Below are 111,985 nucleotides of genomic sequence, written 5' to 3' on the forward strand. Positions count from 1 at the left end.
ATATTAAACTAGCATTAATTCTGTACATTTTTGCATATATATATATAAAGTTCAAACATATGGTTCTATATATTTATAGTCACAGATATGTTGTACTAATACCACTTTAAAATAGATGCTACAATGTAGTGGCACATGCCTTGAAGTCTAGCATTCACTTATCTGTAAGTTTAAGACCAGTTTGATCTACACAGTAAGTACCAACCAGGACAGTTAGAGATGTATAATGAGACTCTGTAACAAACAGCCAAACAAATAGACACTTCAAGATAATTTTAAGGGATTTATCTTACTTTTATTTGTGCATGTGTCTGTGTTTCTGTGTATCTGTGTATCTGTATGTCTGTGTATCTGTGTGTCTGTGTATCTGTGTGTCTGTGTGTTTCTGTATGTCTGTGTGTCTGTGTTTCTGTGTATCTGTGTGTCTGTGTGTCTCTGTTTCTGTGTGTCTGTGTTTCTGTGTATCTGTGTGTCTGTGTGTCTGTGTTTCTGTGTGTCTGTGTGTCTGTGTTTCTGTGTATCTGTGTGTCTGTGTGTCTCTGTTTCTGTGTGTCTGTGTTTCTGTGTATCTGTGTGTCTGTGTGTCTGTGTTTCCGTGTGTCTGTGTGTCTGTGTGTCTGTGTATCTGTGTGTCTGTGTGTCTGTATATCTGTGTGTCTGTGTGTCTGTGTATCTGTGTCTGTGTATCTGTGTATCTGTGTGTCTGTGTATCTGTGTGTCTGTGTATCTGTATGTGTATCTGTGTGTCTGTGTATCTGTGTGTCTGTATGTCTGTGTATCTGTGTGTCTGTGTATCTGTGTGTCTGTGTATCTGTGTGTCTGTGTTTCTGTGTGTCTGTGTATCTGTGTGTCTGTGTTTCTGTGTGTCTGTGTGTCTGTGTATCTGTGTATCTGTGTGTCTGTGTATCTGTGTATCTGTGTGTCTGTGTATCTGTGTTTCTGTGTGTCTGTGTGTCTGTGTATCTGTGTATCTGTGTGTCTGTGTATCTGTGTATCTGTGTGTCTGTGTATCTGTGTTTCTGTATGTCTGTGTGTCTGTGTCTCTGTTTCTGTGTGTCTGTGTGTCTGTGTTTCTGTGTATCTGTGTGTCTGTGTTTCTTTGTATCTGTGTGTCTGTGTTTCTGTGTGTCTGTGTGTCTCTGTTTCTGTGTATCTGTGTATCTGTGTGTCTGTGTATCTGTGTGTCTGTGTGTCTGTGTGTCTATGTGTCTGTGTATCTGTGTGTCTGTGTGTCTGTGTGTCTGTGTATCTGTGTGTCTGTGCACACGCATATGGAGCTCGAGGAGGCTAGAAGAGGGCATAGGACCCCCTGGAGCTAGAGTTAGAGGTGGTTATGAACTCTTCAGGATGCGTTTTGGAAATTTAACTCAGGTCCTTTGCAAGAAGAGCACCAGTGTGGAACAGCTAAGCCTTCCTTCTAGCACCAAAATGATTTTTAAGTAATCAAAAGCCTGACAAGATCACCAGAAAACACAAACCTTAAAAACAAAACAAAACAAAACAAAAAAACGGAAAGATCTCATCTTTCAAGTTAATTGCATTTTGTAGATGTTACTGAGAGCAAGATAATACCTTAGGGCTGGAGCTGCCTCCGAGACTGAAGGCTGTTGCCACCCAGACCTGGAATGTGAGCTTGGTCCCCAGAACTCACATTATGGTGGATTGGAAGAAGCAACTCCCCAAAGTTGTCCTCTGACCTCACATGCACGACCCCTCTGCAATAACAATAAATTCTTAAAAATCAAAAAGCTTTAAGAAATCTTTGCTTCTTTAGACCATTGGTTTTCAGCCTATGAATTTTGGCCCCTTTGGGAGTTGCATGTCAGATGTCCTGCATATCAAATGTCCTGCATATCAAATATTTACATTAGGATTCACAACAGTACCAACATTACAGTTACAAAGTAGCAACAAAAATAACATTAGGTGGGGGTCACCATGACATGAGGTACTGTATTAAAGGGTCGCAGCATTATGGAGTTGGAGAACCACTATCTTAGACAGAAGAATTGGGCTCTAGAACATTGGTACCTTTGCATTGGACAAAGATATTTCTTTAAATATGTCACACTACCGGGATTTACAGTTTGGGGGGTTGTAGGATAGGATATTAATTTCTCTGTTGTCTGTGTCTCTGCTTTAATCTAAATTTGCAGCCAAGATAGGCCAAATAAGAATAGAAAGACCCAATAATATCCATTACATGATATATTTGTTTCCAGACATTGGAGCACTACGGTAGCTAGTCACAGATACAGACTGCCTCGCATGGCTCCCAGGTCCCCAACAGGGGTGTGAAGTACACAGGCATTCCTTAAACAACCAACCACAACCACCTGAAGAGTTACCTTGTTCTGCCATCAAATAACCCTCCACATCATCGACTGATGAAATAGATAATGGGTGATTGAGAAAGAAAAACCTATTTTTTACATGCATTCGACAGGCTGGCAAGATGGCTCAGCTGGTAAACGTGCTTGCTGCCAAGTCAGACGATCTGAGTCAGACCCCGGGCATATGTTACATGCCACTTCCTGAAAGCTGTCCTCTGACCCCTGCTCACATCCTGTGTCCTTCTTACTGTTCTGTTGCCACGACCAAGGCAGCTTGTAAAAGAAAGCGTTTAGTTGGGGGCTCGCTTGGCGTTTTGAAGGTTAGTCCACGGCCATCCTGGCCTTGGAATGAGGCTCCAGGCAGCAGGCAGCAGGCAGGCAGAGATGGCACTGGAGATCTCTCATCTTATCTCATTTTATCTGCAAGATGGGTCGAGACTAGAATAGGCTTTTTTCAACTGATAAAAATATTTTTTCTTACGATATATTTTGATTATGGTTTCCTCTTCCCCAAGTCCTCCCAGAGCCTCTCTGCTTCTCTGCCCACCCAAACCCACACCCTTTCTTTCTCTTTCTCATTAGTAAATAAACAGGAATCTTACAAAAAAAATAAGGAAAAATTAAAATAAAAGAAGTCAAAAATAAACAAAGCAGAATAGGGCAAAACAGAGAGAGAGGGAGAGAGAGCACAAGCAGCTCTGAGACAAACACATTTGTACACACAGAAAACTCAGAAAAACAAAAGTGGAAACCATACTATAGAAGCAAACGGGGGCTGGAGAAATGGCTCAGTGGTTAAGAGCACTGACTGCTCTTGGGAAGGTTCTGAGTTCAAATCCCAGCAACCACATGGTGGCTCACAAACATCCGTAATGAGATCCAATGGCCTCTTCTGGGGTATCTGAAGATCTACAGTGTACTTACATATAATAAATAATTAAAAAAAAAAGAAGCAAACGATCTGTGAAGTTAAAAAAAAAAAAAAGCCCCGACAAAGCTCTGTGGGAAATAAATAGCCCATCGAAAATACCGCTGAGACCCGCGCAAGCGCTGAGCTCGCCGCCACGGACTCTGAGTTCACTTGCACACTGGCCCGCTGTATTGACATCCGCCTCCCCTGGCACTTACAATCTTTCAGGAGTTCTCTGAGCCCCAAGGGGAGGAATTTGACGGAGGCCTCAGGTCTCGAACTGAGAGTTCCAAGGTCTCCCACTCTCTGCGCTGTCCGTTTGTGAATCTGTCTTCTGCAGGACAAAGAGGTTCCCAGCTCCTGCAGGACGAAGCTTCTGTGATGATGGCTAAGTGGGACACAGATATTTGAGTAGAGCAGAAAGTCATTAGCACTCATTTTGTGCCCACCATTCCTTTAGGAGAGCACCGGTGTTTGTTTCCCCCTAGGTTCCTGGCATATTTAGTCTCAGGTTCATGGCCGCCAGGGCAGCGCCAAGCACAGGCTCCATCTCATGGAGCGGGCCTGCATTTCAACCCTACGGTGGTTGGTTACTCCACAGCACTCATGCCACTACTGCACCGGAGTCTTGTGGTGCATCTTCCTGTGGCTCACAGGGTTTGAGCTGGGTTGGTGTTTACCTGGTAGTGTGCAGAGCGCCTTCCAGGATCACAAATACTAGTCAGAGGAATAAATGCTAATGCTCCGATAGGCATCAGCTCGACTTCTCCACGTTCAGGGAGTTATGTCCTTAACAAGAGGGTCTTCCCTTCAGCTTGTACAGGGTGACCAATAGCCCTGAGTGGTTTAAGGGCTTTAACCCGGAGTGGTTTCCATGGGGCCACTTTGGTCAACAGCTCAGTTAAATGTAACCCGTTTCTAGCTCTGGAGGTTTCATTTAGTGGCAAAAGATGTCTTGTTGGGGTTTTGTCTCCCCCTTTATTTGATGATTCCATCTAAGATTTCTGGCATGGGCTTTTGAAATCTAAAGCCCACCATAGGGATTCATTCACCTTCTCCAACAAAACATTCTGTCAACTGGAAACCAAACATTCAAAGACATGAGCCTATGGGGGCCATTCTCATTCAAACCACTACAGCATGTACACACACAGACACACACACACACACACATTAAATACTTCATTCTGGGCATTTATTACATTCTAAATCTTTGAAAGGTTAAGTTATGCTCAATGTTAACCTGCAAGCATTTAAAGATGTTTGTAAAGACAAAAAATGTTTTTTGGTTGTTTAAAGTATTTTCTTCAATAGCCAGGTGATGGCATTCAGTGATCACACAGTGAAGATATAGTCTGGCAAATGAAAACTCTACTGAAAATCTTAAATTATACACACTGAATGAGAATTCAAGACACACAAGCATGACAATATTTAGAAAATACTTTGCAGGTAAGCTATCCATATATAGATCCAGCGTGTGACCCAGTTTAGAGCGGAAAGGCGGTGTGAACCACAGAGAACTCATTTATAGAAACTGGATTTTAGAAGGAAGGTTTTGCTTTCTCTTTACTATGATGCTTGTGAAGCTGATATGTATGCTCTATGAACTGTAACCACAGCACCTGTCACTTGCAGAAGACATTTCTTTAAAAGAGACTGGGCTTGGGCTGGAGAGATGGCTCATCTCAGAGCACTGGCTGATCTTGCAGAGGACCCCGGTTCGGTGCCCAGTCCCCACCAGGCAGTCAGTCCACAACCATCTGTTATTCCAGTTCCAGGATATCTGATGCCCTCTTCTGGACTCTGCAGACTGTCTGCGTTCAGGACAGTCACATACTTGACAGACAAACACTCCTACATACAAAATAAAAACAAAAAATATTTTAAAAGAAAGATAGAGATACAAAGACAGATGCGAGGGCTAAAGGGGAAGAGGGCTTATAGGCTGTTGTCTACCCACTGTCCTCTTTAAAAGCACAACTGACAAATTTAAGTCAAACTGACGATTTCTAAACTAAGAACTCAGGTTAGTAAAAATCTTTTTATTTCATCATTTAATATTTATTTTATATGTGTTATGGGACCTCAAAGCACCTTTCCCACCCATGCCTTCCCAGTCACCCGGTTCATTCCTTATCTGCAGTGTCATGAGAGACGGGACATCTTGGTCAAGATCATTCAGCTCCTCTATGGAAGACCTGGAGCTGCACTCAGGTCTGAGCGACAACAAACTTTCACAGTGCCCGTGGCCCCCACTGTCACATGGAACCTGTGGTTGGGGCCTTCTCTCATATCCAGGGCCAGGGGTCGCTGCTCAAGAATTATCAGAAAAGGAAGGGTGGGGCTTGCTGGACAGACAGCCTCGCTGAATCCATGAGCATGAGGTTACAGGGGAACACAGCAGAAAGAAATAGAGGACACCTGACACCCCTGGCTCTCTCAAAATCCTACACTGCTGCACAGACCCACTAGCACAGATACACAGATACACATACCACTCACAACACACACACACACACACACACACACCACATTCCAACCACCTTCTGCCATTCCACCACTCTGACCCGGCCTAACTTACCCACAGAACAGGGGCCAGGAAACCCAAGGGTGGAGGCTCCCATGGTTAGGTCTCTTCCTTTTAGGCAAAGGCCAAGAATGTGGACAGAGGGACTCTGGTAGACAGAACAACAACCATGGTGACTGCATTTGTTTGGCAAGAGGAAACTGTATTGCAGTTTTCAAACTCAGCCAGAGCAGCCTCTCCCAATTCCTTGGAATTTTAGTCACTATGTCCCAGTTGAGACATCTATCCTTTGTCCGCAGGTGACTAAGAGTTGGTTCTCATCAGCCTCTGTTGCCAGCCCACCAAACCTCTCCTCACGGGGACACACAGGCCACTTCCTGCTCTGCGATGCAAGGCTGCCTGGACCTTGTTCCCCTTGGTGTTCCTCTGCAGCCTTTGCTGGGCACCCTAGGACTTTATCAGGACTTTTCCTGGGTGCCACCATCCTTAGGTCTCACTGACCTAAGCCAGCTCTCCCCCCACCCCCATCCCCGCCCACCCCGCCCACCCTGCCCCAGGCCACTCAGTTCTCCAACCTTTCTGAGCTTTTGCTTGAACAAGGCTTCTGAACTTAAAAGCCCACGATTCCTTGTCTTCCCCCCCCCTTCTGATTCGGTTGCCCCCCCGCCAGGTGGGGGCACACTGACGTCACTTACAGCGACATTACCCATCCCCTCAGCACAGCCAATCAGCCCCCTGGCAAAGCTCTCCCCATTGCTTCCTCGTGAGCGCAGTTGGAGCTGGCTGTGACTTTGGACAGCCTCCAAGCCTCCAGCTTCAGGATCTAGAGGGCAAGCTGGGGCTCAGGGAGACTCCAGGATCAGTGCAAAGTTAAGGGGAATCTTGAAGAAGACTCGGGCCTCCTGCACAGTCCCTCAACTATCCTGCTGCAGGCAGTCTTGGGTGAATGTGGCTCATGCTCTGAATTGCTTGACAGTCCAGTGTTTCCTAGTCTCCTGCCTTCCTCAGTTAAGAGCATCGCCTGTGACCAGCAGACTCATTGATCCTCTTGGGAGCATCTCCTACTCTGACAGCAGTGTGGACATCACAGGAAGCTGCACCTGGTTAACATGAAAAAAAAGCTAGTGGGCGGGGAAGTCTGGCACCCTTCCCCACCTGGCTTCATCTAACAGAACATGTGCCTATGATGCGCAAACATGAAGGGGGGGTGCTATGGAAGGGTCTTATAAAGACTAATTCCTTCTGGCCCAATGCTGCTGAGGCTTCTCTCTGCTCACTAGCCCAGGGACAGTTTGCCATTTTTACATAAAGGTCTCTATGCCTATTTCTAGTCATTTGTCCCTGGTGCAATCGTTTGTCTTGGGACTCAAGATCATGGAATCTGGTGCCCTGTAGAGGGCAAAAACGGTCCATATGCTTACAGAGAGCAATGGAGATCCAAAATTGTAAAACATGCAGGCCTTTCTCTTCACCAGAAGGGGCGTGCATGCTTGTTTTCCATCCAGAATGCTGGGAATGGATGTGTTAAGAACATTGTAACCTCTATTATCTGTACAGCCAGGCCTCACCCAAATAATCCATTCTTATGAAAGCGGTTGTTTATTACAAACCTTCCTCCCCAGACTCCTCTCCTGAGCGCTGCTCCTCAGGCAATAGAATGCGTTCTTGGGGAAGGGGTCTCAGGTAGTTTGTAAAAGGCATGTGCTTTACAAAGGAGTTTACATGTAGCTGTGCCTTAAGTTTTGCTGTGATAATTGTCATGAGGAGACTTTTCTCCAAAGTTGTACTGTGTTTAACTATTCCAACAATAGCCTGCTTGGGGTCAGGTTCCAGGAGGTTGAACTGGCCCGGCTCACTAAGTCATTTTCTTTTTCCTGCTTCTGGTTTGCTTCACTGTTGGCAGCAGAGCTTGCGGGGACTCCACAGAACCCTATCAATTCAGATCCACAGCCGCTTTTCTTTTTCCTTCTCCTGGTCTGTATTTTAGATGCCAGGCAAAAGCCTGAATATGCTTTCCTTACCACTCATTGTTTCTCTGACCCTCATACTCAACTTAAACTTGACTTTCCATCTCCCTCCTTTGGCAGAGGTCAGGACACGTATGTATATATGTATGTATGTATATATATATGTATGTGTATGTGTATATGTATGTGCATATGTATGTGCATATGTACATATATACATATGCATATATGTGTTTATGTATAATATATACGTATATATGTATATTTTAGCCTTACCTGCCGTGTTATTTTTCTCTCAAATTATAATAAAATTGTTCTCCAGCTTCCTTCTATGTCTATTTCTAAATTCTTTTATTGACAAGACCACAGACCCAAAAAGGGAACCTTGATTTCTCCCAATAACAATAGGAATCCCTGCCAAAATTTGCACTGAATTAAATCTTGTCTCCCCAAAATTAATGCTCACCCAGAGCATCAGGGGGTGACCTTATTTGAAAACGGGGATTATGCAGGTGTAATCAGCTAAGAGGAACTCATACCGGCTTGCAATGGACCTTAGTCTGATGCTTGATGGCCTTATAAGGAAACAGAGATACAGACAGTGGCGAAGGCAGCCCTGGGAAAGCAGAGGGAACACTGCATGTCAAGGCCAAGGAGGACAAGCAGGGGCACTGACCTGCGGAAACTAGGGCAGAGGCCAGCAGTCTTCCAGTGAGCCTTGGAGGGAGCACGGTCCTTTCACACCTGGATTTCAGGCCCCTGGCTTCTAGAATGATGAGAGAATGTATTTTTGTTCCTCTAAACCATCTGGATTATAGTTTTGTGTGTGTGTCTGTATGTGTGTGTATTATTTTTTAAATATGGAAGTCACAGTTATATAGTTCGCCTTAGAACACTCTCTGGTATTCAGAGCAAAGCGCCTGCCCAGTGTATTTCCTGTCTCTCTGTTCATGGCTACTTGCCAACTGGCCTTTCCTCCTTAAACTAAAGGGGCACATCCTTGCCGGTGTCCAGGTGTCCCCAAATGGCCCCATTTTGGGGTTCTCTCTCATGCCTGTTTTAGTGTGGATGCTTCTATGAGCTATACAGTAGTCCTCCTTGGATAGTCCACTGTCTTGTCCTCCCAATACTGGGCTCTTTGTGAGCAGAGGCGATGGCTCTCCTGTGGTGTCCAGCCAGGGACTGGGCAAACCTTCCTGGGCTGCATTCATCTGTTCAAGTTGTGTCTGCACCCGCTGAAGCTGGGCATCGGAACCAGCAGCCGTCAGGCTCAGGGTCTGGATTTGTGCTGGGAGCCCCCTTCCTCCAAAGTGTCCCTTTAAAGACAGTAAGGGGTTTTTCTGGGGGCCTAGAAGTCCTAAGCCCATTGGCCAGACCTTCCGGGAGAACTGGGGGCCAATTTGCATAAAAATGAAGGCTGACTTCATTGAAATTCTCCTCGTCTTGAGTGCAGGGAAACCAGGAAGAAAAGGAAAGTTTTAGTCCTGAGCAACTCCACTGCCTAGGAACATTCTGAGCTTCTGAAAATAGAGAGGAAATGGGGCCCTCCGGGTCACCCCAGGCACCGCCCACCTCAGCCCCGTGCCCGCCCCCACGGCCCACTCAAGGCCAGCCTCTCACTGTGGGAGACCTCACTGCCTTCGGTGAATGCCCACAGCAGATGCCACGCAGTTCTGAAGCAGGATACTGTTGTCTGTCCAGGGACTCCAACATGCCTGACAGCAGAGACGATCAGCCTCAGGGTGCCAGCTTGGGGACCTCCCAAGAGAACCCAAAAACCAGGTGGGTCCAGGGCTGCGATCTCCGCACGCATGTGGAGCTTGGGGCCGAGTTCACGCTGCCATCGAACCCGGGGCAAGTGGCTCTTCTTTCTGAGCCTTGGTTTCTTCACCTGATCTCTGTGAAGGAAAAAGGGTGAGGCAGGGGCATTTATCCTTTGGAGTATGATTTAGTGTGTCTGTTCCTCTGTTGGCCGTTAGAAATTCAACTGAGGTATGAATCTCATTGGTATTAAGAAAGACATTTTTCAGTCAACAGGCAAGTTCCTTTGTTGCCCCATGGTTGGGGGTGAAGTGGTACATGTCCTAAGGGGGCGGTGATTGACTGATAAGTTCGAGCATCCACAGTCCGAGTTCCAGCCTGCTATGACCTTGGAAGGTCTCTGGCCCTCTCTGTCAGTACCTGAGCAGAGATTGAAGCTTTCTAAAGCCTCTGATATGGAGGAATTTGTGTCCCAGGAGGGAGCAAGAACACAGAATAGTGGAAGATAGAACTCGGGAACAGCAGTATGCTAAGCAGCTGGACTGTATTCAGGGCAGTTCAAGGACAAGGACTGAGGTCTGATAACATGCAGGACCAGCAAAGTTTGAGCTCAAGAACACGGCCACTGTCCTTATAAGGACTATGCAGAAAGAGGCGTGACAGACGGGAAGACATGTTAATGTGTCCCATTAGGTCCCCTGGACAAACTGGTCAGGCCAGTGGGCTGCTATCCACTCAGAAACAGTATCCCTTCCCCTGTAGGGATGGCAAATGAACGGGAAAACTGTGGCCCTGAACAATTCTATGCTGTTGGCACAGAAAGGCCTGGGCCCCGCTGGAGGCTCTGGGTCTGCTCTGGATAGCATCACGCATGAGGTCAGCGAGCAGGGGCTAGCCCGACAACCCAGGCGATGCTTCCAGATGCCTGAGTTCAGCCCTCAAAAAATGAAGAACAGCGTCTGCTGGGTTTCAAAGTCCCTTGTTCCACTAAGTGAGGGCTGGCGAGTTTGTCCAGAGGACCTAATGGGGCATGCATGTTAAGTCTACCCATCTGTCCCATCTTCACGTAGGGTGTAGTCCCCTTCAGTGTTTGCTGAAGTCCATGTATCAGGTCTATGTTGACAGGGACTTGGCCACTAGAGAGGAATTTTGAACACCTGAGCTCACAGGCCCTAGGTCTGCCTCACTGAGAACACTGATAAAGGTGGTCAAACCTGGGGGCCAGCTTCAGCTTGGGCAGCGAAGGACTCTGTTGTGGGAAGGGGCATAGGTTTGGGGGTCCTGTCGAACTGGAAACCGGGTTAGAGTGTCAGCTCCATCACCTGCTTTCTGAGTAAAGCTTTCTGACTTTTTGGGTAAGTTGTTGAACCTCTCCGAGTTTCAGTGTGTCTCTCTGTGCAATTGAAGATGACCTTGACCTCTCTCTTGACCTTGATCATATGTGAAGATGGTTCCAGAGACCCAGGAACACACACACCCCAGGCACAATAACCCCAGAAAAAACCCCAGGGCATCTTGGCAGCAGACTGCAAAGGTCATAACTTGAGCTCTGGTTGGGCTCCACCCCTGACTTATCCTGTAACTCAAGGCCAGACATACCCTCTCTGAGCCTCAGTTTCCCCATCTGTCCAACAGGGGAGGTGAATATACCCTGACAACCTTGCAGTGTAGCTGCAAGAAGAGACCATTGATCTCTTACTGGAGTCACTGAAGCTGCCCCATCTGTGGCCTGGCATAGCTGCTTCTGGGTAGGTTTGGCGGTGCCAGTAACCTCCTATAAGCTGAGAGATTCCTGCTTCTTCTTTCCTCCCTCAGCTGCAGAGGGGTTGGCTGGAGGCAGAGGAACAGACGCTGGGCAGCTGAGGGGTGCCTAGAATTGGTATGCCTCTTGAGACTCAGGCTATGGGCCATACCATCCACCATAGGCATGCCCTGGATGATTAGATCTTGGCCAGGTCAAGTCCCAGGTTTTGGGAGAAACAGTCCAATGGGAGAAAGTCCTCAGAGGAACCTAAGAGAGAAACAGCTTTGAAGGGCTATGGGAGATAACAGGTACAGGGGATGCAGGAGCAGCCGTCAGACCAGCAGGCTGGGGCCAGGCTGACTCACAGTCTGGAGAGTCTGATGTGCCTTGCTTGTGACGGACAGGCCTAGGGCAGTCAGCCAGTGAGGTAGAGGAAACAGATCGGTGCATCCCTTCATCTTTGGAAGGTTCCTGAGCCACTCATAGTGGGCGGTGTATGTGGGAAATAAGGAACAGATGTGGTGGTGACCACGGGGACTGACTCCTGGACATGAAGCGGCTGGAGAGGTGAGGCAGAAGATTGGTCTGTAGAATTGCTGCCTCCGCACATGAGAAATACCTGCTATGCTCTTACCCTGAAGAGCCAGTGTGGAGAGGACACCTCCCCACCTCCCATCCCCCCACCCCACACCCTCAGAGAGGCCATCATGGAAGCCAGGAGGCTGCAGCAAGCTAAGCAGCAGGGGGTGTTCTCCCAGACAGCGCTTGCCAAGGATGGCAGGGAGAGAGATCATTCCGTCTCAGGGACATGCTAACCTTAGAGGAACAATCAACATGGAATGTTACCACAAGGTACAAGTGTCCTCGGCACTGGGAACACTCAGGACCTTCCAGGCCCTCCCCCACTCCCACTGACTATTTGCATAGTGCAGAAGTGAGGCTTGTCTTTCTGTCCTTCATGCCTTGGTATCTCTATTGTTTTCCTGTTTTATAACATACTCACTCAAAATTATTTACCGTTGATTATTTAGGAATTGCACTAAACACTAGAGAATATCATAGACCACAAAGCAAGCCTCTGCCTTAAGGAGTTTACATGCATGCCAAGAAGAAAGACATTAATAAACAATTATGTAATTAGTCATTAATCTTACAGTTTAATGATACCAAAAAGTAATTTTAAAATGTGAAGAAAAAATGCTGATGTGCATGTGTATAGTGTGTGGTGTGTATGTGTAAGTGTGAGTGTGTGTGTAAGTGTGAGTATAAGTGTATGTGTAAGAGTGAGTGTGAGTGTGTGTGGTGCATGTGTGTGAGTATAAGTGTGAGTGTGTATGAGTGTATGTGTGAGTATAAGTGTGAGTGTGTGTAGTGTGAGTGCTTGAGTGTGTGAGTGTGTGTGGTATGTGAGTGTGAGTGTAAGTGTGAGTGTGTGTGGTGTGTGAGTGTAAGTGTGAGTGTGTGTGGTGTCTGAGTGTGAATGTAGGTGTGTGTTTGTGTAGTAGGGATTAGTTTGGCTTTCATGAGGACATGGGTTCTGTACCCAGTGCCAAAAGGCCTGGGGGCCGGGCACTGAGGAGTCTGCTCAGCCAGAAAAGTTGCTTGCCACCAAGCCTAACAATCTAACTTCAATTCTTAGAACCTAAAATGTAGAAAAAGAGAACCAACCACTGCCGGCCGGCCTCTGACCTCCACACGCACAATCCCCAAACACCCAAATAATGTTTTTAATGTAGTAAAGAAAAGAAAGGAAAAAATACTCTGGGCCAGGGAATTATACACCCTACATGGTAAAGATGTCAACTGTTTTTGGTTTTTGGTTTTTGGTTTGTTTTGTTTTTGTTTTTGTTTTTTGGATTTGGCTTTTTCGAGACAGGGTTTCTCTGTATAGCCCTGGCTGTCCTGGAACTCACTCTGTAGACCAGAAATCTGCCTGCCACCCAGGCGGTGGTGGCGTACGCCCATAATCCCAGCACTCTGGGAGGCAGAGGCAGGCAGATTTCTGAGTTCAAGGCCAGCCTGGTCTACAGAGTGAGTTCCAGGACAGCCAGGGCTACACAGAGAAACCCTGTCTTGAAAAAACCAAATCCAAAAAAAAAAAAAAAAAAAAAAAACCAACCAAATCAAAAACAAAAACAAAAACAAAAGCAAAAAACAAAAAACAAAACAAAAAAAGAAAGCCGCCTGCCTCTGCCTCCTAGAGTGCTGGGATTACAGACGTGTGCCACCACTGCCTGGTTGATGTCAACTGTTAAGCTATGTTTATTTTACCACAATAAAAATTGTTTTTAATGTTGGCAATCAAAAAAAAAAAAAAAAAAGATAATGTCACAGAGATCCAACGCAGTCTTGGGAATTAAAGAAGACTTGACAATCTGAGACCTGAAAGATAAGCAGAATCTCCTTAGGCGAAGGTGTTCTATGGAGGAGCAGGAAGGACCTTGGTGCTTGAGGCCGTTGGGAACGGGGTGGAGCTGGATCTCTAACAGCCATAGGAAGCCAAGGCTTTGGTATCAAGAGATCCCAAAGGACAGTTAGTACCTGTCAGGGAAGTCAGAGTCCCTGAGGCAAACCAGGCCCTGTCCTAGAAAAATGGGAGCAATTCGGATGTCTTCAGACTAATTCAGGCCAACTCTGAGTTCTCCAATTGTAGGTGCTGGGACCAAAGTTAATCACTGTACCCCAAGGCAAGCCCTTATGAACAGCAGATACCCTCCTAGGCCAATGGGCTCTCTCAGGCCACAGTCTTACCCATTCTGTTATAACACCCACACAGAATCAATCTATTCTAACTAGAATACCTCAAGGGAAGGGGAATTTGCTAAATAATGTGTTAACTCTGTAAGGACAGTGGTGGTAGGAGAAAGCCCTGTTTCACACTGAGTTCTTTAAGACACCCTTGTGGTGCAGAAAGTATGGACGGGCCAGGCAGGAAGAAGGGAGCTGTGGGATGCTCTTTTAGACACCATGTGACTGTCAAATGTACGAACTCAAAGCAGCTGGAATTAGCTGCACAAGACAGGACTCATCACCATTCAGTTGGGGGAGGTGAGGTGAGGGAGGTGAGGGAGGGGCTCATGGAGCCCCCGGTCCCTCCTCCAGGTGCTATTGGCAGCTGATGGCTGCCGTGGGATCGGAAGTCATTTTCTTTAGTGGTACAGCCACTGGTGAGTGGTTCATGCTGCAATGGATGCTCCACACCCCCAGTTTATACAGCCCTGCTTAAACACAGTGGGACACACACACACACACACACACACACACTCATGATAGTATGGGGCTGGAGAGATGGCTCAGTGTAAGAGCACGTATTGCTTTTGCAGAGGTCCCAAGTTCAGTTCCCCATACTTTGTATAACTCCACCTCCAGAGGGATCCTACACTTCTGGCCACCACAAAACACACGTAATTAATAATAATAAAAATCTTTTAAAATGATAGTAGGAGGGCACTTGTTGAGAAGGGAGACTGGGGGCAAGGGATGGGGATAAGATAGGGAAGGTGGTGAGTGTGACCAGAATGTCTGTGTGTGTGTATGTATGTGTATATGTTTGTGTGTGTGTGTGTGTGTATAAAGATTGCCAAGGGATACATTAAGTTAAAAATTAATAATTAAAAGAAAAAATAGATTCCTGGATGGCTGACTATGGCTCCTGACAGAAGCACAGGTGGAAAACACTTGGGAACAGAGTGCCGGGAAACTATAAAGGTTATGATCACAAGAGAGACATCTGGGCTTTGCTCCCTGAACGTCTACTCACAGAATGTCCATCTGAAGAGCTGGGTGGGCAGCGGGGCTCTGTTAATGGAGGCGAATGTTTCATACAGTGAACCATACCGACTTCAAGGTGCACAGCATGCCATCAGCCACCCAAGTGGAACATAGAGTGTGTTCATCATTCCAGAAAAGTCCTTCATGCCTACCTGCTTCTCTGCCTGTTCTCGAGCACCGTGTGTGTAAGCCAACCCACACAGGATGCACCCTTCTGTGCACCTTACGCCTGAGATGTCATTTGTGTCATTGTTTCAGCAGTACATCCTTTATTCTCTGTGTGTGTCAAGATGTGTTTATTCTTTATTCTGTCAAGGGTCATTTGAGTTTCCTGTTTTATTTGGTGTTTGTCACACCATCACTACCACCATCCTGAACTGCTGCCACCTTCTTCAATGTGACTGTACTTGGGGTCCACTTGGTAATACAAGATCATCTTCCTGTCCCAAGGTCCTTAATCACATCCACAAATCCCCATCCTCCCAAAAATGTCAAATTTACAAGTTGCCTGTGATTAGGATGTGAGAGACATTTTGATTACTATCTTGGCCTTGACTGGAGGTCTTAGTTCTTTGCTGATGGTCCACTCTGTGAGTTACTTGAGTGTCCTCACAGCATGGTGCATGTCACCAGAGAGTCATCTGAGAATTATCCACTGTCTGGAGGCTGTGCCAGGAAGACTCAGTCTGCTGAAAAGTGACCCTCTGGGACTCCTTAGCACATGCCTTTCTGTGGGCCTTCCATGAATGACATTACTATCATGCCTTCCAGGTAGGTAGACCTCTGTCAAGGATTCCAAGTCACATGTTTGGAGAGAGTCAGGTAGAAACTATTTCTTTTTCTGAACCAGCCTTGGAAGCTAGGCACTTCCCTGCCACACTTGTTGGAAGCTAGGCAACAGGCTACCCTTTATTACGGGGTGTGGGTGGGATTAATTAGACTTCACCTCCTGATGGAAGCAGTGTTTAGAATTTACAAGCTGCCAGCCATGGTGGCACATGCTTGTAATCCCAGCCCTTGGGAGGCTGAGGCATGAGGGTTGTGACCTCAAGCCAGGATGGGATAGTGAGGCAGACCCTATCTCCAAAAAGAATGCTCTGACACACTTTCAATCTATTGTAGCAGTTTCTGTGACAAATCCTCCTATCTTTCATTTGTAGGAAAATGCCATTCTTTTACCTTCCTTTTAAAGGTGAAGAGAATTCTGACTTTAATCCAAATATTCCCTCTAGCCACACTGGCGTCTCTGATCTCTATGGTTTCCTGTGGCCAGTGGCCAGTCACTTCTGCCCTTGTTCCTTTTATGTAATGTGTCCTTTCTCCCTGTCCTCCATTCCATTTAAGATACTGTACCCTTGGTTTTTTGGTTTGTTTGTTTGTGTTTGTTTTTGTTTCAAGGGCTTTGACCATGACAGGTTCGAGTGTGATTTTTTCCCCTTTTGTTAAAGCCCAGCTGAGGCTCAGTGACATGAAAATTCTAGAGTTTTGTGTGTCATTTGTAGGTTAATTTTTTTTTTAACCAAACTTAAAAAACATAGACATGGTTTCTTCAAATATGTCTCTATGCCCCATTCTCCCTTTCTTCTCAGGAATTCTAGTGTGGAGGGTATGGGTGAATATATATTGGAGCATTAAATATGTATGTGTTATAAATGTATGTTAAAGTATTTAATAGGTCACTATAAATCTCTTTATTTTTAAAAAAATATTATGGCTTTACTGAAATACAGTCACATATATAAAATTCACTCAGTTAAAGTATATAGGTTGGTTGGTGGTATACTCCCAGGGATGTGTAACCATAACCACCATAGATTCTGGGACACTGTTTTCACCTGCACCCATAAGACCTTTGCTGCCTTTAATCTGAGGACACCACTGATTTGTCTCTGCTGAGATGTTCTATTGAGCCGGGCTGACATCTGACCTATTGCCATTTTCCCTCTCACTTAGTGTTACTGATTTCATGACTCACTGATGATAGGACATTTATTATCATCTCCTTCCCTTTATGTGTGTGGGACAGTTTTGAGACAGGCTCTCTCTGTGCCACCCAGGCTGGCCTTGAACTCAAATCAGTTCTCTTGCCTCCCAAGTGCCAGGATTAAAGAAAGGTGCAGCAGTTTTCATTCCTTCTATGGCTAAATAATATTCCTTTATGTGTTACAACTTATTTACCTGACCCCTCCATCCACCGATGGACACTTGGGTGTTTTAAGTTATGAGACTATTATGAATATTCATGTCTAAGTTTGGGTGTCAATATCTATTTTTGGTTCTCCTGGGTATATTTCTATGATGGAGTTGCTAGGTCAGATGATATTCAATATATAACCTTTAAATTTCTTATTTTCCTTTTTGAGACAGGGCGTCACTATGGACTCTTAGCTAGCCTAGACATTTCTATATAGACCAGGCTGTCCTCAAAATCAGAGACCTGCCTGCCTCAGCCTCCCAAGTTTTGGGGTTAAAGAGTTCATCCCCTTACCCAGCTCAATGCATACTCTTGAGAAGCAGGAAGAGAGAAGCTGGCATCTGAGCAGTTGCAGCAGCAAGGTCTCCAGGACTTCTACATCTTTGCCAGCACACCTGCCCTTTCATTACAGCAGGCCTGCCTGGCAGGTGTAAGCTGTTATTTCGAGTGGCTTTGAATTATGTGTCCCAATGGCTGACGATGTTGAGTAACCTTTAAAGATTTTTGTCAATGTTTTATCTTCTTCAGAGAGAAGTCTTTTCAATTCTCCTTTGTTTATTGTTGATTGTTTATTATCGAGTGGCAAAGGTTATTTTTTATTGGTTTTGGTTTGGTTTGGTTTCAGTCTGTAGCCCTAGCTGTCCTAGAACTCACTTTGTAGACCAGACTGGCTTTGAACTCACACAGATCTGCCTGCCTCTGCCTCCCAAGTGCTGGGATTAAAGGTGTGTGCCACCATCAGTCATGGCAAGCGTCCTTTACATATTCTAAAACAAGTCTCGTTACCACATATCTGATTTGGAAAATATTTCCTCTTATTTTCCTGGGTTAACTTTTTCAGATTCTTGATAGTGTCCTTTGAAGCTCAGATAGTTTTAATTTTGATTACATCTACTTCATCTGCTTTTCTTTTGTTGCTGATATTTTTGGTGGGCAAATATAAGAAATCTTTGCTTAATTCATGGCAATAAGATTTACTTCTTTCAATGTTTTTATAGCTTTAATTTTTGCATTAAATAATTGAGTTCACATTGAATAATTAGATCAAATAATTTATATTAGTTTGTTCCATCTTGTTTGTGTGTGTGTGTGTGTGTGTGTGTGTTTGGCTGGGGAAAAGCTTTGGCTTCTTTCCTCCTCAGATAGCTCAGCTTGTTGGAGAGATTCTTATTTCTCTGCTAGGTTGTCTTCTCATCTTAGTGAAAACCAGTTCACTTTAAACTCACAATAATCTTAAATTAATTTCTGAGTTTCGCTCAACTACACTTGTCCACTTGTCTATCCTGTGCTACCTTGTGCTCCATAGTTTTGATTACAGAGGATATTCAAATGCTTTGGAATTAGGAAATGTAAATTCTCCAAATCTGTTGTATTCTGGGTCTTGAATTTTCTTTTTTAAAAACATTGTTATTATCATCATTATTAATTACTTTATTGTGTTGATCGTTTGATTGCATGTATGTATGCAAGCATGTGCCTGGTGCCCAGGGAGGTCAGGACAGCACTGGATCTCCTGGAACTGGAGTTACAGTTGTGAGCTCCCATATGGGTGCTGGGAATTGAACTCTGGTCCTTTGGAAGAGCTGCCAGTTCTCTTAATTGCTGAACTATCGCTCCAGGTCCTGGCTCTTTTCAATTTTTGTAAGGATACCACCTGAGATTTTTATAGAGAGTATATTAACTTTTGACCAATATTAAATCTCTATCTATCTGTCTGTCTGTCTGTCTGTCTGTCTCCTTTTATTAATTTTGAAGCCAGGGTCTCACAATGTATTCCAGGCTGGCCTCTCCATCTTACCAAAACCCGATTGCTGGGCTACAGGTGCATCCATCATGAAGGCTACAACAGCACTTTCTCTCTCCTAAGGCATCTATTTAGTCCTTCAGCTTCCCTCAGTACTGTTTGTCTACTGAATTTAAAGTTTCTTTCCTCTCTATTCCTTGGATTGAATACTTTCTATTATTTGTCTTCAAGTTCACTAACACTTGTTCTCAATTTGAATCTGAGGCCATATGGTGAACCCTTCACTTCAGATTGTACTTGCCTTACATTTTGTTGTTTTGTGGAGACTTTCTCCCTGGGGGATGGGGAGAAGGCTCAGAGAAGAGCTTTGCTGTACAAGTGAGAGGACCTACAGGGAGCTCTCCAGTATCCATGGGTGGGCGTGGCAGTCCTCTTGACATCCCAACCCTCAGGAGGTAAAAAGAGAGAATCCTGGGACAAGCTGGATAGCTAGATTCACCCAATCGGTGAGCCATGGGTTCAAGTGAGAGACCCTGGCTCAATGACTAAGATAGAGTGTAGTGGGAGACGACACTTAGTGTCAATCTCTGACCTCCACATGCACCCACACAGGCATCCACCAACATACGCTCAAGTACACGTATACACAGACAGACAGATATATACAGAGATGGAGGGAAGGAGGGAGAGAGGGAGGGAGAGAGAGAGAGAGAGAGAGAGAAAAGCATGGTGCCTATTTCCCTCCCCCTTTTAATTCTCTAGTCTTGATAAGTGCTATAAATCCCTGGCGGTATCTTCACTTCCATGTCTGGAAGAGAGGAAAGAAACTTTAAATTCGGTAGACAAACAGTACTGAGGGAAGTTGAAGGACTAAATAGATGCCTTAGGAGTGAGAAAGCACTGTTGTAGCCTTCATGATGGATGCGCCTGTGGTCCAGCACTCTGGCTTTGACACCATGGAGAGGCCAGCCTAGGATACATTGTGAGACCCTGGCTCCAAAATAGAGTTTCTTTCTATTTCTGTTACTGTCTTTCCCCCTTGATTGTGTATGTTTTCTGATATCTAGTTATTCTTGGATGGATGGCTGATATCCTGAACCATGTATTGAAAGGACTCTGGTTATTAGTTTGAAGGATTTACAAACACACTAGACTGGTGCCTTAGCCACCATGTGCGCTTTGCCAAGTCAGTTGTTTCTAGGAAATTCCACATTGCTGAGACATATGGGGTAGAGCTGAGGTCTTCACAGAGCTGGACACGGGGTCAGGGATAACCCAGTGTGCACAAGTGAGTTACTCAACTTTATCCAAGTCCTGACACCAGAAAACAAAATAAAAATAAACAACAACAACAACAACAAAAACCCTACCATGAACTCTGAAGTCTGCTTACCTGGGTGCCAGGTGTCCTTGTCAGTAGCTGTGTGGTCTTCCACAATTTATCTCAATATGCTTCCATTACCTCTTAAAATGGGGGGTCACTCACGGTGAGTTAAGACAGCTAAATGAACCAGTCCTGTAATGTAACTGGAACATTATCTGGTAGATACCAGGACCTCAGAAATGCTCCAGTTGGAGTCCCCTCTGCTGCCCACAGGCACTCCAAGCATCCACAGCAGAGCCCTTGCCTGCAAAGGTCTGAGAAGTGCAGACTGTGGTGGTGAGTCACTTCTTTTCTCTCTTTGACCAGTGTGTACCCCAGCCCCCGGGGAGACAAGCAGAGAATCATCTTTCGTCTAAGCTGGGGTTCCGGCCCACCCACGTATATCTTTGTAGATGGGGTGGCCAAGGATCTGAGAAGAAAAGGAGCACAGTCAGAGTCACATAGTTGGCACTTCAAGTAAAAATGGCCGTCAGTGGAGAGTGGGTGATGTTCATGTCATCTTTGGGCTAGAATTATGTCAATGTTGAGCCTCACGCAGCTTCTCCTATGGTCATCAGGGCCACAAATTGTATCTTTCATGGATGACACATGCAGCTAAGCCTGAAATGCTACATGTGATGCCTTGAGCCATGTGGTAGAACCAGCAACTCGCTGGGCCATGGTGGCACACACCTGTAATCCCAGCACTTGAGAGGCAGAGGCAGGTGGATTTCTGAGTTCGAGGCCAGCCTGGTCTACAGAGTGAGTTCCAGGACAACCAGGGCTACACAGAGAAACCCTGTCTCAAAAAAAACAAAAAAACAAAAAAACAAAAAAAAAAAAACCCAAATCCAAAACAAAAACAAAACAAAACAAAACAAAAACAAAAGCATAAAGAACCAACAACTTGTTCTTTGACTTCCACATGTGTGGACACATGCCCAAGCGTGTACACACACACACACACACACACACACACACACACACACACACGCGCGCGCGCGCGCGCGTGCGCGCAAAGAAAGACAGGAAGAAAGGAAGGAAGGAGAGAAAGAAAGGAAGGGAGGAGAGAAAGAAAAAAGTAAAGAAAGAGAGAAAGGAAGGAAGGAAGGAAGCAAGAAAAAAGACAATTTTGGAGTTAAAAAAAAATGGCAGTGTCCTTAGGATTTTAGAGCTGGAGTTCTGGCCTTTCTTACTATGCGTAGCATCTGTCCCAACACTGGGTATCTGATATGAAAGCAGGAATCAGTGCAGTCATGGGAGTGCCCGTTCTCTACTGACCCTTTTGTCCTCACCCTGTCCTACTCCCATCACCAGAGTGGCCAACATGTCCAGGGAATCTGGCTGGCTACGGACTTAAGCTCTGGAGCACAAGTGTGCTTCTTCATCCCCAAAATGCAAACAGCAGCTGTATTTCACTGGGCTGTTGTGAGGATGGATGTATCCACACAGATGTGAAACATGGAAAGGTTTGCATAATACCGGGTAAGTGCGTGGTACAGGAAGGCTACCAGCACATACCGTTCTTATCCCCTCAAGCTCCCCTGCCCTCTCAGGCTTGCGATCCTGGCAATAGGCAAACTTGTAGCCTTATCTCTTATTCTAGCCCAGGCCCTAAATTGTCAGTCACAGCCAAGAAAACTGGGAGGCCCTTTATCTGTGACATCTCAGAATATGGAGTACCAGAGGAGGATCAGTCACATGGTTCTGAGGTCACATGGTCAAGGCAAAGTCGGGGCCAGAATCCAACGATTAATGTCCAGAGAACTCTGCCCTGGGTATGACCAATTTGCTATCTGACTCCTTTGAGAGTTTGTAGAACTCGATGATTGGTATATTTATTTCCTTACATAGACAATGGGATTTAGTGTAATGAGTTTGAACAGTCAGTCAGTCTACGTACTGCCAGCTGGGTTATAAGTGAACTGGCTAGATGGCTGCCCCACCCATGGAGATGGGAGCCAAGTCTTAGGGAGGATTCATGTTAGAGGGTGAGGCCTCTCAGTAAACAACATAATCCTCCTAGGATCCAGTCAAGGGCCCAGGATCCCCAATATAGGGCCCTTCTGATAGCTCTGGGCATGTGTTAAATCATGTATGCCTTACTCAAACCCTTTCCCAGAAACTACATACTGTCTTCACTCTGTCCCAAGGCCCTATCTGTGAGCTGAGAACTGGATGGTCCACAACAATGATCATAGCTTCAACCCCACTCAACATTCTTGCCCTCTCCAGGGCTGTCTCCATGGCACCTTCCTCCAGGTAGCCGTGGACACACACATGCTCACCAGCCATTAATTATGTCTAAACCACATTCAGATTGCTCACCTCTGCCCAAAATAAGCCCATACACCACCTGGATCATAGAAGGCATTAAATCAATACTCAGGGTAGGAAGAAGGACCCCCTAGAAGCTGTCAATCACGGGGGCAGAGAGAGAGGTTATTTCTAACTCTGAGAATAAAGACTGGACTAAAATTTGATTTGCTAGCAATTCTAGTCCCTAAATGCCAACTGACTTGGACTGGCCAGTCAGTCCCAGGAAGAACTGTGGCAACAGAGGGCCCTCTAGGTGTGCTTCTCAGTGCAAGTAGGGCTTGGAGAGGAAGGAATCTGCTGCAGGAGGTTACATATTCCCACGACTCCCTAAATCACATCAATTTGGAAACCATTTCCAGCCATCCAAGGGGGCTGAAGGCTGAGGCTACCTTTGCCTTCAAGTATAGACATTGTCACTAGTAACCCTCAGCGAGACGCAGCACTGATCCCAACCATTATGCCATTCCTTAGCCAGCACTGGGACATCAGAGGTAGTAGGGGATGGGGACATGACACAGGACACAGACTCCATCATTAGCAATCCAGTTGGGAGGAAAATCTGAAGGCTTTTAGTGTGATTAGGTCGTCAGTGGGGCCTGGACTCCTGAGGTCCCACAGATTCCAGAAATAGGAAGAGAGTTTCTGAGTGCAGAAGCGTGTGGGTGGGATGAGAAGTGGGGACTTCTAGGAGGGTCTCACCACCAGGTTTCAGGGTGAAGAATGAAATCTGAGTGTCCCAAGATGGAGAGCAGGCAGGAGCCACTTGGGAAAGAAGTGTTAAGGGGTTAAAACTGGATGAAGGCAGAATGATTTTGAAAATGGAGTGCTGGTAGTTTTCTGTCACCCAAGTTGGCAGAGGGCCTTCCCATAATCTCCTGCCTCCATTAATGTCCCTGTGCCCTGCTTTTGTGGGTAAAATTAGGGTTTAAAGTCCCCCTGGGCTGGCTGGTGAGCCTTCAGGCTCTAGTCTCAGCCCAGGAGTATTTGGGGTTTGGAGTTTGGCTCCCCAGGGATAACTAGAAATGAAGACATGGTTGAATTTCTCAAGGGAAACAAGGAACAGAAAGATTTAAGGAGAAACCGAAAGGGGAGGTGGGCTGGGGCTCTCCTGACAGCAGGAGCCTTGTTTAAAGAGGCACTAAAGGAGTCGCTGCAGCTGCAACCCTGCCAGTGTTAGGGGCACTGAGGGGCATTAGGAAGCTGAGGGCGAGGTCCATGGATGAGGGCATCGGAGGTAGTGTGGGTAGGATGGCTGAATCTGTGATGCAAGTGCTGGATAAACCTGTGTCCTGGCTCTGTTGTCAGAGCCAGCTTAAACAAGCTAGCTCCGCCTCTTGCTCGCAGTATCAGCAACAGCAAGTCTGGAGCTCTCTGGGGGACTCTCTGGGCCTCCATTCACTCATCTAGAAAATGGGGCTATTAATGACCCTGACATTACAAGGTTGGACGAAGGATACAGGAAATCAGCCCAGCCCATGTGACAAGGTATGTGTACTTAGGAACCATGAAAATGGAACACTTCTCCAAAAGGGGGGGGGGGGGGGACAAATTGAAGGAACAAGTCAATCTTCTGGCCCAGCCCAAGAGGCCCCAGGACAGCCTCTCGGTGTATTATGGCCCAGTAGCAGAAGTAATTTCTCCAAGGCTCTGTCAGGGCTCTCAGCCAACAAGCTGTCTCTAGTACTGCACTAACAGGTCCCTGTCTTGCTTTCCGCCCCACTTATGTAAGAGACACATAGGTGGGCAGCTGGGTTCTGTGCCATGTAGGTCAGAGGTATCTGGGGCCACACCTTGCCAGGAGCCCCAAGGCGGGCTGGGGCGGGTCCCCATTCACGCCCAACCCTTGTGGCTCATCACCCAGTACCTGCCAGTTCTCAGATTCACCATGTCTTAGCGGCAGGAGCAGGGGGTATGCAGCCCTGAGCCTGATGCCGCAGGAAGAGGAACGTGAGCGGGGAGCTCGGGGCAGAGCCTGCTAGGCAAGTCCTCTACTGTGAGTCTTCTGTGGTGGGGAAGGGGGGTCTGTGGGGTGGGAGTGAGGGCTGGAGAGAGCACTCAGAAGCCTCACTGAGACAAGGCAGTCCATATAGACCAAAATGAAGCTGGAATATGAGGTCCAGTGTACAAGGGAATAGTATTGCAAAGTGTGGACTTTCTTTGGAGAAGCCCCAGCATTTGGCACCACTAGGGTCTGGAGAAACCATTCCTCTCTTTGGGATTTTTAGGATGCCGGGTGGCACTGAGGTAACACCTCCATTAACAACATACTCAGGATTTCTAGAAGCTCCTTTTCCCTTTGCCTCTGAGCAGAGAAAGATGAACACTTCAAGTACCAGAGGGGTACTTGAGCCTGACCTTGAAGAACAGTGGTCAGAAGTCTTTGCAAAGCAGGAGTCCTGGAAATCTGGTTGATTTGCTCTTTCAGGTGAGCAATTGGCTCTAGGGAACTTTGAGCCCAGAGCCTTGAGGCAGCCACCAACTATGAGCTTGTGTTGTTCCTAGATTGAAGGATCTTGTGGGTTTAGGAGGCAGTAAATTAGTCAGTGCCTAGCCCCAGGAGTGGTGAGGCATGCCTCAAAGGACAGTAGCTACCCCTCTCCCTGCAAGGCCTGGCAGTGATTCACCATGTGTCTCTGTTGCAGGGCGGTCTGGTCGAGTTGGGCCTCTCTGGGGCTGCGGTGGCTTTCCCCAGGGGACGCTGTGACACGCCCTCTGAGGTTCTCCCTTTCTCCCTGGTGAGCTCGAGGGGTACAGCCACCCCACAGGGACCATGCCAGAAGTGCTTCTTCTCAGGTCTGCCAGCTCCATCCTGAGGACCGTGTAAGGAACCAGGGTCCCACCATCCTCCTGCCTCCAGCCCCATTGCCATCTCCCATGGGGCAGTACTTAGCACAGTACCTGAGTCCCAGACCTGGATTTAAGTCTTTTCCTCCTACTCGCTCACCCTCCCTACCTTACTGTCCAGGCTTCTCGATTCTCAAGATCAAGAGATCTATGACAACCCGCCAGGAATAATGATGACAGATGACTCTGTACTGGGCACTTTTCCTACCTCATCTTCTCACGGTAGCACAGCATATGGGTTACAAAATGGCTCAGAGACACAGGGTGATTTGACCTAGCATACACTTGAAAAGTTAGCTGAACCCTAGCAGATGGACAGACTCCATGCTAGGCTGTTTCAAGAAGACATTTATTGAGCACCTGTTGCATCACTGACTGGCAAGGACTAACTGGAGAGAATGGGAGGTAGGAATATGTAAGAAATGGGTCTTTGCGAGGGATTCACACAGAAAGCAAGGGTTCTCCTTTACCTATGTGTCACATACAATGAGGATGTGGGGATCCAGCCAACATTTACTGGGCTACCACAGTGATGACTCATGATCAGAGAACGGAGATAAATTGAGAATGACCCTACTTTCCAGGAACTTCCTGTGTTTGAGTTTCAAAAGCCAATCTAGAGGGTGTTGAGGGAATAGGGGAGGGCTTCCTGGAGGAAGAGCTAAGGAGGTGAGGGAGGCTCTGCATCCAGATGGTGCCCACTTGTCTGCTGCAGCAAGCCTGCGTGCCTACCTGAGTGGGAGGACGACGGTTAAGATGGAGGCAGTGAGCAGGCCCTGCCACACCCCTCTGCTCTGCATGCCTCCTATCAAGTTGCTTGAACATACCTTGGTGTTCTCGGTCCCTGCACACCTGGGGAGGCAGCAAAGAACCCCAGTCTGATTTTCTGTGAACCGCACAACACCGTGCTTGTATGAGAAGTGTGCTGGGTGGGTGAATGCAGCCAGCCTCCTGCCAGCTCGGAACTCTTCCTCCATGGAATTCAAAACACAGACAGAAGTGAGTCAGCTTCAGGTGCTTCTCCCACAGGCCGTCACCATTTTATTACCTGAGGACACTTCCTCCTCCTGTAAACCCATTGGCTTCCAGCACTGACTCCAGAGGAGTCTAACCGTCCAGAATGACAGGAGCAAATGACCGGCTCCTTTCCTCATTGCAGATGACATCTGTAGTGTCATCTCACCTGTTGGACTCACCACAGGTCGTCTGTCCTTCTGAAAAGAGCAGAGAGTCAAAAGGAAAACCTCCATTTTCCCCTTTAATGCTGGGGAATTGAACACATAGCCTCACACATGCTAGGTGCATGCTCTAGCACCCCAGGACTCCAAAATGTTTTTGGAGAGCAGGGTTTTGAGAAAATTATGAGCCAGTCCATTTGGGGCTCTCTCTTCCGGTTTAACCTATAGTTCGAGCACACTTGGCTCTCTTGTTTCCTATTCTGCTATAAAAATGATGCCTTGCTAGACATCAACACATGTAGGCAAACAACAAAATCTGAGCTTCCTCCAGCAATGACAAAGAAGCCAAGCTGTGTGAGATGGCTCTTGCTATAATGCAGCTGAACCCATTTCTGCCACTAGCTAGAACCCTGAGTGAGCAGGGAAGACAAGAACTATATTCTAACTCAGGTGATGGTTCCTTGAAGCCTTGGCTTTCAAGACCTTTGCAATGGGAGATCAGCAATTTAGCTGCAGATTTGTCTGGAGAATTCCATTTTGACTTTTTCTCTTAACCCAGGAAGCCCAAATTCTTTAAGCCTAGGACATGAGGGTTGAATATGACCCTCATGGGTCATATTCAACCATATGGGCCAGCTACAAGGGTAAGTGAGGTATCCCCTTCCACCAAGTCCTGGACGAAGAACACGGCCCATCTAAAAGGAGGGAGAATAGCCCTGCTGATTCGTTAGAGAGTTCTCCTGCACTGGGTGCCAGACCTCAGGAAAGGCCTGTTCTGGGAAGACTGGGCTTCCCCTCACTCTGTAACCAGGGCTCTGTTCTCATCAGGATAAGTAGCTTAGCCCTCTGGCTTCCCCCAGGTGGCTGTCTTTTCATTTCCTCTGTTTAACTTTGTGAAATCCAGAACCAGTTTGCCCAAACTTAATTAGGAGAGGAACTGCACCTGTACCTTTAATGGTGGCGACATAAAAACAGACCTGTTGAGAAGAGGTTGTTAAGATACTGGGAGATTACATATAATTCTGTGGTGGTTCTCTAGTCTGTGCTTTCAAAGATGGATCATCTCTGTGCACAGGGTTTGGCTCTGTTGTCCAGGTCCCATCTTGAGAGGATACAGCTCTCCATGGGAGCTCATGGACTTGTTTGGTAACATTACAGTCTTTATCCTCAAGTGGGGTAGCTTCTACCCAGCAGTCTCAGAGAACCACTGTGTTGTGACAGATACTCCCAAGTCAATAGGCTCAGAAACCTTGGCCTTCCCATCTTTTCTAATCCTCCGTGGAGCAGGTGTGCACAAGAAGGAGCCAATTCACTCCTCCACTTCTGCGCCAGGTTGTCATAGCAACAGTTGGGATGCTCCAACCCTGTGGTCCAGGCCTTACTCACAGTGTGCACATAGAAAGGATCAACTTAATCCTCTCCTTCTTCCCCTTCCCACCCCTCTCCCTTCATAACTCCCTTTTGCTTTAAAACATATCTCAGGTTCTTAAGCAGACTGCTGCCAGGTGGGCCTGGGTGTGTTCGAAAACTTAGTTTGAACCTGAAGCACCAGCAAGGAATAAGGCCGAATGTACGAAGCAGGTAATTGGCCTGGCTTCCTGGGAAGTGGGTACTACGGCTGCGGCAAACCCCACCCTGACAAACAGATGGGACTCTTGGGAGCCAGGGTCATACCCTGGGGGCATCTATGACCAGCTCTACAGGTTACCCACTACGCACTTCCGTAGGCTCTGTTTACATAGCTGTGATGATGATGTGTCCCTGGTGTTGTACAGTCTTGCAGCCCTGTGTAGTTCTGAGGGTGTGTATTGAAATCCCTCTGCATATCTACCCAGGCAGGTGGGGTGTAGCCAGGTAAACTCTGCAGAGGGCTCATGCTGAGGGGCTGAGGGATGGTGAGGCTGAGATGATGACAGAAATCCAGAGGCTGGTCCTTACTCTGAGCCACCCAGTCTGGGAGGCTAGAAGGAGCTAGGACAGGCAGAGCCCCAGGCCTCCCTGACCATGTCCTCTCCACGGGCAATCAGTCAGCACTGGAGACAGACTGCATGTAAGAAGGAGCCTCTTAGGATTCCAAGAGTTCTAGAAATGTCCCCTGCTCTACTCTGAGCCTCTAGGCAAGTTCTGGGACTAATAGGTGTGGAGAATGATACGGTGGAGGCTTCTCCCACCCTTAAAGCCTGTGGTGTCTCAGAAAGGAGGTTCAGAGTCTCTCAAAGCCAGAGCCCAACCCTGACTCAGAGGGAGACATGAACTTTGCACAGAGACACACAGCAAATAAGAGAACAGCAGGACTTGAGTTCTCCCGCGGAGGGTAAGGGGCGGGGCACTAGAGGAAGTGAGATAGAACACAGGATGTTCTAACCAATGTTACTCATCTCCCCTCCCCCACCAGCTCCTTAATTGATGGGCAGACACTCTCCAAAGAGTCTCCAAGTCATGGTCTTGAGCCCTCAGCTCCAGAAAAGGCAAGGGCTGCCTCTTGGGATGCGGCAGGTGAGTTTGCATGATTGGAGTATTTCCGGAGGGGGTTGTGGGGGCTGCTGGGAGCCACTGAGCAGAACTCTGGGGAAGAGTCCATGAAATCTTGCTATGTCCACCTTCCAGGGACTCCATCTAACTCTCCTCTCATGGCTGCCACAGCTGCCATTGGGGCCAGGCATGATGGAAGACCAAGGCTGATTCTTTCCTGAGTAAGGTGGGGAAGGGGGCCAACAATGGACTGGCCCTAGCAGGCGGGCCTGAATGCTTGGGCTTTGGAAGGACAGAAAGGGACCCAGCCAGATAAAAAAACACCTTGGGAGTTTGGACCTAGTTAACTGGGGCATGGGGCAGGCAGATGTGTGCGAGCTAGCACAGTTTGTTTTGGAAGCTGGGTCATCACATGTTCTCGCGAGTGACCTTCCCCTCAGATAAGTGTGCCTCAGGGAAGGCAGTTATCGTTCACCCTGAAACTTTATCTGGATGATAATGATATCACTACAACATTTGTTCACTTTTATCGAATGCAGAATAATATGGTAACAAAAGCAGCATTTCAAAATCAAAAAACCAAACAATAAGCACCCAGCTCAGAGGCTCCGAGCTTCCCACTGTCAGTGCTGTCCTTGAGACCTAATGTCCCTGGCCTGAGTCACTTTTCAAATCTCAGCATTTCTAGCAGAGATTTTTGCCAGCTGTAGGCTCCTCGTGGAGTAGGCAGATGCCATATCAGTCATCCCGCCATCCCATCATCCCGCCACCCCACCCTGTGGGCCTCTGAGCAGGAGCTGATTGCGGTTGAAGACAAGTTGCTATCAAGTGGCCATGCTTGAAGTGGGGGTATATTTTGTTGTATGGCCTGTCATTTGAGCATGCCTATATTTTTTCTCGTGATTTAAGCGTCAACAAGTTTGGGAGTATGGGTAGCAATGTGCGAAACAGGACCAGGTGGGGAAGAAAGAGCCATTTCTGAATCTCTAACACTACAGAGTAGTGTTAGATCCAGAGATCAGAGAAACACAAGGAGGCCACGGCCTCTGTCTAACATCCTTTTTCCTTGTGTTTTCTGCTGAGTCCGAGTGGCTCAAAGACAACAACAGGGCCCAGGTTTCTCTGCTGTGTCACAAGTATTATCATAGGCTAGAGGGAAGTCACTGTGCCCACTCTCAGCAGGGAAACTGAGGCTCATTCCTGTAGTCTCAACACTTAGGAGGCTAAGGCACGATAATTGCTGCGTGTCTAATGCCAGCCAGGGATAGATAGCAAGTTCCCAGCTAGCCGTGTCTCTAAATAAAGATAAAAGATAATAGTAATCGTGATAATAATAATAATAAACAATCAAAGCAGTATAACACAAAGAGGACCTGGGCCAGGACTTCTGGCACTTCATTCTCAGGTTTCTTCACTGAGTGGCCTTACCGCTGCCATTTGACAAGCTGCCTCTGGTGGCCTTGGCAAGAGCCTAGCTCGAGGGCTGAGAGGGTCCTGTAGGAATCCTGCTTCCATTAACACATCCCCCTGTCAGGGGTAAAGGAGAAGGAGCCAGACTGTCCCTTGGTTTCAGGGAATTGGTTTGCTAGGATCCCGAGGAGGCAGAAGGCAGAGCCCTGTGAGACATCACTGCCATGCTCCCGGGAGCCCAGGCGACTCACTGACACATTGTCTTCCCTCCGGTGCCCCCTCCCTGCATGAACCCAGCCTGCTTGTGCAGAAGTCTAATTGCTTCCTGAGGCACTTAAAGGACAAGTGCCAGAACCATTGGCTTAAGCCAGGGAAGCCCTGGGGCTCAGAGTTCCTGGAAGAGGGTGGTAGCATTGGCATTCTTTGCAGCTGAGAGAGAAGGAAGAGAGCTGATATGGGAGAGCTCAGGAGGGCATCTGGCTCCCTTGGGAGGCAGAAGTGGAGCTAGCCTGTGGGCCTCAGTTGCTCAATTATAATCACAACCATCCTTAGCCCTGTAGCTGCAGGCACAGGAAAAAGCTGTCCTGAACAAGCTGGGTATTGAATCCCAGGGAAGGTCCTGTCTACAGTGCCATCTGAGCATTTGGGGACAGGCAGGATAAGGAGAGGACACTGAAGTTAGTGTAGGAGGAGCTTACAGGAAGGGACAAAGCTACCATGACTAGTTTAGCAGGACTGCAGGAATCTGTCAGGGACAGGCCCGCCCTGTCTAGCTGGCCCTGTCTATATTCTCTACCTTATGTTCTGGACTTTAGGGATGCTGAACTCGATGAGTTTCATTGCTGCCCTCTATGGATTCCCAGCCTCTCTACAGATAGACTCTGAGAGTCAACATGGACAGAGGAAGGCTGGGGTTAGTGTGGGCATCCTAGATCCTCAGACCCTCTAGCTCCATTAGACTGTTGGCAGGCACACACACACACACACACACACACACACACACACACACAGAGAGAGAGAGAGAGAGAGAGAGAGAGAGAGAGAGAGAGAGAGAATGGACTGCTTATCCTCATGGCTGTCAGCAGGTACCCAGAACGGAGGATGACTGAGCTCCTATAGGCTCCACTCATGCAGGCCATGTCCCTGGGTGGGGAGGGTGTCAGTGGAACAGCCCAGAGCTCCGGATGTAACCGGATTGAGTGTCTACCATCAGCACACTAGACCCTGAGTTTAGACCTAGCATCCTTTGTCTGCCTAGGTGAGGAAGCTCATGGGGATTAGGGGTGGGGTAGGGACAGACTAGGCTATGGTGGCCATGGAAGGAAGGAGAGGGGAGGGATCACAGGTTCGGAGGGTGGCTTGTGAGGCTGCTGGTGGCACAGTGCTTTCAGAAGATTAGAAGCAGGTAGGCAGCAGGACGTCCCAAAGGCCTGGGAGGGGCATGTGTGGGAATCAGGCCGGACAGAAAATCCTGTCCAGCAGCACATGCTACTGAGCCCCTGTTGAAGTTCTTTTTCATTTTCTTCTTCCGAGCAGCAGAGGAGAAGGTGTGTTAGTCACTTCCAGTGGAGAAAAGGAATCTTACAGACAGGCTTAGCGATTTCCAAGTTTTCTTCTCTCTATTTCTCTCTGTTTCTTTCTCTGTGTATTTGTCTGTCTGTCTTGCATCTCACTCTGTAGTGCAGCAGTCCTTGAACTTGCTGTCTTGAACTGCCTCAGTCTCCTTAGTGTTGGCATGAAAGATGTAGGTTTCCACAACCAGAAGCGATTTTCTCTGAGCCAAACACCTTACTAGAGGGAGAGCTGCTAAGGGTCCATTCTGCCTCTTTAGGTCCTAGATAGACTCTGCTGCACCTCAGGAGTCGGGCCAGCCCCATCCTCCTCACCACCTGGCTGCTACAGAGCTCCTGGATTCTTGCCTGCTGGAGTCAGGGTTCAGTGCCGCTCCCTCAGAAGCTTTTTGGTCTCCTTGAGTTCCCAAGATTCGAGGGTCCTACATTCCAATCCCTAGGCTGGACTCCCAGGCAGCCGTGGTGCCAGGCCAGATGCTGGAATCTGACCTCCACACAAAGGCAGCCTTGTGCCAGGGCCTGAGACACATTTTTTTTCCTAGCCCTTTCTAGGTTGAACATGAACCCTAGCTGAAGAAGGCGGGAGACTCAGGGAGAGCAGCTGCCAGGGTCACAGCAGATAGAGGTGCTGCCTGGGATAGCTCTCCACCCCCCCTCCCCTCAGGAAATTGCTGGTCCTCCTGAGGGGTTACAAGCTGAGGCTTGGGAACTAGAGGCATGCCATCCAGTTTGGTCCCTAGGCCAGGGAGGACCTCTGAATTTTAAACCATTTTCTAGTCCCTTACTCTTATCCCAGGAGCACATGTCAGGGTATAGGCTGGAGAGCCAAACTGGAGAAGTAGAGGGGAACAGGTTTCGATCCTTATCTCAAGAAGCTCCTAGCCTGAAGCTGGAGAGCAGGAAGAGGGGCCAGCTGTCACCTTAGCCTTTTCGGGAACAGGTTTGGGGGAAAGTGGGAAGTGCTGGGGGGGGGGGTCTTGGAGAAATGGTGCATCTATGAAATGGAGCCAGGGGATAATCCATCTCTGTCAACTGAAGACATGTCTCAAGGGTCCTTGGAAAGACTTTTCCAGGGATCAAGGGACTTGGCTTCCCCTAGACATTATTCATTCAGACAGTGCTTTGTGTCCTGAGCCCTTGCCCTCTCCTGGGGACTTTCTTTTCAAGGCAGGTAGGAGAATCCCAGACTTCATTCCTCTGCAGCAGGTGGTCTCAGCCCAGACTCCCTTATGTTCTTTCAAGCTGGCTAAAACCCTAGAGCCTAATAACTGGGAGGAGCTCATAGCTGTTACCTGTTCTTCTTTGTTATTATTTAGACAGGGAAACCAAGGCTCAGTAATGGCAGACATCTACACCTATCACTGGGAAGTCTAGCAGGGGACTGCCAGCTTCAGGGCCTCTCCTAAGCACAGAGAAACAAAATCATTGAACTTTTAGTAGAATAATCCATGCCACAGCACCAAGGTCTGGACAGACCACTCTGATCTACATGCCGGTCCTTACCCTTCATGTCCTGAGGCCAGTATGATGTCTGCACCTTCTATATCTCTAAGACTGCCCCCCCAGTGGGGCCCATAGGTCACCTAGAGACCCTCATCATGGGATCCCTGTGTGAGAAGACCCCTGGAGATGCTTCTCCACAGATCATTGGGGAAGTGGTGTGTCAGGCTGTGAGGCAGCTCAGAGATCATTCATGTGGTCTTGGAGGAAAGAACTCTGTCACTGGTCTGAGAGCCTGGTGTCCTCAGGCCCAGAGCGTGTCATCCCATCCCCCCAAATAGACTTGGCTTCTGAGGTGGGCTATTCCCACAGACTTCAGGAAACACCCCTATTCCTCACCCCTGTCCCCCATCCCTCACCTTCCACCCCTGTGCTGGTGTTTTTCTCTTCCCCAGTCTGCAGTTTAGAAGCCTTTGTTCCAAGAGTCCAGAGCACACACCTCCCTGCCCGCCCAGCACCCTTTAGCACAATGGGTGGATTGATAAACGCCCTGCCAGGGTCATGCCAAGCTGAGAGGCAACATGAAAGTAATAGACAAAAGGGGAAGACCAGACAGTGAGTGTGGGATGGGACAAGCCCTCTGCACATGTCCAGCAGCCTGGCTCTGGGGCAGGCAGTACCCAGCTGGGCCCTTCTAGCACAGGCCTTTTGCCAGCTTGGTTCTGTTCGCATGTCAGATTGAGCCACATTAGTTGCTGTTCAGAGTCTTCTCCAGCGGGGATCCTGGCTGCCTGGCTTGGTGATAAAAATTTCATCTGGCTGTAAAATCATGGCTAGTATTCCAGCACTATCCTTAGGCATAGCAAAGAGCCAATGTTTGTGCCCCTGGTGATTTTTGAGGGGTTTTGGCGGTCCCACCTGATTTCCTAAGTTTTTCCAGTCTCTAGCAGACCACCCCAAATAGGGCATAGCTCTGAGCAGCCTACACTAGCCTGTGGACTCAGACCTACCCCTCTAGTCACTGGCTAGTCTTCCTCCCTACAGGACCCAAGACAAACACAGGACTAGTGGGATGGTGTTCCTTTCCTTTTACTTCCTATGACTGGTTCATTTATATGTCTTCTGGGATTCAATTTCCTCCTCCTCCTCCTCCTCCTCCTTCTCCTCCTCCTCCTCTTCTCTCTCTCTCCCCCTGTGAATTTAAAAAATGCGTATGAATGTATTTGTGTGTGAGTGGTGTTTATACAGGTGTGTATATGGGCACATGTGTGTGTAGAAGACAGACTCAATATTGGGTATCTTTCTCTGTTGATATATACTTTACTGTTTAGAGACAAGCTCTCCTGAATGCAGTGCACACAGATGGGATAGATTGCTTGTTAATAAGCTCAGGAAAGCCACATGACTCCGCAGCCCCGCCCTACCCCACACACAGTGTCCCTATCGGACCGTGGGGCTGTTTCTAGCAGTACACAAGGAAGCCCATCTCCACAGGCTTGCTGTATTTGTCCTGTTGTTTCACGTGTGCAGCCTCTTAACAGCATCATTGCTGACTCCAGCACTCTTCACTCATTCTGTGAGACAGCACTGCCAGCCACCTTTGGTAAAATTGTCAGTTCGTGTCGCATTGTATCCTTCTGAACAATGGAGTCTGGCGGGCTTTGCTTGGCTAGGATCTTGCTGCTTTGGATTCTTCTAGGGGAGTCGGGAGCAAGGGCAGCAGGTGGGCAAGATGGCTCTGGGGGATGGAGTCCTATTTATCCTGAGGACAAGGAAAGAATAAAAGTATAAAAAGAGGCTAGGAGGAAAGGAGGAGGGATGGACTTCTGTGCGCTCCAGTTCGGGAGGGAGGTTCTAGCTCTCCTCTGCTACTCCAGTCCACTCCTCATTTCTTCCCATTTCCCGCTCTGAAGTGGCTTCTCATACCTCGGCTTCTCAGCACGCGTGCCTGATCTCACCTTGCTTGTCTCCATCTTAGTCCGTCCATCCTGATCCAGTCAGGAACCTCTGGGAGGGAGGGAAAGAGCAGAAGAGCTCAGATCCTGTTACTCATCACCTACATGGAAGAGTCCGACTGAATGCTTGCCTGCAGGGTGACACGTGGGCGTGCGACCAAGTGTGGCGCTCTCTGCTCACTCAGGTGGCCAAGGGGGCAGGACAACTGTCCAAGGCCCAGCACCTGTGGGCAGGAATCCTTCTGACTCTGGCTTGCATTTAGCATGCCACACCAATAGCTAAAACCAGGCTCAGCCCTTTTAACTTGTTGTCTAGACACATCCCCTTGGCCGTAAGCTGGAGGGTGCAGTGTCAGCACAGGCTTGGGAGCAGCAAATATCCCCAGACCTCTGTTTTCCATTTCTTCAGTTCCAAAATCCAAGGGCAGGCTTTTCGGCTGGTGCCAGAAGCCCAGGGGCCAGAGACATGCGGTAGACTCAAGCCAGGGGACACTGGCCAACATAAATCCAACCAGGCTCCAAACTACAGGGGCTTGGTTTGTTATGTCCTACCTGTGGGTCTTTGGGACTTCCCTCTGCCCTACATTTGGATAGCACCGTGCCCTGGCCTGCACTCTTCCCCGGGGCCCAGGTGAAGTACAAAGATAAAGCCTTAGGCCTCTGCCACAGTCACTCAGCCCAGCCCTCTACTAGGATGAGAAGGAGGCCAACGTGCTCTTCTGTAAATACTTAAAGGCCTCCACTCTGCACCAGGCTGCTGATTCCCAGGACCCAGACGAGTGGCCACCTGTATGCTTAGGAGAGGCGGTTGTTGGGAATTAGTTCTAATGTCTTAATTTGGTTCCCAAAAGCTGCACTTCCAGACGCTGATGGTCCCTGCCCAGCCATTCTGTGTGCCAGTTCTTTCTTGAGTTGGAGGGAAACAGAGGGGGGACTTTTAAATGGCAGGGGACTGAGGGGAAAGAAGGACAGGAAGCCATGACCAGGAGCAGAGAGATCAGAATTTAAGACCTGCGGCCATGTAAGAATCCAGGAAAGAGGCCCTGCGGGCCACTCCCCTGCTTGGGTCTGGGGAACTAGAGACAAAAAATAGTTTTAGAAAATGTTAACTCAGGCATACCAGAGGGGAGTGTGTGCGAGCCATGGGGAGATTTAGAAGTGCCCGGCCATTAAGCCAGTTAGGCATATTAAAAATTAAGCTGACATGTGTGTGTCTGTCATTCGTGAGTGCAGAGAGCTCTAGCAAGTGGCTAAAAGGTGACCAGTCAAGAGCTCCGTGCAGATTAACACCTCGCCACGCACGTCAGGCAGTCGCAGCTATGGCTTACTGCCCAGTTAGCTTGGGCGCGGGACTCTTCAGTCAGGGGCAGCATATGGACCTTAAAGCAACATAGAATATGTCCTTGTCGCAGAGCGAGAGGTCTTCCAGCTAGAGTCACAACACTTGCGAAGGGACAGAGAGAGGAGGCAAATGGGGCTGGGAATATCTCAGGAGATAAGGAGTTGGTGAAGCTGGGACAGCTGAGGGCTGGGTGAGAAAAAGCCCGGCAGCGGAGAACAAAGGAGCAGCCAGAACACTGTCCAATGCGCACACGCGAAGGAAAGTCCACGAGCAGACCTGATTTGGATTTAGAAAGGATACTTTGGAAGCCTGAGGAATGAGGACAGATTACAGCTACAAGTCCAAGGTCACAAAGATAGGATTTGGGCAAGAGTCACTGTCCCTCCCCAGAGGAGATACGGGAACCAGGTTTCTAACGAAGCCCACTGTGAGGGACAGCACACCAGGTGGGGACAGCATGAGCGTCAGGCAGTGTGGCTCTGAAGCCCAGCTCTGTCAACCAGCCCTGCTGCACTCAGCCTCCCGCAACCTACAGCTTTAGCTAGGTGAAGACCACTGTGGGCCTCCAGGTCAGCAACCCACTCACGTGACAATGGGGGCCTCTCCTGGGAGAAGGGTGGCCGGGCCTCAGGAGGGGAGGTTCTCTGGCCTGATTCAAGCAGCTAAACTAAGGGAGAGCTGAGTTGCAGCCCAGCCAACCTCCTCCCTTCCCATCTTTATTTTACTCCTTTCGAGCAGCGGGTAAGCCAAGCACGCGAGAGGAAACGCATAGGCTCTCAGAGCTACAGCAGGGATAAGACAGGGAAAAAATAGATGACGAACTCTATCCAAAAACATGCATCAAAAATGTAAACATGGCTGTGGCTGGAGCTCAGGAGCAGAAACACATTCTTAGAATGTGCTTGGGTTCAATCTAAAGCATCAAATTCCTTAGCACCAACACAAAATTTTAAAGGCACTTTAAAAAAAAAAAAAAATATATATATATATATATATATATATATATATATATATATATATATCTGACCCAGTAATCCTACCTCTAGAAATCTGTCCTGTAGAGAAATTGCGATAGATGGTTTAGTTAATGGCTATGTTTGAGCTGATCCATATCATTTAAAATATTCAATTGTTCAAAAAATACAAGTTTGGGGCTGGAGAGATGGCTCAGTAGTTAAGAGCACTGACTGCTCTTCCAGAGGTCCTGAGTTCAATTCCCAGCAACCACATGGGGGTTCACAACCATCTGTAATGGGATCTGATGCCCTCTTCTGGTGAGCATGAAAATAGTATACTCATACACATAAAATAAATAAATATTTAAAATTACAAACTATATATTTTATTATATAATTTATTATATATAATAAGTTTGAATATACACATATATTTGGACTTCTGATAATTCTTGGTCTCCATTTGTCTTAGTTGCTTTTATTTCTAAGATAAGACACCATGACAAAAGTAACTTATAAAAGACAGTATTTAATTGGGGGCTCATGGTTCCACGGAGTTAGAGTCCAGGAACATCATGACAGCATGAAGTGAGGCAGAGGCAGGAGGCAGGAGGCAGGAGGCAGGAGGCAGGAGGCAGGAGGCAGGAGGCAGGAGGCAGGAGGCAGGAGGCAGGAGGCAGGAGGCAGGCAGGCATGGTGCTGAACCAGCAGCTGAGATCTCATGTCTCAATCTGCAAGCATGAGGAAGAAAGGGAGCCAACTAGGACCATGAGGTTTTTTGAAATCTCCAAACAACCCCAGTGACACAACTCCTCCAACAAGGCCACACCTCCTAATCCTTCCCACACAGTTCCACGCACTGGGGACCAAGTATTCACCTCTTGGGCCTGAGGGCACATTCTCATTCAATCTACCACAGCACCCCTACTGGGTACCTGGTCCCACCGCTGAGTAGCAATGCCCGCTTGCTTCTGTCCATCACACCCTTCCATTTCCTCAGCTGCAGCCCCTGACGCCTGTTACCTGTCTAACAGAGGCCTCGGGGGCACATTTATTGTCCTTGCCTTATAGATTTCACCATTAAATATTTTTAATTGACAAATTAAAAACCATGTACTTGTGATGGACTGTTTTAAAACATGTATACAGTGTGGAATGGCTAAATTGAGACTGTTAACATGTGCACTATATCACAGACTAAATATTTTGTGCTGAGAGTAGAGTCAGCTCAGCCATTGTCAAACAGACATGTCATTAGTTACTGTCCTCTCTCAGACTCTGTAGCCTTTCTCAGACTAGGAACATATCACCCTGTTCATGGCCTCCATGAAAGGCAGAGAAACCGAGGGTTTCTTCCTTTGTGGAAGTGATGATTGCACTGTAGGTTCCACGGCAAGTCCCTGAGCGCTCATTCATTCATTATGTATTATTATGCATTATTGATTATGATGCTGACACACGAGCCACAGAAGTTTCGTGGGCATTTTGAATCTTCCCTCCCTGGTTCTTCATTTCTCAGACAGCATGGGTCTTCCCCTCTCCTGCCATGCTTCCTTTTGAATAAACACCGTCACTGCTGAGCTGTGTTTGTGGCTCAGTGTAGGTAGGCTACGATGCAGGGTGTAGCCCCAGCAGCACACAAAACTGAAAACAATGCAACTGTGACAACAGCCAAATAAAAACCAAGTCCTTTCTGCTCTGTTTAGGTAAGGAGACCACCCACGCTTCCAGCTCAGGCTTCTGACCCATTGCACATTTCTTTCGGGAAGTATTCCACTGTTGTTATCAAAACAAGAGATTAGAACTGCTTAGCAGGAAGCCTCCAGTCAGGGCTGGAGATGCAGTGGAGCAGCACAGCACCTGCCCTCGCACAGACAAGGTCCTGGCTTTGATCTCCAGTCCATGGAGAAAAAGAAGAAAGAAAATACTTGGCTTGAGGGAGGATCTAGTGATGGATCACAAGGCTGAGGCTTACCTCGACCCATCTTGACAGCTAGCAGAACAGGTGCACTGGGCTGTGAGCTTCTGGAGAGACCATAGGAGGTCTTAAACCAGAAACCACTTTTTCTGGTCTAAGCAGTCAAAAGAGTCTGTCACCTAGGGAGGGGAGAAGACAGTAAGACAGCAACTAGGTGCCCAGCTCCTCACACACAAAGCACACTGCTTCTTGGTCCTTGTTCAGTTTGGAAGGTCAACCTCCTCCTCCTCCTCCTCCGCCTCCTCCTCTTCCTCATCGTCATCATCATCATCATTGTCCTTCATTTTTTTTTTTTTGAGACAGAGTCTCATACAGCCCATGAGTTGCCTTCAAACTCGCTATGTGACTCAGGATGAGCTTGGACTTCTGATCCTGCTATCTCCACTTCTTAAGCATTGGTTTTATAAGCATGTACTACCATGTTTACTTTATCTAGTGCTGGATACTGAATCCAGGGCTTTGTGCATGTTAGATAAGCACTCTACCCACTTGGTACATCCCCAGCTCTCCTCTCAGTCATTTTCCTCACTATTTTAGAGGCAAAAATAATACTTCACTAAGGTATAGTTTATAGACTATTTAATTCACCCATTCTAAGTATGCAACTCAAAGATTTTTTTAACTTTACTTATTTATTTTACCATTTTAAAAAATTATTTATAGTGTTCTGCTTGCCTATATACCTGCCTGCCAGAAGAGGGCACCAAATCTCATTACAGATGGTTGTAAGCCACCAAGTGGTTGCTGGGAATTGAACTCAGGACCTCTGGAAGAGTAACCAGGGCTCTTAACCTCTGAGCCATCTCTCCAGCCCCTAAGTTTGCTTATTTATTGTGTGTATGTATGTGGAACATGAGGAGGTACCGTGTTGTATGGGTGAAGGGCAGCTTGCAGAAGTCAATTCTTTGCTTCACTGTGTAGGTCACAGGGATTGAACTCAGATCACCAGGCAAGTGTCTTTATCTACCGAGCATCTTGCCAGGCCCAATCTGATGGTGTTTAGAAGATTTCAGAGCTGTGCAGTCATCACTACAATCCACTGTTAGAATGTTTCATCAACCCCAAAAGATTTCTTCTGCTCCTCTTATGGACAACCCACGCCTACTGTAGACAACCAACCATTCTTTTTTTGGATGCTTCTTATAACTGAAGTCACAAGACGCATGGTCCTTTACATCTGCCTTCTTTCACTGAGCATGGTTTGCACTGTCTCCATGTCCAAATCAGAATCGGTACTTCACTCCTTCTCACGGTGGAAGTGGATCCCGTTGTATATAGCTCACTTACATTGAGCCATCGAGCCTTTAGTCACCTGTCTGTGGATGTCTGAGTTCTTTCCCCTCTTGTGCTGATAGATAATATTGTTACAAGCATCCACATACAGGTGTTTGTGGGGACACAGGTTTCTGTGTGTCTCATGTGGATACCTAGGTGCCACAGTGCCAGGTCCTGTAGCGACTCTCCGAGAAACTGATAACCTGCCTCTCAGTCGGGCTGTACCTGTCTCCATTCCCACCAGCTCTGCCCGAGCCTCTCTGTCCTCACTAACCCCTCCTACCTTCCATGATTGCGGTACATCCAAGAGGAAGATAACTTCTTAGGGTCACATCAGGGAGTAACGGGGTCAAGGTTTGGAACTCAAGTTACCCTGACTCTGCAGTCCCTCCCTTAGCTTTCTGGTTAGTGGATGGAATTTGCAGAGGGAGGGTTGGAGTCTGGGGCTGCTGACCTGGGGCTGCAGGATAGGACTCAATACAGACCCATAGGAAGGCCTTCTCTCTGGTGCCCGCCCCTGGCCTAGTCTGTTTTCTCCCAGGCAGTCATGTCTCTGGCCTCATGCTTCCTTTTGACTGGGCCTGGACCTGCTCCTCTGCCTCAGAGCCAGGAGCTTTTCCCTCTTTCTACCAACTTCAAAATCTATTCGCAGTCTAAGAATGTATCTAAGAAGGGCACCTGGTCTGTTTGTCTAATTCATATAGGATCAGAAGCAAGATACCCTGTCGATGCCCGCCTGGGGCAAGCAGCATGAAGGAGTTGGCTTCCGGGGGAGGGGGAGGGGTGTGTGTGATGGAGGGTGTCTGGGAAGCAGGCAGCCGTGAAGCCTCAGGGGTCCTGGACAGCTCACTCTCTACCAACTCGTGCTCACTTTTTTAGAATGATCACCTTGGACCCGGGGAATGGCCCAGCCAGATACGGTGGCTCATACCTATAATTCCAGTACTTGAAAGGCAGAGGCAGGAAGATTGTAAATTTGAGGTTGGCCTTTAAAGACCCTGAAAACAAACAAACAAACAAGCCAAAAAGGTCTATAAGAGTTCAGAGCATCCAAGCAAACTTCCTGTACAAACAGGAAAATGGAGGAGAGGGTGCATTTATTGAGAACCTGAGTCTCCCTCACATATACATTCCTTCCAATCCCCATACTCAACGACAAATGCTGCACCTTCCCTGAGGAAATAGATTCAGGCTGTGGTATTTGCCTCAACTCACATGTTAAGTAGTTCAGCCAAGAGCCCTCTGGCTGTTTCTGCCCACCACACACTGTGTCCCAAACTGTGGGATAAAACATCAGGTGAGTATGAGTTCAAGTCCCGACTCTGCCTCATCCCTGCTGTGTGACTGACATGGAGGGGGTGAGTGAAGCTGTCTGGGCCCTGGCTGCTTGTCTGTGACATAAGCCTATCTCAGTGCACACCCTGAAGATGGAAAGAGAAGGCCGTGCCATAGTTGGACACCTTGGCTCTCAGTGCTCTGCACGCAGGCTCAGCTGACTAGGGATCTCAGGCCTGTTGCTTTTCAGTCCCCTCCAGAGCCTTGACTCTCTGCCCAACTGGACAGAGCCTGGAAAGCGCTGAGCCCAGAGATAATTTTATTCTTCTGAGCTGATGCGAGTTTTGCTTCTGCCAGCCCCCCGTCCTTGGCAAGCAAGCTCTGAGTAGATGAAAAAGCAGAAAAGGGCCTGTTTCCGCTTCCTCTTCCCTTCCCCGCTGTATCCCTGAGCTTTGCTCATCTTCTGAGGCCAAGTAGCCTTCCCGCCCACCCCGGGGCTGATTTGCTCTGGCTCTCAAGATTCTGTCCTGGAGGCGGCAGTGGCGGCGGGGCGGTGGCAGCAGCAGCGGCGGCAGGTGTGGAAGCTCTGCCCAGGTCAGAACTGGACCCCCTGAAGACAGCCCAGGTAGGCTTGACAAGATGTGGCCATCTTTCCCCTTACAGAGGAAGCTCTGTGGACAACTCGGGCCGATGGGAAAGTGCGCCTGCGCCTGGAACCTTTCTGTACACAGCTTCCCTACACCGTACACCAGATGTTCTACGAGGCCCTGGATAAGTATGGGAACCTCAGTGCTCTGGGCTTCAAGCGCAAGGACAAGTGGGAGCGCATCTCTTACCACCAGTACTACCTGATTGCACGCAAAGTAGCCAAAGGCTTCTTGAAGGTAGGAGCCCATCACTGGACACCATTCCCCCACCCCATCTGCTTTCTAATTTGAGCTCTCAGAGGACTCCTCCCCAACTCTCCAACAGGCAAGGTCCCCAGAAACCGCCATCGTAAAGCCTGACACCACCAGATGGGCTAGAGTTATTCTGGGCCCTGTGCTAAGTTTACATTTATGAAGCCTTTATCACAGGCTACCTTTAAGCAGGGCTGGGAAACCTAATAGATAGGACTCCCTAGAAAACCATAGAAAGGGTCAACAGGGCTGCCAGGAACTGATTCCCCAGGATGTTCTCTAGCTGGTGGAACCTGAGATGGACATGGTAGGGTCTCTGCAGTCTATGGAGAGCCAGACAGAGGTGGGGGAGTAAGGAGGGAGGTGAGGGGGTAAGGAGGGAGGTGAGAGGGTAAGGGGGGAGGTGGGGGGTAAGGGGGGAAGCCCCGTCTACCCTTCTATGTAGCTGACCTGCCTATCTGCCTTTGGCCTGGAGCTCGGTCTGGAGCGTGCCCACAGTGTGGCAATCCTCGGCTTCAACTCTCCAGAATGGTTCTTCTCTGCAGTGGGCACAGTGTTTGCAGGGTGAGTGGCTAAGCAGGGGTTGGAGATGGGCAGAAAATACAGAGAGGGTTACTATCTCCTTAGAGAGCCCTCTGCCTCTCCCCAACAGCCCATATCCCCCCTTGGGCCTTCCTGTCCTGCTTTTCCCCACCCCTGGCTGCTGAGATGACTGAGGGCCCTACCTTAAGACCTCTGGAGTTCCCTGGGGATGGAGGCTGTGGAGGTGGGGTGGTTCCTCTGTCCCTGATATGAATTTTCTTGGACATATAGGGGCATTGTCACTGGCATCTATACCACCAGCTCCCCAGAGGCCTGCCAGTACATCGCCCATGACTGCCGAGCCAATGTCATTGTGGTTGACACACAGAAGCAGCTGGAAAAGATCCTGAAGGTTTGGTGGGAAGGAGCAGTGGGAATGTGACTATAGGTGGGACATCTACTCTAGTGTAGGAAGGATACTTTACCCCTGACCCAGCAATCTTATTCCTACAGTCCATATGAACATGCAACATGCATGTACACACACACACACACACACACAGAGGGGAGAAGACAGGACCAGGACAAGGGAGGAAGTTAGGTGGGTAATAGCACTTTTCATCATACTTCTGGCCAGCCCATTGTCTACCATGGCTTTTCCTCTGGACAGGGTCTTACCTAAAGGGACAGATGTGGAGATTGGGCCCCTCTGCGGCTTAATTTTATCTCTGGAAATGCGCCTTGGGCCATAGCCACTCATCTGTTCCTGAGGGTCAGGTGCTCAACCTTCTAGAACTAGAGAACCTGGGTCTCCGGAGAGACTATAGTAGATGCGTTCTCTCATCTCTGCTGGAGAAGTCTCTTAGGCCAAGAAGAAGCAAGCTGGAACTTGTAGTTCTCACTTGGCTGTAGAAATCTTCCCTAGGGCAGACTTGGGCTGTGGGCGAGACACCCAGCATGAGCTCCTAAAGAGGGTCCCCTTATGATTTAACATAGCTCCCTCAGGTGAGGCTGTGAGCGCAGACTAAGAATCACTAGCTCACAGAGAGACCTCCAGGAAGCCTCCAGAGTCCAGGCCTGCTGAGGTCATCAGACTAGTGCTGGAAAGAGGCTGAGCCTGGCTCCTCCCTGAGAGGGGCTAGGGAGAAATGCAGAGCTGGGAGCCAGGAAAGCTGTGGAAGAGGAGCTGAGGGGGGCACAGACCCCCAACAGGTCTAAGCCGGTACCTATACCATCAACTTAAGAAACAATTTCTCAAACAGTAGTGTTGGCCTGGTAGGGTATGACTACACAAGCCCTCCTGAGCTTGTCCGTGAAACTGGATGAGGTACCCACCCTCGCATCTTGCAGTTGGTTGCCCTGTACTAGATTCAGGCTCTGTAGGACTTTGATCTAGTCTAAGGCATTTGACCACAGGCTTTAATACCAGTTTAGAGTGGTTTTGGAAACTCCATTTTCCCTCTGCTTTTGCTTTACTGTGAAGGGTTTCTCCAGTGGCTCCCTTGACTAATGAGAGATTGTCCTGCCACTTTATGGGGGCCCTTTTTGGAGCCCTGCTTTCAGTATATCACTGTGAGCATTTCCATTTGTCCAGCCTGGATAAATGTAGAGGTTGGGAATGGACAGATAGGTTTAGATTGTGTGGTCCCAACTAGTACTCTGAAACAAGGAGGGCTGAACCCTCTCTTCAGGCATCCTCTCGTCAAAACTTTTGGTCTGAGGGCCAACTGGTCAACCTTCTAGAACCATGGGACCTGAGTTTTCAGAGAGGCCATCCTTTGCCTCTATTAGAATACTCATCAGGGATATATATCTGTTCCTGGCATTTCCAAAGCACCTTGAGAATTTTTATGACCTAGAAGTCCTCAGATAACCTAGTAGCCTAAGAAACACTGAGGTCATTGGGTCATTTTCTGAGCCTCACTCATTACAGCCTAACTTAGAACAAAGCTAGGCTCTCCAAGGTCGTCCTCTTAGGCCTGAAGCCTTGATAGTTCAAGAACCAACCTAGCATAGAGTTGAGGCCACATGAGCTTCTCTCATCATCCAGGTTAGCATGCCTATTGGTGCTGTCCTTGTTCAACTCATACTTAGGTAGTCATGTTGCTGACACTTCATGGGTAGAGCTTCCGACACTCCTAGGAAACACAATCTCACAAGGAATATCCTGATCCTCTGGCTCTTAAGTATTTACAGTACACAGAACTACAGGCAACTAGGGAATGCTGGGAGCTGGAGAGTTAATCCTCCCCTGGAATGAGCACACTAATTACCCAATACCAAATAATCAGCCCTGAAAGCATAGTATACAAATAACATTATATAGACTGGATATTTATGTATTTAGGAATGTGTGTGTGTGTGTGTGTATAAAACAATAATTAATGAAAAAAGAGGTCATGAATTTGAAAGAGAACTAGGAAGTGTCTATGGGAGTGTTTAGTGAGAGGAAAGGGAAGGGATAAATGATGTAATTATAAACTCAAGAGAGGGGGGAGGTTGGCGAGGGAGATTGCGTCTTCCAGGTGTGCGTGAGAACCTGGGTTTGGATCAGCAGCACACACATGAAAAGGCAGGCACAGCAGCGAGTGCCTGTGACCATGGCTGCAAGGGAAGCAAACAGATCCCTGGAGCTCATGGGCTAAGCTCACTGAAGTACCTCAGACAAGAAGGCCAGAGAGGTTGAGGAAAGACATCCGCTGTCAACCTGTAGCATGGCACACTTGTGCATGTGCACATGTGTGTGCAGAGGGCAGGGGAGAATGGTTCGGTCCCAACCCCCGAAATGGCAGTGCCCCTCACCATGTCCTAACCGACAGTCTGGGCTCAGCTCAGGCTGGGCTGAGAAGGATTGCTGGCAGGCGGATAGAAGTTGACATTCAGCATTCCTCCGGAACCTGCCTGCCTGGAAGAGCCTTATCTTCCCTGCCTCTGGCAAATGGGACATGTAGCTCCCTATTAGCACATACATGTAACACATTTCAAAGCTCCTAGCTAACCTCCAGGTTCTTATTTCCATATTAACAGTAGTATTACCTCCAATGCATGTGAAGTCCATTTGTCTCTTCCGGCCTGCATACTTCCTCTTCCCTTGAGCCTAAACTTCCAGGCTACTTCAGATTCTTCTCCCTCCCTCCCACTGTTACACTGTTCTCTTTAAAACTGGCAGAAACACCCGCCCCTGCCCCAGGTAGCCATGGCAGCTTTGGACTCCAGGAAATGAATGCCTCTGCCTACTCTCCCTACCACCTGACAGCCATGAGGCATTTTCATATTTACAACAAACCTCCATCCCACCCTTGTAATGGCCTCGTTCAGTGGTTTTGCTGAGCCCTCACGAGAAGGAAAACCAAGTCAAGGCCCTGTGGCCAGTGGTACGCTGTCTCTTGACTCCTCCCACACTTATATCTGGATCCTGGGAGGGGGGATTTTGGACAGCTTAAAAGGCTGCCTACGAGCTGCTGTCAGGGAAACAAAGCATCCCTAGCTTATAGCTGAAGAAGATGAGGTCTACTTTTGGGACCTCAGTAAAAGGCCTGCCGTAGATTTAAAACACAACTTGTATTATGAAAATTCTCAAAGAAGTGAAAGCAGAGACATATGTTTTGTAATGCAGTGGCATGGTGTGGTGGGAAGGGGTGTCTCAGCAGGCCTGTGCTGAAATCCTCCCCGAGGTACCAGCCATATGACAGGTCTAGTGTAAAATGAAGTTTATTTGGGGTCATGAGAAGAGGCATGAGAAGGAGTGTGGGAAAGAAAGAGAACAGAGAGGGACAGAAAGAGAGAGGAGCAAGAAAGTAGGGATGAGACTGGTGGGGAACATGTGGGGAAGACAGAGAGGTGGAGAGAAAGAGAGTCCAGAGAGAGTGAGGCCGGAGGGGCGGGGGTGGGGGAGGCCAAGCAGTCCTTCCATAGCCAGCCAGCCTCCTACCTGGCTAGGTAGCTGCTGGGCAGAGCCTAGAAGAAATGCTAACAGACAATCCCTGCATCAGCAGATTTCCTAATTATCATGGTCCTCCTGCCTCAGCCTCCACTCTTGGCTGTGGTAGTCACTCCTTTCAGATTGCTCTCAAGCACTGCAGAATCATCTTTTCTCTTTTTCATCTGAGTGAATTTGTGAAATAATCACAATATTCACATGATCCCAATGTCAGAATTACAGGTCACACTTGAGCTCTCCCCTCCCTTTGTTCCCGCGCTCCTCCTCTCTGCCGGGAGAGAGTCGCTCAGTGTGATTAGTTTTAACCTTCTAGAGTCCCTTGTGGCAAACAAGCAAATGCCGCTTGCTTGCTTGCTTGTGTGTGTGTGTGTGTGTGTGTGTGTGTGCTCATATGTACATGCGTTATTCACATGTACTCACACCATATTCTGTTCTCAGATGAAGATATCATGCTACAAGCACAGTATCTTTCTCACTTAGTAATATTTCCTAGGAGCCATTTTGTACTGGTGTTTAGAGTTCCCTTTGTACCTCTGTCTCTTTGTCATCTGCACTAACCTAATATTCTGTGGTGTGACTTGTTTAATCAGGCCCAAGTTCCCCACTGTCACTGCACCCAACTTCCCATAATGGGTAACCCTGAACAGAGATGTCCCACTGGAGGCAAGGGTCAGAAATAGGAGAATTTTGTCACAAACTAACACAGGTAGATGAGGTTTTTTCCAGGATATGATCATTTTCTTGCTAAGACCCAATTTGTTTCCCCATCAATGCAGATCTGGAAAGACTTGCCACATCTAAAGGCAGTGGTGATATACCAAGAACCACCTCCAAAGAAGATGGCCAACGTGTATACGGTATGAATAGCGGGCCATGGGTGATGGGTGGGGTTGGTCCATGCTACACAGCTGCCCCAGACTGACTTCTCTGCCCTACCTTGCCACAGATGGAGGAACTCGTAGAACTGGGGCAAGAAGTGCCCGAGGAGGCCCTAGATGCCATCATCAGTACCCAGCAGCCCAACCAGTGCTGTGTGCTCGTCTACACATCAGGGACCACAGGAAACCCCAAGGGTGTGATGCTGAGTCAAGACAATGTAGGGCAGACACCTGGATGGATGGGTGGGATGGGGGGACTCTGGGTTGTGGTCCTGCCTCAACAGCCTCTTGTGAAAGCCTCTCTGGTTGTTCAGCTTAAGGAACTAGATGAGTTAGAATGTCCACCCCTTCGTGGTGTAGACAAAGCCCTACAGAGGGAAAAGGGAAGGGGCAGACAGGAGGCCTGTCCCTGGAGGTCTCCAGAGCCTGTGGAAATGCCCGAGAGGGTACCTATCTACTCTGAGAACCTGTAAAAAGGTATCTCAAGCCCCTAAGGAGACCTCACTTTACCTACTTTGAGGACTGGGTGTGGACCTGCTAGGGCCATTTTCCTTCTTCTCAGATCACATGGACAGCACGGTACGGCAGTCAGGCTGGGGACATCCAGCCAGCAGAAGTGCAGCAGGAGGTGGTGGTCAGCTACTTGCCTCTCAGCCACATTGCTGCCCAGATCTACGACCTCTGGACGGGCATCCAGTGGGGGGCCCAGGTGTGCTTCGCAGATCCAGATGCCCTAAAGGTCAGTCTGTCTTCCTGACTTCCTGCCCTGTGTGTTTGTTGTTGTTGTTGTTTTTGGTTTTTGGATTTGGTTTTTTCAAGACAGGGTTTTCTGTATAGCCCTGGCTGTCCTGGAACTCACTCTGTAGACCAGGCTGGCCTCTCAAACTCAGAAATCCGCCTGCTTCTGCCTCCCAAGTGCTGGGATTACAGGCGTGTGCCATCATTTCCTGGCTCCCCTGTGTATATCCAACCTGTGAGCAAGGGCACACCCAAGTGTGTGTTTGCTTCTAGGGCCCTATGTGCATCCATAGGTTGCTGGCTCCCAGTGCACATAGTACTCAGAATTTCTTTCAGCAGCTGTTCGCACAGCCTGACTTAGATGGCCAAGCAATTAGGGAAAGTCGTATACACGGCCTTCTTCAGTCTCAAACACCATAAAGCCACTGCTTCCTCAGAGCATGAGCACAAGATGGTCAGAGGGTGGGCAGAGCTCCCAAGCTCATAAAATATACCTACTCTTTGCATCTTTATTTCAACTGTGAGGAAAAGTTCCCAGAAACCACCAAACTGCCATCCCCAGCATGGTGTCTTGGTAGCCTGGACAGTATCATGTGTTTATTGAAACAAACTCTGCTGGGAGAAGGAGGGAGTAGAATGTACTTATTTGGCTGTTGTCATCGTCCGTTGTGTGTATGTGTGTTACATGTGCTCAAGTGCTCCCTGTGTGCAAGCATGTGAAGACTAGAAGTCAATTAGGCTGCTTGCTTTCTTTCTGGGTTTTTTTTTTTTTTTTTTTTTTTTTTTTTTTTTTTTCGAGACAGGGTTTCTCTGTGTAGCCCTGGCTGTCCTGGAACTCACTCTTGTAGACCAGGCTGGCCTCGAACTCAGAAATTCGCCTGCCTCTGCCTCCCAAGTGCTGGGATTACAGGCGTGCGCCACCACTGCCCAGCTAGGCTGCTTTCTTCTATAACTCCCCATCTTTAAATTACAAAAATTAAAGATTAAAAAATATTTAATTTATGTTTGCATGACATAAATGGAAACCAGAAAGGGCACAAGATCCTGGGGCTGGAGCGGCAGGTAGTTGTGGGCTGGCTGGTGTTGGTGGTGGGAACTGAACTCCGGTCCTCCGGAAGAGCGGGAAGCACTCTATTTTTTTTTTTTTTTTTGGTTTTTTGTATTTTGGTTTTTTCAAGACAGGGTTTCTCTGTAGTAGCCCTGGCTGTCCTGGAACTTACTCTGTAGACCAGGCTAGCCTCGAACTCAGAAATCCGCCTGCCTCTGCCTCCCAGAGTGCTGAGATTACAGGCGTGCGCCACCACCGCCCGGCTAGCAGGAAGCACTCTTAATGGCTGAGTCATGTCTCCAGCCTCATCTGTCTTATTCTTTGAGACAGGCTCCCCACTCTCTGTAATAAACCGAGTGAAATTTAGTTTTAATAATTTTAAATGCAACCTTACAGATATAGAATTTTAACCTACAACTGATATATTTTTAAAATATTTATTTTATGTATATGAATTCTTGCCTGCATGTATATATGTGCACACCCATGTGCCTGGTACGCTCAGAGGGCAGAAGATGGAAGAGGCCATTGGATCAGCTAGAACTGGAGTCATGGCCAGGCCTTGGAAGCCATCATGTGGCTGCTGAGAATCGAACCTGGCGCCTTTGCAAGGGCAACGAGCACTGTAAACCACAGAGCCATCTCTACAGACCTTACAATTAATGTTTTTAAATGAGGACTTTTTACATTTATTTTTTATTCTGTTTTTTATTTACTTTTTTTTCTTTGAGACAGGGTCTCATTATATAATTCTGACTGTTATGGAACTCATTGCATAAACCAGGCTGGCCTCAAACTCACAGAGATCCACCTGCCTCTACCTCCTCAGTGCTCGGAGAAAAGATGAGGGCCACTATACCTAGCTTATTTCTTAATTTTTCACATTATCATATAATTATAACATTTATCCCTTCCTATTCTTCCCTCCAAACCCTTCCATAAAACCCTCCCTTCTCTCCTTCAAATCCATGGCCTCTTTTCTTTTTTTTTAACTGATTGTTATTGCATTCACATACTTTAGGATAGATAAATAGGAATACATATACATTCCTAAACATAACCTTCTTAGTCGGTATAATGTTTCTTGTATGTATGTTTTCAGGGCTGATCAATTGATCCTGGCAAGCAATCAGTTTGCTCTTTCTTCAGGAAGAGCACTTCTCCCTCCGTCAGGTTTCCCCAGTCGTCTGTGGTGCTTTGTGTAGGGCTGTGGCTTTGAGGGCTTTTCCTTGTACACTTCAGTGTGTCTGTTGGTCTCCTCCTTGTTCAGCTCATGCGTGTGTGGACAGTCATGTTGGTGAGACATTATGGATGTAGCTTCTGACATAACTAGGAAACACAACTTCACAGACCCTAACCCTAACCCCTAACCCCTAACCCCTAACCCCTAACCCCTAACCCCTAACCCTGACCCTGCTATGATCTTCTTTCCACCCCATCTTCCAAAAATCCCCTAATCCTTGGGTATGGAAGTGTCTTGTAGATGTATCCATTGGGCTTGGTCTCCACAGTTCAGCATTTCGATTGGTTGGTTTTTCTGTAGTGGTCTATCTATCTCAAAGTGGTTTCCTTGACAGGGGATGAGGGCTACACCTATCTGTGGGTATAAGGACAAATGTTTATAGACTGTTGTTAGGGATTATGCTGATTTAGTACATTAGGGGTCTTAGCTTCTCCTCTAATGGAAATCACTGCTCACACTGAGTAGTTAGCTAGGTTTCCAGGACCAGGCATGCTTTACCCCCTGTACATTGCTCTAAGTGCAGTTACGGAACTTTTGGCCACCATCAGAGGATACAAGCTGCTGCCGAACCTTAGGGTTACGATGCCATGCTGACTGCTGATATAGTTAATGGGCTCTGTGGCTGGGTAAGACTGTGGCTTGCTTCCCTCCCTTGGAAGCTTGCGTGGTGCCTTTTGTTACCATGAAAGCTGGTCCTCTCAGGGACGGGGCGTTCAGGTCAGTTCTAGCACAGGGGTTTCTGAGCCCTCTTTCTGAAGTATGTACGTGGTGTCTTCAGCAATGGGAATTTACCTTCTATCTCTGGATGGGGGTCAGCCAAGGGCAACAGCAATAGGCTGTGTTTGAGGAGTCTATTAGACAGTCCTGGCTAACAATGCAAAACAGGGGTGGGGGTTGTTAGAAGGTCATTGGCTCTTAGAGGGAACACTGTCAATCCAGATGAGGAAAGTTCATTAAAACAATACATGTTTATTTATACAGGGAAGTGTGCATTTTGAGTTTCCTTTTTAGATTCCTTGTGGCTTTTCAGGCACCCTTATTGTTATTTGACGCATCTTCTATATGCACCCCCTTCCTCTTCCATAAAGAGCCTCCCCTTCCCATTTCCGCTGTCTGCTAATTTGTGCCCTGTTATTCTCTCTCTGTGCTCTCTGTCCCCCTGCCCTGGTGATGATCTCATTTTACCCTCCTGTCTTCTGTAGTAACTGCAGGCTGTGTGCTCACATCTCAAGATTTGGAGCCGGGAGCCTCCAATGGGAGAGAGCATGTGGCATTTGTCTTTCTGGGTCTTGGTTACCTCAAGCAGTATGATTTCCTTTAATTCCATCCATTGGCCTTCCAAGTTCACGAGTTCATTTATCTCAACTGTATGATATTGTATCTGTACCATATTTTTTTCATTATCTGAATGTAGGACGTTTATATGAGGCAAGGCCCCCTACTGAGCCCGGAGTTCCCCATTTTGGGTAGATTTTTCAATTATCAAGTTCCTGGGATCCACTCTCCAACGTGGGGTTTCAGACACATGTGCAGTGACCATCTCTGAGATGGGTGCTGAATTCAGGTTCCCATGTTTTCCTGACTGAGCCATCATCCAATCCCCTTTGTGTTGTTTTTAAATAATTTTTTTTTTTTTTAGTATAGAATCGAGTTTATTCAGGGCATGGGATGGGAGTTAAGGGGGTAGTAGAGGCAGAGAAAGGCAGAGAGAGGGAGAGAGTAGAGAAGCAGAGGCCGGCCATGACCATGTGGGGGGAGGGGGAGCTCAAGAGGGGCAAGAGAGAGGCTGTGAGAGAGGCATAAGAAGAGGTTTTTAAATAATTTTAAAATTACATTTATTTGTTGAGGCAAGGGTGTGTATGTGTGTGTGTGTGTGTCTGTGTGTCTGTGTGTCTGTGTGTGTGTGTGAGTGAGTGTAGAGGAAGAGAGAGATCGGTGATCTGGCTGTCCTAGAACTTACTCTATAGACCAGGCTGGCCTAAAACTTATAGATATCCACCTGCCTCTGTCTCCCAAGTACTGGGATTAAAGGCGTGAACCACTACATCCTTTATTCATTCATTCATTCATTTATTTATTTTCCTATCCGTCTGGAGTACAGCAGGGGTCTTATGTGTTTTTAGTGTACAGTGTGCAGATCAGAGGACAGCTGTCAGGATCAAGTGTATCATTTCACTATGTGGGCTCTGAGAATGAACTCGTGCTGTCAGGCTTGGCCACAGTCCCCTTTTACCCATTGAACTATCTTGCTGGCCCTTGGTTTCATTTGTTTTTTGTTTTATATGTCTGTTTGTTTATCTCGAGATGGGCTCTCATTAGATAGCTCAGGCTGGCTTTGAACTTGCTATGTACCCAGCCTGGGCCTCAAATTTACCATCCTCCTGCTTCTGCCTCCTGAGTGCTGAAATCACAAACATGAACCACCGTACCTGACAAAATGAGGTCATCGTGTTTGAGTTAGACACACGCAGGAAGGTCTGAGGGATCAAGATGCTTCTCAAGCATCAGGCTACAGCAGTTGGCAAAGGACACCAACGTTCTGTTAGCAGATGTGGGGATGCAGCTGTTGAACCACGTCCACTGGCATGTGTACAAATTGGATACCAGTGCAAACGTACACGCCCACGGGAGCCTCTGTGTGCAGCGTTAGCCTTCGTACTGAGAGGCTGTGTCTCCAGGCCTGGTACCACCTCTGCTTCTCTCTGACCTTGAGTAGGGGACCCTGGTGAACACGCTGCGGGAGGTGGAGCCCACGTCCCACATGGGAGTACCCCGTGTGTGGGAGAAGATCATGGAACGTATCCAGGAGGTGGCCGCCCAGTCTGGCTTCATCCGCCGTAAGATGCTGCTGTGGGCCATGTCAGTCACCTTGGAACAGAACCTCACGTGCCCTAGCAAGTAAGTCGGGGGCAGGAGGCCTGGGAGGCACGGGGCTGGTTCATACACAGAGCGAGCAAGAATCTGATAGGTATCCTGGTTTCAGAAGAGGAGACCTTGCACAGTAGCCTGTCTACAGCTGGGCTTGTACGATGATACCCACTGCAGACATAACGGGGATTGGTGGCATTCAGGGGCTTCGGCTGGGAAGGCTGAAGTTCTCCTTCTGAAGAATTCATCTTCCTAAGGATAGATAGCTGCTGCCTGCTACTTGCCCTCAGTGGTGGCTTTAGAACAGTTATCTTAGTTAGGACCTCTATTGCTGCAAAGAGACGCCATGACCACAGCCACTCTTATAAAGGAAAACGTTTAGTTGGGGCTGGCTTACAGTTTTAGCTGTTTAGACTGTTATCATCACGGTGGGAAGCATGGCGGTGTGCAGGCAGACATGGTGCTGGAGGAGCTGAGAGTTCTGCATCTGGATCTGCAGGCAGCAGGGGGAGACTGTGCCACACTAGGCCGAGCTTGAGTATTTGAAATCTCAAAACCAGCTTCCACAGTGACACGTTTTCTCCAACAAGACCACACTTCTAATACTGTCACTTCCTGTGGACCAAGCATTCAAACACACGAGTCAACAAGGGCCATTCTTCTTTTTTTAAAAAAATATTGTTTATTTATTTTTATTTATACATGTACACTGTAGCTGTCTTCAGACACACCAGAAGAGGGCATAGGGTCCCATTACAGATGGTTGTGAGCCACCATGTGGTTGCTGGGAATTGAACTCAGGACCTCTGGAAAAGCAGTCAGTGCTCTTAACCACTGAGCCATCTCTCCAGCCCAACAGGGACCATTCTTATGCAAACCACCCACAGGGGCTTCAGTGATACAGGCTTAGTTACTCCAGTTTTCCCATCAGCCCACTTGACTACTCAGAGACCACTCTCAAATCCCTTCTGATTGCCTATTATTATTACTTTTTTTTTTGGAGACAGTCGTAATACGTAGCCCAGGCTACTTGAAGGTTCAGGATTCTCCTTCCACTGCCTTCCAAGTGTTGGAATTATAGGTATAGACCATCACATCTGCCTCATGATTCCTTTGCATGTTCCCACACGGTGCTGTGCAGATATCCGCAGTAGAGATCTGGCCGAGTTTCAGCATAAAAATGCTTTTCAAGTTGAGCATCCAGCCTGGAGTTAGAGCCCTTGCCTGTGATCACAAAGCTCCAGGCTCAGAACTTTTGACTTCAAAGAGGGGAGGGATGGGGGTGGGGGGTGGGGGGCTCTAGTGCAGTAGCCCCAGCTCTGTGGGAGATGTGGACACGTCTGTTCACCTCAGCTTCATTAACACACATGGAAGGTGACCATGAAGCCGGGCCTGGGAGTGCAGGTCTGTAATCCCAGCACTCAGGAGGCTGAGGCCAGAGGGTCAAGAGTTAAGGTCTGCTTACGCCATGGAGCAAGTGCATGGCCCAAGTGAGTTCCTGAGACTGTCTCATGATAAGTAAATAAAAAGGGGTCTGGAGAGATGGCCCGGCCTGTTGGACTTTATGATTCATGACAAGTCTACATGCAATCAGGAGCACTCACACCTACATTTGCACAGATTCATGTTACATACAAGGCCAGTATCCAAAATATTGACAAAGGGTTCAGCATGAACAACAATTCATCAAAACGGACAACTTTGGTGGCCATGGCCGGCGTGCACTCACGAGAGTGTGTTTGCTCTTCCTCCTGCGGACCATTCTTCTCCCTGACCCTCTCGCAGTGACCTGAAGCCCTTCACCAGCAGACTGGCGGATTACCTAGTATTAGCCAGGGTCCGTCAGGCTCTGGGCTTTGCCAAGTGTCAGAAAAACTTCTATGGAGCAGCTCCCATGACGGCAGAGACCCAGCGCTTCTTCCTGGGCCTCAACATCCGCCTGTACGCGGGCTACGGCCTCAGCGAGAGCACCGGCCCTCACTTCATGTCCAGCCCGTACAACTATCGGCTTTACAGGTAAGGCCTGACGTTGGGACACACCGAGGGCTCCGTGATGACACCCTTTGGTGCCTTGGGGAACTTCCTCTTGCTCTCTCCTTCACATTGGATCCCTGGCCTCAAGTGTCAACTGTGCCATTTTGGGCCCCTTGCTGAACCAGATGCATCTAGAGAGGCAGTCTCTGCCACAGTGACATGTGCATAATATGCATGAGCACCAAACATGGGAGCACACATGCACATGAGCAGCACTTGTACACACTTGTGGGCATACAAGTGAACATGTACACATGCATATTTACACACCAAAACCATAACGATAGTAGTAGTAATATTAAAATAATAGCAGTAATAGTACCAAAATCTGCAAAAGATGGCCCGGATAAATAACTAAGTAGTTAAGAGCATTTACTGCTCTTGCAGAGTGTCTAGTTCCATTCCCAGAACCCATATTTGGTCGTTCTTAACCACATGTATTTCTAGATCCAGGGAACCCAGTGCTCCCCTTCGGATGCTGCTTGTATCTGTATGCATGTGTGAATGCACATACAATTATTTTTAAATCTTAAAAAGCAATTCTGAGGGCTGGTGAGATGGCTCAGTGGTTAAGAGCACTGACTGCTCTTCCGGAACCATGAGTTCAAATCCCAGCAACCACACGGTGGCTCACAACCATCTGTAAAGAGAAACAAATAAAAAAACCTATGGGCTGGAGAGAGCAGGGTCTGGAATGGCCTGGAGCAAATGGGGGAGTGGCCCAATAGCAAGCGGGGCGGAGTGAGGGGGAGCACAGAGTGAGTGGGGGCCCGGGGTGAGCCGGGGCCAGGGATGAGCAGGACCTGGAGGGGAATGAAGGGGGGGGGCAAAGCAATTCTGAGAGGGGACCCCCAACCACCCGCGAAGACTGAGGGTTTGCAGACTCTGGAGCTGACTCAGGACTTTCCCCGGCCTTGTCTCTTTACCACCAGCTCGGGCAGGGTGGTCCCCGGGTGCCGGGTGAAGCTGGTGAATCAGGATGCAGACGGCATTGGTGAGATCTGCCTGTGGGGCCGCACCATCTTCATGGGTTATCTGAACATGGAGGACAAAACATGTGAGGCCATTGATTCCGAAGGCTGGCTACATACAGGTGACATGGGCCGTCTGGATGCTGATGGCTTCCTCTACATCACCGGGCGCCTCAAAGGTGAGCAGCCCCATCCTGGGGCACATGAGAATTGGAGGAACAAGCCGTGCAGAAGTAAGTCCTGCTTCCAACATCGGCACTGCCCCCTGAGCCCTCACTGAGGGCTCCACGTCTCTATCAATATCAGCCTGGGCAAGTACCATCACAAATAAACAAGGATGCTCTGAGAAGTTAGATAACTAATTCATGGTCACCTAGAAAATAAAGGAGGGACCAAGGATTCACTTCCCCAGAAGAAACAAACAGGACTCCAGGAGACCTGAATCCATAAGTATTATGCATTTTGATATAGAAAGACAGACACTATAGAGAGTAGAGCAGAGTGCATACAACATTTAAAATCAAACATGAAACTTCAAAGACATTTTCTTCAAAGAAAGGGAAATTTAGGGACTCCTCTGTGGAAAGATGTTTGCATAGTACCCACAGCCCCCAGGTGGTAGGTAGTTCCACTTCCTCTCTGGAACTTACACAGGCAGAGGTACAGCTCAACCTAGTTCCAACTGAAGGAGGTTCTTCGGAAATGCAGAACATCCCACTGACTGGGCTGTACTGGCCAGTGAGCCGGGCTGTAAAACCCTGGCTCGGAGCAGCAGGCATCTGCTAAGGGAACTGTGCTCGCTTCCACCACCTAGTGTTCACGTTTATAATGACAAATGAGGAGACCTGCGTTCCAGCCCTGGGAGGAAAGGCCCTGTTTTTAGATCAGTGGTTCTCAATTTGGGGGTCAGGACCACCCTTTCACGAGGGTCTAATATCCAATATCCCGCACATGAGATATTTACATTATGATTTATAGCATAATTACATCTATGTACCATATATAGTAATATTACATCTATAAAGTAGCAGTGGAAGTAATTTATGGTCGGGAGTCACCATGTATTAAAGGGTCACAGCATTAGGAAGGTACTGTTTTAGATGGTATGGTAAAAGGTAAGAATCCAGATAACATTTTCTCCAAAAACACAGCAGGGATGCCCGCCAGAAAGATACCCTCTCTCACAGTCCTACAAGGTCAGCGCTGAGACTGTACTGTCCCAAGGCACCAATGTCCCCTTGAGTAGCTTCACACCGGGCTGGTATCGGGTTCTGTGGATTCCTCAGTCTGGTCTCCCTCTCCATGGTGACCTTGGACCTTCCTTTCATTTATGTTTGAAGTTTAGACTCACTGTATCAGTGTGTGCAATGGGTTGGCTTACATGATGATTTTCATCTCCTTGAGTCTATAGATTCGTTTTGTGAGGTCCTTCAGAGTTGAGTCTGCTAATTCCTAAGTGCGCTGTTTCTCCCCCTCCTCTGTTTTCTTAGGTCTTTTACTTTTTCCTCCATAGTGTGTTCTAGTTGTAGGGTTTTTGCATCCATTCACTTCAAGAGTTTTATTTATGTGCTATGGTAAATAATGACATTTAGATTTTTACCATTTGTTCCTGAGATATAAGATGTGATTGCTTGTTTTTTATATATTGGTCTTGGGTCAAATGACTTTTTCGTTGTTCTAGGAAGTAAATATAAGTCTTTGAGGCAGCTAGGCAATGCTCTACCACTGACCGACATATAGCCCAGACTTTCCTTTCTGCTTGCGGACAGGGTCATGCTCTGTTGCCTAGGCTGGTCTTGAACTTTTAATCCTTGTGCCTTAGGCTTGCCGGGTAGCTGGGATTACCCAGCAGGCCATGCTTCAAATGATCTTAACAAGCTCACAGAGTGTGTGTTTTGGAGTCTTGTGTTTGTTCTGTTGTCTTCGTTTGTTTGTTTGCTCATTTATTAAACAGGCTTTTGCTAGGTAGCCCAGGCTGCCTAGAAGTCCTAGCAGTCCTTCTGCCTCAGCCTCCTGCATGCCAGGATCACAGGATCACAGCTGCATGCACAGCTGCTATTGATTTTTTTTGAAGTTCTATGGAATGAAACCAGGCCATTGCCCACAAGGCAAGGACTCTACCACTGAGTTGCCTCTCCAACTCCCCACGAGTTCTGGCATGTGTGTGCTTTGGAACTTCCTATGGACAAAATTATGTCATCTGTATATGACATTATTATGACTACACCTTCTCACTCAGGTTAGAACCTGTTCTTTTACAGTGTTGAACAGAAGTGGTAATAGTCAGGCTGGGTTTGACCACAAAGCACCAACCACAAAAAGAAGAAAAACAGTGTGTGGAGGAGAAAATTCTTGTTTTGTTTTCTGATCTCAGTGCAGTATCTTCAATATTTAAAAAACAAACAAACAAACAAAAACCAACAACTGTTTTTTTTTTCTCTGTGTAGCCCTGGCTGTCATAGAACTCACTTTATAGACCAGACTGGCCTCAAACTCACAGAGATCCCCCTGCTCCTGCTTATTGACTGCTGTGACTAAAGGCATGTGCCAGCCACCTCCTGTCTTATAAAATATTTCTAAATTTTAACATTTTGTTTGCATGTGCATGCCAAAGCCTGGATGCCACGCCCTGTGTGTGGAGGTCTGAGGGCTGCTCTGAGGAGTCAGCCTCCACCTCCACCTTCTTGGTTTTCCGTCACTGCCCTAGTGCTCTAGGCGTCCACTCCCTCCTGGGCGCTGCCTGTCAGACCTCTCTGCATGCTTCTCATCTGGGGCTGCCTTTTCCTGTCTCTGTAACCCTGTTTGTTCCTGTCAGCCCCGTTCTGTTAACGCCTCACAACTGGACACTGCCTTGCTCTGTTCTGGGCCTGACATTGGGCTGGACCTGGGCACAGAATGTGGCCAGTGACCTTTTTTGAATTAGATAACATAGGGCAGGAGACACTCTCACAAATGGATCAAAGTTCAAATTTAGTGAATTTATTCTATATAATTTTATCTTATTACTTTTTTTCCCTAAAAAGTAATGGGTTTGTTCATGGTTTGGCTGAGCTAGGGGGAAAGTGAAACTTTTGAGCTCTTCTCTGCACGCTACAGTTTATGGAAGTGCAGGATGTGTGGATTTACAAGGAAAGAAAATCTGTCAGAATCTTGTCCTGGGAGGTGCGACTCTTCCTCAGAATAGGGGGAAAAGAGAAAGAAAGAAAACTGAAAGAAACAAAAGGACATGGCTGGTCCCAGGTTTCAGCACCAAATGAATGGGGTGGAGAAGAGAGAGAGAGAGAGAGAGAGAGAGAGAGAGAGAGAGAGAGAGAGAGAGAGAGAGAGAAGGAAAGATGACGGTTGCTGGGTATGGTGGAGGAGAAAGTTTATTGTAGATCTGGACAAACCCGGACTGAGCTGAGCTATGTGAGGAGGGGGAAGGGAAGAGGGAGGGGAGGGGGATGAACAGGTCCAGCAGCCAGGTGACCCAAAGGTACATAGACAGCAGGGAGGCAAGATGGTCCGACTGTATAGGGAAGAGCAAGCCCAGACTCTGGGCAGGGAAGCACAGGGTAGGGGCAGTGTATGGGCCTTGTGACAGGCAGGGACTACAGAGATGCAGGGAGAACCTGTCCAGGTCTACTTTGATGTGTTAAATAGGCACCTCAGCTACTTGTCCCAGCTTGAAACCTGACATTAGGGTTTCCTGTTCCTCTCACACCCAGCCCAGAATTCACTGGAGAAATTGTAGTGTTTAGTTTTATTGAGTTTACTGCTGCCTAGCTTGGAAATCTATCATCACTCAGAACAGAAGCCTGTAACCTTGAGTGGCGTGTCTTGGCCCTCCCACAGAGACAGGATCAATAGTGAACATGTGCTCTGGGTAGGCAAAGCTTGGAAGGAAGCAGGAGGAATGGGCCAGGGGCTGGGGAAGGCTTCTTGAAGGAGGCTGCTGAGCCCCATCTGGGTGTTGCCACGAGGAAGGAGAGAAGAGGTCTGCCCAAAAGGAATGGGACTGAGAAAGGAGGGGCCCTAGAGAAGGGAGGGGGTGGGGTTAAGTGCCAGGGCCCAGAACTGAACTGGCTGTAAACTTTAGGTTTATTGCTTAGCAAACCGTTGCAGTGGGTGAGTTCCTAAAGCTCTGGCCTCAGTTCCCTTGCTCTAATGAGAGAGGCCCTCCTTGGATGCTGACTGTGAGAACTGAATAAAAGGCTGTGTGTAAAGTCACCTGGGTGTGATGGCCCCCTTCAAAGTAACAGGAGGTTAAAACAGGAAGGGAAAATGCTGCCTGAACAGGGGCAGAGTCAGAAGCTAATGAGCACCATGGGAGGGGCAGCTGGAGCAGGGAGGACTCAGATAACAGCCCCAGGAATGGGAGACATTGTCCTAAGCAGTTGTCCTAGGGCTGCCAGAGGACCAGGCCCTGCTGCTTGGCTCCTAAGAGGTCATCTCCGGTACTGTGCTTACGGCTCAGGCCTCTCCAACTGTGGTCTAGGAGTACGGTTCAGTCAGGGCCTACCTTGCCTCCCCAGAATTAATCATCACCGCCGGCGGGGAGAACGTGCCCCCGGTGCCCATCGAGGAGGCCGTGAAGATGGAGCTGCCGATCATAAGCAGTGCCATGCTGATCGGGGACCAGAGGAAGTTCCTGTCCATGCTGCTAACCCTGAAGGTGTGTCATGGGCTCTGGAGCTGAAGCAGAAGTGTGGTCTGTGGTGTAGTCCAAGGCACATCTGTTATTCGCAGCTTTATCCTGGGATCATTCAGTCAGTGCCGTGTAGGTGGAAATTCCTCTGCCACACTGGGCTGCTGCGATGATCCTTCCCACTTACCAGTACATTCCAGCTTGCAAAGGTCTGGCTGCCCCTTGGTCCCACGCTCAGGCCCCCCAGCATCACAGCCAGGCAGGAGGATGTCCCTTGTTGAACAGGAGCTAATGTCACCAACTAAGGTCTGGCTCAGTCCACTGTTCCTTCCACTACTTCGTGGGACTCAAACACCTTTGAAGCATCACTCTGAAACCGAGTCCATAGAACTCCTATCTGGCCTGCGATGTCCTCCCAGACCAGAGCATGGCTCTGCGGGGGAGGGGCGGGTCCTCATCTGTGCTCTTTTTAGTGCACGCTGGACCCGGAAACGTCTGAGCCAACAGACTACCTGACCGAGCAAGCTGTGGAGTTCTGCCAGAGGGTGGGCAGCAAGGCCAGCACCGTATCTGAGATCGTGGGGCAGAGAGACGAGGCTGTGTACCAGGCCATCCACGAAGGGATCCAGAGGGTGAATGCGAACGCCGCAGCCCGGCCCTACCACATCCAGAAGTGGGCCATTCTGGAAAGGGACTTCTCCATTTCAGGAGGAGAACTGGGTAAGTTTTCGTTTTCACTGTCCCTGGGGCTGTATGGGAGGGCAAAGGCCTGGCAGTGACAGGCAGGAGTCCGTGCCTGTAGCCATGCTAGCAGAAGGTGTCAGATAGGGTTCTGGATAGCATCTGTGCTGGGTTCACAAGTCTCTGATTCTGATCAGCCTAAAAAATTAACAGCCATCTCCAGATCCACTGGACGCGACCACCTTGGATTAAAAATACTAAGAGGAGCCGGGCGGTGGTGGCGCACGCCTGTAATCCCAGCACTCTGGGAGGCAGAGGCAGGCGGATTTTTGAGTTCTAGGCCAGCCTGGTCTACAGAGTGAGTTCCAGGACAGCCAGGGCTACACAGAGAAACTCTGTCTCGGGGGAAAAAAAAACAAAAACAAACCAAAAATACTAAGAGGAAAAATGCATCTGTCCTGAACATATGCAGCTGTTCCCCACCCCCAATCCTTTAATAGGGAGTAACTCCTCACAAAGTATTAACAGTGTCCTTGGTTTCAGACATCATCAGGGATGACTTAAAAGCATACAGCAAAGCATGTGTCAGTTATGTGCAAATACATGACATTTCACATACATAGAACACTGGACTTTGGTGCTGAGGGATGGAGCCCCAAAACTTGTGAACACAGGGATGAGTGTGTTATACATGTGCCAGAGCTTACCAGTATGAACACGAACAGGGGCTGGAGAGATGGCTCAGAGGTTAAGAACATTGACTGCTCTCCCGAAGGTCCTGGGTTCAATTCCCAGCAACCACATGGTGACTCACAACCATCCATCTTCTGGGGTGTCTGAAGATAGCTACAGTGTACTTACATATAGTAAATAAATAAATCTTTAATACACACACACACACACATGAAGTGTTTAGCTCTACCTTGACCACGAGGCTCTCGCCTCTGCTGAATTACAGTGCACCCACCCATCAGGTACATGTCACAGCCCTGCTGATGTTGTGGCTGTTAAAAGGACAGAACTGTCCACAGTCCAAACCCAGAAAAAGCCTGTTGTACAGCCTCACCTGGTCAGAGGAGTCTCCTAGCTGTGGCATCTTGGGGCACTCAACACTGAACATGGCTCCTTGGTGAGACTTTCAAATCCACTCACACTGAAAGGAGCCACGCTCTCCACAGCACTGCTCTACCGTATTAGAGATGCTGAGAATATATTAATAGGTTTTCTCCACCGATGAAATAAGCCAATTCAAGCCGGATTAAAAATATAAAACAGGCAGGGTGGTGGTGGCGCACGCCTGTAATCCCAGCACTCTGGGAGGTAGAGGCAGGCAGATTTCTGAGTTCGAGGCCAGCCTGGTCTACAGAGTGAGTTCCAGGACAGCCAGGGCTATACAGAGAAACCCTGTCTCGAAAAATCCATATATATATACAGGTTTTGGAAGGGGGTAGCTCTTGGGTGGGTTCACCTGTCCTAAGGAACGGGGACCGGGAAATTGCCATGCAGACAGGTGGGAGACGGTGTCACAGCGTGCAGGGAGAGAGAAATGCAGGGGAGCCTGAGGGGCTAGAGATGGGGAGAGGGGGAGGAAGAGGGAAAGAGAAATGGAGACAAGGGAGGAGGAAAGGGAGAGCAAGGAGCAAAATGTCTGTTCATTCAAGGGAGAATCATAATGGAGACAGGCCACAGCTGTAATGCATTATGTAATGGAAAGTAACAAGTCACTTCTGCTCCTGGAAGTGACACTCATCATGTCCTCTGTAACCTGACTGCAGACCAACCCTAGTTCACTGTGATGCAGAGGGCTGACAGGGTATGATGCTTAAAGGACTCTCGCCTTATAGCCAGTACAGTGTATCCTGCTTCTCTGGCTTAGTACCTGACTTCTGGATCTCACATGACGTCTGTCTTAGTTACTTTTCTATTTCTATAACAAAATACTATGACCAAGCCAACTTATAAAAGAAAATGCTCAGTGGGCTTATAGTTCCAGAGAGTTATGAGTTCATAGTAGCAGAGACAGCTAAGATGACTAGAAAATGGAAAAAAATCTTTGGAAATGTCCAAGCCTACCCCAGTGATACACTTCCTGTAAGTCTGTGTAACCCAATCCTTCCTAAACTGTTCCACCAACTGAGAAACCAGTTATTCAAACACATGACCCTACAGGAGTCATTCTCTTCTTACCCTGTCAAGGAACCAAACCTAGGCCACACTCATTTCCTCCAATTTTTCTTTTAGGACCCACCATGAAATTGAAACGGCTCACAGTTCTGGAGAAGTACAAAGATATCATCGATTCCTTTTATCAAGAGCAAAAACAGTAGTCAGAAGCCATGCTTGTAGCTTCCGCTGGAGACCGGCCTGGCAAGTCTGAGCTCCAGGTGTCTCCCAGTGGGCACAGGAACCTGTGACGAGCTGCTTTCACCCTTAGTTCAGGGCATAGCACTGACATTTTCAATGCCTTCACGTGCAAATAGTTTCAATTCTAACCACTGCTCCTGTTCAGGTGTCAAGCGAGACCATTCTTCCAAAAGAGAAGGACTGCTCCCTTTGGCCTCAGGTCCAGGCAGATCTACAAGGTTCTGGTTCACAGGTCTCCCGGAGGAGGAGGGGAGCTGTTGGAGAGGGAAAGGGATGGGGGCCCCATTACTAATGTGTGCTGCAGAGACAGCAGTCACAGCTCGCCTACAGGCCTGACTTAATTCTGGCTTCTTGGAAACTAGTACCACACTCTGCCACCTCACACACAAAAGGCTTGATGCTTAATAAATTGCTGTTGCCTACGTGACTGTATTTAATATGTAATTTTCAGTATTAAACCTTTTAACAGATCTGCAACAAGTAGCTGATATCTTTTGTCAATGGGCAGGTGGGACAGAACATGAACAGTTAACTCAGAGCTTTAGTAGCCATTAGTACATCATTAGTGGCCTACAAGGCTGCAGGATGGGATCTGGTGGAAGCAGCCAACTCTGTTATCACCTATTACAAGCTAAGCCAAACTGCCCTAAGGTACCTGGCCAGGAAACAGAGAATACAAACACCTCAGTCAGTTTTTAAGTTCTTTATTACTGTGAATCCAAAGCCACTGGTAACCAGAACAATCCAGTAAGACAGGGAAAGAAGCAGTTTTAAAGTAAAATACACAGAAAATTATAAGTCCAAATAAAAGTTTTAAAAAGTGACCTAGACAGGGGCATTTGTTGTTTAAGAAATCCCCTTGTGACCAGGGTACATTATGCAAAGCCACAGGTTTGCAAACTAGTTTAAGGGCTAAGGGAAGACAGCTTGGCTTTGGTGTGGGCCAATGGTGTGGTGCAGCTTCATGCTGTGGTGTGGGAAGGGATGGGGGCAGAGACCGTGGTCAGCAGCTGGTACCACAAGCTCCAATTAAGTCTGTAATGGGTGCTTCTGGGGCAGAGGAGAGGGCAGTGACTGGTTGCTTTAGAGAAAGCCAAGGGGCAGCCAGGCCGTTCCAGTGTCACCAGCAGCACTGGCCAGAGTGTGGCACCTGGGAGGGAAGCTGCAGTGGCTGGCTCCCCTGACTGACAGTGCACAATGCCAACAAGTTGTCTAGTGAGGAGGAATGATCTCCCTTATCTGAGAGCTCGGCCCCCAAAGTAGTAAATCTCAAGGTAACAAAATAATCAAATGCACAGAGCATCTGGGGTTTTGACAGGGATTATCTATATATTAACAAAATTACATCATTCATTATGGATTTCTTGGAGCTTACATTTTTATTAATAGTAATTCATGTATAGGACAAATATCTTTATTTCCATATTTTTAAGAAATACACCATTTTTGCTGTGAACTTTCCCAGTAAATTTCTTTTGTGCCCACTAGTCTTAGAATATTGTCATCTTGTGCGATTGTTAAAACCCTGTTTTATTCCCAGTTTGGTTTTCATAAACCAAAAATCCAGGGCTTTTGTTAAAAAGTTAAATATCTTCTCTTATTAATTCTGTATCAGAATATTTACAGTTGAGGAAAAATTATTTTGCCTGAAGTGTAAAATGGGTTAACAATGATAGATGATACAGTTCACTTACAGTTTACAAAAAAAGGTTTACCAGACAGACAATAAATACAACAAGCACTTGGGGAAATCCTTTGACTGAGGCCGGGGGCCATCATGTGCATCCACTGCCAGGGTTTTGTTAAGAAAAGGCCAGACTGGAAAATGTACTCTGTCAAGAAGCAAGCAAACCAATGGCGGGCGCCCTCAAGGAGGATCACAGAGTGTCCTTCTGGAGTGACTGACTGACTGCAGCAAATCCACCAGCAGAAGTGCTAATCTAAGTCTTTTACTCTACGACAGATTTCTTCTGTGAAGTCGGAGCACTTCGCGTTGCCGCCCAGATCTTTTGTTAAGCTCTGAAAACAGAAAGAGAAATAAGCATCCATCCCCACACTAAATTACAGCAAGACAGTTAAAGCACTCGGTGAGCAGGAGCTGAGCAGGATGCTAGCACTGAGTTCAAAGAGAGGTCGCATCACGTCATCTACCTACCCTTGGAGGCCTAGGGACCTTCCCCCCCCCCTGAGGTGTGTACCCTGCAACACTCCCAAGGCAGCCATGATGGTGCACTGCATCAACCCCAGCACTGAGGGGCTGAGGCAGAGATTCCTGCACACTCACAGCCAGTCTGGTTTACACACTGAATTCCAGGCCACCCAGGGCTAGATAGCAAGACCTTGCCTGTCTTAAAACAAGGCAGAAAAGAAACCACGGAAAGGGACGCTCCGTTAAAGAGAAGGCTCTTACTGTAAATAAGACAGAAGTTTCCAGGGGCGGCTGGAAGAGCCCAGAGCAGAGGGAACAAAAGAAATGTACTGGTCATGGCAAGAGCTATCTTTGAGAGAAGTAAGAGGCAAGATAGAATAGTAGAGACGCAAGAGAAACAGGACAGAGAGAGAGAGAGAGAGAGAGAGAGAGAGAGAGAGAGAGAGAGATGAGTAGTGCAATAAGGGTGACAGGTAGAGGCAGGGGACGGGTACCTGGGAGGAAGGAGGCGGAGGCAGGAGGTGAAGGAAGGAAGGAAGGGCCAGGATGCTCTTGAGGACTCTGATATGTAACTACAGGAGTGAATCATGGAGCGCCGTGTCCTTCGCAAGCTCCTGAGGAATGAATGCTGGTTCTTATCTAACCACCAAAAGTCCTTCTATAGTGCATCTTGGGCTCATTACTGCCTGGATATAGAGACTTGGGAAACACCTCTCAAGGAATAAGACTCCTTAGGGAACAGGAAGGTTTTGTTCAGACTATTGACCTAGGAAATACTGGTTGGTTATGGATAGTTAAATGAAAGCAAATTTAAGCATAAAGTCTGTGGGGAAATTTTAAAGCTAAAAAAAAAAGAAAGAAATATGGTAAGGCATATTAGGTCTACTTTGGTATTTGGAGGCATGCAACCTGAAAACATCTACACAGCTAACCACTCGCTTCCCCTCCAGGAGAAGTCTCTAGTGCGACCAGTCTGTTTTCTAACACTCATGTTCTCTTTACTACAAACAGACATCAGTATGTTAAATCCCGTCTTGTGTCTACATTCTGCAGAGCTAGGAGAGACCCTGTGTAAGGCAAGCATCTTTCTGCTCAGCTCTAGACTGCTACTTCCTAAACACAGGCTTGGTATAAACAACAGAGCTCCTGCCCTCTAAAGTAAGGTCAGGCTGTTAAGATCAGGTTTTCACCAGGCGGTGGGGGCACACACCCATAATCCCAGCACTCGGGAGGCAGAGGCAGGCAGATTTCTGAGTTCAAAGCTACCCTGGTCTATAGAGTGAGTTCCAGGACAGCCAGGGCTACACAGAGAAACCCTGTCTTGAAAAACCAAAACCAAAACCAACAACAACAAAAAAAGCAAACCAGGTTTTCATTTCTTGTATTTTGGCCATAAGAAGTAATCCTAGGCTGTAACTTTCAGAAAGGACCAGCTTTGAGGCACTATGTTAAGAATACTTGACCAGGGCTAGAGAGATGGCTCAGTGATTAGGAGTGCTCTTCCAGAGGTCCTGAGTTCAAGTCCTAGCAACCACATGGTGGCTCACAACCATCTGTAATGGGATCTGATGCCCTCTGGTGTGCAGAAGACAGCTACAGTATACTCATATAAACAAATAAATCTTTAAATAAATAAATAAATAAATAAAAAGACTGTTTGAACAGATTATAGAGCTAACACCAGTCCAGCTGAGTGGGCCTATGCCTGCCTCTGGCCCTCACACTCTTTCTGCTGTGTTCTGAAGCCCATTAGTGCCTCTTAATTCTTTCAGAAGAAGTATCTGGTTCACCCCCACCCCCGAATGCATACATGCACATAGCTTTGCTCAAGCTCAACCAGGAAGTGCACATTACAAATCCGTTTCAGGATCGGGGAGGCAGAGGCAGTTAGATCCCTGTGAGGTGGAGACCAGCCCGGTCTACAGACAGAGTTATAGGACAACCTAAGCCAGCACACAGAAACCCTGTCTCAAAAACCAATTAAAACAAAATAAAACAAAACAAAACATCCTGTTTAACACCAAATCTTTCTGGGCTCTGTTCTCTTTCCACAGAAGAAACCCATTTCAGCCAGTTTGCAGTTGTCCAGATTTACAGATACCTTTCCATCCTTAATTGTAGCAAAACACGCAGCCTCAATTTTTGCTGCGTGGTCAAACAGCCCCATGTGGCGCAGCATCATCACGGCGCTAAGCAGGAGAGCCGTGGGATTGGCCATGTCCTTGCCTGCAATGTCCGGGGCTGTTCCATGAACCTGTGATGCCATCAGAAGACAGAGTGAGCGGGAGGGAGGCAGGAACAGGAACCTTGGTCTTAGCATAAACCCAGCAGGCACCGAGTTCCGGGCTCAATCCCCAACACCAACAAAAATGAAAAGGCAAAGCGGCCTTCTGGAAAAGCTGAGGTCTCCATCCTCTCTCTGCTGATGAAAAAAATATTTACTGAATGCTGCTGTGTGCAATCACTGACACAGATCTCAGAAATAACACAAGGCTGTGAAGAAATGAAGAGCTAATTTTTAAGTGCAAAAATATGGGCCCAAATCAGGGAGATGGCTGGGTGAGGAAACCACACTAGTTGTACAAGTTTGAATCTCCAAAACCCATGTAAGAGCTGGATGTGTAGCAGAGCAGCAGTGATCCTAATGCTCCAATAGGGAGGCCAGGTCTGGGGACAGTGGGGTCCTGGGGAGCGCGTGGGCCAGCAAGCCTGGTGTTGGCAGCAGACACAGAGCTCAGGTCTCAAGGAGGGAAGAAAGAAGCGACACTCTGATTTCCACCTGTACAAGCATGACATGCATGACCACAGCATCCAGTAAATATCTGTTCATCTGTCTCCCTTACACACACACACACCATATAAGCTCACCATACACATAAAAAATTGTGGGTCAATAATATTTTTCAGTAAATTTTGGTAAAACATTTTAAGTGAAGGAAGGCACAAAAAAAAAAACCTGGCCAGATATGAGGCCAGAGGATGTCTAGATGTCTAGCTTTATATATATATACATATATATACACATATATATACATATATATGTGTGTATGTGTATATGTATGTATATGTATGTATATATATATATATATATATACACACACATACAGATACATATTCATATACATGCTTTAATGCTAGCACAGAGATAATCTCTGAATTTGAGGCCGTAGCAAATTCAATGCCAGGCTTAGGATTTTGAGACCAGGTTGCAAAAACTAAAACAAATACAATAAAAAATGAAGTCTATTTGTACTGAGTTATTTTTGGGATAAATTTTACTGGTTGCTGTTGTGGAGAAGGTGGCATTTTCACCTTTGCCATAATAAAATAGAAATGTGTGTAGAAAAAAAAAAAAAATGAAGTCTAATTTCCCAGGCGATGTGAGACGCTGCAGAGTTAAGCCCTACAATAAGGCTGAGGGCTGCTCTTGGCTGCAAAGGTACAGACAAGGACCGAGCACACCATGCAGAGTGGCTGAGGAGAGAGCGACAGGGAAAGACCGTGTGGCCAGGGCTCAGGGGCAGGACCAGGTGGGTGGTGAGCTCTAGGAATCAGGCTCTGAGAGGCAGGGGACTGCCGGGAAAAGGTGGCCTGAGATGGGACACCTGAAGACCTGAACGCCAAGAGCGATGGCACACACCTAGAATCCCAGGGCCAGAGCTGCAGGAAGAAGGGTCACGAGCTTGAAGCCAGCATGGGCGACATACACAAGGGACATTCTGTGCAGGGTCAGGGTCCTTACCGATTCAAAGATGGCAACACCGTTGGCCCCAATATTGCCACTTGGAGTCACACCAAGACCTCCAATCAGTCCTGCACACAGATCACTGAGGAGAGAAAAGGGAATTTTGAAAAAAAAAGCAATTCACCTAGCACTTAGATTTTAGTGTTTAAATATTATTACCACCACGCCCACTCCCCCAGGGGAAAGCAGAGTTCCTTGGAGAAGGGGCTCATTCCAGGCTCCAGGGTCAGAAATGGAGATGAGCTGGGGCAGCTTACTGTGCCAGGACATCAGGCAAGGCTCAAAGGACAAGCCAAGTCCCAGGGACACAGGAGCCATGGACAAGAGGCACCAAGCCCAGTCAAGACAGCCCGAGCCAGTGAAGGTCTCAGCAGAGAATAAAGCAGAAAACCAGGCGTGCATACACTGATATAGACAACTGGCTACACAGGTGAGACTGTCTCAAAAATCAAAACAAACAAACAGACAGACAGACAGACAGACAAGCCAGCATAATTCCCTCAGACAACGTGTAAAGCTCCCTAGCTAAAAGCCTCTGTACAGACTCGGGAAGAACAGCTCTCAGCTCTCAACAGAACACCACATAGGATATGTAGAAGGAAGGGCGGGCTTAGAAATCCAAGGGGGAGGAGGGAAGGAATGATGGGGGAGAGGTAACAGAACGCCAACATTCAAGGACTGAGGTACTGAGTACATAGGGCTTCCTGGGCCATTACTGTAAGGTGTGAGATTATGTCAGTAGTGACTGGGCCTGGGAGTGGAGCCCACGATGGGTTAGCACAAACCTCAGCACGAAGGGGTGGGAGGAAGAGAGGGAACACTAAGGAGTGACCATCAACCTAGTTAGCTGTGCATGTAGTAAGTACACTGAAATGACACTGGATGCAGCAGATACCACAGCTCATAATGTGTTACTGAAAACACAGAGCCATGATCACTTTAGGATGTTTATGCATAAACTATAGGCCAAGACTAAAAGCGCACAGTGAGACTCACCTAAGGATGTCTCCATATAAATTTGGCATGACGAGAACATCAAACTGGGACGGGTCTTGTACCATCTACAAGGAGTAATAAGTGTGCATTTAGCAATCCTAGTCTGCATACCATGGATATACAGAATGCACCATGAAAAACAGCCAGTAAGCACTGCCGCATACTTACATTTAAACATACAGTATCAAGATACATCTCATTAAATTTAATATCTTTACAGTTCTCCGCAACTTCCCTGCATTTTTGCAGAAAGAGCCCATCTGACATCCTCCTGTATTCAATAATATAAACAGATGAATTGTTAAAAATGAAGCACAGAATCAGATCAAAGAAAATTAAATTTAAGAAAGTTAAGTTCCAAGGGGCTGGAGTATGGCTCACTGGAGTGCTTAAAGGCCAGGGTTCAGATCCCTAGCAGCCACAGAAAGGCTGGATCACCAGTGCTGGGGGCAGGCAAGAGCAGCTCCAGGACCCACTGGTCACCCATGTAGCCAAGCAGTGAACTCCAGGCCAGTGAGGGACCGTCTCACAAAAGGTAGATGCTGTTCCTAAAAACAACACCTGTAGTTGTCACACACACACACACACACACACACACACACACACACACACACACACACAATTTGTTTAAAGAAAGAAAAGCCTGGTGTGGTAGCATGATAGCACATGCCTTTCATCCCGGTACTAGGTGGCAGAGGCAGGTGGATGTTAGTGAGTTCTAATCCAAATAGGACTATAGAGTGAGGCCCCGTCTCAAAAACAAAACAAAATGAATAAGTCACATTCCAGAATCCAAAATATCTGGTTTCAATTACAACAGAATTATTTCTTTGACAGCAAATAAATTTGGAATTGAAAAGTTTTCATGTAAGTCAGGCAGTGGTGGCGCACACCTTTAATCCCAGCACTTGGGAGGCAGAGGCAGGCAGATTTCTGAGTTTGAGGCCAGCCTGGTCTGCAGAGTGAGTTCCAGGACAACCAGGACTACACAGAGAAACCCTGTCTCAAAAAAAGAAAAAAAAAAAGAAAAAAGAAAAAAGAAAGAAAAGAAAAATTTCCATGTAATTATAGATACCCAAAGTGTAAAGACATGCTGGGTGTTGTTGGCACACAGCACTCAGGAGGCAGAGGAGGGTGGATCTGAGTCTGAGGCCAGCCTGGTCTACAGAGTGAATTTCAGGACAGCCAGGGCTACACAGAGAAACTCTGTCTGGAAAAAACAAAACAAAACAAAACAAAGCAAAGTAAAACAAAACAAAAGTGTAAAGACATGAGATAATTTGCTCACCATAGAGAAGCCTAGATTTTTGAAGCCTTATCCATCAAGAACTAAGAAATACTTAATTTTTTTTTCTTTTGAGACAGGATCTCAAGTAACCTAGGATAGCCTTAAACTTGATATGTAGCTAAGGCTGGCCTTAAACACCAAGTGCTGGGAGTGTAGGCATACATGGACCCCTGCCCTGGCTCATGCGAGAATTGTTTGCTTTAGGAGGGTAACTGTTAAATTGTTTACTACTGGGCAGGTTCAGTCCTTTCTTAGGTTAGGAAAGCTGTGCCTTTGTCCAGTCAGAGGAGCCTTTAATAGACTGGGCTTGAGAACCTGAAATGTCAGAGAGACACTTCTGACCGTCTCTGCTCTATTTTAAGCCCCTGAGCACGTGGCACTTGAGAAAGCACCCCTGCTCTCCCACTTGGGAAATATGAACTGCGTGGCCTCTGCCAGCCTAACCATCTCTCTCCGCTTCCTTCCGACAGCTCAGCCCCTGGAACTCCCAGGACTTGAACTTCTGGCCCCTTCATTTGTCCCTATCACCTCCACAGTGAGGTCCCAAAGGAGGAAATGCCACTCTGGTCGGTACACAGTTCTTTCCCAAATTCTGGGACTCAGAACCAACCGGAGGCTAAGTCCCCGGAGCTCCATCCCCATGGTAAGGCACGCCAGCCTGCCGCTGCCTCCCAGGACTCACATGATGTTGGCTTTGTGCACCGCTGTGACGTTGCTGCGGTGGTTGTTACGCGCGTACTCAAAGGCGAACTCAGCGATGCGCTTGCTTGCTTCTTCCGTGATGAGCTTGATGCTCTGCACGACGCCATCAACGATCTGAGAGAGAGAAGCCGCGCCTCACTGAAAGGCATGGCCAGTGTGGTACTGGCCAGCTTCAGAGTTCAGAGCACATTATTGTGACAGCCTGCACAGTCTGTCACAGAAGCTCTGCTACACAGTGACCAACAGAGATGGGCACCAGTCAAGGACACGCCTGTGGAGTGGGCGTTCAAACTGTAGAGGGCCAATTCCCAAGTGTATTCCAGGCCTATACCCCAATGATAGACAGCAGGCCAGGTTCTTCCTCCATTTATGTGTGTAGTCAGCCAGAGACCCACAGCACCAAGACAAACACCCACCGACTCCTCACAGAGGGGACACCGCTCTGTCTCAGAGATATTTTCAACTGAGAATTTGAACAAGTGCCTAAAATGCACAGAAGGAAAACTCATAGGGAATAAAAACATCTCTGAACCAGGTGTGGAAGCACATGCCTTTAATCCCAGCCCCAGGGAAGCAGAGCAGGCAGGCCCTATGGATCGGAGACCAGCCTGGTCTACAAAGTGAGCTCCACAACAGCCAGGGCTTAGAGACCCTGTCTCAAAACACAAAGCACAAAACAGCACCTTCCAAAATATCATCAACCACAAAACCTCTCCCAACAGACAGACAGACCGACAGAACAAACTTCTCTGAGATGGACATACCACATGCTCAATTCCACTGTATTCTCCCTCCGTGTTCTCTCGGATGGTGACAATGTTTACATCCGTGTAAGGGGTTTTATAACCTTCAATTGACACACATGGCCGGACATTGGCATAAAGGTCAAATGTCTTACGAAGCAACAGATTCATAGATGGATGGCCAGCTGCTATTGGGGTCTTTAGTGGGCCTGTAGGAAAGAACAATCAGGTGATAACAGGGTAAGTACATAGTCTCACAGGGAGCCCATTAACCTATGGGGCTTCTGTAATCTGTGTTCTGCCTTCAGCTTCACCCCCTCTCAGACCCAAGAGGATCACATCCTCTAGGGAGGTTTCTAGAATATGAACCTCATTTCCCGTCTTGAGAACTTCTGAGGACCCGGGTACTTAGCATTCTCTAAGCCTCATGGCCCGTCAGGGACAGTTACAAATGGAGACATCGGATAATTCCAGTGTAGGAACTTGGCCTAAGCTTACCAACAAGTGGCTTTCTAAAGATGAGATTCAAACTTGGATCTGAACATAGTTTTAAAGCCTGCACCAAATGCTAACTATTCCGAATCGTGACTTTAAGCATCTATTAAAATAACAAGCTGGGCAGTGGTGGTGCACGCCTTTAATCCCAGCACTTGGGAGGCAGAGGCAGTCGGATTTCTGGGATTTCTGAGTTCGAGGCCAGCCTGGTCTCTGGTCTACAGAGTGAGTTCCAGGATAGCCAGGGCTACACAGAGAAACCCTGTCTCGAAAAAAACCAAAAAACATTAAAAATTGGCTGAGAGGAATATGGAATTGAAAACCAGAGATACTTTAATGTTTTTACTAGAATTTTCAAATGTCCCAAATAAGAAACAACATTCTCAGACCAAGAATATAGCTCCACAATAGAGCAATGGAAGGAAGGAAGGAAGGAAGGAAGGAAGGAAGGAAGGAAGGAAGGAAGGAAGGAAGGAAGGATCTAGAGATGAATGCCTGCAATTCTAATACTCAGACGACTAAAACACCAAGAATTTCAAGTTAAAAAAAAAAAAAGTCCTGAGCCAGATGGACTCTACTGTGAGACCAAGTCTCAAAAACATAAACACTTAATAAATAACACAATGGCTACCTCATAAAAGGAGGTCCTTACTTCTGACAGCCCGTAAGACTGTATTTGTTTGCATGCATGCATTCTCAAACTGTGCGTGACCCCTAGACTGGCCACAGCGCCTCCCCAATGTACCTTTCAAGCCCATCTTGTTCTTATCCATGGACTCCTTGGCTTCTGGAGGGATCATCCACTTTCCTCCTGGTCCTTGAATCGCTGTGACATTGCGCTCCTCCCACTGAATAGGTGCCTAGAAGCCACACAGCAGCACAGTGAACTGGACAGACTTAAAACTACTGACACAGAGACTACAATACGACTAATGTCCACGTACAGTAAAGATTTGTCCCTTAAGGTCCCAAAAGTTCCTGACACGCTGATATTCACTAGTGCCCGGGACTGTCTGCGTTACCCTGGCCAGCCCTCACACCCAGCTGCCACCTGCTCATGTATTTTCTTCACAAGGACTCTTAAGATGGCTATAATTAGATTAGCATGATAAGTGGAGATATAAGGTTCACTGGAGTTGATTCCTAGCCCTCATACGGGGATGAGCCTCGAAAACAAAATGCTAAGAGCAAAAAGTCCACCAGAAAAGACCATGTTAGAGTCTACAAATATGAACAAGTTAGCACATCTAAAAAGGAAAAGCCAATGACTGCCTGGGCATTGGGAGTGGCCCTGGGGGAGGGGCCTGGAGTGACCGCTACAGCCATGGTGTCTTCTCTGGTGATGAACTGTTCTGAATTGGCTCTGTGGGTGGCTGCCCAGCTCTAAACAGCCTAAACATCACAGGACTCGATGCACGCTCATTTTCAGATGCCTTTTCTGTGTACAGTGAGTGTGTGGAGGTTAGGGGTCACCTTCCACCGTGTTAGAGCCAGGGCCTCTTGCCGTTTGCTGCTGTGTGTGCCAGGCTAACTGGCCTGCAGCCTTCCAAAGGCTCTCCTAGCTCTGCCCCGTCTGGCAGTAGGAGCATTGGGATCACAGACACAGTCTAGCTGGGAGCTGGGGATCTGAGCTCAGGTCCTCAAACTTGCACAGCAAACACTTCATCCACTGAGCCTTCTCTCTAGCCCTAGGCTGTACAATTTTAATGAGTAATTTGAACAGCATGTGAATTATATCTTAGTAAAGCTGTCTAAAGAATCAGAAACACCTAGGTAGGTATTGGCTTAAAGTATACACGAGTGTTCCTTCCTTTCTCCCTCCACCCTTCGTATGAGAACTGACATTTGATAGTCAGCCCACTGAGCAAAACTACACAGAGGACAGAGAAACTGATGTGGACCTTGTTCGCAATTCTTCCTTTCAAAATCACCTATGTAAATGCTGAAGCATGTGTTCAGGAAGTCACGATAAGGCAGGTGAGTGAGTGAGAGGGCAAGACTTAAAAATACCTGAAGCCCGCGTGGTGTTTAAAGCACCACAAGTACTCAAGTGCTATTTTAATTATGTAATAAATAACACACACCAGCTACCCACACTGGCAATGACAGGCAGCAGTGAGCCTGTTCTCAGATGGCTATCACAAGAACACTACAAACTCAAGGCCAGCCCGAACGGACATTAAGTTCTAGACTAAGACCAGCCCAGGTCTCATGCAAGACTGTGTCTCAAAAGTAAATAGGGACTGGGGAGAGGGTCAGGGGACTCAGATCACTTGTTGCTCTTACAGAAGACCCGCAGTTTAATTTCCTGCACCACATGGAAGCTCACAGACATCTGTATCTTCCCTTGTAGGGGATCTGACACCCTCTTCTGGCCTTCAAAGGCACCAGCCATGCATGTGGTATACATACATACATGCAGGCAAAACACACATACACATAAAACAAAATAAAACAAGTAGATAAAACAACAATCTTGGTTTTTGGAGCCAGTTATCACCAAACTGGTCTGGAACTTGCTATGTAGCCAAAGCTGGCCTTGAACTCACAGAGATTTGCCTGTCTCTGTGTCCCAAGTGCTGGGATTAAGGTCTGGATAACCCACTCAGTTTTGAAATGATTTCATTGCATTTATTCATTTCTGTGCACACAGATAATGTGTGGGTACGGGCGCCACAGTGTTTGTGGAGGACAGAAGACAGGGTTTTCTCTGCACCATGTGGAAGCTGGGAATTGAACTCAGGTCCTTAGGCTGGACAAGGGCCTATACTCACTCAGCCAACTTACCAGCTCTTGATATTTTTTTAAAGTAGAGAAATCTGTGGAGATTAATAACAGTACCTACAGATTAAAAAGTCTCTGTGGAATATCCTTAAAAGAATTTTAACAACACTTACTTTGGCAGCATCAAAAATCTTCATAACTGAGGCTGAAATTTCTGGGCCAATTCCATCTCCAGGAATTAAAGTTACTGTCTGAACCTGAATATGAGAAATTATTGAAGAAAACAGTAAGAATTGGTTTTAATTTTGTTTTAAGAGAGTATTGCTCACAGAGAAACTCAGTTCCCCAGGGTATGTCTGAAAGACCCAAATACTTTAAAGAAACAAAGTCCCCACTGTGATCATGCTGGAGAAAGAATCCAACTCCATGATGCCCCAAGTCTCTGCTCTCAACTGAGTTTGGAAATTTAAATAGTAATGCAAATGATGTTCTTCAATAAAACAAAGGATTAACAAAAAAATATTTTTTTAAGGTCCTCTGCTTTATAATGACACCTAGACAGGTTGACTCATTATTTCTCAAATTTTATATAAAGCTGAATCAATCTTTTTTTTTTTTTAATGTATCTTCTTGATTTCGTTTGAAATGGCCTCAGCGACCAGGCTAATATGCTTTTAAGAATGGTAGTCTAATGGTTAAACACCAGGGGAGCCATGACTGGCTTGCCCACCTCTAGATTATGCTAGATTTTTCCTCGTCTTCTCTTCGCTCTGGTGCTGAGGATGGACTCCGGGCCATGTGCACGCTAGGCAAATGTCCTGAAGAGGGCGACGTCCTCAGCCATTATTGCCTTGTATACTGAGACAGTTCTTTTTTTTCCCAGGCTGGCCTTTAACACTCTCTGGAGCCCCGCAGGCCCTGTACTTTTTTTGACCCTCCTGAGTAGTTGAGATCACAGACTTGTACCTCAGGTCCAGCTTCAGAATGGGCTTGAAATGTTGGCGTGGCTATTCCTGAGCTTTGAAGTGCAAGCCTCATTCCGTACTTTTTAAAAACTTCATTAGTTCCTTGAGAACTCCATACAACGTGTCTCGACCACATCCCCCCTCCAGCTCTCCCCAGACTCACCTCCTCCTTACTCACTCACCTAACTTTGTGTCCTTTTCCTTCATTTTTACTCAAGACCAATTTGTAATGCTCAGATATTCCTGAACATGTGGATTTCCAACAGAGCATGGTCAACTGACCGGGGCTACACTCAAATCAGAGAAAACAAAGGCTCCCTCTCCCAACAGCTAATACTTGTCAATCACTCCCCAGAGAGGTGGGATTTTGTGCCCAACACCCCCTTCCATGCTGGGATTTAGTCTGGTTTGGGCTTGCATGGGTCTTGCGCATACATTCAATTGCACTGAGTTCGTATCTGCATTCTGGCAGAAGCAAGGCCAAAGGTTCCTCTTCCTGTTCTCCCATAGGTGATGTCATCTGGGAAGCTACTTTTCTTCTCCAAAACAGACAGCAAGTAGAGGGGGAAATATACTATAGTCTCTTCAATTCCTCATGGCATAAAACATCACATGGGAGTATAGGAATGAAGGAATTATTATAAAATCCAAATCAGATTCTATAAAAGGGGATAAAATAATAAGTAGGAAGTCACTGACACACAGTCTTGGAATGTTCCAAAAATGTGACATCAGCTTTTCAAGCACAGGACTCTAAAGCCAGGAGTTTCAAAAGCAGCAGACTTAATGAGCGACCCACTAACATGGGGTCTACAGACTGCAAAGTGTAAGCCTGCAGGGCCTATAGAAGCACGAGGTGTTCATAGTGACCGATCTACTGTTTCTAAGGAAGTTCAGAAAACAAAAATGCAGAGCAGGTTTTTGAAGCTTCTCAACAATTTTCTCTCAACTTGTGCTTGTTTCTGAAAAAATATAACCCCTAAGTGCCTTAAGACACTAATAAGATTATAAAATAAAGTAGCAGGCTCAGGGTAACTTCTATTTTTATCATGGCTCCTCGAAGATATTAATGGGACAAGCTTACACAGCCAGATGTAACAGACTCCTATTAAATATGAAAATGACAAGAGATTTGTGTATTTGTCTGCCAATAATTTTAGTATACATTAGATGTGTGGCCAATTCCCTTTAGTTTTAAATAAATGAAGATGGAATGCTAATAAACATATTTGAGCATCTTTCTTGAGAAACTTCTAAAAGGAAAAAATAAAAGACATAATTATACTCACACCACCAGCAAAACCTCTTGTCACCTGTTTTGTGTTGTGGAATGCACCCAGCAGCCGAGAGACCTACGTTAATATCAACAGAAAAATGTTACCCATAGAACTCACAGCTCAACACTTGAGACATTTCTGATAGTTTTGTTTGGGGAAGTTGGAAAAACTGGAGGGTTTTTTTTGTTTTGTTTTGTTCTGAACTTGGAGAGTTTCCAGGAATACTGTCTCAAATATTATTAGCTCAATGTGGCTGACCTGCTCAGACTTGAAACCCGAGACTGAAATTCTGTAATTTTTCTTTCTTTGGGTGTTTGTGTGGGCATGTGTGGTGAATAGTATGTACATGCATGCATGTGTGTACATGCATGTGAAAGTCAGAGGTGCACACCAGATGTTCTCCTCTTCTCTCAGTTTTTGAGATAGGGTTGCTCACCAATTTAAGAAGACGCTGCCATCAAGCTCCAAGGATTCCCCTGCCTCAGCCTCATTAATGCGGGAATTACAGGCATGTGCCACCACCCAGTTTTTTGGTTTGTTAGTTTTTACGTTAGGTCCAGAAAATGTGAATTCAGGTCATTACACTTGCGGGATAAGCACTTCACAGACTGAGCCAATTCCCCAATCTCAACACTAAAGATTTTGAAATCTTTTTGATATTTTTGAAATTAAGTTTATAAATGCAAATTGTCAAAAGACTTGGAAGATGAAATGGAACTATACTTTTTTGTTTCAAACCTTAGTTTTTCTCTAATGTCCTGGTTAGTTTTGTTAATACTCTTGACCACCAGAGGATGTCATATGCTCTAAGAAAATTTTCACCAGATTTAAAGCTGCAGGGTCCTTAAAAAGCCCAGGGCATGACTCCTCCCCGAACTTATTCTGTAGACAGAAGGGCAAAGACCAGGGAACTGTCTAAGATCAAAGTGACCAATGAGCAGATCACTGAGCTCTTCCTACAGATTAGTATATAGTCCATCTCTCCAGCAACCAATCAGCAAAGTAGGAACAAACACTATTTCCTGGCCTAATGGAAGAACCGTGATCCCAGCTACTTAGTAAACTGAGGCAGTTTACTAAGTTCAGGGCTACAGGGAATCCTCAAGACCAGCAACAACAACTTAACAAGACTATAGCTCAAAAAAAAAAAAAGAAAGAAAAAAAAAAAAGAAAAAAGAAAAAAGAAAAAAAAAAGGAAGGTTGGGGACATAGCTCAGAGGCAGACCGCCTGCCTAGCATGCACATGCCCACTACTGCCAAAAGTGTGGGGGGGGAGAGGGCCCTCAGGACTTCTGAGTCAGTCATATACCGACTCTGAGAATCTTAATAACAGTTTATACGAAACCTAAAATAGTTTATTTAGCATTAGTGATGCCAATGCCTCCAGGTTCCTGTGTATCCCTGGCTATCATGGAACTCACTCTGTAGACCATGCTGGGCCCAAATTCATAAAGATCCACCTGCTTCTGTTCCCCCTCCCCCCCCCCCCAGTGCTGGGATTAAAGACAAGCTCACAGAATATTTTATTTAGTTCTTCTAATAGTATGGGCAATAGAGTTATTACTTTTACTTGTGTTGTTTTACTTGTAGTATTATTAATTTTGAGACTACAAAGTGATATAAAAAAGGAAAATAAATCATCTAATAAACCCAACAATCCTACCACTCAAAGACATTAACATTAATATTTTTTTCTAAGCTAAGTGTAATGATGTACACCTTTAATCCTAGCACTTGGGAAGCCAAAGTAGGTCAATTGCTTTGAGTCTGGACATTAGCTTGGTCTAATATAGTGAGTGCTAGACTACATAGTGAGACCCTGACACCCCCCCCCAAAAAGGCTATTTCAAATCTCAGTTCTTCATAGCTCAGTTCTTCAGAAATGGTACAAAATCTTATTACAATAAAATGAATGGCATATACTCAAATCTGCTAAAAAATTTTAATGTAACAGTTTCATGTTAATTAGATAAAGAGCAAGAAGACACTTGTTTCTTATTCTTCCCAGCCCTCATGGCTGGGGCTTGTGAGCCCAGGTACTCAGGAGGCTAAAGAGGGAGGACTGAAATTCAAGGCCAGGGGCTGGAGAGATGGCTCAATGGTTGAGAGCACTGACTGCTCTTCCAGAGGTCCTGAGTTCAATTCCTAGCCACCACATGGGGCTCACAACCATCTGAAATGGGATCTAATGCCCTCTTCTGGGGTGTCTGAGGACAGCTACAATATACCCACATACATAAAATAAATAAGTAATTCTAAAAAAAAAAAAAAAAAAATTTCAAGGCAAGTCAGGCAGTGGTGATACACATCTTTAATCTCAGCCTGCACTTGGGAGGCAGAGATATGGGACTGTGCCATGCATAGAACTGGAAGATCTCTGCATGGAGTCTATGCTTTTTGTTTTGGGGTAATAGAACAGGGAGTGGAAATGAGCAGACAATATGGAACCTATAAACCAGTGCACGGTTTCTCCAGGGAAGCCAGCGTACATACTGAACAGAGGAGAGCCAGGCGTGTGGTAGTACAGCAGAGAATTCTCTGAGTTTTAGGCCAGCAAAGGCTACACAGCGAAACCACCTCATAAAACAGAAAACAAACAAAACTCAAGCCTGCTGCACTGGCCTATAGAGTGAGTTTAAGGTCACCCTGAGAAATTTATTGAGACTAGATCTTAAAATTAAAAATGGAAGGAAAGAAAGACACTGTGGATATAGCTCAGTGGTAGAGTACCCCTTGTTACCAGGCTCAAGGACCAGCACTACAACAATAAAAAAAATAATCCCAAGACACGCAAACCATTTATGATTTGTCTGCTACTGTATATCTATAGTGCCTGGTACTGCCTTAGAATTGATACTCAACAAATCCCTTCTAAAACAACCCAAGCCATTCTCAATCCTGTGCGTAGCTGAGGGTTCCCACCCCAGCTTCCACGCCTGTAATGACTGCCTAACAGCTGGTATTTCCCACATTTTCATCTCTCCTCTATGATCATGGACTAAAATAATGCACTGACAAAGTCCATTCAAAGAGAAGTTCACAAGACACACTGTCTTTCACTTTATAATATACGTGTGAATCATTTTACCTCTATAAAATGCCAGGAGATGAGTTTTCAGGAACGAGGGCCCAGCCTGAGCTTCCCTACCTTGACTTCAGGCCCTGGATCACCTTAGCCCTGTGGCTCCTCACTGCCTTTTTAATGTCATATCCCAACCCAAACCAAGAGATACTGTGTGGGAAGCAAGCTGGACACTGGCTCATCACAGTCTCTGGACTCTGGGGAACCTCTAAAACTTTCACTTTCTCTGTGGGAAACATCTACAATCTTCAAATGGCCCTTTTTAAAAAGAACCAAATAAAACTTTAATGGTCACTGGGTGTGGTGGCTCACAGCACTAACTCCAGAACTTGGAAGGCATGGAAGTAGGAAGAGCAGGAGTTCAAGGTCAGCCTTACCTACTGCCTGAGCTACAAGGTTGAGACACTGTGTCAAACAAAACAAAGCCCTGAAGGGAAGCTCAGTATGAAGAAAATCCAAATACCATTTGTACTTCACCAGGAGCTAGCCTCAGGGACCCCTTCTGCGGCCCTAATCCCTTAAGAGAGACTGAACCAAAGCCTGGGCCACTCTGCCAAAGGTCACACAGGCAATCAAGTCCCAGGGGAGCATCTTCTGACCCTACTGTCAATCATTTCTGAACACTTGTGGATTTTTCTTACAGAGCTAAAGGAAAAACCAATTTCCCAGCACACCCTTTACCAAGTAGCTTCATTTTGTCCCTCCCCCCAAGGCTGACAGTACCTAACACTCTCTACCTGATAAGGTAGTGTGTAAGCCCAGACTTTAAAGGACTGACTCCCTGTTACACCTCTAAAACCAAAGGTGACCTAACAGCATTTCAGGCAAATGTGGGTCTGAACACAGTGACAAAGGAGACTCTAGTCACTGATGTTGAAAGCCTAGTTACTGATGTCCCAGAACCACCGTCTGCTTGACAACTGCCAAGACAGATGTAACGATGACAACTGCCAAGACAGATGTAACGATGGCTAGGAAGGCTCCAGGTTCTCATGCCCTTCCACATGGGCTAGGTGCTTCCATGCAGAAATCACTGTGGCACAAGTACAGGTATCTTACAGGTGGGCTCAAAGACGGTAAACAGTTTGCATAGGGCACACAACTAAGACCCCTACATTGAATTATTAGTAAACAATAGTGTATCTCCAAACCTCTCTTTAAAGGAGGGAGGCAATACCAAATTTTATTTAAAAATATGCATTGCTTATAGCAGACTTCTAGGGAACTACCCACGATGGCTTCAGATGACCTACGGCCTGGTCAGTACCATATCCATAATTAGCTAAGTGACCTTGGCCACTGGATAGACAGAAGGGAACTGAAAATCAAAATACTCGAGTTTCTCTCAAAGATGACAACGACCTCCTGTATGACCTTGAGCAAGTTTGTCTTCCAGGACAGGTCAGCTCCACCAGGAAACGAAAAGACTACATATGTAACCTGAAGCGCCTTCCAGCTCTAATACTGGTTCCAGGGAGAAGAACTAGAGAGCCCCAGATCGCAGGGTTCTCAAGAACATAAGGACGATGCCGTGACCTCCCTGAATGTTCAGAGTGTAATTCCAAGGAGCATGATGCCCCGTGTCCTCTGAAAGAGGAATACCTACCAGGGCACCAGGCATCGGACTAGGAAGAGTTCCAAGAGGGAGAAAAATCTGGCTGGCCGGACGGCCCGGGATTCCCTCACCTCGAAAAACCTCTCGTGCCCAGCGTTTACCCGGTCAAAGGCTGAGGGATCAGGGAGGGGCGACCTGAGCATGCTGCCTCGAGACCCGCAGATGACAGGGCCGCGGGGCCTAGGTGGCCTCTCTGTGACCCTCAGGGGATCCGCGCGAGGCCTGTGCTCCTATCCTGGAAGAGACTGGTAGGGACACCCGGAGCAGTACCGGCTGCCTTGACCTTGACGCCGTCCCCGCCCGGCACGGCTGTCCCGGCTCAGGACTAGCCACGCTCGGCGTGCCGGCCACATTCCCCGAAACACTGCCCGCGGGCCAAGAGCCGCCTCCGCGCGCTCGCCTCCGCCATCCATCAGGCGGGATTACAGCCTACTCTCCCTGCTAGCCCGCGAGCTTGCTGCCCTGTAGCGCTCACCTTGGACACCCACGCGGACCCGGCCATCGCGTCCACTTCCCTCACCGCGGCGACAGCGGCAACACCAGGGCGCATGCGCGTAGCCGGCGCCTTAGCCCGCTCCGCACGGCCCCGCCCTGAGGCCTCGCATGGCCCCGCCCCTAGGTCGGGTCTCCGCAGAGCCCGTCGCCCGCTCCGGACCCCGCGGCACAGCTGCCGCTAGTTGACCAATCAGCGCCTTAGTCTTTTGATGACGCGCGGAGCGGCCCAGCTGAGACCCGGAAGCCTCCTCCCCTTCCTCCTGCTTCATTCATTGAGTAGCTCTTTGGAATAAGTGTTTAGTTTCTGACCTATTAGGGGCCAATCAGCCTTCTTTATTTGACGGATAGTGCGCCCCTTAAAACTTTGCAGTCCCACTGAGACAAATATTTTGCTTACTTCCAAACATTGGTTTGTTTTGTTTCATGTCTTGAGACAGTATCATGGAGCATCAAAATGAGTATGCAGCTGAGGCTGGGTTTGAACCCAGGACGGCCGGGGGTTCCTCTTTTCTTGCCTCTACCTCCCAAGTGCATGCACCACCACGCCTGACTTGATTTTTACTTCTTATTTTTTATTTTTATTTTTTGTTTTTTCAAGACAGGGTTTCTCTGCATAGCCTCGGCTATCCTGGAATTCTCTGTAGACCAGACAGGCCTCAAACCCACAGAGATCTGCCTGCCTCTGCCTCCCAAGTGCTGGGATTAAAGGCATGTTCCACCATCATCTGGCTAATTTTTATTTTTTAATAGCTTTACTGAAGTATAATTGAAATATAAAATATACTCAATTTTACTCAGAGGTTAAAAGCATTTATTAGCCTTGCAGAGGACCCAGATTCAATTCCCAGCACCCACATGATGGCTCACAACTGTCTGTAACTCCAGGTGTAGGGGATCCAGTACCCTCTGCAGGCCTCACAGGGCACCAAATACCAATATGGTACCGCACCTACATGCAGACAAAACACTCCTATACATAAAATAGATGAATCTTTTAAAAAGTGCTTGATGTAAATGTACAATCTGAAGTTTTTCATAAATGTAAATGTTTGCATAAAGTAAATTCAGAAAATACAGCTCTTGGGCTGGGGGATGGTGCAGTGGGTTAGGTGCTTGTTTCAAAGCATGAGGATCTGAATTTAATACCCAGCACCCATGTAAAGGGTCAGGAAAGTGAGTGTCTGTCACCCCAGCAACAAAGTCCAGAGTTAGGTGGGTCCTGCTGCCATTGCCAGCCAGAATGCAGACCATGAAAAGCTTTCTCTCTCTCTCTCTCTCTCTCTCTCTCTCTCTCTCTCTCTCTCTCACACACACACACACACACACACTCACATACTATAGCTCTTACCTCAAAAAGAATAAGAGAGGGTTTTTGTTCTGACCAAATATAAGTAACCAAGGTCAGAAAACACAGATTTAGATTACCCCAGTTTCCATGTTTCAACATGATAAAAAACATGTTGAGGATGGGAATACTGAGAAAACTAAATTAGAGTTTGCAAGCTGGGAGTGGTGGTACATGCCTTTAATCCCTGCTCTCAGGAGCCAGATGCAGTTGGAGCTGAGTTAAAGACCAACCTTGCCTACAAAACTAGTTTCAAGACAGCCAGGGCTACACAAAGAAACCTTGTTGCAAGATATTTGATCACACTGTGAACTCTGAGACTATGTTGTTTACTGGGAACACCTGTTTCTAGTTGTGGTGTGGCTCAGCCTTAGCACACACCTTTAGTCCCTCTGGCGGGAATACAGAAATGACTTTTAGTTCCAAAAAAATGAATGAAGGTAAAGTTAGTTTGTAGAAGGAAGCACCCTTGTTTAAAAGTGATGTCTATTGAGTGGCAAAGTGCTGAATCAGAGAAAGACGTAACAGAACAGGATATGCTCTGTTACATACTCTCAGGAGAAGAGAGAGGAAAGGGAAGCTATAGGGGGAACAGTACAGAGAGAGGAGAGAGGGGGCAGTTTTACCCAGAGAGTTTTACAGAAACAGGTTAAAAAGAGAAAAAGCTAGACACTAGTAAAGATAGAACAAGCCAGAGAATGAGAAGGAACCAGAAGATTAGAACAGATTACTAGAGTTCATCTGAAGTCAAGGAGAGCAATCCAGGAGAGGAAGAGAGAAGCCAGATTGAATCAATCAGCATGGAGAGTTTTGAGCCAGAACAGCTGAGTTGACCAGCCAGCCAGAGATCAGAAAGAACTAGAAAGGGTGACCTTATTCAACAGTAAGTCTCAGAGGCTGAAAACATACTAGGCCTAGATTAGATTGTATGAAGGATAGAAACTTCCAGGTCTAGGCGTGGGTTAGCAGACTGAGGCACTAAGCCTTAGAGACAACAATGACATCAGGTGAATAAAAGTGACTTTTACAAAACCCTGTCTGGAAAAAGACAAAAAAATCACCACCATGGCACTGGCTATGAGACAGTGAAGCTCACCGGATAAAGGAAGAGTAGGTCTCAGGCTTAGCAGGCACTGACTGGCACCACAAAGCAGTCCCTGGGGCAAAGGACTAAACTGAGTAAGAATAGTTTCTGGAAAATGGAGAGATGCCTCAGCAGTTAAGAACTCAAGAGCACTTTGTAGTCTTCCAGACTCTTGACATCAGTCCTCAGGCCCCAACAGCTCACAACCACCTGTAACCCTAGGCCCAGGGAGTTACACACTCTTCCGACCTCCTTAGGCACCAACATACATGTAGCATATACTCACAAAGACACACACACACACACACACACACACACACGTAAATAAAAATAAAGCTTTTTTTTCTTCTTTACAAGAAAAGCTTGTAAGAGAGAATCTCCAGGAAGGACTGCCACGGTGGCCCAGTGAAGAAGGTCTGTAAATATGATATTTTACAGACAGAGGCGAAAGAAAAAATGTCTCCTGGGAATAATGGACCTCCCCATATATTTAGAAGCAGATAAATCTCACTTGGCAATTTCTTAAATTCTCTTATTTTCATATAGCTGAGACATGGCCTAACTAAGCAAATATAGATATGTTAGAATCTATCTTATAACAAAAAATTCTGCTTTGCTTCAACCATTTATGTTATTATGGTAAAGAAGGCATTCCAGAAATTCCAGTCACAGGTTCTAGCTACTACCTTTCAGGCAGATAGTTTCCAAACAATAGCCCAGACTAAAGATATTTACATCTGAAAAATCTTACTAGGTCCCTGCCAGAAAGATGAGTATTTGGGCAAGGTAGAATTTACATTTGAGTTGGTTCCTAGCTACCTCCCCCCACAAGTTAATCTAGTTCCACCTGTAGACTCTTGATTTTGCTTGCAGACAGGCTATCTCAGGCCCACCTGAATAGCAAGAGAAGTTTTATGAGGAATTGGCCTTTTGTGTTACAGGCCTCACACAGGGAGCCCTTAAGGAAAACAACTTTTCTTAGCTTAGCCAGGTGTGATTCAGGGATTCCAGATACAGTTTATACTTACTAACTCAGAGAGACTAAATTGAGTCACAGAAACAGAGTCACAGGGAGAGAGAGGCAGACAGAGAGACAGTAGATACTTTTGATTTACAGAGAGGCAATAGATTCTCTCTACCTAAGAGAGAGACGAGAGAGACACTCAGAGGAGAAATGAGTTAGTTAATTCATCAAGCTGCAGCCAGTCAGCTTTACCAGACTAGAGACTAGAGGCTGCTACCAGAGCTAACCATTAGAGCTGATCGCCCAGGGCCCACGGTGGCCCCAAGCATGGCACAGAGAAGAATGCAACCAGCAGACTAGGCAAAAGGACTCTTAAAAGACAGCGCAAGCAAGACAGCTTCTCAAGTTCTACAATGTCGCCATTTTCACCAGGAAGCTAAGCACGAGAACGCCAAGAGGCGTTTCTTCAGCTCCCGAGCCGGCACGCCATCGAGACCAAGATAAAGAAGCAGTTTAGCCACATGGACCCTGGACTTGGGGTAAACACCCTGTATTGCCCAAGAAAGCCTAACTAGCCTTTTACAAATGTATATGATGCTTAATTCGAGATGTTGACTGGACTGGACTTTGAGAGATACCCGAGAAATACACTCAGATTTTAAACCACCTCTGTGGTCATGTTGGTTTGTCATGTTTCCGCTGGACCTATGTCTTCCTGGACCAAGGAACCCTGGTTACCCCCATGGCAGACCCCCAACGCGGTCGGTAACAAAGGACACTGCCCTCTGCCCCATAGATATATGCAACCAGGAGGTGGTGAAGAAACAGTCACAGGCACACCTTGGTAGCCGTGCCTGCTGGCAATCAGTGTCCTCCTGTGATTACGCACCCTTGGGGCAGCAGCTCTGTTACGTCAGAGATGTAAGGCGCAGGACATTCCCCTCCATGTGTACACTAACAAAGGGTTTGCATCCTTTAGAGACGATGTGACACCACTAGAATGCCATTTACTCTGCGGGCTTGACACCTCTTTTCCTTTGCTGACGTCGTGGAAAGAGATATGCAAAAAGGTAGTTCCTGCTCCTGATTTGAGATGGAAAAACGGTCATCTTATATCATGAATATATCATTCACCCCATAAGTATTTGTGGTGGTTTGTATATGCTTGGCCCAGGAAGTGGCACTATTGGAGGAGGTGTGGCCCTGTTGGAGTAGGAATGTCATTGTGGGTGTGAGCTTAAGACCCTCACCCTAGCTGCCAATATGCTGCTATCAGCCTTCAGATGAAGATGTAGAACTTTCAGGTCCTCCTGTACCATGCCTGCCATGGTCCTGCCTTGATGATAATGGACTGAACCTATAAGCCAGTCCCAACTAAATGTCATCCTTATAAGAGTGGCCTTGGTCATGGTGTCTGTTCATAGCAGTAAAACCCTAAGATAGTATTGATAGTAACTTTTTTTTTTTTTTTTTTTTTGGTTTTTTGGAGACAGGGTTTCTCTGTATAGCCCTGGCTGTCCTGGAACTCACTCTGTAGACCAGAAACTCTGTGGCCTCAAACTCGGAAATTCTCCCACCTCTGCCTCCCAGAGTGCTGAGATTACAGGTGTGCGCCACCACTGCCCGGCTTCATAGTAACTTTTTAAAAATTCTTTTTCATAGTAAATTCTTTAAAATCCACAATGCATAATCCATTATTATTATTATTATTATTATTATTATGCATTTATGGAGCTCCTTGCCCCAGGGAAGCTATCCATCTCTCTTTGGAGAGCTTGCTTTGCCTACTGAGCTGTGATCCCCACTCAGGGCAGTCTGTTCCACTCTCCAGGGACTGCTCTACTCAGGTTCACTGTCTAAACTGCTGCGTTGTTAAGTAAACTGTTAGTGTCTCTTGACTGAATTCATTCCTTCAAGAAGATAAGACTTGAGAGACACCCCCCACACACAACATCCACCATAGCAGCAGTTTCATGAAATCCTTTACAGTAGCAAAACAAGAAAAATCACCACTTTTCAAGCATATTGAGAACATCAGGTTAAAGCAAAGCTGGGTGATCACTGTCTATAGGCCTCTGATGTTATTGGATGATATTTTCAGTCTTTGGTCTAGGGAAAGTTAAGAGCAAGAACATTCTAAAAGGATTTTCTTAACAGTCCTAAGAATGCTGGGTCACACACAGGGATGGACAACAAATGCCTGTTTAGGGGATAAGACAGCCAAGATAATTTGGGTCTGGATCTCCAACATCCAGCCAATGGGCCTTGTGAAATACTTAACGTCCGTGTGGCTTTTTTCTTGGAACTTAAGCAGTTCACAACACCCATCACCACAGTACAGTTTTGTAGGGTTTGGCTTGTTGTTGTTTTGTTTTCTGAGACAGTGTTTCTCTGTGTAGCTCTGTGTTGCTCTCTGTTTCTCTGTGTAGCTCTTCTGGAACTCACTCTGTAGAGCAGGCTGCTCTTGGACTCACCTGCTGCTGCCTCTGAGTGCTGGGACTAAAGGGCATGTACCACAACCGCCCAGTTTACAAGCTAGTTGTTCTTTCTTCTTCTTTTTTTTTTTTTAAAGATCTCCTTATTTAATGTATGAGTGCTCTATCTGCATATACACCTACCTGCTTATTTAATGTATGAGTGCTCTATCTGCATATACACCTACCTGCGTGCCAGAAGAGGGCACCAGATATTGAGCTCCCATGGGATTGCTGGGTATTGAACTCAGGACCTCTGGAAGAGCAGCCAGTGCTCTTAACTGGCTGAGTCATCTCCCCAGCCTTCACGATCCATTCTTAACATAAAGATTTGTTCCTCAGGCCCATTTACAGTCAATTCCTGCTTCCGATCTCCATCCCTGGGAATTGTTGAACATCTTCCCCACCCCCATCCATTTATTTATTTATTTATTTACTTATTTATTTATTTATTTTTGTGGCGAGTGGTAGGGCAGAGCACACACCTACCACAGCCCACATGTGGAGGTCAGAGGACTTCTGGTTGGAGTCTGTTCGCTCTTTCTACCATGTAGGTTCTGGGCATCAAACCCAGGTTATTAGGCTCAGTAACAAGTACCATTACCACTGAGCCATCTATCTCTCCTGCCCTGGTCTATCTTTTTATCTTCACATCTCTATAAACTTTTGATGGTGATGTAGGCAAAAAGCTAGGCAGGGGTGCTATTAATGAGCTCTTTACCAGCCCTCTTCATTTTTACTTTTTTTTTTTTTTTGAGACAGAGTCTCACAAAGTTACCCATACTGCCCTTAACCTCACTCTATAGTCTAAGCAGGCCTTGAACTATTTTTTTTAAGACAGGGTTTTCCTGTGTATCCCTGATTGTCCTGGAACTCACTCTGTAGACCAGGCAGTCTACAGATCTGCCTGCCTCTGCCTACTGAGTGCTGAGAGTAAAGGCCTGTACCACCATTGCCCAGCTTAAACTTTCTATCCTCCTGCTTCAGTCTTCAGAGAAGCTAGGACTATAGACCTGAGCCACTAGACCTAGCGTATGCAAACACAGTTCAGTGTCATGTGTATGTCAGGCCCCCACCTTCTGAGTGGATTCATCTCTTAGGTACATTTTGGTGAGTGTGCATACTGGTACTCAGAGGTGCCCAGTATTGGAGCTTAAATGTCTACTGGAAAAGGCAGGCATCTGTCAAGTCTGGAACAAATATGTCATTAAAGTGTAAGTGACAAGAAGCAAAAGTGTGGCAGGTAGTGAAGGTTATGACAGTCTCAGAGATAGACGACATATAGAGGCAGCTCTCCAGGGTTTCCAGGACATTGTCTCCCTTAGAGCAAAAACTGAGAGTGTAAGACCCCCAAAACTGAGGGTGCCCAAGCACCCTATGCCCTGGAAGGTGACACCCAAATCACTCACGAGAAACGCTCTTGATGCAATAACATGAGGTTTTCTTTATTCCAGAATTCTGGGTTCCACAGCCGTACACCACGCAGGGCTAGAGGACTGTGGACCACGAGTGCTAAATTGTGACAGCTTTTATAAGTTTACGACAAAGCCCTCGAATCACAAACCAATCATTTCTTAGCATGGAGAGCCCGCAAAATGCGAGCCAATCGATTTGTACCACTCCATAGTTTTTAGGTCAATCAGTTTAAATTATCAGAGCCCACGCTCAGTGGACCAATTAGTTTCCTATTTTCTTGAATGTCTATAGCTCAGTGGACCAATTAGTTTCCTATTTTCTTGAATGTCTATAGCTGCGTGAACTCCAGCATAGGGGTAATGGCGGCTGTTAGCAGTTTACAGAAGCAAGATAAGCTTAGCCCATTTCCATTGACCTTGTGGGGCCAGGATCACCTATTCAAGGCCTTTCTGCTAGGTCTAAACAAAGGGCGGGCTCTGGAATGTGACCTTTTACCTAGTTTCTAACAAAGCGAGATAGCATTTTAAACTTCTGACTTCTTGGGGTCTTTATAATTAGGCTGTATTATTTTCTATCCTTTCAAGAGGAGGTACAGTAAGGAATTAGGAGATAGTTTCACGGCCCCCAAGAGGGAGATATCTGGTTTCTCACAGTCACCTTTCCAGGATTTTCTTGGTGGGCATAAAATTTATCCTAAACCCAATGACATACAAGCTTACATAGGTTAGTTTCAACAAAGGTTACTATACTGTTTCCAGTCTCTTTGCTATAATAAAACACCCTGACATAAGCAAACTAAGGAAGGAAGGAAGGAAAGATCATTCTGGCTCCAGGTTCCAGGGTCTGGGAAGTCTTGATGACAGGATCTCAAGGCAGCTTGTCATGTGGGGTCCACCAGGAAGTAGGTGGAGACAGGTCCTGGTGTTCAGCTCTTTCTCCTTTTAATCAGTTCAGCAGTTATGGGCTTTTTCACATCAATTAATCTGACCCAGATAACCCCTCACAGGCATAGCCAGAGGCTTGTCTCCTAGGTAACTAATTCTAGATCCTATCAGCCATTATATTGACTTGAAAAGATTGATTCTCTTCAGCATTCCCACCCCTAGCCAACCTCTTTAGGCAAAGCTCTGACTGCAGTTCCCAATGTCTTTGGAGAATAAGTCTCCCTTATGTTCTCCCGCCACCAGTGTATTTTGTCATCTTATTTTCCATCACTCACTCCAAGGTCAAAGATCAGAGGTGCAAGCCAAGTAGACATGCTGGCTGTTCCCCAAATGTCTCCCAAGAGCCACCCTCTGCTCTTAGGCTCCTGCCATTCTGTCCCCTCTGCCCTTGTGTCCTTCTGACCCACTCTCTATTGCTGAAGTCTAAGTCGCTTGTCAAAACTCAGCTCTGATTTCTTTGGGACACCTCCATGATCTATCCAGTGTCCCTTCTACTTAGAACACCAAACACGCCCGGCGGTGGTGGCGCACGCCTGTAATCCCAGCAGATCCTCTGGGAGGCAGAGGCAGGCAGACTTCTGAGTTCAAGGCCAGCCTGGTCTAAAGAGTGAGTTCCAGGATGACTCCCAGCCTGAGAAACAGACCACCTTCTTTCCCACTGTGTATACCATCAACGCCAACAGGACAAGACAGGTAAACAGGTAGAAGCCCTTAAAGAATTACAGGAAAACACAACCAAACAGGTGAAGGAATTGAACAAAACCATCCAGGATCTAAAAATGGAGGTAGAAACAATAAAGAAATCACAAAGGGAAGCAACTCTGGAGATAGAAAACCTAGGAAAGAAGTCAGGAGTCATAGATCAATGACAGAATACAAGAGATAGAAGAGAGAATCTCAGGTGCAGAAGATACCACAGAAAACATCAACACAACAGTCAAAGAAAATGTAAAATGCAAAAAGTTCCTAACCCAAATTATCCAGGAAATCCAGAACAAAATGAGAAGACCAAACCTAAGGATTATAGGTATAGAAGAGAGTGAAGATTTCCAGCTTAAAGAGCCAGTAAATGTCTTCAGCCAAATTAGAGAAGAAAACTTCCCTAACCTAAAGAAAGAGATGCCCATGAACATACAAAGAGCCTACAGAACTCCAGATAGATTGGACCAGAAAAGAAATTCCTCCTGTCACATAATAGTCAAAACACCATGCACTAAACAAAGAAAGAATATTAAAAGCAGTAAGGGGAAAAGGTCAAGTAATATGTAAAGGCAGACCTGTCAGAATTACACCAGATTTCTTGCCAGAGACTATGAAAGCCAGAAAGATCCTGAGCAGATCTCATACAGACCCTAAAGGAGCCAGACGTAGTGGTGCATGCCTGTAATCCCAGCACTCGGGAGGCAGAGACAGGTGGATTTCTGAGTTCGAGGCCAGCCTGGTTTACAGAGTGAGTTCCAGGACACCCAGGACTATACAGAGAAACCCTGTCTCGAAAAACCAAAATCCAAAAACAAACGAACAAACAGACCCTAAGGGAGCCCACGCTGCTATACCCAGCAAAAGTCTCAATTACCATAGATGGAGAAACCAAGGTATTCCATGACAAAAACAAATTTACACAATATCTTTCCACAAATCCAGCCCTTCAAAGGATGATGAATGGAAAATACCAACAAAAGGAGGGAAACTACATACTAGAAAAAGCAAAAAATTAATCTTCTTTTAACAAATTAAAAAGAAGAGACCCACACAAACACAACTTCACCTCTAATAACAAAAATAACAGGAAGAAACAATCACTTCTCCTTAATATCTCTTAATATCAATGGACTCAATTCTCCAATAAAAAGACATAGACTAACAGATTGGATACATAAACAGGACCCAACATTTTACAAGAAACTTACCTCAGGCACAAAGACAGACACTACCTCAGAGTAAAAGGCTGAAAAACAATTTTCCCAGAAAATGGTCCCAAGAAACAATCTGGTGTAACCATTCTAATATTGAATAAAATTGACTTTCAACCTAAAGTAATCAAAAACGATAAGGAAGGACACTTCATACTCATCAAAGGAAAAATCTACCAAGATGAACTCTCAATTCTGAACATATATGCTTCAAACACAAGGGCACCCACATTCATAAAAGAAACTTTACTAAAGCTCAAAGCACACATTGTATCTCACACAATTCTAGGGAGAGACTTCAACACCTCACTCTCATCAATGGATAGATCAGGGAAACACAAACTAAACAAAGACACAGTGAAACTATCAGAAGTTATGAACCAAATGGATTTAACAGTTTTCTATAGAACATTTTATCCTAAAACAAAAGAATATACCTTCTCAGCATCTCACGGTACCTTCTCCAAAACTGACCTTATACTTGGTCACAAAACAGACTGCAACAGATATAAAAAGACTGAAATAATCCTATGCACCCTATCACATCACCAAGGACTAAGGCTGGTCTTCAATAACAACAAAAAACAACAAAAAGCCCACATACACATGAAAACTGAACAACATTCTACTCAATGATAACTTGGTCAAGGAAGAAATAAAGAAATTAAGGACTTTTTTAGAATTTAATGAAAATGAAAGCACAACATACCCAAATTTTTGGGACATAATGAAAGCAGTGCTAAGAGGAAAACTCATAGCTCTGAGTGCTTCCAAAAAGAAACTGGAAAGAGCATACGCTAACAGCTTGACAGCACAGTTAAAGGCTCTAGAACAAAAAGAAGGAAATACACTCAAGAGGAGTAGACGGCAAGAAATAATAAAACTCAGGGCTGAGATCAACCAAGTAGAAACAGAAAGAACTATACAAAGGAACAACCAAACCAGGAGGTGGTTCTTTGAAAAAAACCAACAAAATAGATAAACCCTTAGCCAAACTAACCAGAGGGCACAGAAACAGTATCCAAATTAGCAAAATCAGAAATGAAAAAGGAGACATAACAACAGATACTGAGGAAATCCAAAAAAACATCAGATCCTACTACAAAAGACTATACTCAACAAAACTGGAAAATCTAGATTAAATAGGCAGTTTTCTAGACAGATACCAGGTACCAAAGTTAAATCAGGATCAGATAAATAATCTAAACAATCTCATAACCCCTAAAGAAATAAAAGCAGTCATTAATAGTCTCCTAACCAAAAAAAGCCTAGGACCAAATGGGTTTAATACAGAGTTCTATCAGACCTTCAAACAGACCTATTAGCAATACTCTTCAAACTATTCCACAAAATAGAAACAGAAGGAACACTATCCAGTTCATTCTGTGAAGCCACAATTACTAATACCTAAACCACACAAAGATCCAACAAAGAAAGTACTTTAGACCAATTTCCTTTATGACTATTGATGCAAAAATACTCAATAAAATTCTTGCCAACCGAATCCTAGAACACATCAAAACGATCATCCACCATGATCAAGTAGGCTTCATCCCAGGGATGCAGGGATGGTTCAATATACAGAAATCCACCAATGTAATCCACTACATAAACAAACTCAAAGGAAAAAAAAAACCACATGATCATTTCATTAGATTCTGAGAAAGCATTTGACAAAATCCAACTCCTCTTCATGATAAAAGTCTTGGAAAGATCAAGAATTCAAGGCCCATACCTAAACTTAGTAAAAGCAATATACAGCAAACCAGTAGACAACATAAAACTAAATGGAGAGAAACTTAAAGCAATCCCACTAAAATCAGGGACTAGACAAGGCTGTCTACTCTCTCCCTACCTGTTCAATATAGTACTCGAAGTCCTAGCCAGAGCAATTAGCCAACAAAAGCAAGTCAAAGAGATACAAATCGAAAAGGAAGAAGTCAGAGTATCACGATTTGCAGATGATATGATAGTATATTTAAGTGACCCCAAAAATTCCACCAGAGAACTCCTAAACCTGATAAACAACTTCAGCAATGTGGCTGGATAGAAAATTAACTCAAACAAATCAGTAGCCTTCCTCTACTCAAAGGATAAAGAGGCTGAGAAAGAAATTAGGGAAGTAACACCCTTCACAGTAGTCACAAATAATTTAAAATACCTTGGTATAACTCTAACCAAGCAAATGAAACATCTGTATGTGGGAAGCCATTCTGAGCAATTCGGACTTATGCTTACTCATGGCCCTAAGGTGGTGGCTGCTAAAATATAAGAACAATTAACTAGAGCCTTCCCCAAGAGCTATCAGTGTGAGAAGATTCCGAGAATACCACAAGATGTTCCTGCCCTAACCACGGAATGTACCTGCCTGCGTTAACTCTGGGCGTCCTCTCCAGATGACCAGATAACCTTCCTGCTTCGACCCCTAGGGGTATCTCTGTCCTTCCCTCCTTTGTCTGGTGTGAAGGTTCTTTCCTTCTCTGTAAACCTTAAAACCCACTTACCTCCCCGACATTAAATGAAGCCATGACACAAGCTAGACTGACTCTGACTTTGTTAGCGTGCTTGGCTTCCTTTCTCTCTCCCCTCCATTTTTGACCCTCAGGTAGTGCCTCTTCGGGACCCGGGAATAACTGGACCTGCTGGACGGGTCATAGTGGCACCCGAACCAGGGACCCGAAGTACGGTCAACTACCGGACGACGGAGGAGAAATCCCGGGAAAAGGGATGAAGGACCCCACAGACCACATTGCTCGTGCGTCGCTGGAGGGGCAGGTAAGTGGCCGAACAATTGTCGTCCGATTGTCATGGGGGAACAATTATGAAAAGAGGCTAAAGAGGCTTGATTCATAGGAGAAATCAAGCAATCATTCAGGGAGAGAGGAGTAAGAGTTAAGAAAAAAGATTTAATTAAGCTCTTTTGTCATGAAAAATGCCCTTGGTTGGTTTTAAGTGGACCTGACATTCACCCGCTAACGTGGAATAGGGTTGGTAAAGAAATTAATAAGATTTTGAAAACAGGTACAGGTGAACCAACGTCTGATACATTCTTTAGTTACTGGGGGCTCATTCAGAGTGCGAACGAGGACCCTGCTGAATATTGCCTCTGCCCTTTGTCGCGGGCAGCTTCTGTGACCTCGCTTTCCTCTAAAAAGAACTCTCCAAAACCTTCCTCGGTCTTTATAGATAGGTCTGAGTGCCCGCCATCTGCTCCTGTAACTTCTCTTTATCCTCCGCTCCCGAGGGACCCATCCCTTGCTGATATGCCATTAAGTTAAGAGACCCCCTGGGGAGAAAGCCAACTTGGAGGAGAAAAGCTGCAGAGAGCAAGTAGCCCTCTTAAAGGAGCTATGAGGGACAAATGGTCACTCTAACTTCAAGATTTATTTCAAAGTCAAATGCCTAGAAAAAGCCAGAGCCAAAACAAGCCCCTCCACATGGCCTGCCACCCTATACCCAGCGATAGGTATGCAGCACGGCTCCTCTCAGCCAGGTTCCTCAGACCTTTACTGGGTCCAGGCAATCACCAGAGATCGTCCTATACTCAGCCTTAAAATAAATGGTAAAAGCTTTGAGGGCATCTTATACTCAGGTGCCGATTCTACTGTGATCTCGCAATGTGCTTGGCTCCCTGCTTGGCCATTGCAAGCCTCTCTGACCCATCTGCAGGGGATTGGACAATCTAAAAATACTCTCCAGAGCTCACAGTTGCTGACTTGGGAGGACAGTGAGGGAAATACTGGCTCTACTCTTCATGGTCCCTGGTCTGCCTGTTAACCTCTGGGGAAGAGACATTCTCTCTTAAATGAAAGTCCTTATGTGTGGTCCCAATGAGGTTACTGCTCAACAAATGCTCTCCCAGGGCTGTCTCCCTGGACAGGGACTAGGCAAAAATGGACAGGGGAGACTCATGCAGGTAGTAGTCAGAGACTGCTGCTGAGGCGGATGGAGAAAAACCTCTCACGGGCAGCAAAGACCGGGACTGCAGAGAAATTCCTGGGCTCTTCTTCCCTCTCCACAGATGTGTGTGTTCGACTAGGCATCCTCCTTCCCCCTTGTTAAATCTTAAACAAGAGAAAAAGCAGGTTTCCGAAAAGCAGTTTGTCCATGTGTAGGACATGGTATAAAAAAAAAAATGGTTGGAAGCTATTTCAAAACTCTCCTGGTGAGGACAGGAAAACGGGAGACGTCCTGTTTTCTCTCTGAAACCTATTGGAGATCTCTTTAGTTCAGGTTAAGATATTTGGATCTCTGGGACATCAAGTTCCCTTGCTGTCTGTTGTTTGTCTTTTGGTGCACCAAAACTTGTCTATATGTGTGTCAATTTGTGTTGTCTATTGTTTTGTTTGGCTGAATGATTGGTCGTTTTTATGTTTTATGTTAAAAAGAAAAAAATGGTAAAAAAGCTTTATCTTGCTGGCAGTCCTGCCAATTGCAGTTTACACAGAGGAGGCTAATTTGAGGTGCCTCACATTCATAAGTAGGAGTAAAACGTAGCTAAAGGAAAAAAAAGTGCAGCAGTGGACAATGGTGGCGCACGCCTTTAATCCAAGCACTTGGGAGGTAGAGTACAGGGCAGCGCATGGCGCACGGGGCACAGGCAATAACGGCGGGCCGCCAGAGAGAGCCCGGAACTCCATGGGCCCAGAGTGCTAGTGCCTCAAAGTTACTTGGCCCTGCTCCGGCTTGGAGGAGCAGGAACTCTGCGGGCCACGAGCAGGTAGACCCGGCAGCGGCAACTTGCTTAACTTTTTCTCTTAAAGGACTAATTTAAGTTTCTCCAGTTTGGGAAAACTCTGGTTTAACTAATAAAATTTGTGTAATCGCTTTATTCTTGTTTTTAATAGGTCTTAAAGGTATAAATGTTTTACATATCTTGGCTATAGAGTTATAAATTAATTGGCTATGATTTAAAAGGTATAGTGTTATTAAGAAAAGGTTTGTTTAAAACTCGTGATTCAATGTCAGAGCCATCTTAACTAGCTACACACAGCATGACACAACCCAGGAAATAGAGGCCTCTAAGATGCTTCTAAATTGGCTTGGTGTTTCATGTGAAAATCTTGGCCTGGATATTGGACTTATAAGAAATATGATTTAATATAATGTCTCTTTAATAAGTTACACTGTCATACACTTGAACATAAGAACAGGCAGACAAACCTTGTGCTATAAAGATAATACATTTGCCATTGATTTTAAAGAAAATAGATTGTTTAAAATTGGAATTTGCTTCCAAAGTTGCAGTTGTGCTCTAATATTGCAAGGAAAAATTGAGTTACAATAAAAATTGCCACTGTGCCATTGGCTGCAGTTTGTGCCTGGTTAAAGGCTCATGATTCTTAACATATTTTGTAATTAAGATAATTTTAAGTATGATACAGCTGTGGCCATTTTTGGCCCATTGCTACTTTTCCACAAGTTTATAGGCTACAATGGTAGAAGCAAAACTTAACCCTCCAAAATTAAAAGGGAGATCTCAGTGGAAATTTATTTGATATCAAACAGGTTCCTTTAACTACTATGAAACTAGGATTTTTCCTGGAATCCTGGAATTGCCGGTTCCTTTGGTTATTCAATCCTCTAGGTGTCCTTGCTGGACTGGACATGCGGGTTTGGGTCTGGTCTTAGTTAAAAAGCTCAGATTAGAAGGTGGTTAAGTTTGAGGAAGCGCATGTAATGTCCTAGCCTAGGACCCAAGGTGGGTCCTTGGAAAAAAAAAAAAAAGAGGAATTTACATTTGAGTTAATGCAAGGCTTGGGGCTGCCTCAGTGGAAACTTGGGAAAAACTATTTTTGCCTTACAGGCCTCAACTAGGGAAAGTTTGGCTAAAAGGACATTCCTTACATCCTTATCCAGGTGTGGTTTAAAATGCAGTTAAAATCTATAAAAGGTCAATAAGGCATTAACATTTGGCCTGTCTACTCCAAACAAAATTATAGATTAAAGGGTGTTTTTTGCTTTATATTCTGACAATTATAAAAGCATTCACTTCTAACTTTAAAGAAGCAATAAAACAATTTTATTAGAAGGTTTTTTCTTTAAGGAATGGCTAGTAGTCTTACCTTAAGTGAGAAAAAATATTTTGTCTCTATCTCAATACAAGAAGCTAGGATCTTAAATTCTTCAGTGTATAATGTTCATGGAATGTTCATTACAGGCCTTTTCTCCTAACTTTTAGAATTTTTACATAAATGATTTTTAAAGGATTTAGGATATATTAATTGGCTTTATCTTATATTAACCTCATCTTAAGCTTGCCCGTGGAAGACCTAAACCTCTGTTTTCAAGGTAAAAAACATTTGTTCCTGTTTCAAACAGCAATCAAATTGGTTATTACAAAACATTGATGGTTGATTTATTACATGGCAAGCCATTTTTAGGGGAAATTAGTAATTGTTATCTAAAAGATAAATTGTTAAAAATATACCTCTATACATATTTTATTGTTATAGATTTATACATCATCCTATAAAAATACATCTACTATGGGAGTAAAGCTCATATAATTAGATCACATGTTTATTCTTTTGAGTGTCCCCTTGCTTCAGCACAGATAATTGAATTGGGTGCTGTAGCTGTTCTTCTTAAAATGTTAAAAATCAAACTTTTGATTTATTTATTAATAATATATATAACTCATGGCTTACTATTGCTTGAAATTGTTTCCTTTTTAATGCTACTAATTCTTAACTTTTACAATACAAATGCAATTCAAAAAAATTAATCAAAATATGCATATGACCATTGACAGCTTTTCAAACTTTCTAGTTATAACTGTGTTTACATGTTATTTTTTATACTGAATTTTCCAAATCAGATCAAGACAAATATTATAACTGATTATTATAGTCAGTCATTTGAGATGTTTTATTAATAATTTAATATTAATCATATTACTGAGACTCCTCATAATTCTCAGAGACAAGATATTATGGAACAGGCCCATAGAACTTCACAACAATATTTTTATAATAAAAGAAGGGAGAATCACATCTCTATATACCACAAAAATTTAAAAATTTTAATGCCAGGGAACTCTAAGTTTAGAGAAGAGGCATGTTTGTGTTCTTTCTACAGGATGCTGAAGGAACATGCTAGCTGCCAGAGTATGCTGATGCTGAGACTTCGCCCTGGCTCTCCACTTTGCTCTGTAGCCTTTTGGGGCCCCTCCTGGGTCTTTTATTGCTTTTGTCATTTGGCCCCTGGGCCTTTAACAGATTAACCAGTTTTGTTAAATCACAGATCGATTCTGCCATAAACAGACCAGTTGCAGCCCACTATCATCAGCTGGACATCCAAGACTCAGCCGAAAACCTCTCTTCCGCGGAAGTAGCAACCATCGGCCTTCAGTTCTCTACCCTTGCTGCAGGCACAGAGCTTTCTTGGTTCCTAAGCAGTTGAAACATCAATGCCAGGGAGGGTGACCTCCTGCTCTTAATAGTGGCTGAGGGCCATAAGCTGTGGAGTAGCCAATGACGGGAAATATTGTGGTGCCACTAGCCAGATGCACACCACCTATTGGCTGCAGGGTGACTCCATGACGGGATTATTGTGAGTCCGCTACCTGGATGCCCGTCACACCCACCAAGGGCCTGATTAAGCCATTGGAGTAGGATGTGATGCCAGGAGTGGATGCAACTTACATAGCCTAAGACAGAGGCCCTGCCCTACTAGGATCTAAAAAGGCCTAGTTACTGCGGTGCTGGACGTGGAGGCAAAACCACATAGCCTAAAACAGGCTCTCCACCGACCCTCTTTCCATAGCCACTCCCCAATTTAAGAAAGAAAAAAGGAGGAGATGTGGGAAGCCATTCTGAGCTATTTGGACTAATGCTTACTCATGGCCCTAATGTGGTGGCTGCTAAAATATAAGAACAATTAACTAGAGCCTTCTCCTTGAGCTATCAGTGTGAGAAGATTCCGAGAATACCACAAGATGTTCCTGCCCTAACCACGGAATGTACCTGCCTGCGTTAACTCTGGGTGTCCTCTCCAGATGACCAGATAACCTTCCTGCTTCGACCCCCGACCCCTAGGGGTGTCTCTGCCCTTCCCTCCTTTGTCTGGTGTGAAGGTTATTTCCTTCTCTGTAGACCTTAAAACCCACTTACCTCCCCGACATTAAACGAAGCCATGACACAACCTAGACTGACTCTGACTTTGTTAGCATGCTTGGCTTCCTTGCTCTCTCCCCCCCCCCCATTTTTGACCCTCAGGTAGTGCCTCTTCGGGACCCGGGAATAACTGGACCTGCTGGACGGGTCATCGGTATGACAAGAACTTTCAAGTCTCTGAAGAAAGAAATCAAGGATTTCAGAAGATGGAAAGATCTCCCAAGCCCATGGATTGGTAGAGTTAATATAGTAAAAAATGGCCATCTTGCCTAAAGCAATCTACAGATTCAATGTAATCCCCATCAAAATTCCAACTCAATTCTTTATAGAGTTGGAAAAAGCAATTCTCAAATTCATCTGGAATAGCAAAAAACCCAGGATATCGAAAACTATTTTTAACAATAAAAGACCCTCTGATGGAATCACCATCCCTGACCTCAAGCTATACTACAGAGCAATAGTGATAAAAACTGCATGGTATTGGTACAATGACGGGCAGGTAGATCAATGGAATAGAATTGAAGCCCCAGAAACAAATCCACACACTTATGGTCACTTGATCTTTGACAAAAGAGCTAAAACTATCCAGTGGAATGGTGTTTGGTCAACTGGCAGTCAATATGTAGAAGGATACAAATTGATCCATTCTTATCTCCCTGCACAAAGCTCAAGTCTAAGTGGATCAAGGACCTCCACATAAAACCAGATACACTGAATCTACTAGAAGAGAAAGTGGGGAAGAACTTGGAGCTCAGGGGCACAGGGGAAATTTTCCTAAACAGAACACCAATAGCTTATGCTCTAAGTTCAAGAACTGACAAATGGGACCTCATAAATTTGCAAAGCTTTTGTAAGGCAAATGACATTGTCAATAGGACAAAAAGGCAACCAACAGATTGGGAAACAATCTTTACCAATCCTACATCTGATAGAGAGCTAATATCCAATATATACAAAGAACTCAAGAAGTTAGACTCCAGAGAACCAAATAATCCTATTAAAAAATGGCGCTCAGAGCTAAATAAAGAATTTTCAACTGAGGAATACCGGATGGCTGAGAAACACCTAAAGAAATGTTCAACATCCTTAACCATTAGGGAAATGCAAATCAAAGCAACCCTGAAATTCCACTTCATACCAGTCAGAATGGCTAAGATCAAAAACTCAGGGGATAGCAGGTGCTGGAGAGGATGTAGAGAAAGAGGAATACTCTTCCCTTGCTGGTGGGATTGAAAGCTGTTAAAACTACTCTGGAAATCAGTTTGGCAGTTCCTCAGACATTTGGACATAATATTACTTGAGTACCCAGCTATACTACACCTGGGCATATACCCAGAAGATGCTCCAACATGTAATAAGGATACATGCTCCACTATGTTCATAGCAGCCTTATTTATAATAGCCAGAAGCTGGAAAGAACTCAGATGTCCCTCAACAGAGGAATGGATACAGAAAATGTGGTATATTTGCACAATGGAGTACTACTCAGCTATTAAAAACAATGAATTCATGAAATTCTTAGGCAAATGGGTGGAGCTAGAAAATATCATCCTGAGTGAGGTAACCCAATCACAAAAGAACATACCTGGTATGCACTCATTGATAAGTGGATATTAGCCACAAAGCTTGGAATACCAAAGAGACAATTCACAGACCACATGAAGCTCAAGAAAAAGGAGTACCTAAGTGTGAATACTTTGATCCTTATTAGAAGGTGGCTCAAAATACCCATGGCTCACAGCCAACCAATAGACTGTGCATAGGGTCCCCAGTGGAGCAACTAGGGAAAGGACCCAAGAAGCTGAAGAGGTTTGCAGCCCCACAGGAGGAACAATAATATGTACCAACCAGTATCCCCAGTGCTCCCAGGGACTAAACCACCAACCAAAGAGTACACATGGAGGGACCCATGGCTCCAGCTACATATGTAGCAGAGGATGGCCTTTTTCAGATATCAATGAGAGGAGAGGCCATTGGTCCTATGAAGGCTCAATGCTCCAATGTAGGGGAATGCCAGGTCAGGAAAGTGTGTGTGTGTGTGTGTGTGTGTGTGGTTAGTAAGCAGGGAGAGTGGGATGGCATAGGGGTTTTCGGGGGGTGGTGGTAAGGAGGAAAGGGGATACCATTTGAAATGTAAGTAAAGTATATATCTAATAAAAAGGAAAAAGAAAACTGTGGAAACGTTTTAACCCCTTTATTCCTAGGGGAGGACTTAAGACTCTCAGGTCAGATACTATTCCAACTGATGGTAAAACTGTGACACCCAAAGTTGTGGCTGACCTTGAGGAGTTGCCACAAGCTTCTTTGAGAAAACAGTTTAGCAATATGTCTCCAGAGTCGATTCACATTCTCACCCTTTCTCCTAGTTAGAGCTAATCCTGGGGATTCATCTTTTGCACAACTTCAGAAGGAAAAACCATCAAAATACTCATTGTAGGGTTTTCTTTAGTGTTTTTTTTTTTAATTGGGGTTTGGGGGGGGCATAGACTATATCAGTTACTTGTGACAAAACACCTGACAAAAACAGCTTAAGAAAATAAAACTTTATTTTGACTCTCAATTTGAGGGTATGTTCCATCATTACAGAGAAGGCATGGACCTGGAGGCAGCTGGTCACACTGTGTCCATGGAAGCTAGGGAGAGGGCTCCACCTTTAAGAGCACTGGCTGCTCTTCAGTGGACTCAGGTTCTTTCCCCAGCACACACATGGTGGCTCACAGTCATATGTAACTTGGGTCCCAGGAGATCTGATGCCCTCTTCTGGCCTCTTTGGGCACACACGTAGCAGATAAACACACAATTAAAATAAATAAGTTTTAAAAATTAGAAGCAGAGAGTAATGCACACTCCTGTTCAACCAGTTTTCTCCTTTTTCTGCAGTCCAAGATCCCAGTCTGGTTTACACAGTGAGTTTCATGACAGCCAGGGCCACATAGTGTAACCCTGTTTCATACTGAGGGACACAGTGTATTCGGAAGGCTTGGGAGTGGGTGGTAATGTGTTGTTGGGAATAGGCAGCAGCTGGCTATACCCTTCAGTAGTCAAGAAACAGAGAGGTGGATGCTGATGATTGGATTGCTCTTCCCCTCCCCCTGTTTACCCCACCTAAGCCCCACCCAAGAGATAGTGTCACTCACATTCGTGCCTAGCTCGGAGCAAAGATACAGAAGTAAAGACAGTCAGATAGTATCTGGGGAAATAAAGGGCTGAGGATCACAAGGCCTGGTGGGAAGAGGGACAGGGCGCAGAGTCCAAATCCTCACATGCATGTCATTGTAGGTGACGTGGACTCTGTCCTGGGGGAATAATGGGACATCGTCTGATCTGAGTAAAATCACATGTCTTACTTATGGATGCATTGTTTTGCCTAATGAATCCTGGCCAAGTGAATTGCCCCGTGAGGTGTCTCGGGGAGAGTGTCTCTGTGGCTGCCCGGTGATAGGCTGTGGAGACTCGCTGTATGGGAGCTGTTCAAATGGCACTGATCTCAACTATCTCTCATATTTGCTTACACTGTGGAACCTGCCTTTGCTCCGTCTGCCAAGTCCACAGGTCAAGGGCTTAGGATGGTATGCAAACAGCAATAAAACTTCAAAGCAGATAATAAGTCTTAGGTCTCGACTGTCCCTAGAGTTTCTGAGCCCATGGCACCGATGTAATGGAGTGAGCCTGACTTGGTGACATAGGCCTATGAGCCTAGTTATTTGGAAGACTGAGGGATTAGGGTACAAAGTTTGTATCTTCCTTGGATTATATAGTTAGTTCCAGGCAATCCTGGGAAACTTAATGAGACTGTTTCAAAGCAAAAAGTAGATGGTTACATAGTTAAAAAGCACCAGCAGCTTTTTTTAGAGGACCTGGGTTTGACTCCCAGCAACCATATGGCATCCCACAGTCATCTGTAACTGCCTCCATGACGCTAGGCAGACATGTGCTACACAGATATACACACAAGCAAAACACCTACACTCATGGAAAAAAAATCTAAAACAAAAAGCAAAAGCCTAGAGTAGGGTGGTGTTAGCATTCCTTTTAGGCACCGCCCCACAGTTACCTGGCAACAGCCAGGTATGCCTGACTCACTATAAAAGGGACAGTTGCCCCCTCCTCACTCTCTTACCCTCTGTCTTAATCAGGGTTTTACTGCTGCCAACAGACACCATGACCAAGACAATTCTTATACGGACATTTAATTGGGGCCGGCTTACAGGTTCAAAGATGCAGTCCATTATCATCAAGGTGGGAGCATGGCAGCATCCAGGCAGGCATGGTGTAGGCAGAGCTGAGAGTTTTAAATCTTCATTTGAAGGCTGCTAGTAGAATATTGCCTTCCAGGCAGCTAGGGTGAGGGTCTTAAGCCCAACCCCACAGTGACATGACTGTTGCAAACCATCACACACTCTCTGTCCCTTCTCTTCCCATTTCCTTCCCTCCCTCCCTCCCTCCCTCCCTCCTTTCTTCCCTCTCTCCCTCCCTCTCCACGTGTTCCTGGTTGGCCTCTATATATTCTTGTTCTCTCTCTCTCTCTCTCTCTCTCTCTCTCTCTCTCTCTCTCCTCTCTCTCTGCCTTTCTCTGTCTCTACTCCCTCCTCAACTCCCCTCCCCTTGCCCTAAATAAACTCTATTCCATACTATATCTGTCCTATTGAAAGGATAGAAAATACAGCCCAACTCCAGCCTTCTAAGGAGCCCCAAACACTTCACGTCCCAGCGCCCGCCCTTTGTTCAGAGCTAGGCAGAAAGGCCTTGAATAGGTGATCCTGCCCCACAAGGTAACTGGAAATGGGCTAAGCTTATCTTGCTTCTGTAAACTGCTTATGCCATTACCTCTATCCAGGAGTTCACGCAGCTATAGACTCCAAGAAAATAGGAAACTAATTGGTCCACTGAGCGCGGGCTCCGATAATTTAAACTGATTGGCCTAAAAACTATGGAGTGGTACAAATCGATTGGCTCGAATTTTGCGGGCTCTCCATGCTAAGAAATGATTGGTTTGTGATTCGAGGGCTTTGTTGTAAACGTATAAAAGCTGTTACAATTGGGCACTTGGAGTCCACAGTCCTCTAACTCTGCGTGGTGTTCGGCTGTGGAACCCAGAATTGTGGAATAAAGAAATCCTCATGTTATTGCATCAAGACCATTTCTCGTGAGTGATTTGGGTGTAGCCTTCTGAGGCGTGGGGTGCTGGGGCACCCTCGGTTTTTGGGGGTTTTACACTATGGCTGGTCCCTGGAGGGGGGAGGAATACCGCAGCATGGGCCTGCAGAGGCACCCCCTTCCACCTCACCGTACCACACTCTACCAAACATATCCTGGCTCTTTCTTTCTTTTTTATAAAACATTTCAGGTGGGGCTTGGACTATAGCTCAGTAGCAGAGCTCTAGTCTAGCCTGCACGATGTTCTAGGCTCTGTATTCAGAGCTACTGAACATATAAAGTAATGGAATGGACACTTGAAAGTCTCGTCCCTGTTTCCAAGTATCTAGGATAGACAGAACCGGTTGCCATTTACAAAGATATGGCATCTATGTACAGCGACGGTGTCATGGCAAGAGTAGGTGATCCCCAGGCAGATACAGGCCCTGGTTTTCAGGCGTTCTCGAGATGTGTGAACTTAAATGGTATAAAACAGTTATTGAATCCACAAAGGCTCTGCAGAGTTCCGTGATTAATGGACACGAGCTGTCTAACATCGAGAGATGCTGGCAGCCAGGTGTGGGGCCGCACACTTACAATCCAGGCATGTGCAAGGTAGAGACTAGAAGACAGGAGCTTAGCTACACAGAGAGTTCAAGTCCAGCCTGGGCTGTGAGACACTGTCTCTAAAACACAGAATAAGGGGTAGCAAGATGTCTCAGTGGGCAATGGTCCACAAGTCTGAAGATGTTGGGTCCTTGTAGCCCACCCCCCACAGCTGCAACTTTCCTCACTCCCAAGCCTCTTACCTTAAGCCTCTCACCCTGTGTTAATTGCCTGTGGGCTTCACTGAGGACGTGGAAAAACAATCCAAAAAGAGATAAGAATGAATCTCAGCCTGGATTTTGTTGTAATCATCGTTGGATGAACCAGGACTTCTAGAGTCTGGCCCAGATTGGTTTACTTTAGCCATATTTAAGCACAACACTATTTTGGAAGAAAAAAAAAAACGTAGTCAGGTAACGATTGCCTCAGCTCCAAGAGTGCCACAAAGCCTAAGAAGTGATTACACTGAAGTTCTTGACAAAGTATGCATGACTTCATCCATGAGATAAGGTCATGCTAGCTGACCCTGAAACAATGCTCAAGAAGAGGGTCTTGGGGGAATGACTGAAGCAAACACAAGGCCTGTGGGAGCCAGGGTTGGCCTGGCCCTAAGATAACATAGACTTCACTTAGGCTGTTGTAAGGTACAGGTGACCTCACTCATAAGACTGAATGTCATGGCCTAACAGCACCGATCAAGATTTAGGAGGGAAGAATCTGAGATAAGTCAATTCTGGGTGATGTGGGCGGAGCCTTTCTCATCAGACAGCAAAGGATCACAAGGTTGTAAACCTCTATCATTCCCGGCATTCCAGGAAGAGCAGCTAAGCAACTCATTCCGCGGAAGAGGCAAACTGTGCGTTTAACTTTCCCGGCTTCTCCCGGGCTTATCTGTGCGCACAAGGCCTTTTTGTCTTTAACGTCACCCCACCCCTATAAAGCGTTACAGCCGGATATTTCCCCTGACAGACTTCTGGATTTCATTTGGGAGAGAGGCTGTCCCTTGCAGTATACAATAATAAACACAGTCTGCTGGAGGCCAGGCTCTGGTCTTTTCCAGTCTTACGTCTCTTTACTCTGTCTCAGAAATCCAATGACTGGGATTCCACTTTAAATGGCCAAATCTTAGAAGAACTCTCTAACACTCATATAATCCCATCATCCTCTTTAGAAGACAAGGCAGGAGGATCATAAGTTCAAGGTGTCACTGGGGGGGGGGGGGGAGGAGAGAGAGAGAGAGAGATGGCTGGGAATACAGTTCAGTGATAGAATACTTGCTTATCCACTTCAGAGGCCCTGGGTTCAATTCCCAGGACCACAGACAGAAGAAACAAGGAGACAGAAAGAACTTAAACCTTATCATCTTTACTCAAATCCTTTGCAATACCCAAAATTAACCTGTAGACTCCACACTGCCCAGGGACCAGTTCACTTCCTGGAGTGCCGAGAGCTGTAGTTCTTGGAAAATAACAAAAGCTACATTCATGGGAAAGTTCGGTGGCCTGGGGGTTTGTCTTTATAACCCCTGTAACCCAGTGTCTTGGGCTCAGTGAGCTGGGAGTTCCTGGGAGTGGTCTTAACCAAAGTCCATCTTGGTCAGTATTTAATAAAGCTTGCGTCAAATTTGGCCCAGATGATGGAACTGGGTTTTTTTTTTTCCTCTTGTGAATCTCAGGATCGATAACTTTTACCTTTTGGCAAATTCAAGCCTTGGCTACTTGCTGACAGTTAGGTTTTTCCTTCGAAATTTTAAGTTCATTGTGAGAATTAGAAATGAAAACAAACAACTGAAAGGCTAACATTTCAAAAGCATTTACAGATTGTCAGGTAGCACAACAGCATCCTTGACCCTTGACCCCAAGGTCTACTGTGCCGCCACTCCACTTCACTGTCTTCCGGTGTCACAGCAGTGGCAAGACTGCAACTGACTAGGCGCATGGATGGGGCCCTTAACACTTTTTCTTTTCAGACAAGGTCTCACCAATGTGGTTCAGGCTGGCATGAAACTCCCTACCCTCCTGATGAAGCTTCCTAAATGCCAGTTTACCAGCAAAGCCCAGATTTAAACACACATTAGCCTGGTGTGGTGGTTTGTGCCTGTCATCTTAACCCTCAGGAACAGATGCAGGTCAATTGCCACAAGTCCCAGGCTAGCCTGGGCTATATAGTGAGCTCCTGTCTTAAAAATCAGTCGATCAATCCATCTATCAACTTTTGTGGCACTGTGTGCCTTTTCTGAGACAATTTCTTTATCTATTAAATAGGAAAGTAACGTCAGACTCTACAGACTGACAAAGCACTTATGAGGTGACTATTTTATTCAGTTGATATAAAGTCTGATATGGCTCTACGCACCAGGCACATACTCAGTCTTCCTTCTCCTCTTAAGCATCACCCCACCCTCCTCAGGGCCAGCCTTGAACATTTGGAATGGCCAGGGCGCAAGGCATAGAGGCTGAAGTTAGAGCCTTCCTTGCCTCTAGCTGGGTGGCATCGGGCCAGTCACTCGGGATTTACATCCCTTGGCCTTCCTCACAGTATCTTAGCTCAGAAGAGAGAGTTTCA

The 111,985-nt window shown here is 46.4% G+C and overlaps 2 protein-coding genes across 2 annotated transcripts; one reads left to right on the plus strand and one right to left on the minus strand.

Moving 5' to 3' along the window:
- Positions 1-9,370: 9,370 nt before the first annotated feature.
- Acsbg1 (acyl-CoA synthetase bubblegum family member 1) lies at positions 9,371-65,615 on the plus strand. Its single transcript, XM_052188317.1, has 14 exons — positions 9,371-9,522; positions 29,054-29,154; positions 42,996-43,216; positions 43,707-43,795; positions 44,045-44,165; positions 48,470-48,550; positions 48,640-48,789; positions 49,134-49,310; positions 54,317-54,498; positions 56,254-56,484; positions 57,435-57,652; positions 61,988-62,127; positions 62,574-62,820; positions 65,023-65,615. The coding sequence occupies exons 1-14, from the start codon at positions 9,401-9,403 to the stop codon at positions 65,106-65,108; spliced, it is 2,166 nt and encodes a 721-aa protein (XP_052044277.1). The 5' UTR covers positions 9,371-9,400; the 3' UTR covers positions 65,109-65,615.
- A 218-nt stretch (positions 65,616-65,833) lies between these two features.
- On the minus strand, positions 65,834-85,505 carry Idh3a (isocitrate dehydrogenase (NAD(+)) 3 catalytic subunit alpha). Its single transcript, XM_052188318.1, has 11 exons — positions 85,402-85,505; positions 80,242-80,304; positions 78,161-78,244; positions 76,009-76,123; positions 74,790-74,977; positions 74,006-74,139; positions 72,204-72,306; positions 72,036-72,100; positions 71,037-71,121; positions 69,396-69,548; positions 65,834-67,164 (listed from the first exon to the last, which is right to left on the minus strand). Exons 1-11 carry the CDS (start codon positions 85,474-85,476, stop codon positions 67,081-67,083), a joined length of 1,149 nt encoding a protein of 382 aa, XP_052044278.1. The 5' UTR covers positions 85,477-85,505; the 3' UTR covers positions 65,834-67,080.
- Positions 85,506-111,985: the final 26,480 nt, after the last annotated feature.

The sequence above is a fragment of the Apodemus sylvaticus genome, chromosome 7 (genome assembly GCF_947179515.1).
Source record: "Apodemus sylvaticus chromosome 7, mApoSyl1.1, whole genome shotgun sequence".
NCBI lineage: Eukaryota > Metazoa > Chordata > Mammalia > Rodentia > Muridae > Apodemus > Apodemus sylvaticus.

Coding starts and splice junctions, on each gene's coding strand:
- Acsbg1 (XM_052188317.1), top strand. CDS start 9,401: ATGCCACGCAGTTCTGAAGCAGGATACTGTTGTCTGTCCAGGGACTCC. Junction 43,796..44,044: donor GTGGGCACAGTGTTTGCAGG/GTGAGTGGCTAA, acceptor TTGGACATATAG/GGGCATTGTCACTGGCATCT. Junction 56,485..57,434: donor TACAACTATCGGCTTTACAG/GTAAGGCCTGAC, acceptor CTTTACCACCAG/CTCGGGCAGGGTGGTCCCCG.
- Idh3a (XM_052188318.1), bottom strand. CDS start 85,476: ATGCGCCCTGGTGTTGCCGCTGTCGCCGCGGTGAGGGAAGTGGACGCG. Junction 78,245..80,241: donor CAAGAGGTTTTGCTGGTGGT/GTGAGTATAATT, acceptor TCTCATATTCAG/GTTCAGACAGTAACTTTAAT. Junction 67,165..69,395: donor CTACAATTAAGGATGGAAAG/GTATCTGTAAAT, acceptor TTCTGTTTTCAG/AGCTTAACAAAAGATCTGGG.